Source organism: Lissotriton helveticus, chromosome 6, assembly GCF_964261635.1.
Source record: "Lissotriton helveticus chromosome 6, aLisHel1.1, whole genome shotgun sequence".
NCBI lineage: Eukaryota > Metazoa > Chordata > Amphibia > Caudata > Salamandridae > Lissotriton > Lissotriton helveticus.
Window position 1 is genome coordinate 1930304125 of NC_136067.1, and position 121896 is coordinate 1930426020.

At 46.1% G+C, this 121896-nt stretch overlaps 1 protein-coding gene across 1 annotated transcript; it reads right to left on the bottom strand.

The window, feature by feature from the left end:
- Positions 1-39110: 39110 nt before the first annotated feature.
- On the bottom strand, positions 39111-115094 carry ZNF395 (zinc finger protein 395). Its single transcript, XM_078649913.1, has 10 exons — positions 114793-115094; positions 79861-80116; positions 78125-78357; positions 75671-75780; positions 71745-71980; positions 71468-71568; positions 63070-63328; positions 49601-49693; positions 48150-48253; positions 39111-39359 (listed from the first exon to the last, which is right to left on the bottom strand). The coding sequence occupies exons 2-10, from the start codon at positions 80104-80106 to the stop codon at positions 39248-39250; spliced, it is 1494 nt and encodes a 497-aa protein (XP_078506039.1). The 5' UTR covers positions 80107-80116; positions 114793-115094; the 3' UTR covers positions 39111-39247.
- Positions 115095-121896: the final 6802 nt, after the last annotated feature.

Here is a 121896-nt window from a genome sequence, read left to right on the forward strand (position 1 = left end):
GCCACAGATGCCAGCGACAGGGTCATTATGCGAATGACCCCCTCTGCCCGATGAACCAGCGACCCGGCACCACCGGGCCCCCAGCCCGCCAGATCGCGGCAGCTGCCCTAGGTGAAGAAAGAAGTGAGGAAGAGGACGACGGCCACGAGCAGGCCGAGTGGGAGCCCGCCGCCATGACCTTAGCCTGCCTGGGGACTCACGACATGATCCCCCGAGGGCCGATCCCCGGCAACACCCAGAAGTACCGCCAGTGGGTCACCATCAATGGTCGCCGGACCGAAGCCCTCCGTGACACTGGGGCCAGCGTAACAGCGGTCCGCTGCCATTTGGTGACCCCGGAACAGATCCTTCCTAACGTCCTGTGCCCAGTCCGATCCGCAGATAACTCCGAAACTTTGTGTCAGATGGCCCGCATCCCCTTCGAGTGGGGGGGGAGTGTCGGGCGTGCTGAAAGTGACTGTCCGCGACGATGCCCCCGTGGACTGCCTCCTTGGGAACGACCTGGAAAGCTCCCCATGGGCTGGCGTCGAACGAAGAGAGCACCTGGGGATGCTAGGCCTTCCCGAGTGGGTCTGTGCGACCACCCGCTCCATGTCCGCCCGAGCCTCCGCCCCAGCGGGGGAAGCTCCAACAGAGGAGCCAGAGTGGCCCGCACCTCCGCCACCCGTCGTCCCCGAGGACGCCAACACCGAGCCCGGCCCCCAAGGGCCCGACCAAGAGGATCTCACCGAGCTCAACCACCTCCCAGAACTCGCTCAATGGCGCCAAGAAGGTGGCCCCACCCGCGAACAGTTCCGGCAGGAACAGAAAACCTGCCCCTCCCTCGAGGGGATGCGACAGCAAGCCGCTACTCAAGCCGCTGGAGACCCCGCGGGGTCCCACTGGGTCTACTGGGACAACGACCTTTTTTACAGTGAGCAAAAGATTGCCGAGCTAGGGGACGGCCGGGTGCTGGTTGTACCCCTCCGCTTCAGAGACTTCCTCCTGAACTTAGCACATGATGTGCCCCTCGCCGGGCACCTGGGGCAGGACAAAACTTACAGCCGCCTGGTGACCAATTTTTACTGGCCAAAAATGCGCACTGATGTACAGAACCACTGCAGGACCTGCCCGACCTGTCAAGCCAGCGGGAAGAGCGGGGGGGAAGGTCAAAGCCCCGCTCCAGCCGTTCCCTGTGGTAACCACCCCCTTCGAGCGAGTGGGAATAGACATCGTAGGGCCCCTGGACCCTCGCACCTCGCAGGGACACCGCTTTATCCTCGTCCTGGTGGACCATGCCACCCGCTATCCTGAGGCCATCCCTCTCCGAACCATCACGGCCCCCGTGGTGGGCCGAGCCCTCATGAGCATCTTCTCCCGAGTCGGCTTCCCCCGAGAAGTCGGGGGTCCAACTTCATCTCGAAGCATATGCGGTCCCTATGGCAACAGTGCGGGGTCGCATATAAGTTCACCACCCCGTATCATCCCCAGGGAAATGGACTAGTGGAACGCTTTAACAGGACCCTGAAGGGGATGATCAAGGGCCTAGAAGAGCCCCTCCGGCGCAAATGGGATGTCCTGCTGCCCTGCCTCCTGTTCGCCTACCGAGAGGTACCCCAGAAATCCCTGGGGTTCAGCCCGTTCGAACTCTTGTACGGACACCCGGTTCGAGGCCCCCTTAGCCTGGTCAAGGAAGGCTGGGAGACAGCAGTTCAAGAGGCCCCACCGGATGTCTACCGGTACCTCCTGACACTCCGCAATCAGACTCGGAAGTTCAGGGAACTTGCCGAGGCCAACCTGGAGGCCAGTCAGGAGGAAATGAAGCGCTGGTATGACCAGAACGCCTCGTCCATCGAGTTCGAGCCGGGCCAGCAAGTCTGGGTCATGTCCCTGGTTGAACCGTGTGCCCTCCAGGACAAATGGACGGGGCCCTTCAAGGTGGTGGAGCGCAAGAGCCCCGTCACCTACCTGGTAGACATGGAATCCCCCAGGAACCCCCTCCGGGTTCTACACGCTAACCGGCTCAAGCCGCACTTTGCACGCACTGAACTGAGCCTGCTGCTGGCGACCGATGACGGAGCTGAAGACGACTCCGAGCCACTACCAGATCTCCTCAGCACCACCGAAGAAGACGGCTCCTTCGAAGGGGTCCGGCTCTCCTCTACCCTGACCCCAGAGCAGCAACAAGACTGCCGGAAGCTGCTGGGGCAGTTTGCGGATCTGTTTTCCCTCACGCCGGGGGTCACCCGGTGGTGCGTTCACGATGTGGACACCGGAGACAGCCCCCCTGTGAAACAACGAGCTTTTCGAGTGCCCGACCGGGTTCGGGCTTGCATCCAATCCGAGGTGGCCAAGATGTTGGCCCTGGGGGTAGCCGAACCCTCCAACAGTCCCTGGGCCAGTCCCGTTGTCCTGGTCCCGAAAGCCGCTTCCCCCGGAACAGCGCCCGAGCTCCGGTTCTGTGTTGACTACCGGGGACTGAATGCAGTCACCAGGACCGACGCACATCCCATCCCCAGGGCGGATGAACTAATCGATCGCCTAGGGGCCGCCAGATACCTCAGCACCTTCGATCTCACGGCGGGGTATTGGCAGATCGGCCTTACCCCTGGCGCACAAGAGCGATCGGCCTTCTCGACGCCCGATGGCCACTATCACTTCAAAGTGATGCCCTTCGGCATGAAAAATGCGCCGGCCACCTTCCAGAGGCTAGTGAATCAGGTGCTGGCCGGACTAGAAGAATACAGCGCCGCCTATCTAGATGACATTGCGGTGTACAGCCTTCACTGGGATGAGCACCTTTCCCACCTCTGGGAAGTCCTGACGGCCCTCCGGCGGGCCGGACTAACCATCAAGGCCAGCAAATGCCAGATAGGCCAGGGGTCCGTGACCTATCTAGGACACCAAGTAGGGAGCGGTCAAGTAGCTCCCCTCCAACCAAAGGTAGACGCCATCCGGGCCTGGGAGCCCCCGGTCACCCAGACCGCCGTCCAAGCCTTCCTGGGGCTCACCGGATACTATCGGCGATTTATAAAAGACTACGGGAGCATTCTGGGGCCCCTCACCGAACTGACATCAAAGAAATTACCCCAGAAGGTGCACTGGACCCCTGCGTGCCAGACAGCCTTTGAGACTTTAAAGACTGCCATGTGCACCGCCCCTGTGCTCCAGGCCCCCGACTACAGCACAGAGTTTGTAGTCCAAACCGACGCCTCGGAGCACGGCATCGGGGCGGCCCTGTCCCAAGTTAACCCCGAAGGAATCGACCGGCCTGTGGCCTTCATCAGCCGACGCCTCCTGGCAAGAGAACAGCGGTGGAGCACCATCGAGAGGGAAGCCTTTGCCGTGGTGTGGGCACTCAAGAAGCTCCGGCCCTACCTCTTCGGCACCCACTTCCGAGTCCAGACCGACCACCAGCCCCTGCGTTGGTTGATGCAGATGCGGGGAGAAAACCCGTCACTGCTGCGCTGGTCCATTTCTCTGCAGGGGATGGATTTCACTGTGGAGCATCGCCCCGGCAACGACCACGCCAATGCCGACGGCCTGTCCAGATTCTTCCGCCTCGGCGAGGAGAATCCCCAAGAAAATGGGTGACTCTCCCCTGCCTTCAGCTGGGGGGGACGCGTGTTGGACCCGGCCTCAGGGCGTGGTCCTACCCCTCCCGCATGGCGGGCCCAGGACGACATCAGCCCTCCTCCGGACCTCGGGCGGCCCCTTCTGCCCGACCCTGCACGCCCCAACACCACAGATCCGGCTACCATCCCGGATCCCCATCATCGGCCTGACCCCAGCGTAGGCCCATCACGACCGAAGCACGAGGCCGTGCCCGACTCCATCTTGGGCCCACCACGTCACGACCACGTGGCCTCGGCCCCAGCCCCGGCCCCAGCGAAGCCCAGACATCGAGGCACCAAGATCCACCCAGGTGGTCGAGTGGCCCCTCGACAGATCCCGGAGGGAGAGGAGTTTCGATGGCCCTCCAGCCGTCCCCGGACGCCTGGTATCGATCGCCCTCCGGCCTCCCTGGGCGCTGGCTCCACCCCCCTGCTGGGTGTCTGGACACCATCATCCCGGCCCCTTTGGCTCCCAGGCGCGAGGGTCCGGACATCAAAAGACCTCCTTCCTATATCTGGGCCAGCCCCGGAGTAGGACGCCAGTTGTATCCTGGACTGGAAGCCCTGCCGACGCTGTCACGGCCGACACCAGACGAACTCATCCTTCCTGTAACCTGAACGATCCGAGAGCCTGCTGGCGCTGCTGCGGCCTACCTTGCTGAACCATCCAAGAGCCTGCTGGCGCTGCCGCGGCCTACCTTGCTGAACCATCCGGGAGCCTGCTGGCGCTGCCGCGGCCTACCTTGCTGAACGATCCGAGAGCCTGCTGGCGCTGCCGCGGCCTACCTTGCTGAACCATCCGAGAGCCTGCTGGCGCTGCCGCGGCCTACCTTGCTGAACGATCCGAGAGCCTGCTGGCGCTGCCGCGGCCTACCTTGCTGAACGATCTGAGAGCCTGCTGGCGCTGCCGCGGCCTACCTTGCTGAACCATCTGAGAGCCTGCTGGCGCCGCCGCGGCCTACCTTGCTGAATCTTCCTGCTAGCCTGCTGGCGCCGCCGCGGCTCGAACCTCTCGGAACCCCCCAGCTCGAGGATTGAGAGCTGTGCGTAGGGTATCCCTTCCTCCGCCCAGAGTAAGACTGTCCCGCTACCTTACCCTCCTTGTCCGAGACTTTACGGATCCCTCGATCCAGCTGTATATACTGCCAAGAACCCGCAACCGTTATTACTTATAAAAGCTTGAGAACTTGACCTCCTGTGTGGTGTCCGTTTGTAGTGCTGTGATTACTCTGCTGTACGATCCTAGGAGAGGGCCCTCATTCAGGAGGCCTCTCGATAACGCCCGGCTACTTCTCAACGGAGGGGTGGACCTAGGGGTGGTCAGTCAGACATCTTCTGCCTCCCCCGGGTCACCTTTCTAACAGGGAGGATATTCCGTTCTGTATTGCACAAAAAACAAGCCTGCTTGAAGTGGCATTTCCCCATACGGGCTCACAGGAAAAACACTGAATACTGACTATTTCCTTGCCAATGAGGATGGCTCCCCCTATGGAAGACTGCACAACTTGGGGTACAATCTTTGCTGCAGTATATACCAGAAAGCATGGTACCACTTCCCCGGCTGTTTTGCCTGAAGTGCTAAAACAGATCCAGAATGAGTACAGGGCAGCGCCTGTCCTAGACTTGGGAATTAAACTAATGGGCAATTTTGCCGCAGTGTCCGCCATTATGTTAAGCAACATAAAGGGGGAAGCAGCAGCGGTGGCTATATGCCACTGTTTATAGCATTTGGCCACTGTACAGCAGGAGTGCAAATTACCTAAAATTATTGAAGAAACCTATGCTACGCTATATAGAGATAATTTAGGGAGCAGATCTGGTAAACCACAATTAAAGAGTAATTATGAAAAGGATAACTCTAAGCACGCACTGGACTCTTCAAAGAAGAAGGGTGACAATAAACAAAAAAATTAAGGCAAGACAAAATCATGGGGTGGGTTTCCTCAACAGGAAGCCACTGAAAAACGTTATAATCTATGACACTATGATAATATTAGACCGCCTGACAGGTATCAGGATACTGATACACGTTCCTCTTGTTCCTTTCAGGAGTCAACTGATAAACGTTTAGAGAGAGGTGGATGGTCAGAACGCAGCTCAGAAGAGCATGTGAACCAAAGAAGGACTCACAACGCTCATCTGGCTACGTCACTAAACAGGAAGACAAACAGATAACATCAAAACCTCAATTCAAAAAGAAGGTAGCTGGACTTGATGTCAGGCATGCCCCGGATACTGATGCCTCTGCTTCTGAACAGGAATGGGCAGTGACAATGCTGGACAGCGCGGCAGAAGTCACAATAGGTCACTAGAACCTGAAGGACTGTCTGGTGGGAGTAGAGCTGAGTGAGTATATCACGGTGGATATACCGGATACCAGGATGAGTGTCCCTCATCGGTTGTACAAAATACAACTCCAATTGGAGGGGGACGTACCCAGGTTCCTTAATGCTCTCTTTTGGGAGGAATTGACTTAAGGTTAGGATATTCTTTTGGTTGAAAAGGATTGGGCACCTGATTTTGAAATGGATTGCCCAAACAGGGAACCTGCTTTTTTTGAACTCGTTTCAGAATTAGTTAAACACTTATACGCCAAGGAGTTTTATTTTATTTCATTTATTTAAGCTTCTACCGCGCACAGCTACCCACAGTGGGTTTCCCGGCGCCAGGGACAGACTGTAGAAGAAAGGACTAAGCAACACCTGACTTAAGGCCGCGACCAACAATTAACTGCGCTTAAACAGAAGGGTCTTCAAAGCCTTACGGAAATGGAGTAGGTTGGTCTCTGACTTTAGTGCTAGTGGGAGGGAGTTCCAGTACTTCGGGCCTAAAACAGAAAAGGAGCGACCTCCCATTCTTGCCAACTTAAATCTTGGCACTGTGAAATTGCCAGTGTCCGATGAACTTAGTGAGCGCGAGGGTATGTAAGGTGTTACCAACCCTTGGATATAAGTTGGAGCGCTACCCTGCATGGCCTTGAACATATAACAGAGTGCCTTGAATTTAACACGTTCGGGAACGCTCAGCCAATGGAGGTCATGCAACGCGCCAGCAGCTGAAGTGCGTCTAGGGACGTTCTTCAACAGGCGCGCAGCCGCATTTTGTACGACCTGAAGCACATGTATGGTTGCTTTATCTGCGCCCAGGTAGAGAATATTGCCATAGTCCAGGCGTGATGTTACAAGTGCCTGGACTACGGTTCTGCGAGAGGAGAGGGGGAGCATCCACAGAATCTTATGAAGCCACCGCAGCGTTGAGAAGCAGATGGCTGCAACCTTAGAAGCCTGTTGCTTCATGGTTAGCCTGTCGTCAATGATGACGCCCAGGTTACGAACTGCAGTGCAGAGTTGGCGCTAGTGCTAGCTCCTGCGTTATACTGCAACCATGTGGGGTGGGATGACGGATCGCCTTACCATGAAATGCCAATGAGGGCAACCCCACAACCTCAAAGACAATATCCTATTAAGCATTAAGCTAAAAGACAAGTTAGGGAAATCCTCCAGCAACCTGAATACCAAGGTGTAATAGAAAGTTGCACCTTCTCGATGAATAATCATTTGTTTCCCGTAGTGAAACTTGATCATTCATATTGTCTAGTTTTTGGACTACAGGCATTTAAACACAGCTACTCGCACATTTGCAGTACAAAATGCACACAGTACCGCACTGATGAGTAACATAGTGAGGAAAAAATATAAATCCACACTTGATATCTTGAATGGATTATTCTGCCAAAATATAGCGCCTGGAAGTAGATATTTCACTGCATTCTTGGCGCTAGACTCTCAAAGGACATTATGTCAATTGCCCCAGGTGTATAAGAATAGCTATGGGCTGTTTTCAGCCAGAGTAACAGAGCTACTACAAAATGTTGATAACCAGGCTTCATCCTATGTTAATAACATTCATTTAATAACAAACAAACAAGAGATAGAGTGTTCCAAGGGATTTTATAGACCAACCACGGATTAAATCCCCAAATACATATAATCAAAAAACAAACAATAAATAATCCGGGGTCTACTATACCAGCTGCCTTTTAAAGGGAAAAGAGAGCTGGACACCTATGTCATGAAGAGTAGTACCACAAAAGTATGAAGGATTATAGAGCAAAGAGTCCCTTTCAAATGGTTGGATTCCCATCACTCACCAACGTGATCATTATCATCATTTGGGTATCCATCCTACCTTCCACTTCCCCTCTTGATCACAGAGGGGTATTGAGTGGATTATATCCTCCAAAGGGTCATGTAGGAAGGGAAAAAGATCAGAGAGGATTAGGCTCTCATGAAACCATAAAGGAACTCCCAAAGTTTATGTGGGAGTGAAAGGTGCAGTGCAATTGTGTTAGTGAAGATAAAAAAGGATTTACAAGAGAGAAAATTATTTATTAGGGTATCTATTGTAATCCTCATTAAAAACAGTGCACAAAAGCAGTTTCCAAAATCACTGCTTATAAAAAGGTCGACATGTTTCAGCATTCTGGACGAATGGTCCACGGCTTTCTTCAGGACCTGTCTGTTAATGTTATTACTACTGCATAGAACCAAAAAGTGTCAAAAAACAGTGAGAAAATAGGAGAAAAACAATACACAAGAAGGTTGGAATGAATACAACCTCTGATGCCAGTTACAGATCCTCCGTATCGACGAGATGCAGAGGGAACCTGTAAAAGAAATTTAGATCGTGGTACTCTTAATGACAAACAAAGGGGTACAGAATCTTACAACTGGTGCACCGTAGAGAGGTACATAAAGTTATTAGCTTTAAGACAGCTTCAAGCTTGTAATACACTGTGATTAGAAAATTGCTTTGGTCACCCGTATGGTACGTGTACTGGACCTCACCTCACCTGGTGACAACTCAGGTCAATAAGGCCCCGCTCTGACAAACATTAGGGGAGAGGGGATAAGTAAAGATAGATCTCTTGAACAACTGTATTGTACTATCTACCTAGTCCTCCCACATGCCCAGGCCTTATGTATGTCACTATGACTACTTCACTGTCAACTGATCAGAGAGGTAAAGTTATACTCAAGTGTGCAATGTGAGATTAAAAACCTTTATAAAAACATGGCGAAAAACGGTGTGTAGAAATAACAAATTACGATGCATTCAGCGTAACGCAAACTCAGTGTGTACCGCTCAGATATTGAAAGTCAAAAATCAGAGGCTCAGAACATCAAGATAGGTATCACATAACATGGGGTTAGTATACATGATCTCCAGAGTTCTATGCAAACAAAGAAAGCAAAGCGTGAATGCAGCGGTCTTTACTGTGATATTACACACTGAAACAGACCACCCATGCATATTAGTTAAACAGTCACGGGATTCTTGTATTAGTCAAAAAGAAGTTTGTCTAGCAGCCCCTTTCTACATTAAGAGTAAGTATCAGTCCAAATATGCAAAGAAAACAAGCCAGTAGGACCATCTATTTGAGGCTGACCCCCCTGCGAGTAGACATCCGAGAGGTATTACGCACAGCAAAGTCAAAGCCCAACACAAATCGCAAAGCACACCCCGAGCCTCACCTGTCCATCGTTACCTCAAGCTCAGACCGAGCTGAATGTGGAGGCGACGTGCAGGGAGTTCGGTCGGTCTTTTGAATCATTCGCGAATCACAGCTGAACCGAATTCGAACCTCTGTGTCGCTCTCTACCTATGTCACAATGGACTACTGAATGACGTCACATCCACAGGGAACTGTAGTTCTTTTGGTATTGAATCGCTCGCTCGCATGTAGGTTGGTATTTTTCAGTCTCACGAAATATCATATCATGTGTCACATCTCTCGTTGCGCTAGTCGACGGCTTACTAGAAACTGTAAAAAGTAGTTGGAGTTCTTTATAAGAGAGTAGAAGTTGTAGTTGTTCCTTTCCCTCTACATAGCAAATGCCAGAGCTCCTGCTTAGCAGCTGTGATATCAAGGCAATAAAAAATCATCTGATGTTGCTATTATTGTGCACCATTCTTTTATATCAGCATGTGGATGGTTACTCAAATTATGTCTGGGACCACTAAACCAGGAGGATGATATAGTGTCGCTCCTGATTTATATATACATATTTATGCTCAAAAAGGTATCCAGCAATTAGAGACCCCTCTATTTATGCAGCAAAACCCATGGTATAGCTTCATTCAGGCCTGCTGTTGTGGAGAGCAAAAACCATGACTTAAAGCAGTCTTTAACATCAAGGGTACTAGGCTCAGGTCGCAGTTGTGTCCATCACCTATATGGGGTCCAGAGGGCACTCAGTACCATGCTGAGAAAATCCCTGGGTGGTTGGACTCCCTATAAAATCCTGTTTGTGGTAAAGATGTGGGTCCCAGACCTGGACAATCATAGCACAATGGCGGCGGAACCACCATTTGACTTAAATGAATGCTTGGCTGTTTTACAGAAACTGAATGGCCTACGGAACGAACAAACGTTGGAGAAGTGAAGATAGTGCCGGCAAGGCATGACTGGATTCCGAAATTTGGGGATCTGGTCAGGGACAAAATAGTGGATAAAAAAAGCGTTTGGGCCATCCTACGGAGCACCTACAGAGTATCTGTACTTGTTCTGGCTGTTGAAGGTATCAGAGCTGTACTTCTTCCACCCCTTGCAGGTCGCAAAGACAAAAGATTTGTCTCCATTGATCTGATCAAACCACACTATGTGGCCAATTCTCAAGAGTAAGCCATGTGGGCTCCTGGGTAGCTACCCGTCTCCTCTCACTACCGAGCAGGAAGTTCAGATGGTAGCTTTAATGGCAAACAAAGCATCCTCTCTCCAACGAGAGGCAACAATGAACAATAATGAAGTATGTCTTCTATCTGTTACTACTGTACATTTATTTGGGAGATTATTTCATGTTGGATTAGTACTTCAGATGTTGCATTGCATTACTTTAGTTGTTATATATTGATTTTTGGGTAGGTGCTGAGCTATTGTGAATCTTGTGTTTTTGGGTCATCCAAATCAGTGGGAACTAGGAGAGTCAAGTTCTCAACTCTTTGCAATACCCTCTTTGCCCAATACTTCTAAACATAAGACTTACTGGTGCAGGCCTTTAGTGTCCTGACCTTCTATCTCGTGCTGTATCTAGAGCATTCAACCGTGTTTTCTTCTGATGAATTGAACGATGGTGCATCTAATTATGATTTCACAATTACCAATTATGGTGAGACTCACACACGCTTTTACTCACTTTGAACTTTGTTTATGGTGCATGATGGTAAATCCTACGGAGTATGAGGCATAAATCAATGTCGCTTGTGCTGTCCCCGTGAAGTGGGCTGCTTCCCCAACTGCACTCGTGAAATAATTTCTTCACTTGCATGTGGTAATCAATTTTACCTTTATTTGTTATCCATTTCATGAATCATTATCTGATTTTATTTATCCATTCTAGTCATTTGACTTAAAATGTTTGTATCCATAAATTTGCCCGATGCCTTTCGTGCTGCACCCTTGATCAGGGGCTTGCTTGACGACACCCAACTCATCTTCCCTTTCACAGAAGACACTGCCACCACCAGACTCCACTTCTAGAACATCATAACCAATGTCGCAGACTCGATGAGATCCAACTGCCTGAAGCTGAACACGGGCAAGATGGAAGTGCTCATCCTTGAAAAGAACCCTCCACATGGGACTACATGTGGCGGCCCAAAGAACTCGGGCTGTTCCCTACCCCCACCGACCATGCCCGCAACCTAGGCAATATCCTGCAGTGACCTCTCTATGATGTGCCAGGCCAACACAGTATCTTCATTCTGCTTCCACATCCTCAGCAGGCTCCGGAAAATCTTCAGGTGGATTCCTGCCAACACCAGGAAAACAGTGACTCAAGCTCTCATCACCAGCTGACTCGACTATGTCACCACCTCACATCTCCCGAGATGTTTACAGACCATACAGTACGCCTCAGTCACTCATCCCAGACTTCCCAAAATGGACCAGCATTACCCCCTCACCTCTGAATCCTCAACTGGCTCCCTGTACTGAAGAGATACCAATTCAAGCTGCTGACGCTCGCCTACAAGGTCCTCCACAACACTGGACCCTCCTGCATCAACTACCTCCTGACGTCCACCAGCTGTCCAGACAACTCTGATCCAGCCCCCTCACCTTCACACACATCCCCCGCATCCAGCAGAGCAGCAGTGGAGGTTGCGCTTTATCTTATCTCGCCCTCAAATCCTGGAAAAACCTTCTAATCCACCTCTGAACCTCCTCCTCTCTCACCAACTTCAGGAAGGGACTCAAGACCTGGCTCTTCGACTAACTCTCAGTATCCCCGGCGCCTTGATAGCCCACGGGGTGATAAGCTGCACTCTACAAATACAGACTGAATGATTGGCATCATTGATAACAACACTGTGCATGGCGGGCGAGTTATAGTTACTTAGGGTATGATTTGAAATATTACTTGTTAAGCGCACGAATGCCGTGGCGTCTTGGCACCGACTGTGATACATGAGTTACTAACGTGAGATCCTGATGCCTTAGGTTTGAGAGAACAACCAGGTTTTCAACTCCTTCATAAACATCCTCCGGTTTGGTTGGAGTCGCAATGTAGATGGCATCTGATTCCAGAGTTTGGCCGCACAGAATGACAGCATGCGGCCACCCCATCTTGCCTTACGTATGAGTTATAGTTACTCAAGATAACTGGTAATTTCAGTGGCTTTGCTCCATTAGAATGGTATGCCTTAACTGACACTTTCCTTTAAATAAAACATCCCTTTAACCTTTGTTTTTTTAAGTATTTTTTTTTTACTGTTAAGTAATATATTATCACAATTTGGTCACCACTGTGTAGTTAAAGATGGGTCAGCTTTTCTACAGACAGAGCAATACTTTGTTTGCTAGTAACTAGTGCTGTTTGATGAATCTTCACAAAACTCCCCTCCCCAGCCCCCGAAAGTTCATCTCAGCTCCTTCGTCGACAGTAACAGGGTGATCTGTTAAGCGGGACCCAGAAAAAAGGAGGGTACCAAAACGCAAAATCCCCATGCATTTTCCCTAAACTTTATTAGGCAGCGCTACCGCAAAAACTTCTGAATGGAATTACACAAAATTTGGCAGAAAGTTAGATCTTGGTCCAAAAAGTGTGCCTTTTGCGATTTAGTGTCAGTTCAGTAGTTGTTGAAAAATTAGGATATAAAAATATTTGTATATCTGGACGATTGGGGGTGCGGGACTCCTGCGAGCGTCACTAGAACCCAAATTTAGAGAATAGATCTTTCCGATTGGACCAAGAGCTTTTTTCTACCCTTGGGCCAATATGCTCTAGAGGGAGCAACACTCTGATATGCTGCCAGCAACATGAAAGAAAATGTTGCTGTTAGCTATTACAGGACTCTGGAACTTAGTTCCTTGCCCTGCAATATAAGGGGCAGGGTAGGAATGCCCCTTGTTAGGGTGTGTCCCTGGCACAAAACAGTAAAAAAAAAAAATTTTAAAGAAAAAAAAGAGGTTTTTGATGTGATCCAGTGGGCCTCCTGTAGGAATGCGGTACAAAAGGGGGTGGTGATGGCGGAGTATCTGAACCAATCAAACACTCACACCCAGTCAAAAGATCTGGGTTTGATCCTGTAGGAATGCAGCATAAAAAAAACAATATGGTAGCTATTTTAATGATTATTTGGGGAGAGGGCATGAGCGCCCCCCACCTTCCATCACCCAGAGCCTTTAGCAGCCCCAGGGACCGCGTCCCATTGGGGATAAGTTTTGAAAAATTATAAAAAAGGGTGTACCAAAAACTTTCTTTTTTGGGGACGGGCACTCAGCCCCCATCCCCAAGCCCAAATGGGGCCCCAAGAACCCCATCCCCTCAGCCAAACAATAAATAGCGAGAAGGGTGCTGTCCCTCTCTCCAAGCATTAAAAGACCTTGTGAACCCCACCCCCGGACACAGTAGTGTTTACTTGTTGCAGGACCGCAGGCAGGGACAGAAGTATGTTCTCACCCTGCAGGAGCTTTGAAAATGCTCCCACAAGGGTGGGAGTACACTTCTACTTCCCTGCCCACGTTCTTGCAGGCAGCAAAATTGTGACAGCAACCTGAAGTCGTTGCTCCTGCCGGGCTGGAGTAATGCCAGCTGCCATGTGGGAGTCGTCTGTGCCACGGGGCTCCCCCCACAGACCCCACCATAATGTTTAGCCCGGGGGGGGAGGGGGGAGAGGGGGTTGGGATCCACAGGGTCCATTTTGACTTGGCAGGTGGTGCACACGCCTCCCTCCCCTAATATTAAAGTATTTGGCCCAGGGCGATGGGGTCCCCTAGGCCTTTTAAGGCTCAGGTAGGTACGCCATGCCCCCCATCGCCCTTTAATTAAATATAGCCCTTGTGATGGGGTACACGGAGCTCATTCGGGCTTGGGGAGGGGGGCCACGTGCCCAGTCTCCTAACAGTAAGTTATATGTTCCCTGGGCTTATAAGGCTTGGGAAGGTTGGCCACATGCCCCTCCCCCCCACTTTTAATAAAATATGGCCTCAGGGGATTGGGTAAACACGCCTTCCTTCCCTAATGTTAATGTATTTGGCTCCGGGAGATGGGGTCCAGGAGCATCCTAAGGCCACACGGCCCTCTACCCAGATAATGTATTATGGGAATGGGTACCCGAGGGCCAATAGTGGCTTGGGGTATACTTGAACGCCATCCCCTTTTTAAAAACAAAAGGCCCTGTGGTCCCCAGAGCCAATAGTGGCTTGGGGGTGAGGGGGTGTAGGACACTTGCTCGTCATCCCCTTTTTTAAAAGAAAGGGCCCTTGGTGCACCAGGAGCCAACAGTGGCCCACCGGCTATGGCACGGAGGGTCGGTGCCTGAGGCCAACCCAAAGCTGCACACAGTCTGTGCCCCACGTGAGGTTGCTGTACAGCGAGGGGTTGGTTGCAGGGCCTGGCCACAGGTCAGGCTCACAGCTGTCGCCTCACCATGCATGGCTTTGGCTGTGCATGGCGGGTGTTGAATTTAAACTAAGTTGAGTGCGCTACTTACGCGTAGGCGCATCCCTGTAAGTTGGGCACACTTGTGGAGTTCAGCCAGGCTGACTCTGATAAAGTTCAATGAGGAAAGTTCAAAAAACCAAGTTCAATGGAGAAGTTTCAACGTTTGTTGTGTTTTTAATTTCAAAGTTTCTTGTAGTATAGCGTTACATCACGCAATTCGATAAATTCAACATAATCCAAATTTATTTAAAGAAATGCTCCAATGCATTTCGGACTGTGGTAGTCCTTTGTCAAGGAGCGCTGCAGGGGAGGATACAAAAGATGCATCTTAGATCAACGGTACAAATTGACTGAAGTACAGTGAACTGGTGCGGGTTAACGTGCTCGAAAACATAATTGCATGCAAGTAAAACCAAACCCGTGTGCAAACGGGACCAGGAGGTGGAGTAGAAAGTAAGAAGAAACCATAACCAAGATCTGTGATGAAGGGTGGTAGAGGCGGTGGAAAGGTCGGGGGAGGTTTGGAAATGTTTAAACAAAGCTTACGCGTAACAGTTCAACGCTGAGCTCACATAGGCACTGCGGAATGAAACGGTAAAGAACCATTAGGTGAGGCGAACAAAAGAGACGTTCAGGGTGAAGGGGAAACGTGCAGACGTGATTACTTACTAGAGAGAGTTGAGGAGTGGACAAAGTTTGCGGCCATGTCTCACGAACTTCGCGGAGTTACTGCGGAGTTCGGAAGGGGTTTAAAGAAAAAAAGTCAAAACAAACAAAGGACCCAAGTGAGTGGGAAACGGAGGCGGCCATATTGTAGTGGGAAAGGGTGATTCAAGTGGTGATGTACAATCAGTGTAATATGCAGAACGGGGGTGCATAGTATCAAACAGAACAACTACAGATAACAACTTAATTCAGTCCGGTCATTGAGACCGAATGGTTTCAAGGATTGAAGCCTATAAATCCATGAAGTCTCCCGTTGTAGGAGAGTCTTGTTGTTGTCTCTTCCTTCTATGTTGGCAACCATTTCAAGTACAAGATATTTCAACTGGGCCACGCTGTGATGAGCTTCATTGAAGTGAGTTGCCACATTGGATTTAATGTTTTTGGTGCGAATGTTCGACTTGTGTTCGTTCAGCCGGGTTTTTATTTTTCTACTGGTTTTTCCCACGTAGATCTTCCCACATGGACATTTGAGTAGGTAAATAAGGTTTGCTGAATCGCATGTAGCATCTACTTTCAGTTTGATTTCAAAACCTCTCATCGGGTGATTTATGGTGTTGCCTCCAATGACATTGTTGCAATTGTTGCAGTGGTGACACGGACGTGTGCCCGTGTGTTTCCTTGGTTCAGTGGTGGGTTTGGATAGTATTTCTCTGATGTTCATGGGTCTTGTGTAGGCGAAGATGGGAGGTTCCTTGAATAGGTCCCCAAAATCTGGTTCTGATGATAAGATTCGCCAGTGTTTTAGTATAATCTTCTTGTAGGTTTTACTAGAAGTGGAGTATCTAGAGACTAGTGCCATTCTCTGGTTGGAATCCTTCTTCTTGCTTTTTAAAGCTTCTGAGCGTGGGATAACGTTTACCCTATTCATAGCCTCCTTGATTATTCCTTGTGGGTATCCTCTGGTTGAGAACCTGGTCGCCATGGTTTGTATTTGGGAGTTTCTCGTGTTAGTGTCAGACACTATCCGAGTGACTCTCAACATTTGACTGAAGGGTAGGTGTCTCTTGAGTGAGTCTTGATGAAAGCTACTGTATAACAACGCATTGTTGCGATCAGTGGTTTTGCGGAAGAGGTCTGTTTCAATGCCTTCAGGAGTAACTTTCACCAGTACGTCCAGAAACGTGATTTCTTTATCAGAAATGTTCCATGTGAATTCAATCCGATCATCTTTAGAGTTCAAGTCGGTTAGTGCCAGTTCTAAGTGGTCTCGGGAACCTTTCCAGATGAAAAATAGATCATCTATGTAGCGTACGTATAATTTCAGATTGTCTTTCCAGCTAGCGTTTGTCAGAATGTGATTAAATTCAAAGTTGCCCATATATATATTCGCATACGTGGGCGCGGCGCAATTGCCCATAGCCATTCCGGACATCTGTAAGTACCAACGTTGTTCGAAAGAAAAATAACTGTGATATAAGGTAAAAACCATGAGTTCCAAAATAAACATTTTCAGAGAGTCTGTTATGTCAGATTTAAGTAATGCCAGTTCAACCGCTTCAATTCCACCGTCATGGGGAATGGAAGTGTATAAGCTCTTGACGTCAGCGGTGCACAATAGTATTTGTTCGTCCTCCTTAATTTGAATTGAAGCCAACTTATTAATAAAGTCGGTAGTGTCTGGTTGGGTCGGTGCCTGAGGCCAACCCAAAGCTGCACACAGTCTGTGCCCCACGTGAGGTTGCTGTACAGCGAGGGGTTGGTTGCAGGGCCTGGCCACAGGTCAGGCTCAATGCTGTCGCCTCACCATGCATGGCTTTGGCTGTGCATGGCGGGTGTTGAATTTACTCATGGTAATAAAATGTTACTTTAAGATAAAAAAATAAAAACTTGGAAATTCACACAAAAAAAGAACGGTTAAAGTGGCGTTTTAGCTAGGTGAAACTTTCAATGCCTATGTAATATTTTAAACTCAGAAAACAACCCAAATTCACCAGTTATAATTATCTCTACTAACTAGAACTGGTGCCTTAAGGTAACTGACTCGCCCCATGCACTGCTAACTACCTCTCATATTACATGACATGTTCTAAGACATAATTGATAACATCACTGCATCATCTGAAAAACTTTTGATGACAAGACTGTGCATGAGGGGGGCGCGAGTTATAGTTACCTTAGAGCACAAGTTATAGTCTTGGGTGGCCTGTGTGATGGTGCGCTCTAGGACCTCTAGTACAGCAGGCAAAACCTAGACTACTGAATCCTAAAGTGCAGTGAAGTCGCAGTCTAGGTGACAGCTGGCACTGAAGCAGCACAGTACAAGGCTGGTGGAGGAGAACATTTGCTTGATGCAGGTCTCAAAAAGCTTTGAATCCTGGTTGGTGGAGACGTAGGGAACAGGTGGAGATGTAGGGAAAGCATTCACATCCTACTAGTAGACCCCTGTACCACTACATTTTCAGCAGAAGGGAGTGGAGAAAGAAAAGTTGGATCGCTAGGAGCAGGGTGAAGGCGCCAACCTATTTGGTGGTTTACTGGAGGCCCAGAGCATGGTTTCACCCATGCCCATAGTAAGGCATACATTAGGGCCTCGGGCAAAGGCTGAGAGGACCCCTGTGTGTTTGATCTGGTTGGAGGACCTTAGGTTGGGTATCTGTTTTTTCCTCCATGGCTGGGAGTTGGAGGTCAAGTACCTCAGCCTCGAGTCATATTACCATAGCACAGAATGCCCTGTCCTCAGTCACAAGAGACCAATTCGGAGTCCGAAGTATCCAGACCACTGCCATATTGCAATGCCTCATATCGGTGTAATAGGGTATCAACTCATCTCCATCATCCTATTGGTCATTATCATAGTCTTTCCCAAAAAAATAGTGGATAATATGAGGTAAGGGCAATGATGCCTGATGGTTTGCCAGACAGCTGGAGCCTGGTGGGATCAGGGAGTAGCCTTAGTCAAGACATATTTGACTCCGAGTCAGAGACCACAACTGGTTGTGCCTCTTCCTTCGGCAATGACATCGATGCTCTAGGGTCAAGCGAAGGTCGTGGCGCTTAGACCAAAGGCGGCACCGAAGCCGGTGCATAGCCCGCACTGGATTCAGAGGTTCCAGTTGGCATCAATGGCAGCCCAACCAGCAGAGTTTTTAGTTGAAGGTCCTCATGGTTCCTTGGGGCCCAGAGGAGAGCCAGTAGGGTGCCAGAGGCACAGCATGGCTTCACAGAATTCTTTCATCTGCTGAGACGGTGCAGATGGGCCTGGAAATTTGGGTTGCCTCAGGATAAGAATCTGATTCAGAGAAAGAAAGCCCATGGACGCCCCCGCGCCTTCTCTGGAGATAGAGTGGAAGGAAGGGGCAGAATGCTTTTTTTAAATTATTTTTTTTTACTTTTACTTACTCAATGACTTTCTCCTGAAGGATGATGATGTGGGAATGACTTTTGGAGCGGGAACAGGACCTTCATTTTGATCTTGACCTGTCACAATGTGGAGTCTTACGATATTTGGCAACATAAAGCTTTGTCGCACAGTTGCTTATGGCCTTCAGGTTCATCTGGGCCCAATCACTAACAGCCTGGGAGTTATGCTCCGATGCCAAGCACCAAAGGCATATTAAATAGGATCGGTCACGGACATCTCTACAAGGCCTTAACCCTGTAGTCCTAGGCGGTGGCATTTCCCTTGCATACCCCTATATTATTAATTTTTGAAAGAGAGCTTTGTCTCATCAGAGACAAGAGGGTAGATCCAGTTCCACATCTAGTGGCGCAAAAAGGAACTTAAGTCAGCTCATAAGAGTGACGCTTATATGCAGCTCTGCATGTCAGTTCAGAAGTGGAACAACACTGGCAAGGAGTCGTACAATGCCACTTATTGGCATGTAAAGGTACTGTAGTGTAGTTCCTATTATCCCAATAGGCTCTGCGCATTGGAATAATACCTTCAATAGTATAGGCCTAGACCAGACGTTAACTAGGTCTTCTACTGTCGATATTAGACTTAAAGTTTTGGGTTTGCCAGCTAGCTCAGAGTTCACTAGAAACTTTCTCGAATAGGCAAGGAGTTGAACCTCCCTGGATAGACAAGAAGGGATTTAGTTTCTGACAACCATAGAACATGACAACTTTGCTCTCCCCTAATCAAGAGTGTATCTCTAGAGTGGTGTGAAAACAAAAGACAACTTATTTTACTCAGTCAGTACGTGCATTCTTAGTCTCACCAGATTGTAGAGAAAAGGAAGAGACGGGCGTGTTCAATAAAAGATGGTATTTATTGATCAGTCTCTTTTCTCATACAAGAGAAATGGATCAATATTATCGCAATACTTATGGTTAAGTAAAGTGCATACAATAAAAGCAGAAGTATAAAATAATACTGTAAAAACATTTATATGGTTTCTAAGCCATAAGGTGGTTTAAAATGATAAAAATAGATACATACACATATACATTTGACTAATCGTACTCAACTGGTGTTTCTAACTACGCCTACCCCAGTGTACCTGACCTAAGCCTAATACGTGGGCGGGAATAGAAAGTAGCAGTTTAAGTTAAGTTTGTTTTGCCAAGTGACTGACTCAAGAATTCTCTGCAAGGGGTTATTCAGTTCTGTACCTGGAATCTAGGATGAATGAGGGATGGTATCTCTCGTCTCTGGTCTCGATATTCCAGGCTGCCTGCGAGGGCTACCCGGAAGCGCCGGAGCTGGATTTCTCGGCAGGAGAAAGCAGCGTCTCGTTCTCAGCGCGTCAGGAAGGCGGGGCTGCGCCAGCGGGGTCTGCTCTGCTCTGGGCTTCGGCAAGTCTGGCTGCTCCGATCTCGTCACCACCGCGTGTGTTTGCTTAAGGCAATACCGGTAATATTTATACCTGTAAGGTGCCGAGATTGACGTAAGGATGGACATAGATACGTCAATAAGGATGTCATACGAGCTGGTCGTTAGCACATTCTTTTGCTGAAGTTCTCGGTGAAATCAAAACAATGGCCGCAGGGTTTTTCCCAGGTTGTCATAGGTTTGATTTGTTTTGAGAACTCCGTATGCCTTATCAGGGGCTGGAGGAATATTGCTTGTCTAATTAGATTGCAAGCGTTATGACCTAATCAGATAACACGTTCCTGTGCCGTAGTGTGGCTTCATCAGATAACGGTTTCTGCATCATGGGATGGCTGCTAGTTAACTTGTTAACCAGAACAGGGCCAGGAATAGGGGGATCGATACAGAACCTATAGGAATACATCAGAGTACTCCCTAAAAAAGTTTCAGGATACAGTCGGATATCTGGGGAATATTCACAAGGTGAGGAATCTGCGGTTAGAAGTATCCATCAGAATATTTTTAATATATATTTAGTTTGCGAATTGGTGTGGCTTACTGGTAAGAGCTGCTGACCTTAAAACCTGGGGACCCATGTTCAGATCCAAGCGTCAGCGCAAGGCTTGCGTTTCTAGGCAAATCATGTAATCTCTCTGTACCTAAAACAAATGTAAAGTGTGAATTGTATGTGAAATTCTTACTTGATGCACATGATGTAAGATCTTCTCATTTCCCCGATGTAACGTAGAGCGCTCTGTTTCTTCCTGGCTAGGCTTGTCTTACATAAGGAAAATGCTACTTACCAGTATGCATCTGTTCTTGGCATGTAGAGCTGCAGAGACTCACACTGTGCATTAGATCGCCATCTGGTGTTGGGCTCGGATGATTGCATGTTGTTGTCGTCTTGGAAGGAGTCTTTGTAGTCACGAGATAGGTGACTCCTCCCTTGGACGATAGTGCGCATGGGCATCGACTCCATCCTTAGATTGTTTTTCGCCATGATGGGAAATGATGGAGTTAGTAGAAATAGAAAAAAGGGATGTCAATGTGTGTGTATCTAATTAAGATTGAACTGGAACAGATACAGGCCCCGGGGAGGCGGGTGGGCGTGTGAGACTGCAGCTCTACATGCAAGAACAGATGCATACTGGTAAGTAGCATTTCGCGTTCGAGGCATATGAGCTGCAGATTTCACACTGTGCATCGATCGTACAGCAGTGCCTCCCCTAGCGGTGGTCACCCTGTATCTGTTGCAGTAGTTTGAAAGAGAGTTTTGAGGACAGCTTGGCCTACTGCTTGGCTTGCACATCAACACAGTAGTGTTTTGTGAAGGTGTGTGTTGTAGACCATATTGCTGCCTTGCAGATGTCTTCTAGGGGAATGTTCCCTAAGAAAGCCATGGAGGATCCTAGTTTAAGTTTGGAGTGCGCTCTAGGAGGAACTGTTAATGTACGTTTTGCTTTGTGATAGCATATTTGTATACATTTTATAATCCACCTTGCAATTCCAGCGTTATAGATGGAGTTGCTTTTATGTGGTGGAGAGAAAGCTACAAACAGTTGCTTTGTTTTACGAAAGGATTTGGTCCTATCAATGTAATAGAGAAGAGCTCTTTTTACATCTAGTGTGTGTAGAGCTTTCTGCTACAGAGTCTGGGTTTTGAAAAACACTGGCAACTCTACTGATTGATTTAGATGAAAAGGAGTAATTACTTTAGGAAGGAATTTGGGATTAGTTTGTAGAACCACCTCGTTATGGTGTAATTGTAAAAATGGTTCTTGTATAGTGAAAGCTTGAATCTCACTAACGATCCTAAGAGAGGTAATGGCAATAAGGAAAGCTGTTTTCCATGTAAGGAATTGCAGTTTACACTTATGTAAAGGTTCAAAGGGGGGCCCCATGAGCCTGGTAAGGCCAATGTTTAGGTTCCACACAGGAGAGGGTGGTAACCTAGGAGGAATTATTTGTTTTAATCCTTCCATGAAAGCTTTGATTGCAGGAACTCTAAATAACGACATATGTTGTCTATTTTGTAGATATGCTGCAATGGCTGCAAGATGTAAACGTATAGATGAATATGCTAAGATGTAAACGTATAGATGATTATGCTAGATTACATCTTTGTAAATGGAGAAGGTAACAAATGATATTCTTGATGGAAGCATCTAGAGGATCAATTTGATTATTAGTGCAGTAAATGGCAAATCTCTTCCATTTTGCAGCAAAGAAAGCTCTACTAGTAGGTCTTCTGGCTTCTTTAATGATATTTATACAGTCTGGTGGCAGGTTAAGGTAACCAAACTCTAAGACTTCAGGAGCCATATCGCCAGATTCAATTGACTTGGATCTGGATGTCTGATGTCTCCATCGTTCTGCATTAGCATGGATGGTGTCAAACACAGTCTTTGGTGTGGAACTAGAGAGAGTTCTAGCAGTGTTGTGAACCATGTTTGGCATGCTTATGTGGGAGCTACCAGGATCAATTTGAGAGATTGTTGTCTCAGCTTGCGTACTATTAGTGGAATTAGTGGGATTGGCGGAAAAGCGTACGCAAATCTGCCGGACCAGTTCATCCATATCGCATTGCCCTTGGACAACGGGTGTGGAAACCTGGCGGCGAAGGTTGGGCATTTTGCGTTTTCGTGTGTGGCAAACAGATCTATGTCTGGATGACCCACTTGTGAAAGAATAGTAGAACTTGCGGATGTAGTTCCCATTCGTGAATCTGTTGCGTCTGTTGACTTAACAGATCTACTATCTGATTGTGAATTCCTGGAAGGTGTTCTGCAATCAGATATATCTTTTGTGGAATGGCCCATCTCCAAATATTCTGTGCGAGCTGGGACAATTGCAGGGAATGTGTGCCTCCTTGTTTTTGAATATAGTACATGGCTGTCATGTTGTCCGTCCGGATCAAGACAGCTTTGTTCTGTGCATGTACTTGGAAGGATTTTAGTGCTAGGAATATTGCTAGCAGCTCTAGGTGAGTGATGTGAAGCCGCTTTTGTTGAGCGGTCCATTTTCCCTGAGTTGTATGGTGGAGCAGATGGGCTCCCCATCCTGTGAGGGATGCGTCTGTTGTCAGTACTATCTGTGGCACCGGTGCGAGGAACGGCCGCCCTCTGGACAAGTTTTTGGTGTTCCACCACTTCAGAGAGCGATGTGTGCGGCTGTCCATCAACACCAGGTCTGTAAGTTGTCCTTGAGCCTGATTCCACTGATGTGCTAGACATCCCTGCAATGGGCGCATTTGCAGTCTTGCATATGGTACAATAAAAATGCAAGATGCCATCACGCCTACTAGTTGCATGAACACTCTGGCTGGGAGAGTGTGCTGGTTTGAAATTTTGTGACTAAGGCTTGAATGCTCTGTATCCTGACTGGACTGGGATAAGCTAGAGCTGTATCTGTGTTTATCATAGCCCCTAGGTACTGATGTACATGAGAGGGCTGGAGATATGACTTGGTGTAGTTGATTGTAAACCCCAAGTTGTGCAGTGTTTGAATTGTTTGAGATGTGTGTTGGACACACTGATTGAATGACTTGGCTTTTATGAGCCAATCGTCTAAGTATCGGAAGACGTGGATATGTTGTCTTCTGAGATGTGCGGCTACTACTGGTAGGCACTTTGTAAACACTCGTGGTGCAGTTGTGACCCCGAATGGAAGGACTTTGAACTGATAGTATTGTCCTTCTAGTACAAATCTGAGATACTTCCTGTGAGAAGGATGTATGGGAATGTGGAAGTAGGTGTCCTTGAGGTCTAGTGTGGTTAGGAAATCGCCTTGTTGCAACAATGGGAGCACTTGTTGTAAAGTGATCATGTGAAAATGATCTGAATTTATATACAGATTGAGAGGCCTTAGATCTAGAATTGTCTTAGTGTTCCGTCCTTTTTGGGTATTAGGAAATAGAGTGAGTAAACCTGCTCCTTGATGTTGCAACGGAACTAGCTCTATTGCATCTTTTTGCAGCAATGAGAGAACCTCTTGTTGGAGCAGCGTTAGATGTTCTGTGGACATTGGACGCTGTCTGGGTGGTATATGTGGAGGGGTAGCACCATATTGGATAATTTGTCTTACCCACTTGTCTGCTGTGATGGAATTCCAGACAGGTAGGAACTGTGTTAGTCTGCCCCCTACAGGAGTGGAATGCTGTTGGAGGAGCAGAAGGAAGTCACTGTTTTGTGTTTGGAGAGGTTTGATTATTATTTCCTCGACCTCTTCCCTTGTTGTTGTTGCCTCTGTAGCCTCCTCTAAAGTATCCTCTATTGGAGGATATTTGTGTATTGGCTTTAAAGGAAGCTGAATTTTCTGCTCCAGCTTATTTGGAGCCTCCTCTGTAGAAGGAGCGACGAAAGGAGCCTCATGCTTGGGTGGACTGCAGAGCTCCCATAGACTTCGCTGTGTCAGTGTCTTTCTTCATTTTTTCAAGTGCTGTGTCTACCTCTGGACCAAACAATTGTTGTTGGTGCAATGGTTGATTTAAGATAGTTTGCACTTCTTGCTTAAATCCTGAAACGCATAGCCACGCGTTAAGTCTACAGAGGACACTGGTGTTTATTGCTCTGGATGCAGTGTCTGCTACATCAAGTGCGCATTTAATGGAGGCATTTGATATAAGCTCACCCTCTTGTATGAGGTCATTTGCTTGTGCCTTATATTGGTCAGGTAGATGTTGTAAGAGCTTCTCGAACTGATCATAGTGAGCCCTGTCGTATCTTGCGAGGAGGGCTTGTGTGTTAGCGATGCGCCATGTATTGCTAGCTTGTGCAGCTATTCTTTTCCCTGAAGCGTCTATGATCTTTGATTCTTTATCAGGAGGTGGTGCTTCGCCTGATGTTTGGGAATTTGCTCTTTTCCTAGCGTTTGAAACTACTAGGGAGTCTAAGGGTAGCTGTCCTTTAATGTAGGCAGGATCCCCAGGAGCTGCTCTGTACTTTTTCTCTATCCTTGGGTTTATGATTCTAGTTCGTACAGGATCTTTAAACACTTCTGGTGCATGCTTAATGACTCCTTTAATCATTGGCAATATTTGCAGATTTTTGGGAGTGTTCAAAAGTGTCTAATAAAACATCTTCCTCATCTGAATGCATGGTGACATTGTGCTAGATGGCAGCCCTATTAATTAAGTGTTCAAACCCAATATTGTCTTCTGATGGAGGGGGTTTAGATGGATATGTATGTGGGTCAAGAATATCTGGTACATCCTGTGGGTTTGGATACTCCCAGTCTGGTGAACCTGTTGGGTAGGGAAAAGGGTCATCTGGGTCTCTCCCTCTCCCCATGCTATACTCATTATCAACATCCTGAGGAGGTGATTGTGGTGGAGAATGAGGAGGAGAATTTTGTGGTGAAATGTTTAAAGGAAGAGGAGTAGAAGGAGATACAGAAGGGTGCATAGGAGATGTAGCAGAGTCCTTCTTGACAGGCACTGGAGGTGTAGGCGTTGTATCTGACTTCCTCTTCCTGTGTGGTGTAACATGTCCTGTTTCTGGATCAATGTAGATCTTTTTTGTAAAGGATCTGGTTGGAAAAGCTCCTCTTCTTGAGGCACAGCTTTCAGCGCCGATTTTTTCGGTTCCGAACCTGTTTGTTGCTTGTCTTTAGCCTTAGGAGCTGGTGTTGAGTCCTTTGGTGTAGATTTCGGCACTGAAGATATTGTCTTTGGAGCCGAAGCCTGTTTCGTGGACTTGGAAGCATCGGAAGCAGGCTTTGTCTGTTTCGGCATCAAGGGTATCGGCTTCGGAGTGGAAGCTGTTCTCAGGGCATCGGAGATGGGCTTAGTTGTTTTTGGAGCCACTTTGTCTCTCGGAGTCGACGGTTTCGGAGTGTCTTTCGGAACCGGGACTTCTTTTTTGTTTCAGTGCTGAGGGAGCAGGTGATATCCGCACATGCGGTTTGCTCGGTGTGGAGCTACCGGAAGGCTTCATTATTTTCTTCGGAGTCGGGCTCGATGGCGGGGCTTTTGAAGTGTTTTTTCGGTCTCGACTGGGCCCAGGAGGCGGAGTGTTGACCTTTGCCTTCGATTTTGGTGTTAGGACTGGGGTAGAGGAAGTGGTACTCACGCGATGACCCGAAGGTATGGAGTCATCGGAGTCGTCTGCCTCAGATACGATCTGGAGATCATCGGAATCTTCTTCTGGGACGCATGGACCTTCGTCGAAGATATTCACCGGTTCCGGAGCTGATCTCTGCATATCGTGTCGACTGGCCCTCCGATCTCGAATAGTCTTTTTCGATCGAAAGGATGCACAGGCTGTGCAGCTGGATTCGTCGTGTTCTTGCGATAAGCACAGGTTACAGACCTCGTGATGGTCACTGTGTGGAAATTTTGCTCCACGCTCTGGGCATCTTTTGAACGGCGTCCTTTCCATGAGGTGTAGGCCTCATGGCGTGGGTAGGCCCAGCGGCCCGCGTCGACGACCGGAATCGAGCTGATGAAGTCGAGTCGATGTTTATCGATACTGAGAGTTGTTTGGTGAAGTTTGAATAAAATTTTACGGGTCAAAGTACTTGAAAAGTAGATTTCGATTCGAAGCGGAAAAGTTTCATCCGAACCCAGTGGCGGAAAAAAATAATCTAAGGATGGAGTTCATGCCCATGCACACTATCGTCCAAGGGAGGAGTCACCTATCTCGTGATTACAAAGACTTCTTCCAAGACGACAACAACATGCCCAACACCAGGTGGCGATCTAATGCAGTGTGAGATCTGCCGCTCATATGCCTCGAACATACCATTACTTACATATATACATATCAGATTACTGCCACAGCTACTGAAGATGTTCTTCCAGTCCCCATGACCACGGATCTTTCTCCTGCAAGACTTAGCTCACTTTTGGTGAGAACTCGATGGGAGATTCCCACAGGCCGTGAGAGAAGATTGCAGCCTTCTTGGATGGGATTCATCGATAAAATCCCAGCCTAATTCCTGGAGGGCAACCTGTCAACTGTGACTAAGAGACATGCTGTACCCTGCATTCTGGCAGGTCCACTAAAAACCTGCAGAATAGTCATGCAACCACTGAAAAAGTCAACATATCACCGGAGGCAAACTATGAACACAATGTTTCCTTATACCATTTACATGGGCTACCAGACCATCTAAGTCAAAATATTATGTGACACAAATAGTGTCCTAAATAAAGTTACAAAAATATTGCCCCAATGGAGAGAACAGAACTTTTACACCCAAAGGATACAATATTAAAGTCAAATATTTCTGACTATGATATTATGTACATATACCTGTCAACTCGCGAGCAGCTGCAGTGAACGACTGGAATTAAAGCGCAATCATGCTGCCGGAGGCACGAATTGTCATTGTGGCTGAACATCACTGACATCACCACATAAATGTTGCACCACAGATATTGTGCCCCAACATACAACTTTGCTAAAACTCTAGGTCAGCGTTTCCCAAACTGTGGTCTTCGTACCCCCAGGGGTCCGTGAGACATTCCCAGGGGGTCCGCTGGACTCGAGTGCCTGTTGTAGTGAAAAATGAAACGCCCATGCGTCCTCACAGCACACAAGACCTGTGAATGTTGGCGCAGGGGCAGTGAGACAACAACAATACAATCGGGAGGCGGGGGCAGCGAATGGACAGTGGGCAGTCAGGGGGGCGGGGCCGGAGGGGGCACAGCGGCTGGGGAAACGAGCAGGACAGAAGGCAAAAGGGGCACAAAAACAAAGGGAAAAAAACAAGTGGCGCAGAAGGGCACCAAAAAAAAGAGTGGAACAGAGAGCAGAAGGGCTTAAAAAACTAGGGGAAAACGAGTGGAACAGAGGACAGAAAAGCACAAAAAACGAGTGGAACAGAGGGCAGAAAGGCACAAAAAACGAGTGGAACAGAGGGCAGAAGGGCACAAAAAACAAGTGGAACAGAGGGCAGAAAGGCACAAAAAACGAGTGCAACAGAGGGCAGAAGGGCACAAAAAACGAGGGGAAAACGAGTGGAACAGAAGGCAAAAGGGGCAGAAAAACGAGTGGCAGAGGCAAAATACAGAAATATAGGGGCAGCTAAGAACAGAAGGCAGAACGGGCAGAGAGGCACGGGGGCAGCGAGGGGAACAGAAGGGGAAACCGGGCAGAGACACGGGGCAGAGAGGGGTACAGAAGGAAAGACTGGGCAGAGAGAGCACGGGGACAGCGGGGGGAACAGAGGGAAGAACAAGCATTGAAAATGCAATAGGTCTCGCAATAGAAGAGTTTAACTTTTTTCGTTTTGCAAATGGATGAGTGGCGTTGCGTGGATGAGTGGCGTTACGTGGATGAGTGGCGTTGCGTGGATGAGTGGCGTTGCGTGGATGAGTGGCGTTGCGTGGATGAGTGGCGTTGCGTGGATGAGTGGCGTTGCGTGGATGAGTGGCGTTGCGTGGATGAGTGGCGTTGCGTGGATGAGTGGCGTTGCGTGTGTGAGTGGCGTTGCGTGTGTGAGTGGCGTTGCGTGTGAGTGGCGTTGCGTGTGTGAGTGCCGTTGCGTGTGTGAGTGCCGTTGCGTGTGTGAGTGGCGTTGCGTCGATGAGTGGCGTTGCGTGTGTGAGTGGCGTTGCGTGTGTGAGTGGCGTTGCGTGTGTGAGTGGCGTTGCGTGTGTGAGTGGCGTTGCGTGTGTGAGTGGCGTTGCGTGTGTGAGTGGCGTTGCGTGTGTGAGTGGCGTTGCATGTGTGAGTGGCGTTGCGTCGGTGAGTGGCGTTGCGTGTGTGAGTGGCGTTGCGTGTGTGAGTGGCGTTGCGTGGATGAGTGGCGTTGCGTGGATGAGTGGCGTTGCGTGGATGAGTGGCGTTGCGTGGATGAGTGGCGTTGCGTGTGTGAGTGGCGTTGCGTGTGTGAGTGGCGTTGCGTGTGTGAGTGGCGTTGCGTGTGTGAGTGGCGTTGCGTGTGTGAGTGGCGTTGCGTGGATGAGTGGGGTTGCGTGGATGAGTGGGGTTGCGTGGATGAGTTGCGTGTGTGAGTGGCGTTGCGTGTGTGAGTGGCGTTGCGTGTGTGAGTGGCGTTGCGTGTGTGAGTGGCATTGGGTGTGTGACTGTGCTGCCTGTGGCGAGTGCAAAATACAATCAATTGGCACAGAATAAAATAATATTTTTAAAACATGATTTTATTATGCCAAATCACCTATCCACAGCAATGTGGCCGTGCAACAAAATCTGCAATGCAGAAACTGTGATGGATGAATCACAGCTGCAGACTGGGGTTTGAACAGAGCGCCAAGACGCCAAGGAATTGGTGATCCCGCTGTATAAATATATAACAACATAATATAACACTACAGCAAACACTACACGAAACCATGGAAGGTGTCTGTCAAATCCAGGCATTTCTAGCACAAAAGTGAAGTGTATAAAAAGAGTGTGAAGATTTCCTTTGTACCCCTAACAACTCGCTGCTGATTTGTGAAATATCTTTTGGGGGAGAAAAAAAAACTGACGTTAAGTCGTCATTGACCTAAATCAGCAATGTCATGAATTAGACGAAGTGGCTTGATTGAAGAGATTACATTAAAATGCTTAACTTCCCTCAAATTGTCATCTTGTTATCGCCATCTACCATTTATTGTTTTGTTGATATGTGAATTGCGATTAGAACCAACAGTTCATTTAAGCTTCAATGAAATCTGCACCCATATATTTAACTACTTTTAAATGTAAAACTGATTATTGCCTTAGATTCATTTTCGACACCTCCTTATCGCTCATCTATTATCACTCATTATAATTTATTTCTCTTCTTTGTAAAGCATGTTAACGCCTTTTGGCAATGCTCACGCTTCATAAAGCCGCAAAAATAAATAAATAAATGACTCGAGAATACGATCACTAGCGCGCGTTCGGAAGCTCAGTTCACACGCACTCGCTCTCTTTTCCGTTGAAACTTAACTGGGCATGCCACAAGCAAAGCAGTTGGTAAACTTTTAGAAATGGTTCATTTTTTTCTCCAAAACATGTTTTTCTGTGAATGATATGACGCATTTGTTTTCCAAGACAAGTCTTTCTATGAATGATGTGATGAATGATGTGACGCAACTGTGAATTGAACTGGCACTAGGGAGTTATTTAGCTCCGCTGGAGTCCCGTCCGCGGAACGAATCGGGTTGCAAGACGCTAGCTGTCTCTGCCCCTTTAAGAGATGCAAGGAATGCTGTCAGAGGGAGCGAGCCCGTATGACACGCTCTAAGAGGCACTATTTAGAAGAGGGTAGAGGCTGAAAGCAGAAGCCCTAGCAGCTAGACCTTATTTAAGAGGCAGCATAAGCAGCATGGAGGTAGTTCTACTTTTATTTTGTTTATTAACCGAAGGAAAACAAACCAAGTCAGCCTTTTAGAAACGCCAGCCTAGACGGGGACCCATCAAAACAAAACAGATGACAAGATTGTTTGCAGCTCCAAACAAGCTCTCGGCATTGCGTGGCGGGAGGGGGCGGGGGGAGGGTAGCTGTGCACGTCGAGTCGGAACAAAAAACAAGTGAAAGCGGGATGTAATTAGGGGGGAGGAGAAGTCTGGGCAGGCAGGATGACTCAGGGGAGGGGGCGGAGCGGGGCAGAGCGGCATGTGGGTGTGAAGAAGCCGGGCCTTTGAAGTGAAGCTAAGCTTCACTTCAAAGGTGTCGGAGGAATGCGGGCGGCTGTGCACGCGCTTTTAAGCTCAATGCACATGCGCATTGAGCTTAAAAGTCACGGGCACTGCAAGGAATCGCCACGATTCCTTGCTTCTTAGTTAAAGCTTGTTTAAGCCGCAATAGGCTCGCAAGCTCGATGCGCATGCGCATCGACAGGCGAGACCTAAAAAGGGGCACAGACCACATACAGGCAGTGGGGGAAGACAGACAACAGCAGTCACAGACACAACAATGAAAATACAGGCAATACAATAAAAGCAATAAAACGTTGAAAGGCACATGTGTATAGGTTACCGTTACTTGGCAGGCAGGTAAAAATAGATGCAGCCAGGATCAGCAGTAGGATTTTCGTGCTGTTGTCTGATTGCTCACTTTCCACAAACCCTTGGGTACCACTAAATAATACACTGCTGTATACATACATGTCCATGCTAATAGGCCCAATTCAGGCTGCCTCCCTCTTGAAATTGCCTCCGTTTCAAAAGGCGTTTTTTAAAAAGAAATTTAAATTGTACAAATTGCTTGGGGGTCCCTGGCTTCCAGTAGTGATTCAGTGGGGGTCCTCAGGAATCAAAAGTTTGGGAACCACTGCTCTAGGTGATCCAAGCTTGTATACTTAACTTTGGTACACTGTGCACTGGTATGAGCAGAGCATTCAGACACAAGCTAGTGTGTGTGAGATAGAACGTCATCCTTTGTGTGACAGAACACAACTTGAATATAGGTGCATGAAAAGCAGCATACTTCAAAATACCTTAGTAGATTAGCCAGGAGAAGGACATTCACACAGACAGCTTTCAGTAACCCAACCCTCCATTTGTCCAGTACATCACGAGCAGGTAGCGGTAAGCACAACACAAACAGCCGCCAAAGTTCGATGAAGCTGGGCTTTCTGAAGTCCGTCTCAGGGAGATATTGGTGTGCATGCAAGTGTTTTGCTGCAACCAGTATTGGCATATTCTTGTCTGCTAGATGAGCTTAGTCTAGTTGACACATCCAATCTGAAATAACATTAACAGAATTTACAACAGGGACAACCCACCGTCACATTAAGCCATTGGGTACCAACGCTCCAATCCTGTTCTTCAGCAAGAGAAGTGCGACCATCTGGACCCATGGTGCCCTTGCGGTCTAGCGAACAGGTACCACGACACTCGTTCGACTCCCAGTACCACATAAAATGGCGCCCAGAGTGAGAATGCACTGCGATGCTATTACCATGGTACTAAGTGGTACACATACTAAGAACTTCACATTAATAATATTTTCACTAATTTTTTGTGAATCGTCTCTGAGGTGCATCTGTTTTTCACTCTACCAGTCTGCTTTGAAAGTTCAGTATCTGTGTGTTTAGCTCTTATCAGTTAGTTGGATTTTCCTACTGGGGTCGAGCATATGTGGAGGTTTTTGTTTTAGCTTATGGGCAAGGCTGTGGCTTAACCGGGATGCTACCAACCCGGGCTATGTTGCAATTCTTTGCACCTAGACTGGCGACAACCTAAAAAGAGACACTGTGATGTAGGCTAGGTTCAAAGAATAAAGCTGATAATAATGTACACCAGACAGCCGAAAAAGCCAACAACAGAAGCTGCCTAGCAGTACGAGACTTCACGCCTTCTTGGCACGAGAAGGAGTAGGGAACTGATAACAGGATGCTGAGGAAATATTAGGGATGCGACTCTTGTGAAGCTGAAGCGTAGATATAAAGTGCTTTAAGTTAGCTTGAACTGATGGCTACCTGATGTTTCCTGCAGTAGATCTTAGAGTTTATGAACATTAATAAAGTAAGTTGAGAGTCCCATTTTTTAATGTACTTCACTAGTATTTTTCTTTAGACATCATGGTGTCCTGCTATCAACATCCTTGAAGGCATTTTACTGAATTAAAGAGGAAACACTAAAATCAAAGCAACCAAGAAGTGAAGTGAAATGATTTCTGTGCCTCTGCCTATGAAGGGGTCTGGCTGCTTAATTGTACACCAGAGTAATACTCTTGAAGATTCAGATAATAAAACCCGAAATACAAGTGCCCCAGAGGAGTCTGTGCTGGTTATTGCATCTGATAACATCGGACTCACCAGGGTTTGGGATTATCTAGTGCGATAAACTACACCTATTATGAGTATCTGGGGAGTAGCATGCAGATATAGAGCATCAAAATCCACATGTCACAGTAAATACTCTTCAAAGTCCCGAAGGTTTGACCTGTTGAAATGTGACAAAAATGCAGACTTCATGGGACCCAGTAATTACTAGATGCTGAAATATCACACTTAACTCAGAATTACAATTTCTGCACATGCAGTGGTGCATGCAGGAGTCAGAAAACCTTATACCCCTCATAAGCAAGGCTAAAATCTGTAAAACTATCACCTTTGCTCAAGCAATTGAAATTTCCACCAGAACTCTTTTTCCCCCACAATTTATTTTGTATAAAATATATCTCAGATTGCTGTAAAAACATACAATTTCACATTTTTGTATTACAATAAAAATAATACTTGGAAGACAACTGGAATAAACAAATCTCCAGCAAGACAGATAGAGGAGAAATAATCACATGCACTTGTACATCACTACTATTCCAGGGACATTTTTACACATAAATGTTTCTGGAATTCCTTTTACTTTACAAAAAGCAAGATAAGCATTTTTAACCCAATATATTGAAATCGACGAAGTTGTCCATGAAAATGTCACCTTTTCGTGCGTTAGCTTTTTACAACCTCTAGAAAAGAAGAAGGTGTTGATCGGCCCATGAATCCTTTTGCACTAGAGCGCTTCTTAAGATGTTCTTGGCAGGCCCTAAGGCCCATACCACGGATGTGAAGGGTAATAAACTGAAGGGCGTGGAGAGGATCGGGAGGCACTAGCCGTATCCATTCATCTGTATACTATGAAAACTTCATACACTGCGAGGGTAGCTCCCATTTTTTTTTTATTTGGCATACTATGGAGCTAAACTTCAACCCATAACATTTCACCCATGCGGCCAATCTGTCAGCTTCTTCTGTCACTTGCAGGTGGTCAGCTGCTATTTGAGAATTAAAAACTATACTATTGAAGGAAAACGGACACTGCGACTCGAGGTTGGTTATCTAAAGAGGCAGAAGATTGGTCACTACATATATCTATGAAACCTCCATCAAACTTTATGGAAGTGAAGTGGACGGGAACTTTTATTTAAGACAGTGAAGCCCTAAAAGGTGTTTTTTCCTACCCACCTCTACTAGCTATATTTGACTAGGTTCCATTTTCCTGGGAAGCAGAAAGATACTACACGTAACCTTTGTCCTCTCATGCTGCACCTTCGCCCTCTTTAGTTCAATACAAGACAACTAAGAAAAGGTCAACATTTTCATATTTGCACATGTATATTAATGTGCAAGCCCAACTGGAATCACAAATTGGGTAAAAAATGGTACAATATTTACAAATGTTACAAAAGTCCTTTATAGGCGGATGTTTATGCCCTGTGCCCTCCCTTTCCCCTGAAAGCAGAACTTTGCCCCCCACCCTCAGACAAAATTACATGTCATGTGGCTCAGTAAAATAAATTCTCAGTTGCAAACTACTCGGCTTGAAAGGTTAATAATGTTGCCACTTTCTTACCACTTAGACTACCTGCCCTAAATAGTTAATCACAGGTTTGCACTGATCATATACACATTCAGCAACCACCTCCCCCCAAAACATCAAGATGATATAATTTCTTTAACATACAGATGTCAAACCTTTGAGTGTCGCCATCTGCACAGGTGTATTCCTGTTTAAGTTTGTGTGTAAGATGGGTTTTTGCCATTAGCTTTTCTGCTTTTAATTAATAGAAGTATTTGTTAAATTACCATGAATCGGAAGCATACATTTTTAGGGAACAATGTTTTAGGGAACAATGTCGCAAGTAGGCTGCAGCCCCATTTACTTTGAAAAAAAACATTCTAACCTTACCAAATACTTATGGAAATATACTCTTGGCTAAGAACAAATTCGAAATCCTGGCCCGTAATAGAATGCCTGAAAAAAAAACATGAATTCAGACAAACTTGAAACTGTGCGTGTCAATGTTTTACCACTGCAGCAGTTGGCTGGGTTGTTCTCATTGTGCAGGAATTGGCATTGTCTGCAATAGTTTGTTATTTTCAAATCAAAAATCCTATTTCATATTTTTTTTAACATGAAACAGCCAAGTCACTTTTGCTCAAAGTACAAAAAGTGAGAGCCTACAAAGAACAAACGCTTATATAGGTCCTGTGCCTTAAAGTTCTTATGCAAAATTGTCGGCCATCTTCTGCCAGTGAACAGACACTATGTAAACTGCAGAGCGGCCAACTGTAGAGCACCTTGTTTACAAACAGCATTGTCTGTGAATTTTCCTATTTGTATGCAAATTAAAATTACTCCATGTCTCCTGGGATGGGAAGTAATTATTTTCAATATAGGATTGCACATACTTTATTTGCATTGCGAAATACAAGCAACTACTGGGCAAAAGCTATCTGATGTTTAAAGAGAAAAGTGTGTAGGGAGAATCAGCTGGTAAATTGTCCAAAGAAACTATGGTGTGACTACAACCCTATGAATTTAAATGTTGGCATAGCAAAATTACAAACAAGAAAAAATATTTTACATTGATAATGTAGTGTTACTTATCCTTTTTGAATCCAACTACCTACGTTAAACAATTTTATGAAAAGTTCTACACTTGCGAAGGTGTAATACAGGTTCAATTAAAGTATAAAAGATATGTACAAACTTAAAAGCGTATTATCTGATGCACTGTGTCCAAGCAGTGGTGATCTGGTATACTTAGGCAACCAAATACACAACATCTCTCTAAAGGACGTAGATGTGATTGTCACTTTTGAAATTTCAGATATGTTCAGCTTGTTAGCTAATTAAATCAACCCAGAACAAACATGTTATTCCGTGACAACCTGTGCAGCACAGATAATTTCCAATTTGCAGATAATTTCCAATTTGCCCTGTTTGCATACTGTGTTGCACTATATGTTCATTCATTTGTAGGAAGTCACGTATGCACAAATATTCAAACCAAAAGGCCCCTTAACGATGTTAGCACCAGTGCTGGAGCACGCAGTAAAAGCAGTTTAAAAAGCACCAGGATTTTTTAAAATAAAAAATATGACAACAGTTAGATTTTCAATATGTAATAATAAGCAAAGAACCAATCTCTCACGAGGTGGCTCCTTGACTCCTATTTCTGCAGCGTCCTTCCCACATTTAAGGGACGTGTGCCTGGTACAAGGGCAGGCAGGAGTACATTAGCTCAGCATCAGCAAAAATTAATTTCTCTTCCTATACCACACTGCCCAGTAGACACGCAGACAGAAAACTGAGGCCTAAGGTGTGTTTTCCAGAGCTAGGGTCACCTTATGCGACGCTAAGTGGTTACAACAATCCAAAAGCTCTTGTACAAACCAGATACAACCCAAGGACGTCCACTAATGTCTAGATGGTTTAAGGTTCCCTTTGCCATTAGAGGACTGCAAAGGTCCTCAGGGAGAATATTACCTACTTAACATGGAAGTTGGATAGGACCACTGGAAAAAGAAATGTAGCTGGAGTTGCAAAAACCATTTTCTCCTTATGGGACACTTTATAGGGTTAATCAAAGTAGATGAATTAAATCTCATGTACTCTTAGCTAATGATTTCCAAGTTGCTAGTTTATTGTAAATGGATGAAAGGGATCAAAAGGAATGTGAGCCAACAATGACACAATCCATACCTCAAACAGGATGCGGTCCTCAAGCTGCATACTAATTGAGTAGAGACTGATAAAATGTAACTGTAGCTTAGAAAAGAAGACTGACTCTGGCCTGTGGGCAGTACTGCTTTTAAATGAGAATTTCACTACTAAAGCTATACAACTCAACTGGCCAAGTGTAAAAGAAAGGAAAGGCAGTGCCTTGCATTCCTAGTGAAGAGGTCCCCCCTCAAATTGTACACAATTTACAACGAGGACGGTGTGTTCTCTTAGTACTGCCACAAGGTGGTCAGTTTTGCTTTGTTGTCATGGAACAGGAGAAAAATAAAACCTTTGGATGACTTCCGGTACTCAGGCCTTCTTACCATATCAGAGCTAGAATAAAGTAACTTTGGGACACAACTGGGAGGAAGTGCACCTGGTGTTCAGTACCAAGACCTCTGGCTAGAGAAGTGTTAGGCTGAACAGGTTCCTCAGGAAGAAACCCAATAGAACCAGGCGCAGTTTTTCAACAGATACGTCAACCTGGAAATGGTAGCGTTCAGTCCACTGACTGCCTTCTACCTGCAGACTGTTCCCATAACCAAAAGGGCTGGCTAGAAAGATTAGGTTTCTAGGAATAAGTGTCTGTGAAAAAGTGTGCTTACTTTTTCTACCACTCAACTAAATCCTGGAACTCTCTTGGAGGGCATGAGCCAAAGAGGTCAACATCAAAGATCCAGCTGTAACACCTACAGGTAGAGAATCTGGGTGCACTTGGTGTCCGGATCTAAATAACCCGTAAACGAGAGGGACACGCAGAATTCATCTGTATTGGGAAAATCAAGATACTACCCAGCAAAAGGCATCTAGACAGTGTGTGGTTAATTGAGGATGGGAGGATCTGCATTCTTTGACCCCTGTGGCCTGTAGCTTAAGGGAGAGCAAAGGAAGAAGTGCAGGGTCAAGGATCTACAAGGAGAAACGGAGAATAATTCATGAAAGTCGAGGCACACCCGAGATGTGCAGGTGTGTGGGCCACTTCACCAACCACAGACAGGGGGGTGGGTTGCTTGAAAAAAGTCAGGCTCGCAGGAGTGTGGGGCGGGGGCCAGAAATGGCTAGATATACACCCAAACCTCGAAAAGGATTGTCCTATGCATAATTGCTGTGGTCCCCTCACACACCAGGTGGACGTCGGACATGTCAAGCACAAAATTAGGCCGCTGGAGTACAAGGAAAGGAAAAGATTCCAGCCCGTCCAAAGTCCTACAATTCCAATGTGTGATGTTTACTATAGTGATCCATTCTTGTGCGTTGTGTTGAAATAAAACAAACTGTGAGCTGGAATGCCAATCCAGTAATCTACACCGGGGAGCCCTTGAGCACTGCTGAACTGTGATCTCATTGGTTGAGCACCTTAGGAAAAGAAATTCAGGATTATTATAACCATCTCAACGTCTGCACTGTCAATGCCCTCAAAGGCACAAAGGAGAGGTGTATTTCTGCAATCATTATGACAGCTAGCTTTCTTCGTCACCTGGAATTGGGGGTTCTCCCCACCGATTTGAGTTCATTTCTGATCAAGGTCACTGTGTTCTGCAGAGGCAGCAGCCAAAGCAGGAGAAAGAAGTTACTGGATGGGCTTCAGCCATGTTATGGACGCGATGTAATACCGAAGACTTAGGTGGTGAAGAAAGAACTTTACTTCCATTCCTTAAGTCCCTTGGTCCCAATCTTCAATAAGCAAAAGAATGAAAGTGATAAAACTGCGACACTAAACCAGTCGTGAGTCACTCCGTATATCTGCACGGTTGAAGAGGCACCAAGCAAAGAAAAGCTTTGATGAAGCATGGTTGAACAACAGGCGTGAACTACGGGGTTCATAAGGACCTACGCTATGTGACCAGATCTCAATTCAAACTACAACAAACCTGTTCTAAAATGACATTCAATATTTTTATATTAGATGTACTTTCAAGTGTAATCCGTCATTCCGCCATATTCTGCCCACCATGCCACCCCATCACACAAGTGTGTTTATTAATTCACTCTTACTAACTTAAAAGTGATGCAGATTTTAAAAGAAAATTAAAGTTAGGGATTTTACCAAATAGTGACCCTGGGAGATCAGCACGACTGTGAACATAGAGTTGAAAATAATTAAATCGGACAGCGTATGCTTTCCTAGATCTGCGACACTGCGCCTTAACTTCTGAGAGGTCAGTGAAAATCTCAGCGCCCACAACAATGCAGCTCGCCGGGTTTGCCAAATTATATATAAGCAGAGCAAACAAGATAAAACTTTTTAGGAAGTACACAATTTGTCTTATTTTGAAATAGCCTACGAATTTAAAAGGACCTACATCTGAAAAATTATTTGACACGATTATTCGGGTTTACTTCATTGCACTCTGACTTAGTGGGAAATATTTAGGAGCCACTCTTACTTAAAGCTGGAGAGAAAAATTGCCCTATGGCCTTTGGGTTTCCTTGTTTTGTGCCCTCTCCCACTCATACAAACTCCAACCCACCTACCCCTTTTATACCTGGTACTGAAACTCAGTTTCACAAACTTGTCAGTACTGCAGGTCTATGGATAAAACTGTTAAAAAAAAAAAAAAAAACTTTGGTCCCTGTGCCATCACAAAACACATTACTAAAAAGAAATCCCACCAGGCTACCAACTCTTTTTTCTCATCAGCTGACTATATAAAAGGTTAAAAAATGGCAAACATACAACATAACAAAGATTTTAGAATTTACATCTGAAAAGTTCTCCTCTCCACCCACATGTGAAAAGCGTCCAATAAAGGCTCCCTGGAACTTGGCGCAGTAGAGTTGGAATGAGGAGCCTTGGCCTGCGGAGGGCGGAGGAAGGGGTGTGCACTTTGACACAATCACTCAGTCCAAGAATCGCTGACACGCTTTTTTCCACCTGCAGGCTGTGCACCACTGGTTTCGGTGCTCAATGCCATAAACTTTGCGACACTTTTTTGCTTCACCACGAACTTTCCTGCAGGTTTAAAATGAAAAAACAAGATATTAAGCCCAAACATTCATGCAAGAGGCATTTCAGAAAATCCAGCATTTGATCATCTATACACAGACTAAGGATTGCCCAGAGAATACATTTTAACAATGATATTCTACTTTGATCTTGAGACAGACAGTGCTCAGTATTATTTTCATTCTGAGACAGCAGATTTAAGTCAAAGAGATCAATTTCAGTTTGTACCATAGCTAGTTTTTGGGAATCCACGAAAGTAGATAGTTGCAGATTTTAAAGATCGCTCCGCAATACTTAGTTTTTTAGACAGTCCACTAAACAGAACCTTTTCTTTTTTTCTCCCTGGTTTTCACTATTTGAATAGTTTGCAACATTTCCTGGGTTGCTTGAGGTCTGTCCTGGAAATATCCACTTTTTGAGCAGGCACAGCTGATATGCAATACAATTCAAAAGGGCCCGGGAGATAAATATCACTTGTATGTATCTGCTCGTATGCAAGAACATGCATTAAGGGTGCAGCACCTTATGTGGCTAATACAGGTCCCTTTTAGAACTCCAAAGGGACACCTATAAGCGACCTTCCCTTGCTGCTTGGATTTTCTTTGATTGCTTATTCTACTTTTCTGTCTTCCCTCTTTCTTTTAAAGCACTACTCGTACCACCCCTACTTTCCACTGTTTCCTCTCCATCCTCCTTTTCCTTCCCATCCCTTTAGATCAGTCAAATGATGGGGCGTGGCTTGGCTGCGAAGCGGAATGGCTGCCTGATCTCGCAGCTCCGCTGACCGAGCTAATAAATCCGTCAATTATCGGCACTTCTGGTGTGTAGTCTCGGACCTTCCTCCCCCGGATATCAGCACAAAGGAAGGGCAACTGCCCGGTGGTGAAATTGGACTCAGATCGCAAGCTGGGGTGAAGTGACCGCGGGCTGCCTGCGAGCTGGGCAGAGGCCTGGTTGACGAGCGGAGACCGGGGCTCGCGTGAAACCTCGGCCCGGACGGGTGCAGTGAGACGCCGCGGAGGACCGGCGCCAGGCGGGTGGGGCCTGTGCACGAGAACTGCGGACACTCGCCGGGCTGCGGGAGGCACCGGCGGGCTGGAGTATGCGCATTGCAGCACCCGGGGAGCGATAACTGGCGGAGGAATCCCAGCGCTGAAACGCACCAAGTGGGCGAACTACCGCGGGTCAGCTATAACGGTCTGTGCGGTGATTTGGCGAGTCTCCTGGCGAACGGCCCGGTAAGGACCCTTCAGGGCGTGTGTTGAGGGCTGCTGGACCCCGATCTGGTTGGAGTGGTGAAGACTGTGTCATTGTTTCTGCACCGAGCCTTTGGATTTATCAGAGTGGGCGGCCATGCCTGTATGGCTGACGGCGTATCCTTGCAGGCTGATCCCCCTCGCTAATACCCCTCGTTAAGGCATTACTCGAGGTCCTTTGCTGCTGCTCCGAGGCCGCATCGTAATCGGCACAAAGGGATAAAGGTTGTGAGGGGGATCCAGTGTAGAAGGCTACGGTGGCCCGGGGCGACTGTCTGAGGCGCCAGTGAAAGTGCGATGAGGGAGATCGAGGAGACGCGCGGGCCATTTTGTCCTGTGTTTGCCCCAATGTTAAACCCTGTCGCTTCGGCCTGAGAACATGTTGGAGATTTGAGGGGTCTGAGACATTTGTGGGGGCTGTAACGGCCTCGAAGTGATACGCCAGAGTCATTGACCACAAGGCAGCCCCGGAGGCACATCGGACGCACACTTGCGCTCCCGCCAGCGTTGGACTCGGCGGGCGCGGAATTGGGGGCCCCTGCAGGCGCATTGGCGCGCATTCTACTGCTGTTGGGAGGCCAGACGGCGTAGTGTGGAAGCATCTACTGGCGCGCGACATTGCATATTTACTGCTGCGACACAGCCACTCCTACCTTGCCGTTGTGTTTGGGGCCAAACATGGGGAAACCGGACACGAGGCAGCCAAGGCTAACCTTCGACAAGACCAAGCAGAAGGCTGCTGGACAAGACCAGTCGGAAGACGACGCGACGAAGAGTGACCAGTGTGGCTCGCACAATGCGGAGATAAAATCCATGTTCCAGGAATTGAAAACGAGCTTGCAGGGCATAGATCACAAGATGGATGACTTGGCAGCCCGCATGGACAGTATCACCAGGCGTATGGATAAGCAGGAAGGTAGAGTGGGTGTGCTAGAAACGCGAGTGACTGAAACGGAGGAGAGTCAAACTGATATGGACAAAAAACTACGCGGCATGGACAAGATTCTGTCGTTAATTCAGCAGAAGAACGAGGATTTGGAGGCCCGCTCGAGACGCAACAACGTCCGCATCACGGGCGTGGCGGAATCGACAAACATCACGAAAATGGAACTGTATGTCGAGGCAATGATGTCTGAACTTTTTGGAACGGGGCTCTCACAGATGTTCCTGGTCGAAAGGGCACATAGAACCCTGGGCCCCCAGCCTAAACCGGGTGCGCCGCCCAGACCTATTATTGCGCGCATCCTGAACTATAGGGACCGAGACACTATTTTGCGCATGGCAAGGGACACGAAAGATCTACAATATCAGGGCAACCACATCTCTATATTCCCGGACTTCACCATGCAGGTCCAGGCAGCCAGAAGGGAATTCGTACCGGCTAAAAAGATATTCCAGCAACTCGGCACCAAGTACTCGCTTATCTACCCGGCGAAGCTGAGGGTGCAGGGCCCAGGCAGACCGTCATTCTTTGTGGACGCGAAGGCAGCACTGAAATATGCCAAACAACTGGCACGGGACCAGAAAAACCAGATGCACTCCGGGGAGCCGGAAGCGCAGGAGCGGCTGAGCGACGTTGAGTGACTATGGGTTATCAACGAAAATACGTACGCTGTGCCTCTATAACAACGGATGTCGAAGATGTCGGACTGTGTCACTGCTAAAATGACATGTACAGATAAGTTGCCAAGCGTAGATACGTGTGTGGGGGTGGGGAGTCCTTGAGCGATCACTACCAGGCTGGCGCTCGGTCGCCCAGTCAAAAGTACAGGGTTAGTAGGAGATCAACCTGCGTTCCCCAAGGGATGATTCCCATTGGTTTGTTTTTGATGAAGATTCCTAATGGGTTCTTGAAGTTTGGGAGGGAGGGAAGGGGGAGGGTTGCACGACCTGATTGGGGGGTTGGAGCGGGAGGAGATAGGGGTGGTTCAGGGTTGGGTTGTAATGTTGAGTTTTGTTTGACTGTGAGTGATATGCCGTATGAAGCAAATACCAGCACTGAATTGTGCACTAGACAGCACGTGCTACTTGGCCGGCAAGGGAATCGTGCAAACTGCCGTTCTGGGTTGGGCAGAAATGCAAACTGTATTGTTGACACTCTATTTACATGGATGCAGGACTCTAGTTTGATGTATAAATCCGTTGAAGCGCGAGCAATGTACATATCGATACTGTAACGATGGCACAAATCAAATGTTTAACCTGGAATGTGTGTGGCATGAATGATAAGGCCAGACTGGTCCAAGCCCTCTTAATTAGAAAAGCTATAGACATATGCTTCCTGCAGGAGACCCACCTGACTGCTAATGCTACCGCTGTGCTCCGACACAGTAGATGGGGTGAGGCTGTGCACGCGCCTTATTCAAGCTACTCACGTGGGGTGGCGATACTGGTCAGAAGAGGCCTTAATTGGAAGACGTCAGAGGTGGTGCAGGATGCTGAGGGCAGGTTCATATTTCTGGTGGGGACGCTATGTGGCATGCGAATGATACTGGTAAATGTGTATGGCCCTAATGATGATAACCCCGATTTCTTTTGTGATCTCTGGCATAAGATTCGGACTCGTGGCCAGGCCGCGGTTGTGTGGGGTGGAGATTATAATGTTGTATTATCAGACACCTTGGATAGGCAGGGGGCGGCCAGAGAACATCACCCTAGAGCAGCGACAGCACTTGGGGATATCATATCGGATGCGCAATTGGTAGACTCATGGAGGGTACTGCACCCCGAGGCCCGGGAGGGTACATGCTTAACGCTACATAGGGCTGCATGGTCCAGATTGGACTACTGGTTACTATCTAGGGATATCCACGCCTTAACGATTGAGGTAGCACACCTGCCTAGATCGCTTTCGGATCACGCCCCAGTCTGTCTGACGTTGTCTACCCCATCGCAGTACGTCCAGCCTTTCAGCTGGAGGTTCCCCTCTCGGGCTCTTCGTGATCAGGTTTTCAGACATGAGCTGAGGGAAAAGCTGGAGGAGTACTTTGAACTAAATGACGGCTCTGTGGACTCCCCAGGCACACTCTGGGAGGCGTGTAAAGTAGTGACGAGAGGGTACTGCATGTCACTGAAAACAGGGGTACTCAGATCCATCAGGGACACCCTACATCAACTAGAAACCGAACTGGCAGCGCTTGAGGCTATGTTAACGGAGGCACCAACAGATAGGGTTCGGGCTGATTTCAGAATGAAACTCACACAATACCAAGAGGAGGCAGACAGAGAGGTGACTTTTTTGTCCAAAGACAGTCAAGCTCGACGATATGGAGAGGGCGACCGGGCTGGGCGGACATTGGCTAACATGCTTCGATCACCGAGGGGAACGGACTATGTTTTGGAACTTACAGATGAGGGAGGAGATATTGTTAGGGAACCCCAAGCCATACTCAGGGTCATGACTGATTACTACCGAACACTGTACACATCCAGGGTTACGCCGGATGATCAAACACTTACAGACTACCTAGACACAATTGCTTTAGCGTGGTTCAACAATGGGGCCAGACAGTACATGGACCTGCCGTTCACACAAGATGACATTAGAGCAATAATTGCTAGCCTGCCTCCAGGTAAAGCGCCAGGACCAGACGGACTAACAGCAGACTTCTATAAGGAGTATGCGGACATACTAATACCCAGACTGCACGGGGTCTTCGAGGAGGCGGTAGAATCAGGTATACTCCCACAATCGATGCGAGAGGCGATGATTATTACACTACTCAAGCCCGATAAGGATCCCACCAATCCAGACTCGTACCGTCCGCTTTCGCTCATAAATATTGATGCTAAAATCTATGCGAAACTGCTCGCGGACCGTCTTAAGTACATGCTGCCGCAAATAGCGCTCTCTGATCAATCTGGCTTCGTCCTGAAGCGGTCCACTTCGCATAATCTGAGGGTACTGTTCGGACTTCTACACTATCTTGACCCCAAGGTGCAGGCTGCAGCCGCGCTACTGGATGCGACTAAAGCATTCGATTCTCTGGAGTGGAAGTTTCTACTCACCCGTTTCACCCGTATGGGTTTTAGTCCACTGTTCGCCAAATGCATCGGCATCTTATACAACTACCCGACCGCTAAAGTTCGGGTGAATGGACAGACCTCGGCTCCTATCCCAATTACGAGGGGTACCAGACAAGGGTGCCCGCTGTCTCCGTTGTTCGCTATTGCAACGGAACCACTAGCGGCAAGCATGCGACAACACCATACTCAGCGAAGCATTGGCTTCACGTCGCGCGGCCTGCTCATCTCCCTTTATGCCGACGACGTAACGATATACATGACGAATCCGGCGGAGAACTTTGACCCACTGATGAGAGAAGTGCTACGATACAGTGGCCTTACTGGTATCAATATTAATTGGTCTAAATCTACCATGCTGCCGTTGACGGACGGCACGACCAAATGCCACACTGAATTTCCGATAGACTGGGTAGTAGATGAAGTCAAATACCTGGGAATTAGGGTTAGCCGTTCTATACAAGACATTTGGCTGTCAAATTTCGGAGTGGCAATGGACTGGCTTGAGGGCAAAGTTAAGAAATGGAAGACCCTACCACTGTCACTGACGGGCTGCATAGCTATTGCCAAAATGGTGGTGGTCCCCAAATTTCTTTATTTATTTATAAACATACCCCTACCTCTGACGATGGCGTTTTTCCGCCGGCTCAGGTCTGCTATAATCGAATTGGTCTGGGCAGGTAAGCAGCCTAGAGTGGCCTGGAACCTTCTTACTCTTCCGTTCCATCAGGGAGGGCTGGCTGCGCCGGATTTCGAGCTATATGCGCATAGTGCGCAGGCCCAATACCTGCACTACTGGCACCACCCGATCCCATATCAACCGCACGTGGCCATAGAGACAGACGTGGCGGCCCACTGCCCCCTTAAGGCTGCGGCGTGCAAGAAATACAAACGGTCCCAAGAGGACATTGATACTGTAGAAGTGGTGCGCTGGGCTTGGACAGGTATTGCTAAACGGGCAGGTGTCAGCGAACTATATGCCCCGAGCATGCCATTGGAGGGCAACCCACTGCTGGGACCACTAACGGACGCGGCGGTGGTCCGCAGAGCGAGCGAACGAGGTCTGAGGGTAGCGGGCGACTTGTACTCAGATGACGTTTTTATTGCGCTGCAAGATATGACTGAGTCCACTGACCCGACGGCCTCAGAACTGCTACTGTATTACCAACCACGGGCTGCGTGCAAACAAAGGTACCCGGTCTTCCCGGAGGTCCCACCGTCGTTAGCGGCTTTGGAGGACGTACTATCGAACGCCTCCTCGCACAAATTGATAACACGAATATACAGGGCTACATAGAACGCGACGCCTGTCCCGCACATTGACTCGCGGGTGGCCTGGGAGGCGGAGGCGGGTATCAGCATCACGGAAAAACAATGGACATTTTGCTGCACACAACTGGAACACCTTTCGCCCAACTATAGGTTGCGGCTCATACACTTCAACTATTTACATAGAACATACCGCACACCCAAGCAACTGGTTAAAATGGGTCTGCAGGCGGATGCCTCTTGTTGGAGATGTGGTGCGAGGGAGGCTACATTCTATCACCTGGCTTGGGAATGTGGCCCAATACGTACATTTTGGGAGGCAATCTTCCGTAGCATAGGGCAGATAGTGGATACACCCATGGGCCCTGACCCGCTTGTCGCGCTACTGGGATTTGTGTTGCCCATATCTAGTGCATCCCGGAAGCTGGTAGCCCTTCTGTTATTACTTGCCAAGCGACAAATAGCACTACATTGGAAGCAAAGGGCTCCACCTACAACATCCAGTTGGGTTAAATCTGCACTGTACTGTAAAGACCAGCTGTCTGCCTATTGGGAACTGATGCCATTGCGTTCCAGGCCGGCCGACATTTGGCAACCATTGGTGGACTGGCTGGCTAGATCGGAAGGAAGTGAAAGTGACTGAGAGATGCGGGTGGGGTGAGTCTGGGGGGTTTGAGTGGGTGGTCCGAGGCGTGCGACCAGCTTTATCATACAGCAGCTGATAGCAGCAGTGCCCAGGGATATGCATTTGGACTAATGCTTGCTGATCTGCGACACTCACTTACGTATGTTGTTGTTAGTTGACGAGTTCTTAAAATGTGTTGACATCATGTACAAGTGTACGCCTTATAATATCTGAATGTATAATGCAATGCGATTAAGCTGCCTGCCTCCGGGTTGTTGGCTAAATAGTGGTGTACTCATTGGAGATAACAATAAAGATTTTGAAAAAAAAAAAAAAAAAAAAATAGATCAGTCAAATGATCACTCCACTGCAGACAAAAAACATAGCTAGGAAACCTTGTCATTTCTAACACCAATAGCTCTAACTTTCACTAATGCAGACCGATTGCATTGCAAATGTTTGTTTGTGGAGTCTTCTGACGCTATATGGTGGTATAGCTGTTCCCTTGTGATGTCAGACCTGCCCCTAGAAGCCCCTATGTATTGTCACCATCCTCAGATTCTTTCCCTTTGGCGACCCTTTTTGTCCATATTTTTCTTTGTCTTACTTTTCTTTAAAAGCTTAACTCCTTTGTTCTCCTTTAAACTTTGTCGGTAAGGCACTGCATTTCTCTGGGAGGTGGACGGGTCGCATGCGAATCCAGAAAATTCTTCAAGCTGCCAACTACACCTACTGGTAAGTAACTATTTTGTTTTGGAGAGTGAATCTTTTTTGGATTCACATGCTGTGCACTGATTATTTTTTTAGAGGTTGGGTTCAAATGAGCTTGAGCTTGCAAACAGACGCTTTAGAACTCTTTCACCGACTAGCACTTCCTTCTTAACGTGAAGTTCACATAATATTGTTCTGTGAATGTGTGCATAGACGTCCAAGTGGCTGCCATACACACACAATTGAGAGATAAGTTTAAGAAAGACAGCGACTCCTTTTTATGGTCTCGGTTAACAGCACAGCTGTCGCCATACAATGATCTGAGCATTACTTAACAGGCGCTCTACTCCACCCACATGTTGGGAGCTAGGGTACATGTTTTAACTGGGCAAACGTTGTGAGCTTTCACAAAAAAACTGTGCTTGCCCTTCACACAGCTGTGATCATTTTGTTTATACATCCAACTGCCTGAGCTTGAATTTTCAAGACACACACATTAAATTGAAACGCGATTAAAATATGTAGTTCATTAATATTGGTTTTCCCTGACAATAGCACAGATAGGAGGAGGGCAGTCATTAACCTATAGGGACAGTAGTTGTAAAGTAATTTGTCATGAAGTTCAATGCTAGCACTGGAATGGAGGCAGAACTTTACACGTAAACAGCCAATAACATTAGGGTAAAAATGAATACTCCATTAGGCTGCACCAGGATGTGATTGACAAAGTCCCCAGCCAATGGCTGAAAGAAGCTGATCAAAGAAAAGCCGAAGGTTAAAACTGGAAGACTCAAATCCCACTTTATGTACCTTGTAGGGAATAGGTCTGTCTGATGGCTGCACTTCCAAACTCCATCACCAATAAAGACTTACACATTTTTTATCTGCTACCACCACATTTTCCTCCCTTACCTGGTTCCACTGTGTGCCCTAGGAGGAGAGGCGACGATCAATTGGGACTTCAAAGGCGCAGTCTGCTGCTGATGATCACTGAAACTGAATGATCGGCTTCGAATCTGAAGTTACAAAGAATTTAGAATGTTAGCAACAGAGAAAGAGGTGATTCTGCAGTTTTTTTTATTTGTTTGATAAGCATGATTAAGAATTGCCCCGCTCCTTCACTACACAAAGAATGCAACAGAGATCATTTCAATATTAAGCAATAAATATGACTGCTATAAAAATTCTGCAAGCATTCTTACAACTTTAAAAAATGAATGAGATGCCAAAAGCGTGTCTGTAAACGCGAAACATTGAAAAAGCAACGATTTGTGAAATAAGGCTTGATATAGAAGACTGGCACAAAAAAGAATACCATTTACATTGATATCTTTTCAAATTAAGAATTGGTAGGACGTTGGAACCTAACTGAAGTCCCAAGATAGAAAATATATAATAATAATTTGGCTCATCTTATGATTTCAGTGACAAAACAATGCAGGTAAAAAAGAATGTGTTTCAAAAGGAGGATACCGGTGCAACAAACTGATTTCAAGGTCATACACAGTTTCAGTACTGTGCCAAATTACTTTAGACTTGGCAAGTTATGGAATTACTATAAAAAAAGGCATTCAAATCTGTTGACTACTTGGGATAAAGAAACATTATTTGAAATTGACAGTTGTGGCTAATGCATTGCGACTACACAAAATCTTCAAAAAACTTTGAATGGGTTTCGTTTGGGATACTATGCAGGATGCAAAAAGCATATCAACACATTGTGTTTTAAGAGATGAAATGCTATATTTAAGATCTGTAAATCCTTCTAACACCATAATTTGTTTTTCAGATGAGAGATTGTAATAATTTCACAAAGATTTCCTTCCCTATTGGAGCAATTCCACCTAAGCTAGATCTGTCAGGTTCCATTCCTTCTCCACTTCCACAAAGTAACATCATGTCACAAAGTAACCACCCGGATGCCAGACCATATTGGAAGAGTTTCAACTTCCAGACCACGCACCTTTCCGCCTATAGTGGTCTACTCAAAAACCCCAGATCAGATAGTGGTCTACTCAAAAGCCCCAGATCAGATAGTGGTCTACTCAAAAGCCCCAGATCACATAGTGGTCTACTCAAAAGCCCCAGATCAGATAGTGGTCTACTCAAAAGCCCCAGAGCAGCGCTCTTCCCTTTCCATGTCCCTGCCCTTGAAGCTTCTGAGACTGTATAATAAGATCATCCTTCTTTTGGCCCCCACGTTAAAGGCCTGTGTATCTAGAGGCTCCATTACTATGTGCCTTGGCTTTACTAAGCAGAAATACATGTTGTTACTGTTTACTTATTAACTTGTCTTCAAATAAGAGATCATTAAAAAAAAAAATAGCAAAACAGCCACAAAAAAGAATCAAAGAATAACTCACCGGAGAGAGGGAAGGAATGCTGGGCGGTGAAGCCGCCCAGCTAATGCTGGTAAATATGTGTGGAGAAACTGGAATCTGGATGGATGGCATCGCCTAGAAGTAAAACAAATATGTGTTCAGAGTCAACTATACAGTAAGAGGCGTCTGTACAACATGCTGTAATGTCGCTGTGGTGGTGTTCACTTAGGCCAAAATCAAGTTGGAACCAGAGCAGGTCAGAATGTTCAGTGTTTCAGTTCATTAATTTTTAAAAAAATCTTTTTGGGCAATGGCGGATAATACTCGGCACCAATGGATCCTAATAATTTGGGAAACGCAGTTTTTTTCTCTTATTGATCAGAATTTTGCATAAGCACGGTACAATGGTAAAGATGAATGTGTGTATAGAAATGAGGCCAAAAATCGCCCCCACTCACACACACACATCTTAAAAAAATCTGCTTTATCTCCTATCCGGCTGTGCACTTTTGTGACTTTCCAGGCCTGAAAAATGTCTCCACTGAATACCGTAAAGATTAAACGTCCACCTATTGGACATGTACTGAGCCACAAAAGGTTTATGTTACTCTCAGAGCATTTTTAATTGCTTCCGAGGGAAGTGAGGCGTTTGTCTACAGGGCGTAAGAGGGCAGCGGTGCCATCGGGTCAGGAGGATTCGGTACCAATCATTCAGGGCACTTCAGAGAGACTTGTAATTACAAGTGTCAGATTTCCACCAGGAGTGAGACCTCCTGGTAGAACACCTCCACTCACAAGGGAGGGCCTTATTTTAAGAGTAGAAGACATGGAAACAAAAAAGATGCTGTATAACTGAAGCTGCCATATGATCTAAAAGCTTCTGCTCAACCCTCTTCAATATCTACATGAGCCTCCTCGCGCCATCGCACGCAAACACAACCTTAACATCATCTCCTACGCCGACGACACCCAGCTGATACTCTCCCTCACTAAAGACCCAACCACCGCCAAAACCAACCTCCAGGAAGGAATGAAGGAAGTCGCGGAATGGATGAAGCTCAGCCGGTTGAAACTGAACTCAGACAAAACGGAGGTCCTCATCCTCGGACAATCCCCATCCGCATGGGACGACTCCTGGTGGCCCACTGCGCTGGGCACCGCACCGGCACCCACGGACCACGCACGCAACCTGGGATTCATCCTGGACTCCTCGCTCACGATGACCAAACAAGTCAATGCCATCTCATCCTCCTGCTTCAACACCCTGCGCATGCTCCGAAAGATCTTCCGGTGGATCCCCACAGAAACCAGAAAGACGGTCACGCAGGCCCTCGTCACCAGCCGACTGGACTAAGGGAACGCCCTATACGCAGGAACCACAGCCAACCTTCAGAAACAACTGCAGCGAATACAGAACGCTTCCGCACGACTCATCCTCGACGTCCCTCGCCACAGCCACATATCGGTCCACCTGAAAAACCTGCACTGGCTCCCCGTTAGCAAGAGGATCACGTTCAGGCTCCTCACCCACGCACACAAAGCACTCCACGACATGGGCCCTGAATACCTCAACAACCGCCTCTTGTTCTTCTCTCCCACCCGCCAACTCCGATCCGCCAGCCTCTCCCTCGCAACCGTCCCACGGATCCGCAGAGCCACCGCTGGAGGACGATCATTCTCCTACCTAGCCGCCAAGACATGGAACTCCCTCCCCGCTCACCTACGACTGATCCAGGACCATCTCACCTTCAGGAAACACCTCAAGACCTAGCTATTCGAGCAGTAGCGGCCCCCCTCCTCTCCCTCAGCGCCTTGAGAGCCTCGCGGGTGAGTAGCGCGCTCTATAAATGTATTGATTGCTCCATGTATGAAGCACCATATTGGGATTGAGAAGAAAATAAAAACCAATAAAAGTGGTTCACAGTGTTTCCTGAGCTCCTGGCCTTGTAGAGGAAGTGTCTGAATCCATCTCTTAGTTTAGAGGTGCATTCTTGCTCATCATACCCAGCGCTCAATGTACAGAAATTGAAATCATCTGGGTCGGTTGACAGGGTTAGCAAGGGGATCGATTCCCTTCTCGAGAGCGCGTACCGATCTCCTTGCTTCAGTACTGTTTCCTGGGTCACACTTTCTTACTACTTGAATGACTTACAAGTGTTTCTGTGGTACATTCAAGACAACATTATCTGAAAAGTCCAGGTGCCAAAACCGAATGCTCAAAAACAGAAGGAGGTTCTCCTCCTCTTGTCCCTGAAGAAGATCTTCTCCGAATCAAAGAATTTCTTGGGATCACAAAACTATTTGATTTAGGTCATAAAACAAAAATCTGATTCAGCCAAAGAGATAAACAGGACCGTACTGCAGGAGATATTTTTACAAAACTTGGTTAGCTATTTGCAGAGGAAAGGAATGATCATGAAACAGTCTTCATGCGTCCTTGACTAACAACTGGATCGCACAGTGACCACTGGTAAGGTTAGATCATCTAGTTGCATCACGCTCAGCTCTCGTATTAGGCGGGACAGGGACAGCCAAATGATGTCCATGTAATTTCATCAACGCAAAGATTGAACTTGAAAACACCTAGTGCTCAATGAGACTTCAGGTGGAATAGGTGTCTGCACTACGAGCTACACACAAACAATCTTATGCATAATGAATGAGGGTAAGAGACAGAACAAACTTTTGTATAGTTTCCATTGTTAGGTTTCGCCTATTATCATTTGCTTGCGAATGTAATAGGCGAAAATTCAAGGGCTCGATCGACTAGTGAAACCACTGCAGTTTCTTCCCAGTGCATGTGAGGTCACGTGACCACAAAAGCGGGTCACGTGACCACACAAGCACGCGCATCTCCCTAATCCGCAAACAGCATTCATTCCAAAACACAGAAACCCCCGCCCCCATCCGGCTTCCCTCCGCGCATCTGCCTGCCACACGCTCGCATTCCTGCCACCCCTCACCAGGCTCTCCCGCCCCCATCCGGCTTCCGTCCACGCATCTCCTTTCACCATGCGCCCCCCCCACCAGGCTCTCCCGCCCCCATCCGGCTTCCCTCCACGCATCTCCTTTCACCATGCCTGCTTCTATCCACATGTTTTCTTTGACAGATTGTGCTGCTAATACTGCTGGAGCTCTCGGAATCAGTAAGGTCATGACCATGACTGCGCTGATATCACCTTTCTTTTTCACAACATTGACAATGTGTGTAGCAGACAATTCAGGCAGAACTATGACTTGTGATTAACCAATCGTCTATTTTATCCACCTCAATGGGACTCCTTTTATCAGGGTCATACAAAAGAGAGGGTTTGTCGGTCGTGCTGGAGGTCCGACCTCCAACCTGCAAAGTAAAAACAGCAACTATAGCGTGTTTCCAGCCCACTGAGCTACCAACAATTACACTGCAACTCGGGATTGTGTTAGGGGAAGGTGCCACTGTGCAGAAAGGAAGCCATTAGCTGTACCTCTCAGGCACGCTTTGAGTCAGGTTCAGTGTCCGCTTACATGACGTAATTGGCAGAATTCCCCTGGCTAGAGGTTTAAGTGTTGGTGTGCGTGTCTTGTTTCCAATCTTACGCTTTATAGTGGTTTTCCACATCAGGCACACAACAGATGCCGTCACGGTCCCTGGCTAGAGGTTTAAGTGTTGGTGTGCGTGTCTTGTTTCCAATCTTACGCTTTATAGTGGTTTTCCACATCAGGCACACAACAGATGCCGTCACGGTCCCTGGCTAGAGGTTTAAGTGTTGGTGTGCGTGTCTTGTTTCCAATCTTACGCTTTATAGTGGTTTTCCACTTCAGGCACACAACAGATGACGTCACGGTCTCAGGCGCAGGAATGTCTACAAAACCTACCTATAGTGCTTTTCATCTAGGTTTTCCCCTAAGTAAAATAAATATACCTTCTTCCATATCTACACCACTTGTTCACTTTCTTGTTTATTTGTGTGTGTAGTGCTTGTTACGGCCGTTTTGCAATCACCACATACTTTAAAATTAATCCAGCGTTTCCTTTGTTCAGCTTAATACGGTCTGCTCTGTGAACACAGAATGCTCTAGAATGCAGAATTTTTCGGGGATTCAGATCTGAGCTCTGCAGTCATTACTTTGCAGCAGGCACATTAACCAGCGTGTTTCCAGGCCACTGAGCTGCCAACAATTACACTGCAACTCGGGATTGTGTTAGGGGAAGGTGCCGCTGTGCAGAAAGGAAGCCATTAGCTGTACCTCTCAGGCACGCTTTGAGTCAGGTTCAGTGTCCGCTTACATGACGTAATTGGCAGAATTCCCCTGGCTAGAGGTTTAAGTGTTGGTGTGCGTGTCTTGTTTCCAATCTTACGCTTTATAGTGGTTTTCCACATCAGGCACACAACAGATGACGTCACGGTCTCAGGCGCAGGAATGTCTACAAAACCTACCTATAGCGCTTTTCATCTAGGTTTTCCCCTAAGTAAAATAAATAGACCTTCTTCAATATCTATTTTATCACGCTTTTGAATTAATCATCACTAATAGTAATACGGTTCAACGAAACCTCCTACACATGGGTACCAATGTGTACAAACCTTTCAAACACCTGAGCATTTCTCTCTACCACTAGCATTTATTTATTGAAGTGCAATAAATAGAACCCTATAAAAAATACTAAGGCACATATTTACAAGACCCCCTGCATCCCTCTTGCTTGTTTAAATAACAAATCACCAATGGTATTCCTGTGCCAAAAAATAGCCTTTAGTTAAAATCCAATTTTTTATTATTTAAACACAAACTTCTTCCATCTGGCTTGTCCCTGCTCTGAACTGGGTAGCACCACTAGTCTAACTCCTGCTGAACCGTGTGTCCCCAATCAGGATGTAGAAGTGAAATAAATAAATACAAAACAAACAAATGTTAGGGATAGCCAACACTTATTCTTCGAGATCCTGCCACCTACAAACATGGAATGTGTACTCATGACGTTTACTACAGAGTAAGCCCATAAACAAGCAAATGCAAGCATAAACTCTTCAACTCAGCGAGCAGACAGAGTCCTAAAATGAGCTGACCAGATAAAGCTTTGCACGCTCAAAGACAGGTGTGGAATGCTGAAGCGCCTTTATGAGCAAAGATTTCACCCGGCCCCACAATGCCACTCTGACCTTCAGTCAGGGTGCTTCTTTCAGACACCACCGCTAAGCATTCTGGAAATTGTAGTTTAAGGATTCATCAAATTATAAAACGGAACAGTAAGAGTCGGCATGCTTGGATAATTTGGCTGAAAGTCACGAGGCAATTTGACTGCTAAGTATAGCAAGCACACACCGTGTGCAATGTCGTTAGTGACAAATGTTCCCCCCACACGGCAGGCTCCTCCCCATATGTGGGCTTCGGGTTGCACAATTCACTGTAAAACTGCTTCAAAAGGCCCAGACGGCACTTCACACGGCTGTGTGCATCCCAGGACAAACATCGGAAGTTTCACACCTCCGTGTTTGTTTCCTCACAACATGTGTTCCTCGCCTGTCTTTCTTTCGGATGAGAGAGAATTTGCCCAGACCGTGTGCTAGCTCGTGCCCCACCAAGGAAGGTTTACATTTCTTCTCATGTTTAACCGAAGGCCATGCTCCTTTACGTACAGAGGTCATCTCGGATTTTGGAATATACCATTCAGCTGCTAACAAAACTTGACCCCAACCCCCCAATCCAGGCTCACTAGGAAGGTAAATGTGCTGAGGGGGGCTCCCTGGAGCTCGTTCCCACCCCCTACCCTGCACTGCGGGGGACCTTTTGATTTCATCTCATGTTTAACAGAACACCTCTGCCTAGGCTCCTTCACGCGCAGAAGCCATCTCGCATTTTGGAATATTCCCTTTCATGTCATGTTTAACCGAACACCTCTGGCCAGGTTCTTTTACGTACAGAGGCCATCTCGTGTTTTGGAAACACTGCGCTGTATTGCCATACTATGGACTTGCAGGATCATTACATTTAATTAAATGAAAGTCATGAAATGACATCAAAACATGACTAGATGGAATACAGGTACTTGGTTCCTAGGACGTGCAGGTGACCAGAGGGGGTTTAAACCTGGGCAGTGGTCATGGTGTATTCACTGCTGACTCTGGGAGCACACTTCCTCATCAGCATACCAGCACTGGCCAGGGTTGGTGTGATATCACTTTTATTGTTAAAAGCAGAGCTGCCAGTTTCCTTTGGCATGAGTAACGCTTTAGAAAACAAGCATTAGAAATGCAATAGGTCTCGCAGCATTAGAGTTAGTGCTTTTAGAATTGTTAATGGGTTTAGCATGAGGGTGAGGGTGAGTGAGTGTGAGTGTGGGTGAGTGGGGGTGAGTGTGAGTGGGGGTGAGTGTGGGTGAGTGTGGGTGAGGGTGAGGGATTGAGGGTGAGGGGTTGAGGGTGAGTGAGGGTGAGGGGTTGAGGGTGAGTGAGGGTGAGGGGTTGAGGGTGAATGAGGGTGAGGGGTTGAGGGGTTGAGGGTGAGTGGGGGTGAGTGAGGGTGAGGGGTTGAAGGTGAGTGAGGGTGAAGGTGAGTGAGGGTGAGTGTGGGTGAGTGTGGGTGAGTGTGGGTGAGGGATTGAGGGTGAGGGGTTGAGGGTGAGGGGTTGAGGGTGGGTGAGGGGTTGAGGGTGAGTGAGGGTGAGGGGTTGAGGGTGAGGGGTTGAGGGTGAGTGGGGGTGAGTGAGGGTGAGGGGTTGAGGGTGAGTGAGGGTGAGGGTGAGTGAGGGTGAAGGTGAGTGTGGGTGAGTGTGGGTGAGTGTGGGTGAGTGTGGGTGAGTGTGGGTGAGTGTGGGTGAGGGATTGAGGGTGAGGGGTTGAGGGTGAGGGGTTGAGGGTGGGTGAGGGGTTGAGGGTGAGTGAGGGTGAGGGTGAGTGAGGGGTTGAGGGTGAGGGGTTGAGGGTGAGTGGGGGTGAGTGAGGGTGAGGGGTTGAGGGTGAGTGAGGGTGAGGGGTTGAGGGTGAGTGAGGATGAGGGGTTGAGGGTGGGTGAGGGTGAGTGTGAGTGAGGGTGAGTGAGGGTGAGTGAAGGTGAGTGAAGGTGGGTGAGGGTGAGGGGTTGAGGGTCTTGAATATTAATATAGATATACCTGTTTGTGTGTATATTTTGCACTACTGCTGTACTTGAAATCAATCGTTTTATGTATTGATCAATTGACAAATGTATTACAAAATCTGCAGAATGTAAGGGGTTGAGGCAACACACTGGGTTATAAGGGGTGACTATTATTTACACTTCGCTGTGTTGAAAGTATATAAATAAGATACTAGGACAAACATTTTATTTTTATGTGTTTATATTTGGTATAATTCAGATTTTTTAAATTCATTCTGGGTAAACTCGAGGCATATTCGAGTATTTGCGTGTTATAAACTTGGATATATTACTTTACTTAGAGCACTGCCATGATGAGTGAGTTTAGAGGTATTCGCGGCGCTAGTCCTTTTTTAGTTTCCGCTCTAAAGTTGGGATTGTGTGCCCCGGTTTAAGTCTAGTTTGTCCGCCCTCTATTTCTAAGCCCTGATATGGCGCGAGAGACAAACGCCTAAACGCAAACTTTTACTCTGGATTGTTGACGGGAGGGAATCCTCTTACCGTGTGATCCTTCCCCGTTGGATTTAATCTTCTACCCAGCAGTGACTTGAGTTGCGCTGACTGTGTAGAGCCCATTGAAAAAATGTGATCGACTCGGGACGCTTTAAATCAGACGGTCCCATTATTCGGTAAGGATTGGTAATATACGAATGACACGCTGTGTGTTATTCTTACGGGTTAATTTAGCTTTGATAGACGTGTAAGTTCCTTGTTTGGTTTAATGAGTATACTTCAATTATTCTTTACAGAAGATCGAGGAGGCGGAGAGTTGAGGCAGGCAGGCAGGCTTGGGAGGAGAGGAGGAGGGGGGAGGAGAGTAGGGGAGGCACGGCCTAGCGGCCGTGCAATCAAGTAGTGAGGGGGCGGAGTTGTGGGAAGGCTGAGAGAGAGAGTAGGCGGCTGGGGGCATGTGCACGCGCATTTAAGCTCAATGCGCATGCGCATTGAGCTTAAATTTATCGTGCACTGCAAGGAATCGCCACGATTCCTTGCAGTGTGGATAAAGAGTAGATGAGCCCCTATAGTCTCGCTTGCTCGATGCGCATGCGCATCGACAGGCGAGACCTAAAAAACAAGCACTGGCGTTGCCAATAGGTTTCGCATTTGGAAAGTTGGAGCTATTGGTTTTGTAAATGACATGTTATATTTATATATCGTTATTGGCATTGTCAATAACAATATATAAATATAAAATGTCATTTACAAAACCAATAGCTCCAACTTTCCAAATGCGAAACCTATTGGCAACGCCAGTGCTTGTTTTTAAAAACTGGATTTAAAGGTATAGAAGTGAAGCAGAGGAACACAGGTGGGAAAAAGGAAAGAATTGCAGACTCATTTAACAAAATGTTAAAGCAACCAGCTCAAGAAAAAAATACTAGTGATGCTCATGCAGCAGCTAACGCTGCAAACGGTAACTACTTCTAGGCGAGGCCTAAATAAATACTTAGAATTACCAACAGCATTAATACATTTTATATAAGGACACACAAGGTGCTGCTTTATCACTTTTTGTGACGGACACACTGTCAAACCGTATATACCAACACCTGGACACAGCCAAGAGGAGTAAAAGTGAATGTCTTTCTCTAAATTGAGGGAAGCTTGTGCTTACTATGAACACCAGTTGACACCATCAGTGCAGTCTTTGGATAAAAAGGCTCACATTCAACCCACATACAAAAGTAGAGGGCTGATCTGAAATATGCTACAAATATATGTATCCATAAAGCAAAGTACATTATAACCAATTGCGATCTCACCCTTGGGGAGCATTACTGAGCGTCTGATCGGGAATGTGATAGGAATGTCACTGCACTTTATTCCAGCAGAAACCGCAGGGCCAACATCTGGACTTGGATATCACGGGTTCATGCCGGGCCCTCTAATATTTCCGGAAACTGTAAGTGACATGGCCTGGAATAAGAAAGCATGCATTCGGAGCTCTGCCCCAATAACACAAGACATGGCTTGGCAGTTCGGGCTGTACTGTTCCCATGAGGCACAGGGTCAGACTGATTTGCATATAGCCTTGTCTGAACTGGGGTGGCAGAGTGGGCTAAAGAACGGTGATAGATTAAACCCAGATCTTTTGACTGGGTGTGAGTGTCTGATTGATTCAGATGCTCCGTCCATCACCACCCCCTTCTGTACCACCAATAACACAAGACTGCAGCTTGCTTTTCTTTCTGTTTTGTGGTTCTTTAGGCTGTCCTGCTCACTTCCTCTACACAAGACTCTCTCACGGTCTTCCGATGGCTTAAGACTCCATTGAGGATGTAATGGGGATTGAAGCTGCACGTCTTCCGGGGATCAGCAACCTTGGCCGCCCTAAACCCAAACACAGCTCGTCCAAATACAAGACGGTGCGACAGAACCACCTCTCCGCCCTGCACAGCAAAACCTACAACATGTCTACAGCGAACTCGTCTGTCAGTTCTTTGAGAATCCGGCTTCACGCACTGCCACACGTCTTGATGACAGCTGCCAGAATACTAATCGCTTCGGCGATATTTGAGAAAAACAACTGAACTTCTTCTACCGACCACAAGATGGCTCTGTTGAATCAGGAACTGGGATACAGGTAAAACGTTTCTTCAGTCAGTGCTTCTTTTTTCCGCATAATCTCCAGACCCTAGACAGGGCCGATTTTTTTTCGAAAACCTCCCGACCTAATATACTTTGTAAAAGAAGGGTCTTATATCTTAATTTCCCCGAAGAGCATTTATGGCACTTTAACTTTGAGTGGTCTGCGTGTATTATTACCCATTATTATCATCTACCGGCGCTCAAAAATATGCCCCTGCCTGTAACTAAGCTCCAGTTTGTGGGACAAAGAGTGTCTCACAATAAGCAGTGGCTAAGAAAGATCATATAAATGATAAAACGGCTTCTATACAGATGTCCTCGTGTATCAGACAGAGATAGAGGTGCAGTAAAAATCATACCTGCAACATGTCATTGGTCTTTGCATTTGTGTATGAACAATGACTCGCAGATATGAAATATCTAAAAAGAGGTTCATCAGACGCCCCACATGCTTTAAGAACTTGGAGTTCATCTGCAAATTTACCATGGCTGTAGTGATTTTGCATTCAGTTGCTCAGATACAAGTAACCCAGTATTTTCTATATTCAGACAGAACAGCTGTCATGTCCATACATTTGGAAAATAAATGTGAGATGGAACTTTGGCAAAATTACCTTAGATGCGTATTGCACACATCCCCCATTTCCTGAAGGCGGTTATGTTTTTATGGAAAACGACAGAGCTTTCCCATCTATGCAACCAGGATCTAGAACAACATCCCTGTATCCATCAGGACCGCCCCAACGCTGCAGCAATTTCGGAAATGTTTGAAGACTCGCTTCTTTAACCACTTCGCCGCGGGGCAAATTCTGCCACGGTGTGAGGGGGGGCAAGGGGTGTGTTAGGCGCGGCGCTCCTGTACTCATGACGGCTCCTGGCAGTCATAAATCACGGTGGGCGAGTGCTCATGACGGCCGGGAGCCGTCCAAACTCCGCCCACTGATTATTTCTCCCGCACTGGCGGGGAATTAACACCGTGTGGGCGGAGCGGCAACGTTCGGACGGCTCTCGCCCGTCATGAGCACAGGCCTACTGTGACTCATGACAGCCGGGAGCCGTCATGAGCACGGAAAGAGTTAAAGAACACTACATCACAATGCATTAACCGCCCAAAACTCGTCTTCCTCTCCTAACTCCTAAGCTCCTTGACAGCTATTTTAGCCTGCCACTGCTTTGCACAGACACAGAATACATTAGATTTTATGACATATTATTTTAGAATACGCTGCATATTATTGGTTATTGAGGGACTCTTCTTGGGATTCAGTCGGAACATCTTGTACAAGATCAAACAACATGGTGCACTGTTTTCTTGTATCCGGACGGCAACATCTCCTAGCGTTTTTAGGCATACAACGGTAGCACAGCTGCAGTATTCTAATACAGTAGTTCTTATCCTATAAACCGTGTCTCAGTCCCTTGGGGGGCAGAGAGGAGAATTCCAACCGAGAGGTAGAGCAGAATTCCAAAGAGAGACATGTCCTGGAACAAAGGCAGCAGCTTTGCGTAAACTGAGTTTACATCTATGATGCGAACCACCTAACCGCACACACCAGATATGTGGCCCGTTGCTAATCCAAGAGATCACAAATATATCCCTGTGCTCACTTAGTGAGCGTAGGTTTAGATATATTAGTTGCCATGGTTGGGTTGTTAATTGCGTATATAGCCTGCTAGAAATGCTGATTACGCTGCTCAGTTGTATTTGTTTACTTATTGCAGCACACTTGCTTCAAAATAGACTAGGATAGTTTCAATAAATATATTTTAAACTTCATTTGTGTCTTTCTTTTGCTTACTATGGACATGCATGAGTGAGAAACTAAAAGTGATGATCTGTTTCCACAGTTTCCTTGGGGACTAGAGGTTCATGTTCTAGGTTTGCCAAAATCACCTACTAGTCTGGAAAGGTTAGGAGTTCAGGTGAGGACATGTGAGCTAGTCGGATTTGGGCCTACAGGTACAGACGTGATAGAAAGACTCAGTCCCTACATTGTGAAGTCCTGGTCTCCCAAGGCACAGTTCTTCCAAGCAAAATCCCTGCAACAACTTCCTATGAGCGGCTGAGTTGGGTTTTCCTTTGGCCGGAAGCATCATCTTCTATTGGAAACTAAAGCTTCATCTGTTGCAGGTGCAAAGTTCCACTCGAAGGTTTGATCAAACCTCGACGAAGGATTAATGCTGAAGTGTTGTACATTCCTTTTTTTTTTCTCTCTTGGTCTTCAGTATTAATGGTGCCCACCTCATATTTCACCTTCTGGACCAGCATAGGGAACAAATAATACATTTCCTGACATGGATCGGCTGAAGTCCTATGATTAATTATTTCTGAAAGCTAATGGCTAGATTTGTATTTTTTTGTTTTGTTTCAGAAGACTTTGTTTTGTTCACAAAAAGACATTCCATAGTTCTTCTAGAAGTCCTATTATTAACAGGAACCGAAGATCTAAAGTCGGCTTGAGGGAAAAGCTTTCAAAGATAATATCCACAGAGTTATACAGACAAAAGGTTTCTTTCTGTTCTGTTAAAGCCCTATTGAAGGAGACACAGTTGAGTACCTGCTCCATCTTCCATGGAGCAGTAGTTTGTGAGTTCCTTCCTCTGATGCAGCCTCTTCGGATTGTCTCTTCTAAGAGATGGACTAGTTATGCCTTCTGCTACTTCACCTGGTGCAAAAGCCTGCCTGCCTAGAGGACGATGACCCTCAGATATGGGGCAATCCAAACCTTGAGAAAGATCTTATGTCATATGAAGTTATTGACCCTGATGAAGAGGCGCATTAGTCTTTCCAAGCTCCTTTAAAGACTGCAGAGCGTTACCCCACATTAAGGAAGGAGATTGTAAGCCCTAAACACCAGGTCCAAGCAACTAATTAACAGCAAAAAGGAGCCTCATATGAGCATGTTGCAAGAGAGGCACTTGGCGTCTTGGCCGGTAGCACTGGTGAGGGCAAGAAAGTTCATCCTTCCATAAGCCTATTATCATTATAAGCAGGGTATTCAAAGAGAATGGACATAGTATTTGCAGTCACAGCCAAACAAACAGGGATTTAAAAAAAGTATTATTAACAATGCACCCTACATTCACTATAAAAGTGACAGAAGAGTAAAAACAGGCAGTGAACTCAGAACACTGTTTTCAGGTTCTTTTGATGGTCAGCTTTGAAAAAGGTAGAAATTATGCAAAGGCCCAGGTTCACTTGATCCTTGCACTGCATTCTGCGAATATGGGGCCAAAAGATGCAATGTACTAGAACAGAAATCTAGCAGACTGGTGCTCCAGATTTGAGCCAGTCAACTGCACTTAGGAAACTGACTGAAAGCCCCACAAAAGATCACAAAATATAGTTTAGCACCCAAGAGGGCGCAGCTTTTCCAGGTTAGGAGCTTGGCTAGACAGCAAATGCTTTTCAGTACTATTCTAAACATGACAAGATGTTAAAGACCATGAAAGTTTTCATCTGTCAATAAATATCCTCAGTATTGTACTTTGAATAGTTTCACATTTACTTTCAATCACAGCAGAGATTGTATTCTCATAGGAGCTTCCAACTGGCTAGTTTTCAAGGAGAATTTGAAAGATCATTATCTATTGGAGGTAACCAAAACTACTATGAGAGAACAAACTAGGCTATTTAGACAAAAACATGCAGGCAGGAATGAGGTATTTAGGAAAAGATGTTAAAAGGGTGGGGTCTGGTTTAAAGATGATGGCAAGGGGACTTGGAGATTTTAAAGTTGTATCCAGTAGAAACCAAAGTAATACAAAATGCGCACAGGCAAAATCACTCGGGATGTTAAACCCAGTTCTGGACAGAGGCTTACCTGGTAGGCATGGTCTGCTTGGATGTGCCAGAAGGACCCAGGAGCAGACTGGCTCAGGGCGCTGGCAAGGGGAGGCTCCGGCGACAGCAGATCCAGAGGGAGCATCTCTGGATTCACATGGGTTTGCTGAATGACAGAAGGAACAGGGATCGCCGGTGTTGGGCTGGTAACTGGTTCACTCTCCGGCTCATCCTTCATCTGAATTTCTGTGTAGTAGAAGTCTTCTTCCCGCTTATGTTGATCGGAATCAGTGGCATCTCTAAGGTGGGACACAGGATGGGAGAGGAAATGGAGTGAGCAAAGAGACTGAAAGGCCACTGGAAGATTCAGAAGAGCGAACATCATATATTCAGTGCATTATATATTTCCAGAAGATAGAGTTGCGATTACAGTTCACCAAATAACATTTTGGAAGCTCTATAGAAAATAGCTGTAATTTAAATGGACATAGAAAGGAAACTGGGACTGAAGAGAAGATTTCATAATGAGAAAGTCTAACAATTCAAGACAGTTTGTCAGAAAACATTACAGACAAGTAAAAATGGTACTCCGATTTTTGCATTTTACAAAGTCCGCTATTTGACGAGTAATTCACCAAGCAGGTTGTGAGGATTTCTTACACTGCAGATGGTAAATTCAGCTCTATTGAGCCAACTTGGATCGTGATTTAGAGAAGGAAAAGGATAGTAAGCGAAGCCGTAAACCAGCCAAGGATACAGGATGGGCTTTTTAAATTTTTTTAAAAAGACTAGGAATTGTTTCTTTATTTAGCAAGCAGTGCACATACAATTAATAACAAAATTGGACAGTTATCAGATTTTTTCAGTAGATGCCACTACTCTAGAACTCTTCTCCTAAACACTAGTCTCACTTAGCTCATATCCGTTTCTGAAGAATCTTGAAAACCTTGTTCTTCAGCCTCTGCCCTGTGTTATTCATCTGCTAGGCATTCATATTAGCACTAGTACTAAGAAACTAGTCCTATGGTGTTCACTGAACATATACAAATAAGGATTTGTCTTGCATTTTCAGTACTTGTTGTTTGCCTGTTTTTGCTCTACCAGAGAAGCAAAAGCATTGGCAAAGCCTTCGGCAGCAAATAGCTATCTTGAATTATTATTTAAGCAAATTGTGGTGGCCATCTTGCAAGCACAGAGAATCATTTTCCAAGATAGCATTGCGCTTTTTTCTATACTGCAAGACGGCCACCACGGTGCATTTAGATGCACTAAGACAGCCAACTTAGAAGTATAGAAAATTAACTTTGGTGCTATCTCGCCACTGTTATCAGCGTTACTGATGAGCCTAAAATGGCATCACAAGTACTATCAAACCCAATAGAAGAGGCCAGCCATATTGCAGTGTTACGTTCTCTTCTTCCAAGATGGCCACCATGGTGCATATATATGCAAAGTGTGCGCCATCTAGAAAGTATAGAAAGCAACTATTCAAGATGACCGGCCTACGCTACTCATCACCAATGCCAGGACAAGTGCAAAGCCATTAATAAATCCAAGAACAGTGAGCAGAAGGGAGGAAGAAAGAGGCGGGCAGTGAGAGTGGCACTAAGCTCCAGCTGCACCCAGGATCTGAGAGGCCAATATAGTGGCAGTGGGGGAGTTTTAAACATGGGAACAAACAATGACCCACGAGCTGCTATGGTTGGGAAGAATAGAGGGAGAGAGAAAGACGGTGGTAGGAAAAAGCAAAAGAAAAATTAATGTGTGAAGCAGAAAGAGAGCGGGACATGCACTCTTATCAGGTGCTAAAACGAACTGGCACAGACAAAAGGCCAAAAAAACACAAACACATGGTTCTCAGATGGCCGCAGTGAAAAAATACACTCAATCGATCAAAACAGGCATGGGAATAAAGCCAACAGGTCTACCGTGCATTTTGGGTCCCAACTAAAACATTCAACTAAACTAAGACATTTAAAAAGTCTGTAACAGTGCAAGAAAATTACAACTATTTGCTATATACATCTGTGAGATAAAGAATTGAAAGTGTGATGGTTCAGTGTAATTTTGACAACTAAGCCATATCCAAAAAGCAGGACGAAACCTAAATGCTCCATGGGTGGGACAAACACAAGAAATGGGAGGAAATCCATTTATAAGGAGCAGGGAATTGAAATCGGCAGGAAAGCTATCAAACGATGAGTGAGAGGCAGATCCAAAGCCCATTCCATGTATATGCTAAAGTGTTGGTTGCAATGTTATCTGTGACAGACAGCAAAGTATGTGTCTAGCAAGACCATAAAAAAGAGCTAATGGCTGACCAAGTAGAAAAGGCATTATTAGATCTCACCTACAAGACAGCACAAGAAGTCTGTTTGCAAAAATACGTATGTCAGCTTACAATGGGCTTAGTGCCCGTCCACTGCTTAACATGGTTTGCCTTAAATATCAAGCTAATTGGCTTGCTTTTTACTGTTAGCGTATGTGGGCTTTCCTTCCTTTTCTTGTGTTTATCCATTCCCTGAAGCATAGCCTCATTACCTGCGTCCTTCTAGTACTTACTTTTCAGGCAATACTTTTTTCTTTTTGGTTAAGCACTCCATGAGAGTGCATGTGTTTTCCAGCTGGCTCCCTAATATACTTATTTCCCCTCCATCGTGCTCAGTGTTGCTATCTCGCATGTGCGCTTCTCCCCAGTACTGAGTGTTGCACTTGCGTGCTCCCTCCTCCCCATAGCTTTTGTGCTACTTTTTAAAAAACATTAAAGCATATCTATCTTGGATTGGTAAAAAAAAAATATTAATATCGTTCACAACATTTTGTCAGTGTGCATGCTTGTTGAACTAGGGCTGTGATTTCCACAGCATTTTGCCTTTCGGATGACATGGATATGCATCACAGCATGATTTTACTATGTAGTTGAAGAACTGGTCCAGTCCCAGGTTAACGCCCAGAGACTAGCTTATGAGCAAAATGTTTAAAATATAATAACTGTACCAGATTTGAATAGAAATGTATGTTTGTACAGGTATTTTAATGTGGATTGGCAGATCTTTTTTGGCAGTTTTTAAAAGGAATTACGGAGCCTAGTTAGCATTCCGCCATCATTATATTCTGTCACAATTATGGCAGAGTACCCTGTCTCCCAAAATGACGGTCCACCCGCTCAATTTAGAATCAATCAAACTATCATGTTTCTGCACAACCCTTGCTATGCCAAAGAAAACGTTAAACAGATGGCCCCTCAAGGACATCGGTCTAACCACCTACGACCCTCTGCCCTATTGACGGTGTACGTTTGTTCCTGTTCAATTCCGCCAGGAAAAGCCTGATGGTAATGAACAGAACAAAATCCAATCAAAATGACCCACATGCCCTGAGAGAAAAGCCCTAGCATGTGAGCCCATCAGTTTAGTGATTTTCAAAAACAAAGTGCCGCTTAGACAGTTTGTTTCTGAAAAACAAAATAGTTTACAGAGCGACCGCATGAAACAAGGCAGTTGCTTACAGTGCCTTCAGGGGAATCACTATGTCAGCGGCTCCTCTGAAGGCACAGAAATCTTTGCCAGGCAGCGGAGATCTCAGAATATGGCAGGTTGTAAATGTAAAATGTAAATCCGTATTTGTAAAGTGCGAACTACTCACCCTTAAGGGTCTCAAGGCGCTGGGGGCCGCCCTGGAAATTAAGTGAGCCCAGAGTCGCATGGTGCTGAGCCGAGCTGTCGCCGGAGCCAGGGATCGAACCGTGAACCCTGTGCTCCGAAGTCAGATGCCCTGGCCGCTGCACCACACCTCTCCACTGGAGAGACCAGGCCAGCAGAGTACACACTTCTACTGCCTTCCAGAACAGAGTACAGCCATATCAACCTCTAAATGACTGTTTCAGATGTGCAGACACCATCCAAGTATCAAGTTAATTCCAGAAAGCATTTGCTCTTGCTTGAAACACAATGATCTAAAGCCACATTTATACTCTCCTGCGTAGAGGATAAATGTGACTTTGACTCTTCAGGTAATGGCTTCTCCTCAAAATCTCCCATTTAGAGCTAAAGCAGAATTCCGGCTCCCATTAAGGATATGAATACTTGAAGGTGTGGAGAAACAGAATAAAAAGAAAATGAGTCTGTGACAGCAAGGCAACAAACCAAGTGAGATTTTGGGATTAAGGGCTTTGGAAATATCAGTTTCTCTGACAAAGTCAGTGTTTTATTCACACGAGTCAAATCGTGTGATTAAATATTCAGCAAAATATTGTGTCACATAAAGATGCCAGAAGGTTAAACAACTAGAGTTTATTTTTTATTTTAAGATAGCTTTTTTTGTTTGTTAGGATGGGAGGCAAAACTCACGGAAAAGACTCCTCTGTGGGCCGGGACCTTTTTACCGGCGGGAGCGAAACTACAAGATCTGCGTCAGTGGAGCTTAATTGGTATCGATGTGCTTGGGGATATTTGGAAACGGGGGGAGATGGTGAGATTTGCAGACTTACAGGCTGAATTTCAGATGGGGAGTGGGGAGTTCCTACATTACCAACAGCTTAGGCATGCCCTACACAGACACCTGGCGCAAGGGGAGGACCTGAATATGCTCCGTTGGAGGATAGGCTACTGCTAGACCCCATGATTGACAAAGGTATCTCCCTCACTTACAGGAACCGCATTAATAACATCGCAGACACACTGGGGCCCCTGCGGGAAAAGTGGGAGTCAGTTCTGGGGCTGCTGGAGGATGATGACTGGGAAGAGGCCCTGCAGTGTCCAAGGGAAGTGGCGATTCGTGCCAGGTTCAGGCACAGGCTCGTCCAACTACGCATCCTGCATAGGTCATACACCCCACGAACGACGCAATTCCTGATAGGTTATGTGGACTCACGCTTTTGCTTACGGGGGTGCGGAGAAGAAGGGACCTTCTTCCACATATTGTGGGACTGCGCCAGAATCAGGTCGTATTGGTCCAGATTGGCAGGAATCATGTCGGAGGTGGTGGGAGCGGACGTTCCAATGGAGGCCAGATGGCATGTCTTAGGGGTCACCAGTGACATCACCTGGCCGAAATGGGACAAAATGTGGTTAGCTCTGGCGAGTATGGTGGACAAGAGAAATATCGCGAGGTTATGGGGAAGTGATCTCTTGCCTACGGTGGAAGAGTGGGAGCGAGATTTGGATTGGTGCCAACGAGCTGAGGTCATCTACAAAAGTCGAGGCTGTCCTAAGAAATGGGACAAAATATGGGCGGCTTGGAGGAGGTATCTGGGAGAGTGGATGGAGTCACAGGCAGATGAAACACCATCCTGAGGGGGGAGTTAGATGGGACCTGTTACTCTATGTCTAGGCGCTTGCCAATGTGGTCCAGTGGTACCTGCGCTGCATTGGATTCCTTGGGTCGTGGCTGTACTACGGAGCGGTGCACTGAGGTCCTGATGAGGAGTAGGGGGAGTGGGGTGCTTACAAATGGTCTGCATTACCGGGTTCAATGTTGGAGGCTTCATGGGGCGTTTTCAATGTTGGTTAGGGAGGGTCCGTCGAGGTAGGTGGGTTTAATCGTTCTTAATGAATCTGTGGGTGATTTTCTTTGTACTTGTCAATGAACTTCCGTTGCTAACCGATGTGCAATGTTACGGAGCTGGTTTTTCAAATAAAAATAATTTTTAAAAAAAATAGCTTTTTGGTGACATCAGCTACAGTCTTATGTTTGCTATTTTTTAGTAAGAGTTTGGATCAATAGACAGCTATTGTGGACTGTGAAAAGGTGAATTATTAATTATGGTGGTTAGAAGTCCACCACAAGTAATAAGTCACTAACTTGTTAGGTCCAGTCAAAGGTTTCAGTAAAGTAAACCTGGGCTCAACTACCCTGGTAGCTATGGCACAGAGCAGACTGGCCTAAATTACGGAAAATATGTTGCGCATTTATAAGTAGGAAAACAGAAATAAGTTGGAAACAACACAATAAAAATCCAACTCTAAATTATAAAAAGAGAAAAAATAGTTAATTAAATGATACCAAACAAATAAAAATCCAACGAGGTAAACTTGAGATATGATTTTTTTTTTTTAAATTAAGAAAAAATAGCACCAAAAAGTAGAAAGTGCCAATGGTAGTCAATTATCACAGTAGACTGGGATCCAGGTGCGATTTGAGGCTGACTACGATGATTTATGATTCGGGTAGACAAAGTAGCTTGGCCTGGCTGGGGCCTGGAAGTGGGTAAGTTCTAGCATGCCCCAACCTGAAAAGGGACTTTGTTGTGTTTCTGAGGGAAAACTTCTCTGCACAGGACAAACCTGAAATTCAATACGATACTGTGGAACTGCAAGTTGGACACTTTTAAGTTAGTCCTGTTGAAGCTCTGGAGAAAAAAGTTCCATCACTTTTGTTGGTGCCCAAAAAATCAATAGAGTACACTTCTAAGCAATCCGGGGATCAGAGGGAACGCTTAGAGACTCTCATGGTGTAAAGCAGAGGAGATGAGCAAAGTTCAGTCCAGGGCCAATACCAGTGGTTAGCTGGGATTCTTCACAGGAATGTCCTGTTTTATTGGAGTCACCTAGGGGAATGGCCTAATGATCATAGGAGATCTTCCTGTCCTTGAATTTCAAGTGTAAGCGTACAACCTCCTCAGGTCTTCGTCGCAGATGACAAGTACAGCAGGTTCAGTCTGTCTAGTATCCATTTGCATGTCCAGCAGTGTTCTGAGGAAGGCTGGACAAGAGCCCTGCTTTGCAGCCTTTGTGGGTGGGGGAGACCCTAACACATTCCTACCCCCTCTCTGATCAATGGTGTAAAGGTTCCCAGGCTACCTACTTTTGAAGTAGTTCATGTTTGCTTTATGCCACAAAAGCCCAAAATGTAATGTGTCAGGGCAATTCCAAGATGGCAAAGGTATTTGGCAACACTAAATTTAGGCTCGGAACCTGGGGGTGTGAGATGGGACTGCATTATGGTAATCCTAGTGTCTTCCTACATCGAACACAGTTTTAAGCAGGCACTGTAACCATAATAAACCCAGAGACAGAAGTCTGGTAGCACAAAGGCAGGATCCAGACGGGATACAAAAGAATTGCCATGGCATCCAGTGCGCACCCTTTGAAGGGCGCAAAACGTTTACATGTACTTCATACAAATCTGCCATGCAGGACTTGCACTACAGTTTCAACCCGGGGGTCCAGCCTCCACCCTGTATATTCTACTGAGCTCAGAGGAGTCATCTCCGCCCATTCAAGTCAGTCTATTGTGTGCTCCTGGGAAAAATTTCACACCTCCACCTCACTTTCTACATGTCCCACTTTTAAAAAACATGCACCCTACCTTGTGGACTACTAGGCCTATGTAGGGATGAATTCCTAATATTAAAAACTGAGGTTTTAAACTGTCAAAAAGGGTTATTTTAACAGGTTGCATTGCAGGTTTTACAATGCAGCAGTCACACTACAACAGTAGACCTGAAGCCATGTTTTCCTCTGTTACACTAGTGGATGGCACAATAAATGCTGCAATCCACAGGTGACAGTTAACACTTTCATGCCATGGGTGTATTTCCGCACCATACTCTATCGACATATAGAACAGTTAAATACCCCCATCCGAGATTAGCCAATTATTCCAGGAATTAGGGGCCAGAGCACATATAATGGACAGCAGTGCCCCAGTGTGCAAAGTCTAAAAACTAGCAAAAATTCAACAAACAATGGAGATGACCATGCAAAAAAGGGGCCTTTTCCCACATATATCTATGCTATGATGCTGTGATGAGTTAATAGAGAAAAACTGCATCATTCTGGTTTGGTTATCAGTCCTCTAACGTCTAGCTTTCATTCAGTAATGTTGATGTCCCTCAAGGTTTAGCCTGCAAGTCTCAAGATTTTTGTCTTAAGTCTTACACACTTCTCACTTGCCATGAACATGGTATGCTCAGTTCATAGAAAAGAAAGTGGACAATCCAAGATGGTCACTAATGTCTACATTTTGACACCCTCGAAAGGAGGCAGTTGCACCTAGCAATGTTTACGTTTCAACCACTAATTTAACGATGTTCAGCATCCCCCTCTGTTGCCACTACAAAGGTTGAATTAAGCGGATAAACCTATGCTAAACTCAGCTGGTGCTAAAGCACATAGCTGATATGCTAAGGAAAACACAAAGCTGGCAAACAAGAATTTCCCCTAGAAAAAACCTGTATTTTCTTTTGTTTACTTTTCTCAAGTCTTCTGGTTTGAAAGGAGTAAATGTATTGCTTCGAGAATTGACTGTCAAGGAACAGGAGTAACTGACACATTTGTCTGCCTTTTATCCGTGACTCAGGATTACTAGGTGAAACGTGTTTTAAAAAATCCACTTTTCCCATTTTACAGTTGTGATTAAGGGTGGTCAGGTGTTGAGCAAACATTATTCAAGATCATTCACTGCCGACTGGGCAAACTTTTGAGAGTACAACTTACCCTAGGTGTTGAGTTTTAACATGCCGCTTGATGCCAACAATGGATCGCAAGAGTTTTCCGCAACTTGGCCACAGGCATTTGTACATAGCTTTTACAGAGTTCTAAAAAATAAATTATAGGCAAGTTAGATCTTTGGCACAAGAAAGATAGCTCAGGTAAATGTGTCTGATAATCAGGGCTTTGCATAACTAGTAAGGGAGCATATGTGATCTGCTCCCTTCTTCCGCGAACAAACAAAACATTCAGCCCAACCGCAGAGTGCCATAAGTGTCATCACCTTTCTCTTCCGTGGAGCCGGCTCATCCAGAAGAAATGGATCTGGGTCAGTCTCGAATCCTTCATCCACCTGGGAAGGTCCGAAAGCCTCGCTTGTGTACTTGGGGCTGGCTTCAGGGTGTGGGGGTGAAGGTGTGGAAATGCTACTGCTTCCACTCCAGTGCCCACTGGTAGTACTGCTGCCACTGTCGGAAACATCACCGCTCTCCTTCCAGGAGTCACAGGCTGTTTGAGGGGCTGCAGAACAGAAAGAGAAAAACACATAACTTGCTTCGGCAAACTAGAAGAATCGCTACCACTTTCTGCAGACAACCTTCTGGGCTGGGTGAAGTGGAATACTGGAGCTATGAGGGTTAAAATCAGGTAACAAGAAATGTGATGAACTTAATTTCAGGCTTTAGATTGTATTTGTGGCAAGATGGCACAGTAAATGCTTCCTGCAGACGTTTATTTGTGACTTGCAGGTAAAAATATTGAACTATGAGAGCCTTTCACTGGATAATACACTAATTAGCCTTTTGATAGACAACAGTAACACCTGTTTATAGTGCTTAAAATTTGAAAAAATGCATCATATTGGAACATGCTTAAAATGCATTATTCTAATAAATACAAAAGGCTGAATGAGGATTTTTGCCAGCAGATGTAACAAAGCAGTAAATGTCGGACCTTATTTAACAAGACGAATACAGGAAATGTTGAAAAAAGCAAGAAAATTCAATCGGATGTGAGCAAACATCCTGATTTACCTGGTTGTTTATACTCATTTTTTTCATGTCCCAGCTGTTTCGAAAGTCCCCTATTGTTCTTGCTGAACTTAAAGTAATTTACTGTATTTTTGTGTAAATGCGCATGTGGCAGTATGCGCACCTTCTATGTGACCACATCAATAAGCGCAAATGAAAAAGCAGATTTCAAGTTACAAAAAAATGATGATAAAGAGATACTCTTAAAACAGTGATTCAGAGGGAAGAGCTGTGCCCTATTTGAGAAGCATATTTTTGGAAATTATCACACGTTTCAGATTTAAAAATAGTTATTTCTATGCCACGTGAAATGAGAAGTCACAGCCAAAGGTTTGCACTTCTCAAAAGCTAGGCTGGACATGCCTATAAGTGTACCAAAGACAGCTTAACACTTTAAAGTTAAAAAGTTGATAAAAATGAAACCAAAGAACTAGGATTACTGTTGTAAGGTGTCCAATAGGTGTCCTTTGTCTCCTTAAAGGAAACCACAGACAGCCCTTCAATTGGCATTTAGCTTTCTAATCCTAAATACCCAGGGTGCTCAGAAAGTCCCGGAGGGGGAGGGGTAGGGGTGTGGTTGTGTGTGTGTGTGTGTATATGTATATATCAGGCATCATCATCATGAAGTGAATCACTGAGGACAAAAAGGTTAGAATATTGTGGTCTGGGCGCATGTGGACTCCTGCTGTTCTCCTGTCCAGTTTCTGAAACCAACAGGTAGAATCCCTGGCAAATCGCATTGAACGCTCCAGAATCTTCCCACCACTTTCAGAAGAACATTGGAGTTAAGATATAGGGGTGTGGGGAAAACTCAACCAGTAAATGAAAACACTGATCCACCACTGAAAGGACAAAGGGAGTCTAGATTACTAGTGTGCATGAAATGTAGCAATGTGTTGTCCACCACCAGCATTAGATGTTGCTAGATCATGGAGCCAACAAACATGAAAACTCATTTCTTATTGCTACCACCAGTAGAAACAGAAGCAAGAATGCCTTTTGTTTCACACTTGGTGAACCTTTTACGGTTGTAAGTCGATGAGGTCGTAATTTGTGATCTTCTTAAGCTTTATATGCATCCGACTCTCTCCCAAGAGTAGTAACGTGCATGGAGCACCTGACAACTTTGTAAAATACAATGTATGTTTATGCGCTCCCGCTTAATGCATACAAGAAACTCAACAGAAGCTTCCTCTGAAAAAGGAGGTCTACTATTCTACCTTAAGGACCATATATAAGAAAAGAACAATTCAGCAATGCTTCTTGGCATGCAGGCATGTTTTTTCCTGGCCAGAAGTAATTCTTTACATTTCATAAGCCAAACAACGTTCAAGCAGTTGTCTGAGCACATTTCTTGCAAGACTGACAAGATGTAGAATTTCCCAAAATAAGAGGCAGATACATTGAGCAGGCACACTCAGAGAAAGAGATGGGAAACAGTGTGTTCCTCTGCATCTCAGAGACGGCGAGCCCACTGTTCTGCATGCTCTTTGCTGCTTCTCAAGTCGTATAAGGTTGAGTAACAGATTAATGAACAGGTTGCCCCATAATATCCGCAAGCATATTGGCGTGCTCACCCATCATACAGGGGATCATGTCTAGTACTTAATTTTTTACACCAATGAGTCTCTCTTGGCTGGAAAGCCAATACCTCTGCTCTGAACTGATAATGTTGCATGTCCCTGGCAACTGAGTCTTTCCCAGGACAATGCACCCCCAAAGAAGTTGGAAACCAGGCCTAGAACCTGGTTTAAGGTGACAAAAGAAAATGTGGAGCTGGGAGCCAGCCCTCCATGCTGGACATGTAAGACAGAGGAGGGTGCCCTTTCTTTTAGTTCCTGGATTCCTCAGCCCTAGATACCACTTCTCCCTTTGGGTCCAGGGTATCTAAGCAGAGCACTCCCTCTGCTCCTCGGTTTACGTAGGCTCTGGCAGACTAAAAACCTAAATGCAAAGTCCTAGGAAGAAAGTGTAGAGTGTCCATGAACCAACAGTGAATGCTACTTATGAACAAGCCATAAACCATAGATCATACATCTCTGCACGCTTGCACGCGCCTCCTGCTGTGCTAAGGAATTTGCATCTTCAGCTAATTTCTAAGGAGAGCACGAGGTGAACTTCTCATGACATATGTGGTGGGCTTTCACTACAAGCTCCATGGATGAGGTCAGGACTTTTCTTTCAATTTGTTCCTCAGGCGCTCCTCTTGAGCAATATCCCTCACAAAGTCTTATTTATCCTCAAGATTGGGCAATGGCATTCACTTTATTTGCGTCTGCCTAAAAACTCTGTGCACCGAATTCAGATGGTTCAGAATAAGTCAGCCCATCCTGTACTAAAGCTTCAGAGACATGCATTAGTTTGAAACAGTCTGCATGAATTGCATTGGCTCCCAATTCATAAGAGAGTGCTACTTAAGATCCTGATCCTTATTCATCAGGCTCTGAATCAGGCAGGACCTATCTATCTCTAAAGATGTTGCAGGTTGCACTATCGAAGGAGAACAATAGTATCTACTGGCACTCAATGCATCTCACAGTACTTTGGAGTGGAGGGGCCAGAAAGGGAGAGCACACATTTCTTTCCTGTTTACCAAACACTGGAGTTTACTTTCTGGAGTTTAAAATAGAAAACTGGAAACGTGGCTTTTTAATCAGGAATACTTATTCCCTTTAGCTCAATTTTAATTGCCTTTTAGCCCCCTGGGGTAGCTGTTTGCCCTTTACAAATATTCATTAGTATTCATTCATTCATCCACCAAAGTTGCAGATCACAGAGGTAGGGCTCCTGGTACAAACTACTAATAAGTAAAGGTTAGCAACTCTTACGGCACAGTATAGCACCCTATTCAAATGTTCCCCAACAAATAGTAGTCACCACTTATTTGATGAACTGCACAATCACCCTTGTGCAACCACAAATATAATAATGTTTGGCAAGACATGGATTATAGCACTTACCAGCAACACACTCTCCCCTAACCTTTCCCTAAAAGACTGTTCGAGCAAAAGCACCAGCAAAAAATATATATTCTCAGTGGAAGTAACGAGATACATGAGACCTTGGTGTATTTGAGAATGTGGGGGTAAACATCGCTATCTGTAATCCAAATCAAAAATACACATAAAAGATTCAGATCGGTCTCATCAATGAGGATACATCCTTGATAATATCCACTCACCTGGAACGCTGCTGTCAGTGCTAGGGGGGCTCTGCAGGAGAGGGCTGCAAGACAAACTGCTCAAGACCATAGCTGCCATCAACTCGTCCATCTCTACCGCATCCGACCGCCTGCGGCACAATATGGAGAAAGAGTTTCAAAAAGGGAAACATGGACTTGTGGTAAGACACAACAAATAGAAGCGATACACTGAGCAAAGCCTAAAGAGAACCAGTGTCACTTGCCAAGCTGTAAAACCAATGTCTGCAGCCTAGCGTTTGACTTTGCAAATTCTACTAAAAAAAAGTCTTCAAACACAATCACTGTGAATCGCATCTCCCTGTTAACGACCATCACATAAAAACCCTTTTGCAGACTATATGGTACTAATACCAGCTTATCAGAAAGTAGTAATGCAATGACTTTACACATACTCTGCAATGGCGTCTCTTCATCTCATGCAAAGGGGACCAATGTAAGAAGGGACATCAAGCAGTATCACTGCAGTTCTCTCCACAGAAGATGGTGCTCAAGGGCTTTCTCTACAATGAAAGAAGCATGTTGCCTTCAATATATTCCCTCTGCCCCCATCATACCCAAAGGGACTCTGTCAGGTAAATGTACAACCTGCCCATGAGTGGCACCAAGAGGCCACGAAATTGGTAAACATAATAACACACTGACAGTCCCAATATATACAAAGGCAATGCACAAAAGGGGTCGAGCGTAGAGTACTTTCCTAGATAGGTAGGAGCAGACAGGCTTACAGAAATATTTTATCTCGACTGCATGAGACCAGCTTCTTGATTAATGTCAGAATGTCACAAAAGACGACAGTCGCCCGTCGTGCGAAGGACTTATAACTACTTTCTTGGAAACGGGACAGTCGGTTCACATATAATACATCTCACTGGTCTACATGGGTCTATTGCTTTGTGCCCCAATAATCTAAGTCTGGTGGGCCCCTGGAGACTGCGCAACCCTCCGCCTAGATCAGAACGGGACATTCCGTTCATCACTGCTTTATCTTGCACCGTGGGTGGAAGGAGGGTAGGGGTTAATGTTGTGGTTTCATTATATCAAATATTAAAAAGGTACATGTAACATTATACCATCCTCACAGATCAGCTGTGTAGGGGAAGTGTTATCTGTCTTTGCATAATTCACCTTCAATGCTGTCCCCTGTTCGGTCAATGTGAATTCCATGTATACCAATAAACAAAATTGTTAAAAAGGAGGTCAAGTAAGTAGTGATCAATGTGCTGTACAAATATTCCGAACATGTCAGGAAACAAATAGGTTCTTGAGAAGGGTGACCATTGATAACCCGATAAAGACACTGGTTCGTGGGGATTGAGGACAGAGCAAGAGTTTGATCTCTCCGATAGCAATGCACTGAGAGAATCACAATTAGACAGAGGACCGATCTACACAGCAAAGTAAATCCCTTACTCTTCGAGTAATCACAAAGCTAGCAGTGGGATACCAGAATCAACATAAACTCTCTCTGCTATGAATCCAGCCTGAACACTCCACAAGCCCAATTACACAAATACACCTAGGGAAATATATCTGTACTCTTAAAGCATAAGGCCTACCAAGCCCCAAGCAGTTGAACTTACTGACACAGTTGACACAGGCTTGGCAACATTTCACATGGGCCATACCATCACTTCTGGTACAACACCATGTAGAAACAACCTTCGTCATGACATGTGCTTGGTTCTTACATATGTATTTGGTGAAGATTGGTTGGCACAGGGTTAAGACCTGGATTTCTTAAGATACTACTCATACTGTGCTCCTCAGAGTATCATATCTGCCAATCCCTGCCACCTGCCTAGGCTTTGCATTTTCATCATTGGACCTATTTCTGGGGTACAGGCAAGCAGCACAGGATTATTCAGTGTTTATGACTCTAATGAGGATCCACAGAGCAGAAGGCAGGAAAACAGGATTTGTTTATTGTCGAGTGCCGCAATGAAATTGTCAAGAAGGATGATTGGAACTGTGGATACAAGTAAAACAAGAATATTTTCCAAATGATCAAAGAAATGTCTAAATATACTAATAGGGTTAGATCTTCAGTATACATTCTTTGAATCAGGTAAAGAGTGAATTACAGTGGTATTAAAAAGAAGATGGAAGGTAGATGTAGGAATAGGGATGCTTGAGGGTCTCTTATTAAAGCGCAAACATACGTCCGGTCCTTAACCACAAAGCATCAGGGGGTAAATGGGTGGCAGCACTTGTTAGCTTTGTGACGAATCAAAGCACTAAAGACAGAGGATTGAGGGAATACTCTTGCACACAATAAAGATAGTGTCCACAGTGAAATAAGTCCCCACTGCTCCAAACGAAGTGCAACTGCAATTGTGTTATTGCGGCGGGGTGGGGGAGGTGGGGGGGGGGGCAGAATGTGTCCCAAGAGGAGCACAGACCTGGGCATGCACGAGCAACACTGCCGTCACCTACCTTTTAGGGACATCAATGCTCCTGGACACGGATCTTGACGCAGCCTCTGTAGAGCCTATGGAGAGACCTTGCTCATTGGACTGCTGTATCTGCACTTCCGGCAAGCGTACATCCTCCGTTTTCCTGGAAGTGTACAGTTTCTCTTCAGGGATGAATACCTTCACCTCCTCATCCACGTGATTATGCTGTTCGACAAAAGCAACACATTCACGTCCATCATGGGTTACCAACACCTGCACAAACAAAGGTGGTGGTCTTCTGTCAGAAGGGCCTCAGATCAAAACAGCTTTGTCTTCGTCTCTATAAACATGCACACATGCAAAATAAATGACTTATTCCCTAGTCTCCCCGTGGTTTACCAACTCATGGTGAAAAAACATAGGCAGCCCAAATACCAAAACGAAACAGTTATAAGACTCAATGGTTGACTTGAGTAGCCAATTTCAGGATTAGACTACAATCTAATCATTTGATCATTCAGTTCTGATAAAGATACTTCTAAGCAAATGTTGCTCATTGGTGCAGCCATGCTGTGAAGTGTTTGAAAGGGTTTTAATGATTAGCTGATCAGTAAATGGATGAACAAAGCCAAACCAGTCACAAACTGAATACCACTCCAAGATTCTCGAACCTTGGTCAAGCTACAACAAAGAAAACCAACTAGTTTAAGGAAATAAGTAATAGATCATCCTTAAACAGGTATATCATTCTACAGATGACAGTAGAAAGAAAAGATGTACATAAAATCTCAAGCGTATAGTTTTCTGAAGCATTGTTTGCGGGATACATTCACCAGGTCAGAGCAGTAGGACTGTAATGTCAATAGGCAATGCTCTAGTTTCTGGTCCCTGTACTGAAGGTGATTACAAACAAGTGCAGAGATCAAACAATGCATGCTGAACAGCACGTTTTCACTATTGTCGTTAGCGCTCTCATGACTCGGATCAAACGGATCTTCAAAACAAACCACATTTGTATTTGCTAATCGAGAGTAATGAAGGAATGAAGATACAATTTATAAACACTACTAGATCCAGCAAGATCTTCTGCACCAGGCTGGTGGCATTCACCACAGACTAGGGAAATTGGTGGGTACTGCTCCAGGGTGGTTATGATCACATACTAGATTTAATGGCACCCAGCAAGACTGGCGTATGGTGGTCTTTAAGACCTCAAGGTACTCTCTGTATCGGTGAATCAACATACAATATTATTGAAAAATATTCTACATGGATAACAAATCCCTTGAGAAAAACTGATTCAAGGAGACATAACCATAACCGAACCTAATAAAGCAGATGCTCAGCAAACAGTATAGAAAGAAAACTAAAATTTTAAAAGTCCAACATCTGGGTTTCCATTCTAGGAGTCAGAGCCAAGACTCAAGACCAATTCTAGCTATAGCAATGGCCATTATTTAACAGAGGGTATCAAAGAAAAGAGTAGCATTGGTCGAAAAATAAACGTATGTTTATTTACATTAGCAAATCCAACAACAACCCATAAATCAGTAACTGTGCGGAAAGGTATAGTGCAAAAGGGCATTCTTGGGCTCCTGAGCCACAGGGTAGGCTAAATCAGTAGAAGTGCACAAAATAATTCAACGTAACTGTTATTTCCAAAAACATGATACTCAAGAACCAGAAATTTTACAGAGACCTATACTTGTTACACTCAGTGCCATCGTGAGGCAATGTAGACTAGAAAGTAACAAATTTTGACAGCCACGGTTTCACCTTTTGCCCCGGATATAGTTTGTAACGGTTCAGAGGCTGGCTTTCCGGCGCTCTGGCCCCCTCTTCTGGACACTCCTTGCAGTAGCCGTCCTCGCAGGTAAGTAGCGGAGCCTCCCCGCCGAGCACGGCCTGTAAGGTGGAATAGTGTCCAGCCATCAGCGCCCCATCTCCTACGGTGCTTGGGACGCACACCCTGGCCCCCATCAGGGACCGCTTCCCCAGTCGCTTCGACAGCATGCTGGCCATAGTAAACGTGCTGCAGAGAGAACAAGAAAACGTAGTAGATTCTGGATTTCTTCCACTGAACAGAAAGTTTACAAAAATGTAGCACATATTATCTTGCTATTTGAACATCACAGGAATATATTATTTTCTTCAAGATGCCTTAAATTTTCTTTAGTCTAATAGGAGCTACTTCATTCTATTACAGTGATTATTAACCCACAAGATATCTGCTACTATAAGTTCAAGTCTAAATGTGGGGTAATGTCCTATTTTACATTAGATCCTATTTGTGTTGTAATTGGAAAAGGGGCCTGGAATCTGCCCCGAGTAATGACAGTAGCCGGGGTTCTGGACAACCAGATTCTGGTTGATTCTACGAAGCGTCCCTTTTTATAAAGCTAAATCAGACAGTCCACTTAATGTTGAAATTCCACATGCAAAATTAGAACAAGAAGTAGAATAAAGTAAGAGCTGTTGACACACAAGGGAAGCTCATCAACAAGTCTGCATCACAGATTGTGCACTTATGATGAAACTAGACACCACTCAACTGTGCTGCTTTTTACTCTCTGAATTGGTCCACAAGGACATTCATATTACATCAGTAACATGTTTGCATAAAAACTCCTTTAACCTCTACACAAAAGAGCACTGCATCAAAAGTGATGCTGACTGCAGTTTCTCTATAATAGTTCTCTCCATGACTGAATCCTTGGAATGTGTCCCAGAACAATTGTGAACAGTAACTGCACACACTCACTTGACAACCACAATTAAACCTCTAAAAAGCAAAGCAATTTAGTTGCTGCAACATTGGTTCCTTTCCTAGTCTCCAGAGCACCTTCCCCAAGCGTTAAAACCATGTAGTGAAGAACTGGATGAGTGACTTGCCGGTAACAAATGTCTCTACTATAAGATTTTAAAGTCCAATGGTACAGTAACTGCGTCAACATACGACTTAGGCATTCAACTTATTTACATCAATGTCGCTGCAAAACTAAAGATACCAATGAATCTAGAGGATGCAAGGCCTATGGTCCAGCACAATCTTATTTTCCTTTCTAGAGCAGGCAGTCCTAAACCTGATTGGTTTTCATTTGAACCTATACAAAGATTCATAATGAAGAAATGTTGTTCTTCAAAGGATTTGGCTCCTGTGGGATTTCAGACTTGGGGATGCGGAGCTAATGTGTATTATTTGTCTCTGAAGAGGTGAAGTGTTTAGTTGAAGCCTCCGCGGCTGCTCTGGAAGCCCACGGTATATACTTTCAGGATAGCGCAAGGGTAGATTGGGAGAGTGTCAACAGGCGGTTGGGGGACGGTGGTCTTTATGGAAGAGCTCTAGTCCTAGATAAACAGAGCAGTTTAAAACACAACCAGGTAGTTACAACAAGGTGCCTGGGAGTAGGGCAGAAAGCTGGCTTTGGGAGGAGCAGGTGGGAACGGGAAGCATAGAATATCGACCAATACCTTTCAAAATGATTGAGCCCAAATTAGGGGGAAATCAAGATACATCCCACCACTCTGACATGGCCAAAACGCCCACCCAATCCTTGGAGGGATGAAGGTCCCTATTTTCAACCATAAAAACTTTGGAGGGTTGACAGCCCTTTTCTCCAACTCACACAAGTTGGTGACACCACATCCTTGAGTGGCAGAGGAGTTGATAAGATCGATTGGTGGGAGCCAGGGCATCTATTGCCGGGTTGTGTCTTGGTGTGGCACACATATGCGTTTAAAGCCTTTACGAAAGCAGGAAATTATAAAGAGATCTTGAGTAATTACCCGGTATTGTTCCTCCTGGAAACCTGGCTAATAGAGTGCCCGCTAGTTGAGGGTTTTGTTCCTACTGTGCAAAATGCCAAGCCCTCAACTAGAGGAAGAGCTGCAGGCAGGCTAATAACGTTGATGTCTTTTCGCTGTGGGAGGAAAGTATCAGAGCTGCAAACCTCCTGCCCGTCGGTGCTTGCTTGCGTAATTGATATGGTCAATGATGTTGCGGTGTTGAAACAAACGGTATGTTTCAATACATATGTTCCACCAGGGTTCTCCATACTGGAGAGTGAGCATCTGAAACAGACTGATGATTTTTAAAATCTGTACTTGGACTATCCAGATGCTCTTTTGATTGTAGATGGGGATTTTAACGAAAAATCAGCATTCAAAGTGCCTGAGGTCTCTTGCAAGGACTAGTTGATGTCGCTAAATATGACAGATGGTACTTTCCCGTCAAGAGTCCCACAAGGTGAAGCAAAGGTTTTTTCCTGTTTAGTTCAGCAGAATCTGATTAACGTTAATGGGCGTTGTAATTATGACATACCTGCAGCCAGTATCTTTAAATAAGGCAACAGCTGTATGCCCATTATGTGACTGCGCCAGTACATCAGTTTCATCGGGTATAACATTTTAGGTTTCTTGAATCAGGTCCTAGTGATCATAATGCACTCAGTATAAAGTTTAAAGAAAATGTCGAGTCCCATGAAAATGTAGTTCTCTTTTCAGAGGGAGTAAACCACCGAAGAATTTGGGTAATGAATACTGAAGACTCACTATAGGCTCTGTCCTCAATTGAATTTTAGCTCACAGATGTGGAAGAAGGGACAATGGGACTGGATGGTATGTATGACACACTAATGAAGCAACTGTTAGCCCATTTTAAATTGGGAAAGGTTGGACCAGAGTTATTTTGTGGCCGCAGAGAATTGGAGAGTAACTGGTTTGATGAAAGATTGTCGGGAGGGAAGATGAACTGAAAAAGTGCCGCCAGTGCCTCAGCAATAACAAAATAGCATATACCTAAGAAGCAATGGGGGCCTCAAAAACATATCACACTTTATGTGCCTATAAAAAGGGGGAAAGTATAGAACGAACTGGGAAGAAAATGTTAGCTGCCATTGCAGGGAAAGGCAGGAAGCACTTCTAGAGAATGGTAAACCCCCCTTGGAGGCGCAGACAGCCTCGGAAGACTCGTATACCTTCATTCATTCCCTTTAGAGTGAAGGAAATCCTGAAAAATTGGTGATGGTCTCTGGTGTTTTGCAATCTGACAAACAGGTTATCTCAAATCCTCAAACAGCGGTGGTAGTTTCAGAAATCATGTGCAATATGCAGCCGCGGCCCGGATGTGGCTTACCCTCTGGCATTAAGTCCTACACATAGTTTTTAGGTCTCGCCTGTCGATGCGCATGCGCATCGAGCAAGGCGAGAGTATTGCGACTTATCTACTCTTTATCCACACTGCAAGGAATCGTGGCGATTCCTTGCAGTGCCCGTGACTTTTAAGCTCAATGCGCATGCGCATTGAGCTTAAAAGCGCGTGCACGTCCGTCTTTGTTTACCCGCTCCGCCCCCTCCCCTTCCCGCCGTGTCGCATTTCTCCTCCCCCCTCCCCTCTCTTCCCTCCGGCTTGTTTGTTTATTTGACCCGCTCCGCCCCCTCCCCTTCCCGCCGTGTCGCATTTCTCCTCCCCCCTCCCCTCTCTTCCCTCCGTTTTGTTAAAGTCCGTCGCTATGCTACTTGCCCTATCCAAATGGCTCTGAAGTGCCAGACAGCGGAACAACTTGAATTAGTCACTGACAAAGTCGATAGGTCGCTACCATGTTCCTTCAAAGAAGTTTTTGCGTGCTTTGCATGTACGTGTGATTCACAAGAGAAATAGGGGCTCGACGGTGCCTAGTTTGCACAAGTCTGCCTCCCGCCGTGGGTCGGCCCGATGAGAAGAGCTGCGCTGATTGGCAAAGTGTCCCCTCTACATTGTTAGTTGAGCCGGAACTGTTGCGACTCAAGGTAGGAATCTGTGTGCAGCGAACTCTTATGTTTTACTACTTCGGACTGCTGATGCTTATTCTTGGGAATGTCGCACGGCGCATGCAATCTCCATAAGGTTTGGTGCTTTGAAAACTGGTGCCGAATTCCACTTTCATTCTCAGTTGCACTAAAATAGCCTTGCAGATGATGGTCACTTTTCATCTCAAACGTTTTAATGTCCTTCTATGGTTATACATATGTCTGAAAGCTCTGTTGAACTGCCAGTGCCCTTTTGCTTTTATTCTATAATTGCAATGCTTTTTAATTAACACGCCAATAAAGATGTGACACATGAAATTGTTTATGAAAAACAGCCACAGAGCACACGCTAAAAGCTGAGGCAGGCTAGGTTCAAAGTGTTTCCCCAGCAGGGCTTTAAGTGAGATGAAAACACAGGGGTGGTGGTCTCACAGAGGGCCATGGCCAAAGTAATTAAGTGCGTTGCTTAAACACACCTAAGCTAAAAATCTGTGCTTAGCATAGTGTTCCGCCCGACATGTATTTTGCAGCAATTATGGCTTGTTTTTTTAACTTGCCATTGTTTTTTAATGCGGTATTAGATCTCTCAGATTTGGGTTAGGTTGCTTCTTTTACGAGGCACGCGTCCTGCATCCAGTGGTGGTGGCTTCTCTGTTGCACTTCTTGGATGACATCACTGTCTGGCGCCGCTCACTTATTTCCTGGAAATAGAAACGTACTTTCTGCGGAGAGGCAGGACGTGCCCCTGTAAATGGCGATCCAGCATTTCTATCAGATGTGCAACGTAAAACCTGACCAAGGCGAATGGAGGCTCTTTTGGGGGAAATTAGGGCAGAAAGATTTCATTTTTCCAGACTTTTATTTTTCAAGTTCGCCTGACTTCACATTCCTGGATTGCAGTCGCCGAAACAAAGCGGCCAGCTCTTCTTCCCTGAAGCGAATCCTTCTGGCGCTCAACACTGCCGCTGACGTGCTTTCAAAGGGGCGTTTAAGAATGACCCGACAGGGAGCTTGCTCGGATCGTTCCTTTGTTCCCCAATACGGAAGATGGGATGCAGCGACCCTCAACCCCTCACTCACCCTCAACCCCTCATCCTCAACCCCTCACCCTCACTCACCCTCACCCTCACTCACCCTCAACCCCTCACCCTCACTCACCCTCACTCACCCTCAACACCTCACCCTCACTCACCCTCAACACCTCACCCTCACTCACCCTCAACCCCTCACCCTCAACCCCTCACTCACCCTCAACCCCTCACCCTCACTCACCCTCAACCCCTCACCCTCACTCACCCTCAACCCCTCACCCTCACTCACCCTCAACCCCTCCCCCTCCCTCACTCACCCTCACTCACCCTCACCCTCACTCACCCTCACTCACCCTCACTCACCCTCACTCACCCTCAACCCCTCACCCTCACTCACCCTCAACCCCTCACCCTCACTCACCCTCAACCCCTCACCCTCACTCACCCTCACTCACCCTCAACCCCTCACCCTCACTCACCCTCACTCACCCTCACTCACCCTCAACCCCTCACCCTCACTCACCCTCACCCACCCTCACTCACCCTCACCCACCCTCACCCTCAACCCCTCACCCTCACTCACCCTCAACCCCTCACCCTCACTCACCCTCAACCCCTCACCCTCACTCACCCTCGACCCCTCCCCCTCGACCCCTCCCCCTCAACCCCTCACCCTCCCTCACTCACCCTCACTCACCCTCACCCTCACTCACCCTCACCCTCACTCACCCTCAACCCCTCACCCTCACTCACCCTCAACCCCTCACCCTCACTCACCCTCACCCACCCTCAACCCCTCACCCTCAACCCCTCACCCTCACTCACCCTCACCCTCACTCACCCTCACTCACCCTCAACCCCTCACCCTCACTAACACTGAAACCCTCAATCACCCTCACTCTTACTCTCACTCACACTCTACACCTCAGCCTCACCCTCACTCACTCACCCTCAACACCTCACCCTCACCCCCTCAACCCCTCACCCCCTCACCCTCACTCGCCCTCACCCTCAACCCCTCACCCTCAACCCCTCACCCCCTCACCCTCAACTCCTCACCCTCAACACCTCACCCTCACTCACTCTCAACCCCTCAACCTCACTCACTCACCCTCAACACCTCACCCTCACTCACTCACACTCACTCACCCTCAACCCCTCACCCTCAACACCTCACCCTCAACACCTCACCCTCAACACCTCACCCTCAACACCTCACGCTCAACACCTCACCCTCAACCCCTCACCCTCACTCACTCTCACTCACCCTCACTCACCCTCACTCACCCTCACTCACCCTCACTCATCATCACTCACCCTCAACCCCTCACCCTCACCCTCACCCACCCTCAACACCTCACCCTAACTCACAATCACCCTCACTCACCCTCACCCTCACTCACTCTCACTCACCCTCAACCCCTCACTCACCCTCAACCCCTCACTCGCCCTCACCCTCACTCACCCTCAACACCTCACCCTCACACAGTGCAATAGGTCTCAGAGGATTTTTAGTTAAAGCTTTTACAATTGTTTATGGCTTTTTTGATTTGTAATTCTTTAGCATTGGCTACAAGAAATAAAAATGCTAAAGATTTACAACAAAAAACCCATAAACAATTCTAAAAGCACTAACTCTAATGCTGCGAGACCTATTGCATTTCCAATGCTTGTTTCCTTTAAGATTGGGGGCAAGCATACAAGCTTTCTAATGTATGCGGATGACCTGGTGGTGATGGATCTTATGCCCATTGGGCTCCCACGCAAATTAAATGCATTACGTTGTCTAGAGAACAAGTTGTCAATCAATATTGACAAGATAAAAACTTTGCTATTTGCAAAGTGGAAGAGTAATTTTTCTTGATTCCTAGACAATGTGCAGTTTAGAGTAGGTGCAAGCTTACAAATACTTGGGGATGATATTTTCAGAGGACTTAAATGGGGATAAGCACCTGGCCAGTTGAAGGGTTGCATTGATGGCCAAAGTGAATGGTCTGAAGAGGTTTGACCATGAATATGGTAGCTACATCTTTGAGCTTTTTAGTAAAGTTATATTGGGCAAGATAATTACTCTGCTCTGTATGGAGCAGAGGTGCGCACCAGGGACAGAGGGGTCACATGGGACATGCTGGATTGCAGTATTCTGAAAACCATTGCTTGATTTACCAACAAACACAATCATTGAAGCCATAAGATGTAAGCTGAAATCTGTTGCTTGGGGTATTCTGACGGATGCAAGGGCCTCGAGATACTATTTTTAGCTTAAAAATGTAACCTCCTGTGATAAACCATCTGGGTAAATCCTCCCGGAGGTAATGGCAACCTTTCCTGGTATGAAGAACCCAGTGGAAATCATTACGGAATGCTTAGGCGTTTCAAATATACAGCTCGAAGGGGCTGAATCGAGAGAAATTGGCCAAATAAAGAGCATGCTCAAGCATTGTGCTGAGGAAACCACTTGGAATGAAGATATATTGTATGTGGGTAATAGGAGTTCAGTTGCCCTTTTTTTATTAACTCAGGAGGGTCCAGATCTCTTCCAGTAGCTCTATAGAATATCAGGTAGACACTTGTGGAACTAAATACTGCGTTTGAGGGTGGGAATCGGCCCTGGGTGGTGGACACCAGGTTTAAAAGCACAGACAGCTGAGAATAGAGGCCACTGTCCTGGTCAGCTGGGTTCAGGGTACTTTGTGTGTCATCTATTAGTGCGTTGTGCATTTTTTAGGAGAAGATGCTGCTATCAATCTTTAAAAACATGGGATTTTGTCTATAGAAATGGGCCTAAACTGTTGTGTTGTATGATACATCAGGATGAAGCCATTACTACTGGCCAATACTTATGAAGAATGTTGTCATCTTATGTTAGGAAATCTTCCTCTTGAGTCACTCCTGATTAGTAACTTTACACGGTGCCGTAGGGCATAAGGATGATTTCCAAACAAATTGAGAAGATGCAGTCCAAGATAGGAGAACTTGATTTGTACTCAATAGTGATCTACGAAACTTGGTAATTGCGCCTTTTTAGTCCGGCCATACCAGTTTCAGAGGTTTTCTTCAAACTCCATCTTGTGCAATGCACTTTATTTTTTACATAAGTGATAGAAACTATTTGTTGATAAACTTTAACAGGGCATACTTTGTGTACATTTCGAACATTAGACGCATGTCAATTAATTGGATTTATTGTAAATTTCTCTAACTTGTACATTGGGAAAAAGTATTTTAACTATGGATTTTTGCTTCTTTGTAGGTTTGTGTTATTGTGCTGTCCTATCATAACGTTATTTAGTCTATTTACTGATGTTTTATGATATATTCAAATGTTATGTATTGATGAATTGGAAACTTAATGCTATATTTCAGTAAGAATGTATTTCTTAGAAATAAATGATTTGATCGATTATGCGAGCTTCATCTGACCAATCAAAATCATCCCAGAATGATCATACCAGGGGTCTCCAACCTTTTCCCTAACGAGAGCCCTGGCTGCTAACCTATCATCATTGTTGAAGTAGTAAACACATCATACGAGATGGATAGTGAGCACCCCATTAACAATTGCCTGCAGGGACATTGCACCAGACAATCTCAACCAAGAGAAATCTCTTAAAAACATTCACTAATTTTAAATGACTCCACATGACCAATAAAATAATAGCTAAAGTGCAAGTGGGATCTATAACCAAGATAAATCCTGCTGATGAATTAATCACATTCACTTATTTAGCAGTAACCAATTGTATTTACCTTCTTACGGATATGAAAGTAGTAAGGGTGCACTGTGTCACAAAATACTACAATTTGTTGTCAAGCTGAAACCTGTAAGTTTTGTTACACGAGGTTAGACTCATCTACTCTAAGTTACTAGTTTAAGATTATATGTAAGTCCGAATATCTTACTAAGTAAAACCAGAGATACTTAAGGGGTGAACTTTCTTTTTCACTTCACTGTTTTCTCATTCCCCATCCCCACTAAAATATGCCAATCTGGAGGAGTTTAGCTTCCTCTATTATTAAAGACTGGTAGCTGCTAAATTGTTTTGTGCTCTGAGTAAATCCTAATGTGGCAAAAACACAAACATTTCAACCCATTTGAAGAAATGAGGAATCAGCAAAATGTCCAAGTTCTGTTCGAGTGGGAATGGGAAAACGTACCCTGGATCTGCTCCCGATTTCAAAATATAGTGGGCTTGCAAATAGAGCTTGTGTACATTGTAAGTTCCTTCTTCAACATATGACATAAACATAGTATTTGTTATTTATCGATACTTAAATTGGTCAGTTAAAGGTACAAACAACAGCAATAAAGAAAAATGTCTCAGGGCAAGTAAGAACAATTTTGGTTTTAGGGAAAAACACATGAGTGGGATAATAAGAAATAGATTACACAGCAGAAAGCAGACGGACGCCGTACAGTTCCTTCCTTTGGTAAAGGAGTGTTTCTTTTACTTGGCATACATGGTGAAGCATTCAGTAGGTGTACTGATGCTCTTCATACAAATGGTTGCTTCACAGTCTAAGAATGTGAGCTGCAGCACTGCTGCACACAAGATGAAGCAGTTGTTTGCATCTAACTGCTGAGGACCATCACATGAAGTGGGAAGGGGTGCTCCAAGCTGCAAACTCCATCCATTGGCGGATGGAGTCTGTGCTCAGGCAATAGGCCTTGCTGGGACTCTTGGTGTGCTGTGTAACAAAAGAGGGGAACCAGGACGGACAATATTTAAAGGGGTCCAGTGTACGTGTCCGAAAGATTAGCCACAATGTAATGTACAAAGTTCCCCAGACGGGGTAGAGAGGAGGTAGAGTATGTCGATATGTAGTGTGTATAGAGAGAAAGAAAGAAAAGCCAAAGAGGGGGGAATCCCCTTGTTGGGACTAAAACCCTCACACACCTAGCAAGCTAGATGTCATGCTTCATCATATGGGTTTGCTCCTCGCTGAACTGGCGCTGCAATGTTCAGCGGGCACCCTCAAGGGGGCTCTTTAACGGAGATCTTTAATCCCTGCCATATGGTGCATGCGGGTGTGCGGGGAAGAAAAGGGGTGTAGTCGTAAGAGGTGAGGTGAATTAAAAAAGGTGGGTCAGTCCACAATAGAATTTATTGGAGTGGCTGGCGCCCTTGGTAAAAAAGGTGGGAGGGGAGATAGTTGCTACTGGTAATGTTGGGCAAGATATCTACAACCCCCTGGTGTGGTCAACATGTTTCATGCCTACGCGGCATTTCATCAGGACCCAAAGTGGGACGTACTACACAGTGAAAAATAATGGTGTAAAGGTTTAAAAATCTGTAGTCATACAACCTTATGCCATGAGGTCATAAAGGGGCAGGCAAGGAAATCCTGCTCAGTATGAGTGACCCTAAGGGAGATCGTGAGATGCCCCGCAGTCTGCTCCAGTGGGACCTGCACGTAAAGGTCAGGAACCCGGATAGCGTGCGGTCGGAGCCGCTAACACCTACCCCCACCGTCTGGTCAGGACAGACCAGCTGCTCTGTCCTGACCAGACGGTGGGGGTAGGTGTTAGCGGCTCCGACCGGGAGCAGACTGCGGGGCATCTCACGATCTCCCTTAGGGTCACTCATACTGAGCAGGATTTCCTTGCCTGCCCCTTTATGACCTCATGGCATAAGGTTGTATGACTACAGATTTTTAAACCTTTACACCATTATTTTTCACTGTGTAGTACGTCCCACTTTGGGTCCTGATGAAATGCCGCGTAGGCATGAAACATGTTGACCACACCAGGGGGTTGTAGATATCTTGCCCAACATTACCAGTAGCAACTATCTCCCCTCCCACCTTTTTTACCAAGGGCGCCAGCCACTCCAATAAATTCTATTGTGGACTGACCCACCTTTTTTAATTCACCTCACCTCTTACGACTACACCCCTTTTCTTCCCCGCACACCCGCATGCACCATATGGCAGGGATTAAAGATCTCCGTTAAAGAGCCCCCTTGAGGGTGCCCGCTGAACATTGCAGCGCCAGTTCAGCGAGGAGCAAACCCATATGATGAAGCATGACATCTAGCTTGCTAGGTGTGTGAGGGTTTTAGTCCCAACAAGGGGATTCCCCCCTCTTTGGCTTTTCTTTCTTTCTCTCTATACACACTACATATCGACATACTCTACCTCCTCTCTACCCCGTCTGGGGAACTTTGTACATTACATTGTGGCTACTCTTGGTGTGCTGGCAGAAAGAACAATAAGAAATCATACATCCTCCTCCACTGTTTTACCAGGATCGAGTTTTTATGTAAAAGTAAATGTGATTGAATCTGCATCTGAAGATGTCACGAATGTTGGACATCTAAAAGCCACTGGTACTTGCAAGGGCAATGAAAATGGAAAACAAAGAAATAGCTCAGTGGAAATCCACTGCATCTGATGTAGATTTTAGGTCGAGTATACCAGACAGAGCAAGCTGTGGACATGCAGTCCGCCCTCTGCTTAGGATTGGTTGGATGTATTGTCACTTTCATTTACTTGCTTCTTATATGATGGATTGTCTTCTACTAGTGTTTTTCCCGCACTGGGAGCATGGCTTTTTATTATCCTTTTGATTGGCTTTTTTGTATCCTTCGACTGCTCACATTTAGGAAACCACTTTCTTCTTCTTCAATCAGCACTTTGTGAGTGTACATGTGTTTTTTAGCTTTTGCCCTGGTGTTCTGCTTGCCCTCCAACCCCATGTTCTCCCTACTCCTTCCAGTTGGTCTGTAAAAGCATACCAACAGGTATACTTTTGCTGGGGTATGGCCGAAAGCACAAACTTTGGCACAAAAAAGCTTTTATGGCTCTTGAGAAGGGGCCATCTGCTGCACACACTCAGCTGGCATCCAGGATAGAAGTTATACTTAGTATGACACTTCTCTTAGGGAGGCCATTCATTAGTTTCCTTGGGTACCACAGAGGAGTAAATGTCTGAATCCTGTGGAAAATAAATATGGCCTTGGCAAGCGTTTTGTTTTACATTTGGACACTCCCTTATTTTTTTTTAATTAGGATCAGGATCCTGAGCGAAAAGTAAATTATGCCAATTATAAAATTGAGAACACTGAATTGAATTCAATGTACAGTTTTGAGATATGTATGTTTTCCAATAGTATTCTGATTTGTTTCCCCCTTTTCGTTTTTTAACAATACTTTACAAATACTGGCAAAACCAACAGCTCTGCAGTTGCATTATAAAGGCAAGAGCCAATGGTTTTGAAACAGCTTGTTTCTTGAGAGTACTGAGAGTTTGTCCAGCATGCAGGAGGTTTGCTTTTCGATTTCTCTTGTGGCGGTCTATATCCTGCAGTCTAAAAAGACATGCAGTGGCAAGTTTTGGTCTGATTGCCGAGAACAAGTTCCAAAATCCAGTAGAAACACCACCCATGTTTACATTTTTATTCATATTCAGAGGTGCCTTGTTTTGAGAGCATCTTCGTGGGTCAATATTAGGACCAGGCAGATGCCCTTCACATGGGACACTTAAGTTGCCTGACTTTTGCCAGTTGAAAGTAATCTACTGCAGGCACCACAAAATGATGTGCATTTTATTGTGATGTACCATTTATGCAATTTCTACCTTCCTTGGTCTATGGGATATAAAAAAGTAGCACACAGAGAACATGACGTGCCTACAGCTAGTTATATTCAGAAAGCCTACTAAATGGTAGACTGAATATCAGTACCTGCTACGGAATATCTGAAAAGCTCTTCTGCACATCACTTTGATTCCTGTGGGGTTTAGCTGAGTCCGTAGCATATTTCCATGCACATCCTATGGCTGAGTTGCTACAGTTTGAAGTGCAGAGATGTATAACTTTTATCTGAATTACTTTCCGTGTCCCTCCTCTCTCGCTCGTCCAATTGACCCACCCATTTAACTCTCCTTCCTTCAAGTGACAGATCTCCTGCCCAACACACATACTGACAGAGATATCTACTGACCTGACCTTCCCATCCATCCAATGTATCCATCCCTGCAATCCCCCCAATATATAACCTACCCAACAATATTCACATTGACCCACTAATCTTTCAACCTTCTTTCATGCTTCCAATCACTCATCTATTCAACATAGCCAACCGTCCATCCCAAATAAACAAACATTTCAGCTACGACATTCAGAACTGCGCACAATACACCGGAACTGGCTCTAGAAATGGATAACTCTAGATGTGGCCTCCAGCACAGTCCTCAGAACTGGATACAACACACCCAATGAGGCCTCAACGTCAGAGGTGGCTTTCACAATTAAAAATAATACTCTAAAATGGCCCCAGAATGGGATACACTACTTCAGATGTGGCATCCAGAACCTAAGTCACAGCCAGATGTGGCCTCCAAGTGCAGCAGCAATTTTGCAACTCTGGGAGGTGTAAAGAACTGGAGACAATTTTCCAGATGCCTCTTTAGACATAATATTACTTTTGAAGCATCCAGAAATGGACAGTAATACCGAAAAAGAGCACAACAAACCAGGTGAGGCCAATGAACTGGGGCAGATACTGTGGTCAGCCCTTACAAGTCATGCGAACAACGTACTGTGGAATAAACTTTATTTCTGCTGGATATACCTCCACCCCATGTGCACTTGCCACATTTTGTGGTGAATTGTGTTATGTGAGGCTCACACATCAGAGAACTCCACTGCATCAGCGCAGATCACTATCTTGGGATTGGCAGATATAAGTTTTATAGTCACTGGGTTCCTCGGCTGATGGCGGTATGCTTTGTAAACCTGTTGTGCCTCATTAGAATTACAGATTTCAACTAACAAACCACTGTCTTGTGCCTTCATGGGATCCCTGCGTTTGTAAATATTAGATTTGGACCCAAGCATTAAAATGCGTCCCCTGGTACAGAAGAGACGAGTAGTTTATGTCTGGGACCAATCTATCATGCTTTGAAACATTCGCAATTACACGTCAGAGTATGGACATCAATTAATCGATAAGGTTAGCTATACCTTATTTTGCAATTTGACATTCAATTAATAATCCTTAAGTTAAAGGAACCTGTAGAAGGCACGCCTCTAGCAACCGCCTGCTATCTTCCCTGGTGGCCTTAAGTGCGTATGTATCCACACTTTCTTGGGTTAATATTGCCATTTGTGGCATGTACTGGCCTCTCCTCGTGATCACTGCCCTCGTGGGTGTCGGAGCATTACCTCCACAAACTGTTTTCTTTTCACCAATGATCAATCTTCACAGCAACCCCATGTCATATGTACTGAAGGGCTGGCGGTCATAAGGATCATTTCTGGAGACGTCACTTCCGGCAGTGCCACCTGCTGCCTCCTGATATTCACTAACCTGGTGATTATTTACGGCTGACAGACAACGCCACCTTTTTGTCTGTATTACTTATTGTTGAATTCTCCATAGTGCCACTTGTGTTCGGCCTACAATGACAATATCTACTCTCACAACTACAACTCTTCTGTAGTTCCCCGCACACTAAGAGAGGAAACTATTCTACACACGCATAGGCAGTGATTCCCAGACTTCCTTCACAAAGCTAATTGCTCCCTTCAGCATTTCCAAACTTTGTCAGATCTGTATATACATATAAAAATCCTTTAAAGTGGAATATTCCACAACGTTTGTTTTTTATTTTGCAGATATCAGATAGTCTTTGACATCTTGTGAGGTGAATTATATAGTACATTTGGCATTACTAATGGACTTAATGCAACACATCCATCTGTAATCCTCCCGCCAAATGGAATACAGGGTTTGTAACCTTTAATGCATATCTGGCACTCTTGATTGCCACAGATTTAGGCTAGAGTTGTTTAACATTAAACAAAATATACATACATTTTAAAAATTTAATTCATTTTATCGAGTAACATTATTTCGATTGGGTGTTATTTCAAGTCCCAGACTCTGTTATTTTCTATGGGAGTGTGCAACAATACCTGTGAATGGCATGTGTGGTATTTGACTTGCTACAAGGCTGTGTCAGAGTACATTTAATACTGTTTAGTAGTAACTTTAGATGTGTAGTTTCTGAACAGCAGTGGGCTTACTCTTATGTGGGTGACTGTTTGAAGTAGCCTGCCCCCAAACCCCTTATTTACATTTTTGCGGTAGTTATTCCCCATGTTCCCACCCACCCCATCCCTCCCACATTTACTACCAAGTAGTAAACTTACATGTGTGGAGATGTCCCCACAGAAAAGGCCGGAAGGGGTGAAGATCTCTACTCGCAGGTTTGAGAATTGCATTTTGTAGTAAGTAGTACTACTTTACTTATAACAAAATGTAGTTTGTGAATTGGGGCCAATCTCTCTGGCTAAAAAATGAAAATGCCTGTAGGGCAAAACACCAAATCTAGGTATTGTTTCAATAACAAGCTGTCAAATCATCTGCATGTTGCAAATGTGAATCTTTCTATCATTTAGCAAATCTCCATATCTGCCCCACAATTGGTAATCTTTGTACAAAGTGTATTCAATTCAAGTAGGCTTTATTAGATATTTGCATGAAAAAACCATAAAAGCGTACAGTTAATAACACAGATACAGTGCATAGTTAATATGAATTATAAGATGTTCAATTATACAAAGTTTAGTTAAAAAAGGCCATTAATACAGTTCCGACCAGTTTACTTTACACAATTTATATACAAATAGCTTTTCTTCATTTGATTACGCATTTTAAGAATGATGCAATTGACCTTGAAAAACATTTGTTTTCTAAAAATTGCAGTGCTAAGAATGCTGGCATTGTCTCAGACCCCACAATCTTAAAATAGGTAAGATCAGCCGTCTTCTTTGTGTAATATAAATTTAACAGAATAAAACTACGTGCATTGAAGATTGCGGAGACGTTTATTCACAAGGACAGTTACTCAATGTTTTTGAACAATCATTTGTTGTAGGAAAGTTCACCAATCGATGAAAAATACCAAGTCTAAGGCGGGTCAGTACAAATCTATTATACCCACTTGATATAATAATTAGATACGGCTGGATACCGAGGGTGCTTAAAATCATTTGATTAGATTGTACCGATGGTCGAGATGCCTCAACAGCAAATCGGTTTGCCTCCAGGTGCGCCATACAATATCTTTTAAAACCCCTTCTGGAGACAGAGCACATGGAAACTGGGTCATCGTAGTACTCAGGGCGGGCCAGATTTTTTTTTAGCTTGGGAATCTAGCTTAAGGCTGTCTTTTATAATGTTGCGATTAAAATAAGTTTTTATGGAAGTCCAAATCCGGTGCCACAAAAGAACCGGTTGGGCTTTTATTAGGTGTGAAATGAACGGGATCCCTAATTCCGCATGGCATACATAAGTTGATGTACTGCTTGGTACTGCCAGGAGGAATTTTAAAAAGGCATTCTCAACCTGCTGAATGGGTTTTACATTGCAATAACCCCACACGCCGGCACCATACACGGCCCTGCTGACGTATTTTGCTTGATAAATGTGCAGCAACTCAACACGGAGGTCTTCTTCCTAATTTCTTGGCAAAGTTAACTAGGGCTACCGTGGCTTTCAGAAATATAGTTTCCTAGTCTTAACAGTCTGGGCCCATGATTCTTTTTGGTCGAATAATATACCTAAGTAGGGGTATGTGTAAGTAGTTTCCACCTTTTTACTGTCAATGTGTATTAAAACTGGCTATTTTAGAAATGTTTGCAGAAGAAGTGGGAAAGTTGAGGTACAATGTGAAGTAAATGAAGAAATCAATGCTGAGAACATGATTTAGATCATTAAATGCATGATTTTCTTTAGTTAATAATAAAGGGAAACTAATGTAGTAAAAACCAAGAAGAGATGTGATGAGCTATGTATGTATTCAAGTGTTTATGGACAACAAATTGATTGACTTACTTGTCAAAGCAGGGCAAGAGCTACTATTCTATCTATTGAAAACTATGAACAGGATTGGAGATAGAAGTACTTTGTCCACCAGTTGCCATTTAAGGGAAGCAGGATAGATTTACCTGGATACTTTTGGGCAGACATTACAATTAAGATAATTCCATCAAAGGTAAAGTTTATACAGCAAAAAAAGGGAAGAATGCTTTGGGATGGTGGTACAAGGCAGATTTTAAGATAGTACTTACGAGAAAACGTTGAAATTTCATTGGTGAATGACAAAAACTTAAATTAAGGATTGATAAATACAATGGTGTTTCCTGTAATAAACCCAACAGGTTACAGAGATGTTTTTAAAAGTTATCACTCTTCTGTTAAGCCTCTGCTACACAATGTACCCTTCAGTGCTCTTACATGGAGGCAGAAGATATGTAAAAAAATAAATAAAAAGGGCAGAACTGAACCCGCTAATGCTATCTTATGGTTGTCCCCACTGGTTTCAGCCTGGAAGAAAACAGGTGACCGAAGCATGAGCATCGATCTCAGAAAATTAAACTAAGTCATAAAGGTAGAAAGCCTCCCTCCTCCAATAGATTAAAGATCCGTAGGTCACACTAAATGGTTTACAAAATTCGGCCTCAAGGCAGCCCTTCATCAAATTGTCGTAGAACCTGCGGTTAGGTAGTCTTTTCTACCCCTAGTAGGACCTACCAATATTGTTGCATTTCATTTGGTTTGGCATCTGCTATTTCTGCCTTTTAAAGGATGATTTTTGGGATGCTCAAAAACAATTCAAATGCAGTAGCTTCTCAGAATGACATCTTGATTATAGTGACACAATGCAACTACATGATGATTAAAAAATTTCTGAAAGTTTTACTTGACAAAGACATAACATGTAACTTTAGGGCCAATGAAGGAGAACGCATGGGTCACATGTTGACTAGTGAATGAGTCAAACCGAATCCTGGTTTGGTTGACTGCACTGTGAATGGTCCTCCATCAAAAATAAAAAGTAAATATGGCATTGTTTTGAAAGAATACGAGAGTTTTACTCCAACAAGGATTTTGCAAACGTAACAGAGGTTTACACACTTGTCTGAGAGAAATACTATCTTTAAATGGAGTGAAAACTGACAGGACTTTCACTAAAATAAAGTAATTTAAGAATATCCTGCTTTTCAGCGTTTGTGGAGATCTGCGGCGGGGCAGATGAGCCACAACACTGTTGAAGTGAGTGCTTAAGAATTGGGGATTGTTTTAACCAAGGTAGATGAGATTTTTCAAGTGGTGCATGGGAGAAAGCCTGACTGGGAATTGAATCCAAACGGGATACTAGCTTATGATTCCAGAGATAGTTCACTTTCCTAAAATTGCAATGGGGACAACAGAAGTGCTGATCTTAGGCGAAAGACGACTATGTATCACCAAACCAAGATGTTTAGTGGGTGACTGGTTCAGGATCAAGGAGCCCATCTCTTTTAAAGAAAAGTTTTGTGAGCCTATATGCATCTTGGCAGTAAGAGGCAATGCTGACATGGATGGGGATGGACAACGTGTCAAGTTGAGAGAATGGTTAAAGTCCCAAGGATTATTTTTTTTTCTGCAGGGTTCTTCAAGGAGTGACATGGAAGCTAGTGTTCAAGTAACAAAACTTCATCACAGCTTAAGACCTCCGGTTTTGCTCTAAAAACTCCTAGACTAAATATCAAACCACTTTTTGCATGCTACGCTTCAATTACCTTTATTTGGTGTTGTCAATCACCTATGTTCTGATTAGTTTGTCAGAGACTGTGCATCTTGTTTTTTGCATTTATCAGTTTATAGTTTGTAAATGTAGACGGTGCGTGTGGTGAGCTCATGCATCACAATACAACCCTGCATCAACATAGAATGCTGTTTTGAGATTGGAAGATGCAGATTTTGTTATCAGTTGGTTCCCGGCCATTGGAGGTACACTTTGCAAACCTATTGTGCCATATTAAACTAAGGATTTCTACAAACTAGCTCTTGGCTGCTGCTTTCATTGGATTCCAGTGTATGTTAATACTTCATATTGTTTTCCTGCTTCAAGGATACTCAATATGAGAAACAAAGGATGGTAAGAAACACGGTATGCTGGTCTCTGTGCATGTAAAAAGGCTTACTCTGCTGCCGTTTGTGTTGTACCTGGTGCTAATGTGAGGAAATACTGAACTGTTGCTGCCCATGTTGTTGGATTAGTGGGGAATAGTTAGGTGTGAGGGAGGCACTGTGCTGCTACTGCACGTGCTGTGCATGTGCGATGGAAGCATGCACGGCTTTTACCTGAACTATACCTCTTCTCTGTGAAGATGGGAAGAAGGGATTATTGCCCTGCCTATGAAGTACTGTTGTCTACTGTTGCTCCCCACGTGTTACCCGTTTTGCATCTTCTTGAAGCTTGAGGAAATACATTCCTGGTCAAAACAATGTGCATGTTCTATGCATACTACAGTTGGTGAGGAAGAACAGAAAAGGATGGAAGTTGGGTGATTAGTATGTGGGGAGTACCTGGAAAACCTAAGATAAAGGAATAAGGGCCAGATTTACAGTTTGGAAGACATGAAACTCCCCCCAAAAATGGCGGAGTACCCTATCCATCAACCCCTCGGTACGCCTGCTCTCTTATAAGTTGGACGGACAGTCATCTATCTGACAATGGGACTCTGCTGTTGAAAACTTAACTCTCACTGCCCAACGGGTAGGGCCCATCAGAGTAAGGACACCACACCATCGGCCCTATATAGTGTCGACGGTCTAAATACATTTTTTTCTGTCTGTCCCACCAGGAAGAAAAAACCTGGTTGTCTTGAAAAAAAATAAAAAAGACCCCTGCACCTTGGGAGCAAACTCCCAGGGTGTGGGGGTCATCCGTTTTGTTTTCAAATAACAACTCATGGTTTGAGAGTTTGGTCTCAATCACACAAAAGTTTGGTGTGCGGCCACCTGAAGTTACGGCGGCACATTAAACTTGCAGTCCCTTCCGAGGACCCGCTGAGACTCTGAAGGCACCACGATCACTGCTGGGCTGAGGATGAACTCTAAATATGGCGGTCTTCTGACCGCCAGGGTGGTGGACAGAATGTCCTCTGCCACCCTGAAAGACGGTGAAGACCGCCAGTCTAATTAAAAGGTCCTAGGGTTCTGAAGAGAAAACGCACAAAATGGCAGAGAAAGCTGATAGAGGCTAAATTAAAAATTTCAGTCCAAATATTGGCTAAATCTATAGCCATTTATGAGTACGATTTACGATTGTAGGGGGGGAAAGTCAGCATTACCTGCTGCAGAACCCATCTCAGTGCCACTAGGTTTTATCTAATAAACACCTCTTGAGACTTGAATCCGCCATGCAAAGGATTCTTTTTTTTTTTTGTTTGTTTATTGTGAAAGCCGGGCTACAGTATCAGACTGTGGAAAATCAGCATTCTATAATCAGCACGTGAGCGGGGTGTGGTCTCCCAGCCCTGAGCCACGGCGGAGGCGCATGGCCTGTCCCAGCCGAGCCAGGGACAGCGTTTCTCTGGCTTGTGTGCTGTGTACATAAATTGCTGGAATTGTAAACCACGGGCTTGGAGTGCAGAGCTGACACCGGATCCGTGTCAGAGAAGCGCTGCAGCACGCATGAAAGAACTTTAAAGCCGGCTGCGTTTCCTACAGGGGAGCCGGCGTTGTTTTCTGGCTAACAAGGAAAAAGAAGCTCGAAATCAAATAAACTGGTGTTAAGCCGAACTAGGGACACTGGAACACAGTGCCCCCTCAACTCTCGTGTATTCACCGGCCTATGTGATAATGCTTCCCGTTAGGGCAGGGGATTATAAAACAAAACATGACTTGATATAAAAGGAAAAAGTCCCACTATGGTGGCATTCTCAAACCGAGGCCTATCTTGGTCTCACCAACTGGCCCTGCATATCATTGGAACGTGTAGCCCTCCTGGGTAGCAGACTCCGGAGGCTGGGACCACGCCCAACTTTCTGTACAACTTTTAATGACCATGTACGCATAATAAGTGTAAACGGGAATTGCACAGTGGTTACCATAAGAATCTAGCGCGGAAGTGACCCTTCTGGACCTACGTTGGAAACAGACGTTCCGACCACATTGGGAGTGGCTGCATGGGTCAGACAGAGGCCACACACCGAGCTGGCTGTTTGCAGAGGATTGCAAGAGAAATTAAACGCATTGTGTTAAAGAGACTGCTTAATTCTCAGAGACAGTGTAGCCCTCTATTGTTGGGAAGTCAGACAGCAAGAATGACTTTGAAAGTTGTTCTTCGCCATGCTGTCACCGTGGCATGTCCTTAAATATAACAGAAAACACGACTTTAGCCCTGTCCTTGCAGCGCACCTTGCCTTAATTGCAATGTTCTCCTTTATTTTGGTAGGGAGGGAATGGGACACTGTACATAGAAGCAAAAAGCAGAGGCCAGAGACACTAAAACGAATAAACTTAAGATCAGGCTTTGCTATATTCTGAGACCAAGCCTCTGTCGAGGCAGAAGTAGGTCAGTTGGTGCATTCGTAAATGTCATATATTGTTTCCTTTTCCTGAAATTCCACGTAAACACCTTCAAAATATATATATATATATATATATATATATATTTTTTTTTTTTTAAACACCAAAAGAATAAAAACACAAGCACTTTAGACCGACGGAAAGCATTGACCAGTTCAGTTTTGCATGTGCCTACACAGAATACAATTATATGTGGCTACCGCAAAATCCACTGCATCGAAATTACCACTACTTAAAACAAAAACATCTTACTACTTTTGATACAGTGGTATTCTCAGTAGTAGCAATTTCCATTTAGGGGCATCTATGTAGTAGGGACATTGATGTTTTGGACTCTGTGTAGATAGTACCTTCTGCATGAACTACACACCTGGAGCTGCTCTTGAAGCTGATCTTACAGAACTTTTTTAGACCCCTTAAATAAAACAAGCATTGGCATAGCCAAATAGGTCTCACTTTTGGGACCTTATAAGTATTTAGTTATGCTGCACAATATCCTTGGTGCAACAACATCAACCGTTGCACTGCTAAACACTTATAAGGTCCCAAAGGCGAGACATATTGGCTATGCCTACACTGAGGGGGTCATGCTCATTTCGTCAGAGAAAATGCAGCATTGGTGCTGATACCCATCCCAATGGCAGACATATATAGAGCAGAAACATGGCTGCTCTGAATACTTTTTGCAAGCATTGCACTGTAAGTGCATAATTTGTAATACATTCCTGCTTGCATCAACTTTGCTTATACCCTCTTAATGCAGATGCTGTCTTTATCCCCCATGGCCCTTACTTATCATTTGGTGTGCTACTCCATTGTGTTTCTGAATAAATGAAGTGAATGTAGAGGTTGGTAATTCAAGGGTAAGGAGTAGTGGCTAAAGAGATGCTCTCACAAGAAGGCATCCAAAATTCTTTAAAGTGACAGTACTTCCTGCAGAACGTTTATCAAGCCCTGTCCACCAGCCAGACAATTCTACACCTATTCTGAAGATAGGGAGATGAACTGCTAAGTGACCAGTATCGTCCTGAATGATTGGACTGTTTCTTGGATAAATGTCTTTGTGTAAAAGTTACTAAAATACAGTCTGCTTTTCTCATGTGCCAGCCTGCAAAGAGCAGGCATCTTGGAATAAGTTAGAACTAGAAACACTTCTCAAACTTTGGTATATTTGTTAATTAAGAAGACCTGCATGGGTGTGGTCTGCAGGGCGGGACCCCTGACCCCTCAAAGTGCACCCACCAGGGCAGGTAGGAGAAATATGTTAAGAAGCAGAAATCGGTGGGACAAGGAGCCTCAAATTAGATCAATAATGCGCTTTTTATTGATTTACATTAGGAGTAACGATGAGAATAGGAAAGATGGGGAGGGAGCGAGGGAAAGTGGATTCAGAGACGGGAGAAGGGGCAATGGTACAGGAGACGGGCAAGGGTAGAGGAGAGAAGTCAGGGGATGAGGGATGGGAATAAGGGGAGCGAGGATTGAGTGTGGAGGAGAGAGGGACACACACAGAGTAGAACCGAGGGGAGCAGAAACACGGAGCGGCAGGAAAGACCCAGAAACAGAGAGTAGAAGGAGAGACACGAAGAAACAATCAGAATCCAGGAAAAGAGTGGGCGATAGAGAGCAAGAAAGAGTGAAGAATGTTAGAGAGGACCACAAGGCAGGGGGAGGGGTCTGGGTGGAGGGGGTTGTAGAGCGACGCAGACAGAATTAAGAAATCGAGTGCCAGGCATATCCCGCCTAAAGCACCTAGAAACGCCTGCAGGGTGTACATCAAGTACCAGCCCTGCTGCTCACACTCGATTATCAAGGCGCAATTGGTAGCATTCCCTCTGGCTCGGTCACTAAAATGGGAATAAGGAGTGGAACCCAAACACATTATTTCTGAGACGGGTCGACGGTTGTGTGCTAAATGTCACAATGTGGTATTTTATTGCAAGTATTTTGTGTGAGGCGCAGACTGCAGCACAACAGAGTGCGCCTGAAAACAAACTTAACGTACTATTTCGGATTTTACGGACACAGACGCTGTACCGAGTACTACCTATAAAGATGTTTATCAGATTAACAAAGGTGCGTGTTTAAAGTACACTCTGGCGTTTAGCAAAAGGCCAAAGGTTATTCCAGACAACTGAGTAGAATGTGCACATGGAACCTTTGTTGTTAGGAGTTATGCTATTGGAGCATTATGGGATGTGTAATAGAATCCAAACTTCTGATTTATGTTGGGAAATCTATAAATAAAGGTTTAAAAATGAGGGGGCTGTGATGGGCCCCATCTAGGAGGGGGGTGACGCCCCATTAACAGCAGCTCGAGAGCTGCACTGAACATGGGTGCATAAGAGGAGGCAGCAGGGCTTGATCTGGAGTATGCATGTATGTGAAGTCATGGAAAGGAACGCCTATCAACCCCCACCATGGCACCGCCCCACATGCAAGCTGCCACCACAGGACTAGAGCTGTGAAACATGAGGGAGCTGCCCAGCCACAGCTGCACCCAGGAGGCACAGTTAAGGTCAGGGAAGGAAGGCTGGGTTCAAAACTTGGCTTCCTGGCAAAGACTGCTGGTTTTGAACGACTGGAGACTTAAGCGGCTTGTCCAGAATCACAAGATGGCGAGTCGGGCCAGGATTCAAACCAGAGTTCCCATTTCCAAACTTAGCAATTCAAGCCATTAGGACACACCAAGACGCCTTTGTATTTAGCAAAGGTGAAAAACATGGATGACGAAATACTTTTCTATCCCAGTGCAGCCTTGATAACACATTGCGATGGCTGTCCTGGAGAAATAGTGCTGCATTGGCTTTCCCAGAATCTCTATAAAAAACACGCATTGGCCACGTGGAAATGAGATTGCGATCGTGCCTCTAGTGGAAAAAAAAAAAGCATGCGTGCTGCAGAAGTAAGTTATCACGCTCCAGATAGCGCCTGCTGCTGCGCGCGCGCTCGCCGCGTGCCGGCAAGCATGAGGCCACACAGAAAGCGTGTGGTCGCATTTTAAAATGCCCACTCACTAAAAGTCTCGCCAGAGCAATGCAAGCGCTGGCTCAGGCGAGACCTAAAAAAGGAGGCACGTCTGCTAGCTATTGGTGTGCAAGGTGCAGGTACCATGACAAGAGGAAAGCCATATGGCGCCACTGCTTGTTATTGTGCGGGTAACGGCACGCTCGAGGCCAGGCCAAAAAGCCTGTTTACTAAATGTCTCACAGATCAGCACATGCGCTGGCTCAGGCGAGACCTAAAAAAGGCAAATTTGATCTTGAATACAGTGCAAATTCCATCCATGACAAAAAAAAAAACCAATGCCAAAGCTGATGTGTCTGCACTGGCTTCCAGCCTTTGCGGTCTGTTGATACCTACTTTGTTTTCAATGTGTTTGTAAAACTTGATCGTTGGGAGGAGCTGCTAGGCCCTTGCAAATATAAAAACTAAAAATTGGATAAAAGCATAAGTATTCTTGGTCTCAGAATGCACACATTGCCAAAGTAGTCTCTGTCACTGAAGGAAGCTACTGTGTGCGCGGGTATGATCCTTGAGAAAAATCAGAAAGTCATCACCCATTTTAAAAAAAGACCCAGACATCCCCAAATTCTTGGCAGATGTGGTTCAGTCACTTGGTGAGCATTTAAAAATAAGAATGCTTGAGATTCAAATAGGCTGCGTATGGCAGACAGACACAGACTGTCAGCTGGTAGAGATGGAGGCCCTGTGATATCGTAGATGAAAAGTATGCGTCTCTGAATTGGAGGGCGCAGAAGATGTATCCATGCTCATTCACAGCAAAAGAAAGCTTAGTTTGCCTGTTTCTTTGCACTCAGTGGTTGGAGCATCGAGTCTTCAAGAGGCATTCACTTCTTCGCTAATGTGCCAACAGAAATTAGAACCACTACTCTTACACTGCAGGCTGTAGGGTCACTCTTCAAGGTCCACAGGAACGATAGGTCTCCAGATGGAAGTGAAAGGTGGTTATACGCATTTGCTGGTGAAAGGAGAATTGCTCCCCTATATGCCTAATTCAGTGCTCCAAAATCCTCGAACCCCAATGCAGTGGTGGTAACCATAACCGCATGCCTTGATCCTTTACACCACTGGGGAAGGCAGTAACCGGTGCCCATCCAGATCACTCCTTACTTCAGGAAACCATTTCTCGTACCAGCTTGGTATTTACAATGAAAACTCTAAATGCATGCTTCGAATTTCTTCAAGGAGATAAAACTGGTGTGAATAATGGAGAGATCTGTCTTCTCTCCACTACCTGAATGAGATTTTTTAAGAGAAAATAAATGAAAACTGATTTTTAAAAAAAACTCTGAAAGAAGCTATAGCCCAAGTACTAAGCCTCCCGTTATGAGTTATTCCATTGTCCAGGTGGCCTAAGAAGTTAGGGTGAAATCTTTGGAGATGAACTGTTCAGTTGAATGCGTGTTCCTTCCAGAGGCCGCTGGAGCGTGCAGCTCCCAGTGGAGGCTATGCTTGATGGTGGAGCTATCAACACCTTTCTTAATCTTCATCCTGGATCTGAAGTTTGTGACGAGACGCTTTCCTAGCCCACCTGCAACAATACTTTTTGAGGACCTCCCCTGCTAACTATGACTCTACACTATGGAAATCCCACAAGGCGTTGACACAGAGAACTTTCGGCAATGAAGGACCAAGGGTGAAACGATCCGTTTAATGATCTACCAACAAAGCTGCTGAGAGATTGTGGGTGACAGCAGTCTAGATGCTCGGCTTTGCACTGGAGGGGTGCAGAGGCGATAAGTATTGCCAAGAAACAGAACACATTTGTAATGATGCTGTCTACAGCAGTATGCACAAAACTGACAAATTGTACTACAGTTAGGTAGGCATGTATTGCAACAAATCGTAGCAGTTGGAGTACCTTTGCTTCTGTCACAGAGTAAGTGCCAAAATCTCTTTCATAAGTACAAAGATACTCAGTCTGGAGAGCCAATGAGTGCAGTCATATCCAAAACATGACCGGAGTGACCAAGCAGGAAAGTTGCTCTCTTCCGCTTGAGTCTCCTCACAAGGAGAATCACAACATTTTCCAAAAATAGTTTCTCATCTGACCAATGAAACACGTTCCGAGCTACTAACATCATTGTAAGTATAGTGAGCACATCACACAACTTTTTAACAGCCTACCTCCCCCCAAATTCAGGATTACCATCAGTGGTCACCACAATGCACCATGAATCATGTAACGACAGCCATAACATCAAGCGACTTTTGTCACCAAGGAACTAATCAGCAACTTATCATCAATTATTAAAATATCATCCAGATGTTGTCGCCAACATCAGCATATCACTTTCTAAAAATACACATATTATCAAATACAAGATTTCGACTTTAATATTGGGTAAGCACAAGCAATTACTGCCAAAAAAACAAAAAAAATCTTGTAATTTTCTGAAAACCTCCAAATCCTTGCGGCAAAATACTACTTTTCAAATGTACTTAAGCAGACGTTTGGTCCCAGTGACCAAGATTGGTAATGTTAGCAAGTACTGTCAAAATCAAAGGGAGAGCAAGGGTTTGAAGGAGCACGTCCTAGTCCCCTGGATCTAATGTAACTAAATCAATGTGGACGGGCCCACTATGTGTATGTGAATACTTGTTGTCACTGTTAGTGGCATGAGTTGATACTCATTGGGTTTTTTAAAAGACCCCTCACACACCAACCTGGTTGGTGTCATGCTTCATCATCGGGGTCCCAACCGGGTGGCCGAATGCCGCCCGGTTGTGCTACGACGCCCGATTACAGCGGAGCGGGTGTTGGTGCAATAGTGTGATGTGAAGTACTACTGTTAAAAATACCTCTGAGAATCCTTGCCTGGACTTTATTACTGGCGGCTCAGGATATGCATATAAAATCTGTGTGTGAAACTGGTAAGGATTAATGTACCCGTCAGTTGACTATGGGTGTGGTCTTTTAAAAACCCAATGGGTCTCAACTCATGCCACTAACAGTGACAACAAGTATTCACATACACATAGTGGGCCTGTCCACATTGATTTAGTTTAATGTTAGCAAGTACCAAAAACTACCACATTGATTTAGTTTAATGTTAGCAAGTACCCAAAACTACAACTACTGGCATAGGCAATGTATCACCATTAAAATAACTCCAAAGACCCAGTCACAATGCAAAGCATAATGCCAAGGGTGGCCACTATTACGACAAGAACGGGTAACACTTATCAGATTGGACCTCTGTATATTAGGATAGCCAACAGATGCCCCTGGCGATCCCAAATAGCAGGACTGCTGCCAGGAAGGACGCCAAACTAGGAGGACTCCGACACATGCAGACAGACACACATCCCCACCGCTTCGTCAAATCCTAGGCTACTTCTGCAGCAGGCTCCAAACTTCTGCTCCAGTACCTTCAATTCAATGCTCAAACTACAACTATCACGCTTCTTTGCCAGTCCCATGCAGATATGAATGGTGTGCCCGTCGGAGGTGCTGCAAGGCACTCAATGTACCTGACTGTGGGTTCCACAATGCACCCAATGTACCCGACTGTAGGGTCTGCAAAGCACCCAATGTGCCCTACTATGGAGTCTGCAAAGCACCCAATGTGCCCTACTGTGGGGTCTGCAATGCACCAGACTGTGGGGTCAACAATGCACCCAATGTACCCGACTGTGGGGTCCGCAAAGCACTCAATGTGCCCAACTGTAGGATCTGGCATGCACCCAATGTGCCCGACTGTGGGGTCTGCAATGCATCCAATGTACTCGACTGTGGGGTCTGCATTACACCCAATGAGCCCGACTGTGGGATCTGCAATGCACCCAATCTGCCCGACAGCGGGATCTACAATGCACCACGTGCCCAACATTGGGGTCTGCAATTCACCCATGTACCCAAATGTGGGGTCTGCTATGCACCAAATGTGCCTGACTGTGGGGTCTGCACTGCACCCACTCTGTGCTGCTTTGCCACCTGGCTTAGTGGGAATACTGAATTCATAATCTAGCCCACTCCCCGCCATACTGACTTAGCACGCGTCTACCGGTCTGCGGGTGGAAGTTACAACCACACTTACTATGGTGGTCAAGGCACACTTCCAGTGTGGTGAGGTTTACACCCTCATTTCTCCTGTCGTGCAGTGTAGTGGCGCTTACTAGTTGATGCACGTCACGTCATGACGTGACGTGCGGCGGCCATCTTAGGAGATGCGCGCGCATCCAGGATTGGAGGCGCGAGTTCCGAGAGAGACACAGCGCCGGCTCGGCGCTCTTCAGTTAAGCAATTGTAAGAAATAAAGAAACGTACCACCTTACAACTGGGTCATCGATTTATTAGAAAGTAGCAACATTACAGTGGCGACGAGGTCGGGACGCGACCAGAACCCTCGAGAGAGAATCACGGAAGCTCCAGCACATACAGACCCTGTGGCAGCAAGAACCGGAAAGGCCACGCAAGACACGAGTAGCGCCAACGGATCACAGCCAGGACCGAGGCCAAAGATAAGTGCACATAGAGAAAAAAAAACTGAAGAGCGTGGCAGAGCCCATAACTGCCCGAACAGAGAAGTCAGCAGGGGGGCGGCGCATAGACTGCGTACTAACCAGAAAAGCGCGCCAAACCCAAACAGCCCTCTTACACTAGAGGCAGCGAGCTGGCAGCCACAAAGCAGGAGGAGGGGGATGACACCAAGAGTCCCCAGGCGCAACCCTACAAAGTAGAAGCAGACAGCACCCCAGGCAGCCCCACCAGCAAAGCGGACAGGGCACCCACAGGCAAGGGAGAGAAGATGAGCACACCAGCTGGGTACGCCATAGCGCCGGTCCAGTTCCTACCGAAACCAGGAGAGCCACTGATGAAGTGGGAGGACTGGCGAGAATATATAGACAACTTCATAGGAGTCCTGGAGGATGAAAATGAAGAGGAGTTCAACTCCAAAAGGAAGAAACGCATACTACTACTAAATCTGGGACCAGAAGGACTCAGGATATACAAGAGCCTGGTGCCCAAACAAAGAGATAGCACGGACGATGATGTGTATGCCCATGCCATTGATGACCTAAATGAACATTATCGACCCACTGTATGTGTATCAGTCGACAGATTCAATTTCCAGCAGAGGAAACAACGATCTGGAGAGTCGATCGAGGAATACGTAGCGGCCCTAAAGAAACTAGCGGCCACGTGCAGGTACAGAGAGTGGGAGGAGGAGTTTATCAAAGACCAGATAGTGATGCACACCTCCAGCACGAACGTTCAAGACAAGCTGTGGGCAAGTGGAGACACCACACTCAAAGATGTGATGGTCATCGTCAAGAGAGCAGAGCTTGCACGCAGGTGCGCCGACGCTACCAAGAAAGACACAGCACCCAGTGCCATGGTAAACAAGGTATACGAAGAGGAACCTCGCAGGGACCAGAAGTACAAGGGCCCCGCGCAAAAAGGACCCAACAAATGGCAAGGCAGCACGGGACAGCAAGGAAAACAAGCTGGCAACGACACCAAGAAAGCATGCTACAGGTGTGGGAGTTGGTCCCACGAGGCACACGACAGAAGATGTCCCGCATTCAGGGCCAAGTGCATGCACTGCGGCATCATCGGCCATTACGAGAAAGTGTGCCGGAAGAAATTGTCAAAGAATGTGGTGCGATACGTTGACCAAGAAGAGGGAAACCAGGACGAGACCCATGATGAAGAAGTAGTCACGGTCTTATGCATATATGACCAGGTATTGAGCGTGGAGGGGACGAGGACAACCAAACCAGTACTAGAAATGAAGATGGGTGGAATAACCATCAGCCTGGTGGCGGATACTGGCTCCCCTTACACCATTGTGCAAAGAGCGGTGTGGGACGACACCTTCAGACCTAAGCTAGGACCTGAGTTGGAGAAACTGGACATCCGACCAGTCACATATAATGACGACCGCATCCCTATGGTGGGCTTCCGGCTCCTAAAGTTCGAGTTCAGAGGCCGTTCGGCACTGTGTAAACTGTACGTCTCAGAGAGGGGACCTTCTGTACTGGGATGGCTGGATCAGGGTGACTTGGGAATAAAATTGGACCCAGGATGGAAAGAATAGATCCTGCTCACAGAACCGTACACATGGCCCAATCTGTCGAAGTGGAAAGAAAATTATCCAAAGGTATTTGGAGGCACAGTGGGAAAACTGGAGAGATTCCAACACAAAATTATACTCAAGAACGACGCCAGTCCTGTAGCCCACAAGGTTAGGAATGTACCGATAGCGGTGAGAGAGGCAGTCCAAACAGAACTTCAAGACTTGGAAAGGAAAGGGATAATTGAACCCATTACCTGTGCGGAATGGCTCGCACCGCTGGTGGTAGTCATGAAGCCCAACGGAAAGGTCAGGCTTTGTGTTGACTTGAGGGAGCTAAACAAGAACATTGTCGTGGAAAAATTCCCCCTCCCAAGAATAGAGGAAATGTTGGCGAGAACCAGAGGGGTCAAATGGTACTCCACCATCGATTTGACCTCCGCTTACCACCAAATAGAATTGCACCCGGATAGCAGAAAACTCACTTCATTCATCACCCCATTTGGCTGCTACCAGTTCCGCCGCATGCCGTTTGGACTGGCCTCAGCAGCCGCCGTGTTCCAGAAGTTAATGCACCAGCTGTTTAGGGACATGACGGGCATTCAATATTTCCAGGATGACATTCTGGTGATGGGGCAAGACAAAATGGACCACGATCAGAAGCTGGGAAAGGTGCTAAAAACCCTGGAAATCAAAGGCCTCACAGCTGAGTGGACAAAATGCCGACTGGGCCTGGAGTCAGTGACCTATCTAGGCCATGAAATTGGGGCACAAGGCATCACACCTAAAGCAGAAAATGTGAAGGCAATCGCTGAAGCTCCACCCCCCACCAACAAAGAGGAGGTTAGATCATTCCTGGGCATGGCGGAGTACTACAGTAAATTTGTGGTACACTTTGCTTCCAAGACACACCACATGAGGATGCTGACCAGGGAGAACACCAGTTTCCAATGGACACCAGAGGCTCAAAGTGAGTTTGACACAATCAAGAAGAACGTCACGGGAGCAGTGCCGCTAAAAGGATATGATCCACAGGGCGCCACGGTGCTCACAACTGACGCCAGTGATAAAGGCTTGGGTGCAGTGCTTATGCAAGATCGTGGACAGGGGCAGATGGAGACGATCAGTTTTGCATCCCGGACATTAACGGCCACTGAAAGCAAATACAGTGTAATTGAAAAGGAGATGTTGGCCGTGGTGTGGGCCACATCGAGATTCAGGCAGTTCCTCTGGGGGACCCGATTCCTGCTCAGGACAGACCATAAGCCCTTGGTGAAGGTGCTAACATCTAGTGGACACGCTAATGCCACTCCCAGAATATCCAAGATGACATTGAAACTACTTGAATTCAGGTATGATGTGGAGTACATTCCAGGAAATCGGAACCGAGTAGCAGACTACCTGAGCAGGGCAGCGGCCATGGAGCCAGGCGAAGAAGACCCCACTAACCAAGGCGAATTGGTAGCCCTAGTAGAGGATCAGGAGAAGATCATCAGCTACCAGGAGTGGACAGATGAATACGAGGAGGACAGTGTCATGAAGGAAGTAAAAATGTACATCATCAAGGGCTGGCCAGATAAACGACACGTGAGTGAACACATCAAGCCATACTATGAAGTGAGAGAAGAATTGTCGGTAGGGGACAGAGGAGTGTTTGTATATAGAGGAGCCAAAGTGATCCCCCCAAGGAACCTGATCACCAAGTTACTGGACATGTTACATGAGGGCCACCTCGGCATCGGAAAATTGAAATTAAGAGCAAAACAAAACTACTGGTGGCCCGGCATGGACATAAGAGCAGAGAGGCATGTCAGAGTGTCCACAGTGCCAAGGAGCTGACAAGACGCTCAAACCCCTGCGTCCTGCATTAGGACAGTTCGAAATTCCGCAGAACCCGTGGGAGGAGTTATCCATAGACATATTAGGACCCATTCTTGATGACCAGGGCACTCAGAAATATGTATGTGTCCTCATGGATCGATACTCCAAGTGGCCGGAAGTGAAGGTGGACGAGACCATGGACACGGAGAACATTCTAAAATTCTTGTCGGACACGTTCGTGAGAGAGGGTATCCCCAAGGCCATCCTCAGTGACAATGGCCCCCAATTCACGTCCGAAAGGTGGAACCAATTCATGCAGAGGAACGGCATCACGAGCAGACACACAGCCATCTACCATCCAGCTGGGAACGGCTTGGTGGAACGTTTTAACAGGGTGGTGATGGGTGCCGTACAAGCTGCGATTTCAGGCAACAAGGATTGGGAGAAAGCCATAGAGAACATGGTATGGGCCTACAGGATAACTCCAACTGGAACCGGATACAGCCCATTCCAGATTTTGAGAGGGCGTGAGCCCTTCACCCATGACAACCGGGTTTGGAAGGAGAAAGTTATCACCAGTGAGTGGTCTCCAGCGGTGGTACGTGCCAACCTGGAAAAGGCACAGTCCATCTATACCAACCACTACAACAAACGGAAGAATGTGAAAGGAACAAGATTGGAACAGGGCGAGTGGGTCAGAGTAAAGTTGGCAACGTTACAGAAGAAAGGTGACAGTAAATACAGCAGGCCCATGCAAGTCAAGGAAGTATATGATCGGGCGGCCCTGCTGAGTGATGGAAATGTGTGGTCCCAAGACCGCATGGCCAAGTGCAACAAGATCCTGCAATGGAAGCAATTTGGAGACGACTGGGAAGATAGGGATGAACCGAACATTGAGATGGATCAAGACACCGGTGAGCAGCATGGAGGAGGAAATGCTAGAGATGAACGGACAGAGGAGAGGAGAGTGAATGGTCACCAAGAAACAGATATGGACTTACAAAGGAGGAACACAGAAGAGGCTGCCGCTGGGCTGAGAGAGGAAAGTAGCGAGGAGGTGCAGAGCCAAGGCCCCCCGGAGAACCCCGCCAGGGTGACCAGGAGTGGTAGGTCTGTGATGAGGCCCTCCAGGTTTCGAGATTACGATATGGACAGAGAACTGTAAGTGACTTTATTGTTGTTTGGAAAAAGGGGAGATATGTAGTGGCGCTTACTAGTTGATGCACGTCATGACGTGACGTGCGGCGGCCATCTTAGGAGATGCGCGCGTATCCAGGATTGGAGGCGCGAGTTCCGAGAGAGACACAGCGCCGGCTCGGCGCTCTTCAGTTAAGCAATTGTAAGAAATAAAGAAACGTACCACCTTACAACTGGGTCATCGATTTATTAGAAAGTAGCAACATTACATGCAGTACCATGCCTGGCCGAATAGCAGTTACTTTCCCCGTCCAAAGACACTAAGTTGGAAAACGGCCCCACGTTACTAAACTCAGAAGCGGCACTACACTAAGGCGACACACCCACCTAGGAAAGCAAACACGTTTAAACACTCTGGGTGGCTTCGATGCATATTTTGCTTAAATAGCCAACGCAGTCGCACACATTTAAAAGGTCCATTAAAACAGATGCCAAGGGATCATTTATGTTGGAAAATTAAACAACTTTCAAGTTTTATTTTTTTGAGGAATTCCTGGCTTTCAAATGTGCAAGCACCCCATTGACCCGTGGGCATCGGACAACCCGTTTCCGCCCCTGGGCATAATGCATTCCCTCTCTCCTGGGGTAGCATCCGCGCCCCCGCTCTGCCCAGGCTGGGGGCTACAGGAGCCCGCTCTACCCAGCAGAGTGCACGGTGGAGGTGGGTGTGTCTGCCGCTCGCCGGTTCAGGACATGCCCGCCCGCCCGCCTGCCTTCGATCGGAAGCGCCAGCTCCGGGAGGAGGGGTTTCACGCGGACGGGAGGGGGTTCCCCGAAGCCGCGATAAAAAAAAATAATAATAAAAAAAATGTCTCTTGCAGCCAGCTCAGCGCCGAGAGCGGTGCCAAACATATGCAGGCGCTGCGCCCGGCCCGCCTGCACGCACACGGTTAACAAGACTGGGGGCGGTGCAATGCCGGCGCCCACTCCTGCTGCCCCGGGGCGCTGCACGCCCCCAGAAAACGTAAAGTAGGACACCGCAAGAAAACGCACACGTACCGTCCCCCACGTCCTCGCCGTGCACAGTGTGCGTAAACAAGCCGGCGGTCACCACTGCATGCAGAGACCCCCCTGGCCGACTTGTGCAAACCGGCTTCGGCTGGCTCCTGGGGACTACCTGTCAGAGAGTGCCGGCCTGCAGCTGTCACGTACTGCACGCACCTCCCGTCCATGCGTACACTGCTAACATTACACGCGCTTCCACGCACTATTACTGCCTCAATTCACATATGTGCAAATAAAGCGCCTTGATTCGCACAGAAAAGGCCCCCCCCCCATCTACGCAGCTGTTCTTGTGAGGGGACGCTTCGTCGTTGATCATCGACTGCTTGCAAAACAATCGCGCGCCGGGTGCAACAGAACGTGCAAATATAAACAAGCATGCATTCGCAACAGCATTGCAACTCCTCTCATTTTTGTAAAAACAGCCTTTTCCGTGCTTTTCTGCAGCCTCCTACCTGCTTTCCCCGGCGCTTGCTCTCCGGTCCGGTAGAATGTAAACACACCCCCGAGCTTGTTTTGAAATTGTTTTTTTCTCCCCCTCACACACCCCCTCTTGGCTCGCGCTCCCTGTTTCCAGCTCCAAAAGCCTCCCCGTGGAAAGTACACACAACCTCACGTAGGGCTGCAGCCCAGACCAGGCGTGGATCCCCGCTGGATGCAGCCCCCTGGAAGCCTAATCCACAGCCAGGATGCATGCATAAAATGCAAGTGGGCGCCTTGATGCAGCCTCACTGCTAGTAGTGCACAGACGGGCTGTGCATATTGCACAAGGCATGCTTGTGCAAAAGCCGGGTGTCTCTTGCTGAAGCCGGTTCCTGGAGGCGATCCTGTGCCTGGTTTTGCCTCCCCCTGCTGGTGATAATATATCTCTATTCATTGGGCTTCCTTCGTCCCTCCTCCTTCCCCTGGCTGACGCTACCGGCCCGGTTAAAGCTCTCTCCATTAGTTGTAAACAAGTTTCCCACATGCCCTGGCCCTTTCCCCGCCCACTGCTGAATGATTGGCTGACAGTCTGCTATTTGCATACACGCCCCCAGCCACACACATTGAACACACGGCGGGTAGCAGAGGTCTCTCTTTTATGTTTATGGCTTACATACATCGGGCAATACAGACGGCCATGATATGGAGGAATAATGTATAGCTTTATTTCAAGCAAGCAGATGTATTATTGCAATTGAATGACAGTTAAATACAAAGTGTCCCATTTTCTTCTGTAGATTTTTACGTTGGAAATGACCACTTTTTTTGTTTGTTTCAAAAACCTTTATTGAATCATTGTACGGTACATCAGTGCAATATACAGTCAGCGAATCATAAGTTGCATTACATTGCAAGTATTCACCACCTTCCCGTGACAATATAATCATAACATCAACTCTCTCCCACCCCCCCCCCCAGAGTGTCCCCCCATACCAGTGGAAAAGTCTTTCAGCACAGTCCAGTTCGTAACCAATAGAGTATGTCGACGTGCGGTGCAAATAACAAACTATACTGCAGTATAAATGGACTTAGGTAAGACAATGCGTTAGAGCACACCCGTAATCAAGCGTCCCCCATTTCACCTTCGACCCCCCTCCCCACATACCTATAAGTAACTGGCAGAACGCCTCAAATAGTATTAACACCCCCCTGACAATAAAATGCATAGAACTTTTACTCCTCCATTCTCACTTGAGAGGGCCTGATCCCAGGTTCGGTATTGTCTCCTGTCGCCGTATCAGTTCTCGCCACCTCCCCCTCAACATCTTCTTCCTGCGATAGTAAGTAGGAGGTGAGTGGGCCCCAAATATCCTTCGGGCGTGACTTAATGGGTAACATTTCTGCATAGTAGCCCAGATTGTCTTGCCATGTGGTCATGGTGTGAACCCAGCATTTAAATTTGGGAGCACGTCCCCTTCCCCAATGACAAGCCACATGACATTTCGCTAGAAGCAGTCCCATAGCTAGGAACTTTTTGTGTGGTGTGTTAATGTCCTGGGACGGCCCTAAAAGAGCCATGAGTGGGCATGGGTCTAGGTGGGTCCCCAACATGATTGAGAGCCCTTCAAATGTCTGCATCCAGAAGGTGGCTACATGGGGTAAACTCCAAGCAAGGTGCAAGAAGTCCGCATCTCCTGCACCACATCTGATGCACCTGTCGTTGTCTCTGAGTCGGAACCTATAAAGTCTGGACGGGGTGTGGTATAATCTGTGTAAAAATTTGAAGTGTATGAGTCGTAGTCTACTGTTTCCAGTGACGGCTTCTGTGTGTATACAGCTGCGTTCCCATTGCTCATCTGACAACGGAGTTTCCAATTCCTTATCCCATTCTTGCCTGGCTCTAACCGTATGAGATGGCAGTGCTGCCTGCGTATGTTTATATAGAAGGGACACAGCGTGTTTAGGGGGTTCTGCCTGTAGGAAAGTATGCAAGGGATCCAGTGTGGTTGGCTCCTCGGGAAACGCAGAGGTGGCCGCCTTTACACTTTGACGGATTCGGGTGTAGAGGAATGTGTCCATTATTGTTGGTGTGTGTGTGTGGAGAAGAACTGCTCCTTAGTACAGAATTGCCCTCCAATGTATAGATCCCCCCCAAGTGTAGTGTTTAAGACCTTCCAGCATCTTTCGGAAAATACCCTCGCACTTAACTTTTAATAAAGGGTTTCACATCAGAGTCATTTTAGGAGAGTATAGCATCGGCGATTCCAATTTGTGGGCTATTCGCTGCCATGCTACGACTGTGCAATCCACAGTAGAAGGGTCCCGTCCACGCTCCTTCACCGACATGAAGAGATAGGCTGCCGGGGGCGTCGGAGCCATGTAACCATCCTCAACTGCCAGGTGAGGCATGAAGGGTGGCGGGTGGAACCAATACACTGCGAAGTGAGCCAGTGCACAGTAGTAATAGAATTCGAAATCAGGCACCTCGTACCCTCCCTGATTATAAGGCAGCATCATCATACGTAAGTTAAGGCATGCCTGTTTCCCACCCCATATGAGCCTCATAAGTTGTGTCCTGAGTGTGGGGAAGAAGAAGTAACCTGGGTGATATGGTATGTTAATAAAGAGGTACAGCAGCTTTGGCAACAGTACCATCTTGATCAGCGAGATTCTTCCTGCCATGGATAGGGGTAAACGTAGCCATTTTGTGACGTGTCAGTAATTTTGTCCATGGCAGTGCCATAATTCGCTCTCATTAGTGCATTTCTATCCCTAGTGATGTGTATGCCCAGGTACTTGAGTTCCTCCGATTCCCAGACTAGTGGGTAGTCCAAATGATGCGGCTGGGTATTGTCCGTAAGAGGGAAAACTGGGGACTTCGTCCAACTTATTTGTATACCCGATATAGCACCAAATTTAGTGATCTCCCGCAGTATGGGGTTCAGATTATCCTGAGGTTTGCGAACGTATAATGTCATGTCGTCCGCGTATAGGGAAATAAGCAGTTGCCTGGCAAGGTAGATTAGTGCCTTGTCATTGTGATGTTGGCGCAATCTAGCGGCCAAAGGTTCTATGGCTAGGGAAAATAGGATGGGAGATAGGGGGCATCCCTGACACTTCCCCCTAGAGATGGGAAAAGGGGAGAATCTGGCCCCATTGAGGAGCACCGACGCCACCGGCCTACAGTAGAGCAGTTGTACCCACTGGAGGAAAGATGTGGGCATCCCCATACAACTCAATACACCCAGCAGGTAGTCCCATTCCAGGGAGTCAAACGCTTTGGTAGCGTCAAGAAAGACCACCACACGGGAGGAGCTACGCTAGCAAACAAGATGGCTGCGTGAGCTCCCGGCTCCTCTGACCTCCGACTCCTGCCAGAAGATCCTGTTATTTATCCTGATTTTGCGCTCTACCTCCGTGTGTATGAACCAGACTAGAGCTTAATGGTGCAATCCCGAGATTTCTACCAGTTTGGTAGACCAAGATACTTCGTGTGGCAGTTTGCGGCCTAGACCAGCTTGGAAGCCGGGGTCTCAAGTACTGGCCCAGCCGGGTTTCAGTTGAACAACATCGGCTGCGGTTGTGTGACAGGGTCCGGTCTACCGAGGTGGAAACATTTTCTTGGATCGAAGCTGACGATGGTTGGCTGAATGGGTGAACATCGAAGGAGGGGTGACGACGTACAATTGGAGTGGTGGACAGGGGTCCCTGGCCCGGTGGCCCGGTTAGGGCACCGCCGGTGTTCGCGGGGTTGGGATCTCCGCCTGCCGTGGCTGAGTTCGGATTGTTATTGTCCCCAACGATCGATTCCCCTCTGAAGTCGTCCGTTCCACACCCACCTGTTCCCCCCGGGGAGACCGGGCTTTCTGGGGACGCGAATATGACCGAAACCGAGCGAGGAGTTGTGGAGCGGACCGAGAGTGACCCGTCACTACGAACTGTGTTGGCAGCCATAGGGTCACTTCATGTTTGCGTTGAAGCCCACATTCACAAATTGACTGCGTGTTTCTCTGGAATTGGGCGGATGGGACAGGACCCTGGTCCACTGCAAGAAACGGAACTACTTCAGATACCCAAAATGGCCACTTCGATGGAGGAAGCAGACCCCGAACTATGGGAGGCGTTGGAGCCTCGGACCAGTGTTTTCGGTGATGCGAGCAAGCTTGATGCTGCAAATGGATTGTCAGGCCTACGATTGTTGCCGACTATGGATGGACTATTTGATGCTCCCTTTCCGGAGACTTTTGATGGGAACTGTTGTTCGTTTGAAACTGCGTCACTACCCTATACATCGGCACCACTAAGATGGTGGACTAAACAATCTTGGGAGTCCATGACGGTGTGGGGAGTCTTTAGGCCTGGCGGAGGTCTCAGCCTTTTCATCTCTCTGCTACGTCTCGGTTTGAACTTTGCTACAGCTTTTTGTGCATTGACTATCCTGCGGAAGCGGCAGTTCGTCCGGAAGGGGCTCACATGTCTGATCGGAAGGGTCAAGGATGAGACTGTGTGATTGAGTTTGACATCGGGTATTGCTGGACACGGGATTTGCAATCATGATGCTTTCGGGAGGTTGGGCGGTGTTTGAAGTTTCCCCTGTTGCGCTACGTATTTGCAGCTTAATAGATTTCGAGGCCTTAATCAGGGGATTCTTGGTTCTGGCGGGGGAGGGGAGACCGGGGGCATGTATGAAGATGCCCTCCTCCATTTTTCTACTTTTAGTACATAGTTAGTTGGGGCGACAGGCACACTGCTAGTTGGGGTTAGGCGATAGCCATATGCAGGGGTGCAGGGTGGGGGGATGGGTTTATTGTTTTGTCCTCACTTTTGTTTTTATGGTTTCTTTTTCTTCGCACTCTCCTTCACTCCTAATAAGTATAGTTGGTGGAACATCCTGACTTTGTTGGTATTCTAATATCTGGTGCTCATGCTTCTTTTACTATCCTGATTTTATGGGTGGGCAGACTCTGAGGGCTTGCGCTTAATGTGAATTGTATATTGTATTGTGGCACATCCTGTTTCTCGTACATTAGCGTAGGCATCTCCACCATTTCTTCATTGCTTAGTATCTATCCTGTATTTACGTCTGTTTGCCTTATTATTACGTCTGGATGTATGGCACCTGATATGTCTATTTCTTTCTTTGTTTTGAAACTAATAAAAAGATTTACAAAAAAAAAAAAAGAAAGACCACCACTGCGGTACAGTTGGGGGTCTATGTCTTGCAAGACTGCGGCTAGGGTCCTGAGGTTGTGTGCTGTGGCTCGACTGGGGATGAATCCCGCCTGGTCGGGTAGCACAATACGCTGCATCAGCAAATTGAGTCTAGTCGCAAGGACTTTAGCAAGTATTTTCATGTCGCAATTCAATAACGATAGGGGCCGATACGAGTCACAGCACATCAGGGATTTCCCTGGTTTGAGTAAGGAGGTGAGCAGGGCCTCACGCATTGTCTCTGGCAAGCATCCCTCATCACGCGCCGCATAGTAGACTTCCCTGAGAATAGGAGCTAGTATAGGGGCATATACTTTATAGAATTCTATGGGCAGCCCGTCCGACCCCAGGCCACGCCCTGATTTCATTTGCATTATAGCCTCTGAAATTTCATCCAGTTCCAAGTCTAGGTCTAGGAATTTACATTGGGTATCCCCTAACCATGCAAGTGCTGTATCCTCTAGATATTCCGTCAAGTCTAGTGGGGCACCCCTATGGGAAGAATACAGGTTGCTATAAAAGTCTCTAAATATATTAAGTTGGTATGGAAGGTTCCGTGTGTGTTGCCCTGTGCATCTTGTATGACTGTTATGTCATTGGAAAACTTAGGGGGCTTAATCGCAATTGCCAGCGCCTTCCCTGGCCGGTCTCCCTCACCATACACCCTTGCATATGCAGTTTGCCTCGAAATCTACCCTCCCTGTCAGCCAGCTCCTCATATTCTGTCAGTATGTCACGCATAGTGGCTCTAAGTGCTTGTCCATCGGGGCCCGTAATGATGTCTGTTTCCAGCTGTTTGAGTTTCTTTTCTAATTTGTCAAGGCCGTTACGTAGTGTTTTGAGAATGCCGCCTCCTTTGGAAATACACCACCCCCGGGCCGTGACCTTAAAAGCTTCCCACACTGTTGTTACGCTAGAGACCGAATCTATATTTCGCTCAAAGAAGTCCTGTATGTCTTGCTCTATTTCCGCCTTAAATACCGTGTCCTGTAGATATTGAGGGTTAAGGCGAAAGCTTCTATAGGGGGAGTGTTGTAGTGGGGCCTGTAGCTCCACCACGACAGGTGAGTGGTCGGAGTATGTGCGGGCTAAGTGCCACTCCTTCCTCAGCCAGTGCGCCATTCCGGCAGATAAAAACACATAGTCAAGCCTAGCCCAGGAAGTGTGGAACGCCGAGTGATGTGTACCCTCCCGCGAGTGGGGTGCATGAACCTCCAAGAATCTAGTAGACAATTATCAGCTAGGAGGTCTTGCAGCGTCCTGGACGAGTTAGTGTAATGTGTAGGGGAAGCCTTGGACCTATCTAGTTGGGGCTGCACTGTCGTGTTGAAACCTCCTCACCATATTACATAGGTAGTACCTATCTCTTGGATCTTATTCCATAATCGGAGGAGAGGTTGGGGCTCATCGGTGTTGGGGCCGTAGTAGTTGGCAAAAGTCACATCGTAGGAGTGAAACCTTCCCCAGAGGAGACAGTACCGCCCATCTGCATCTGCCTCTGTCCCACCCAGCACAAATGCCACACCTTTTTTAACCAAAATTGCAACACCACAGGTGTAGGTAGAATAAGAGCCAAAGCTACGATGTGAGGCCCATCTCGAGGCAAACAAGGGTGTAGTCCTGGGGCACAAGTGAGTTTCCTGCAGCATTGCAATCGATATGTGATGTCGATCTAAATAACCTAATCTTTGCCTTTTTTCCCTCGGGCAGTTCAGATCCCACACATTCCACGACAGTACCTTAAAGTTGTGTATCTCTTGTGTGTCACCTACCATTACTACAGTGGTTATATCCTATACTCAACCATGCTGTTGCACCCATTAGTGAATAAATGACTCGTCGTTTGGCACTTGAGATATTCCCTCCCACACCCCACACCAGCTCCCCCAACTTGCCGGGTACGCAGTTCCTTCCCACCCAAAAAA

Coding starts and splice junctions, on each gene's coding strand:
- ZNF395 (XM_078649913.1), bottom strand. CDS start 80,106: ATGGCCAGCATGCTGTCGAAGCGACTGGGGAAGCGGTCCCTGATGGGG. Junction 49,694..63,069: donor AAGCAGACCATGCCTACCAG/GTAAGCCTCTGT, acceptor TTTTACTTCTAG/GCGATGCCATCCATCCAGAT. Junction 48,254..49,600: donor GCATTCCTTCCCTCTCTCCG/GTGAGTTATTCT, acceptor TTGTAACTTCAG/ATTCGAAGCCGATCATTCAG.